The sequence below is a fragment of the Somniosus microcephalus genome, chromosome 10 (assembly GCF_052327205.1).
Source record: "Somniosus microcephalus isolate GS21.2 chromosome 10, FLI_Smic_1.0, whole genome shotgun sequence".
NCBI classification, from domain to species: Eukaryota; Metazoa; Chordata; class Chondrichthyes; order Squaliformes; family Somniosidae; genus Somniosus; species Somniosus microcephalus.
Window position 1 is genome coordinate 156,991,156 of NC_140996.1, and position 142,440 is coordinate 157,133,595.

General features: G+C 45.4%; 1 protein-coding gene across 2 annotated transcripts; it reads left to right on the top strand.

Moving 5' to 3' along the window:
- The first annotated feature begins 14,048 nt into the window (after positions 1-14,048).
- gcc2 (GRIP and coiled-coil domain containing 2) lies at positions 14,049-106,793 on the top strand. Of its 2 annotated transcripts, XM_085999009.1 has the most exons (23): positions 14,062-14,292; positions 18,401-18,457; positions 18,604-18,688; positions 20,678-20,745; positions 25,280-25,384; positions 27,413-29,899; positions 30,976-31,048; positions 58,205-58,305; positions 58,398-58,496; positions 60,105-60,224; positions 67,146-67,310; positions 67,774-67,878; positions 75,115-75,277; positions 76,047-76,147; positions 76,882-76,959; positions 93,458-93,595; positions 96,317-96,438; positions 97,741-97,917; positions 99,533-99,750; positions 101,165-101,359; positions 102,086-102,225; positions 103,273-103,474; positions 105,091-106,793. In XM_085999009.1, exons 1-23 carry the CDS (start codon positions 14,194-14,196, stop codon positions 105,156-105,158), a joined length of 5,166 nt encoding a protein of 1,721 aa, XP_085855135.1. In that variant the 5' UTR covers positions 14,062-14,193; the 3' UTR covers positions 105,159-106,793. The 2 variants fall into 2 exon arrangements, with proteins under 2 accessions (XP_085855136.1, XP_085855135.1); XM_085999010.1 differs by lacking the exons at positions 101,165-101,359; positions 102,086-102,225; positions 103,273-103,474; positions 105,091-106,793 and adding an exon at positions 99,958-100,052 and having other exon boundaries at positions 14,049-14,292.
- Positions 106,794-142,440: the final 35,647 nt, after the last annotated feature.

Sequence of the window (142,440 nt, forward strand, 5' to 3'; positions counted from 1 at the left end):
TTCTTTGTATTGTGTGTACCGCCCCCTTTTTCCTATTGTGTGTATTGGCTACGCCCCTGTCTTTTGTCATATAAAGGTCTCAAGAGCTGTATGAGTCATTCTATCAGACGAACCTGATGTGTAAAGACCTGCAATGTTCTTGGTGATTAAAAGCCTTTAGTTGAATCCTTTAAACTCCTTGTCTTTGAGTTATCGATGGCACATCATTGTACTCAATGGATGTCTGGATTCATTCTGATACATGTCACTAGAGGTTCAATAGTCAGGGCAAAGAGGAAGGAAGATAGTGAGCATCCCTGTGTGGGACTATTGATGCACACTGTAGATGTGGGGTGTGAGTGAAAGATTTTAATCCACTTCCTGAAGGCCATCTTCTTGAAAGTCACAAGAAGGCATTTGCACTCTACCCAGCTGAATGACATTGCTGTATCCGGGGAGAGTATCAGGGAAGGTATATTGGTGTTATTACAGTGATGCATGACACTGAATAGCTGTCTGATGTTGTCCTTCGAGAGGCAGCACTATTTCATCTACATGAATCATCCCAGGATAATTGTATCTAGTCTGGAGGCCAGGATCTTGGGCGTTATTTTATTGTCAGCGTTGAGGAGAGATCTAGGTCTGTATGATGAGCACTGGATGGAATCCTTTTCTTGGAATTTTTTTGAGGTTCTTCTTTGGTGGAAGATTAGCTAAAACGCCGGAAAGATCACGTAAACAGGGCTTCCACCAATCTTCTGCCAAAGTTACAGCAGTCAATCAGGAGAATCCCTGAGGAAATTCCTGATGCTTACTTTTTTATGGCCAAACATGATTGTGACTGTATTGAAGTTGTTTGGAAGGATCTTTGTCTTCAGTATAGTGGAGGAGTTGCAGTTTTGCTCGCTGGCCTACATTGGCTCCCAGTTAAGCAATGCCTCGATTTCAAAATTATCATCCTTGTTTTCAAATCCTTCCATGGCCTCGCCCCTCTCTATTTCTGTAATCTCCTCCAGCCCCACAACCCCCCAAGATATCTGCACTCCTCTAATTCTGCCCTCTTGTGCATCCCTGATTATAATTGCTCAACCATTGGTGGCCATGCCTGCTGTTGCCTAGGCCCTAAGCTCTGGAATTCCCTACCTAAACCTCTCCGCCTCACTACCTCTCTTTCATCCTTTAAGATGCTCCTTAAAACCTACCTCTTTGACCAAGCTTTTGGTCATCTGCCCTGATTTCTCCTTATGTGGCTCGGTGTCAAATTTTTTGTCTTATAATGCTCCTGTGAAGCACCTTGGGACATTTTACTACGTTAAAGGCACTATATAAATACAAGTTGTTGTTGTTGTTGTGAAGAAGTTAGCTCTGGCATGTTGGCCCATGCCGCACCTTCCCTGGGCCCCAACCCCACTGCTGGTCCACGTTGCGCCACTCCTGGGCCTTGACCTCGCTGCTGGGCTCATCCTCGTTCCTGGGTCCCGGCCTCGGACATGAATGATGTTGTCTCTCACAGGATCAAATTAGCACTGCTATTCTCGTGATCCCTGGTCCCGAGCTCCACTTGCGATCCACTAGTCACTAGCTCACTAGTCTAGTGGAGAAGCGTAGTCTTGACGGCAGTCAAAGCACTGGAGAGGTACCACCAACGCTGCCTCTGCAAGATCCTGCAAATCCATTGGCAGGATAGGCGCACCAACGTCAGTGTTCTTGCTCAGGCCAATATCCCCAGCATCGAAGCTTTGACCACGCTCGGTCAGCTCCGATGGATGGGTCACATTGTCCGCATGCCCGATACGAGACTCCCAAAACAAGCACTCTACTCGGAGCTCCAGCACGGCAAGAGAGCCCCAGGTGGGCAGAGGAAACGCTTCAAGGACACCTTCAAAGCCTCCTTGAAAAAGTGTAACATCCCCACCGACACCTGGGAAACCCTGGCCCAAGACCGCACAAAGTGGAGGAGAAGCATTCGGGAAGGCGCTGAACACCTCGAGTCTCTTCGCCGGGAGCAAGCAGAAGCCAAGCACAGGCAGTGCAAGGAGCGCACGTTAACCCAAGCACCCCACCCACCCGCCCCTTCAACCACCGTCTGCCCCACCTGTGACAGAGACTGTAGGTCCCGCATTGGACTAATCAGTCACCTGCGAACTCATTTTTAATGTGGAAGCAAGTCATCCTCGGTTCCGAGGGACTGCCTAAGAAGAAGAAGAGCTCTGGCATGTAAAACTCAGCAGGGTAGCCACCAGGGCCTGAGATTTAAGTTTAAAGCATTTCCAGCACAGTGACTATGGGGGCAACTTTGCCAGCCTTGGGGAGGCGGGTATGAAGGCGGGACTGCCGGGAAAATGGCAGAATTTGGGGTCGGCTGCCCAACCCACCTCCATGCCATCTTGCCAGGAGGCGGGTAGCCGTCCCACATCGGGTCCCGTCTCCTTGGAGATGAGAAGGGATTAAAGCCAATTAACTGCCTGTTAACAGGTAGTTAACAGACAGAAAATAGTATAATCCCCTTTTTGCCCTCACAAGTGCGGGCTTCCCGAAGGCTCCGAAACCCGCCAGGTCAGCGAGGCGAGCAGTGGGTCTGCGGGGGCCGGAGGGGTCCAAAAGTGTGCTGTGGAGGTGAGTGATGGGTGCAAGTGTGGAGAGGTGAGTATCTGAGGTAAGTGCAAAGTGTTAGAAAAAGTGTATTTACCTTTGTTTCTTCCTGCAGGCTTCAGTCGGTGGGTATGCGGAGAGTCTCGCACCTCCGCGGTAGAGATGACAGATGGCCGTTGCATTCTCCAATGCAACAAGCATCTCATTTCTGCAAAAGAACGAGGTTTGATGAGGTCTTGAATTCAAGACCTCATCAAACTACAGAGAATGTCACTGTTTGACAGCTTCACAGAGCTGTCAAACGATGAAAATTCATCTGTCAAAAATTTTTGACAGATGAAACGTCATACATTGACGTTCTCTGCAACCGGCTTTCCCTTAATTGGCCTGCTAAGTCCACTGGGCGGGCTTAACAAGGTCAATCAAGGGAAAATAGCGTGGATTGGTCAGAAGTTGATGGAGACTGCCTACTTTGGAATGATTTTTTTTTCAGAAGGCAGTTGAGCTGTAATGGCTAGAGACTGCCTATTTTCAAATGATTTTTTTTTTCAGAAGGCAGTTCCCCTTTAAGGGCTTGAGACTGCTTGCTGAAATGACAGCCTTGCTTTAAGAAAAGGCAGCGGCACTCCAGGGCCTCCTGCTGAGCATACAGCCTGAAGTAACACATTGGTCGCTCGGCTGTGCGCTGAAATCATTCAAATATAATGGTGCTGCCTGCAATTCTTTTATGTGCGTGAGCAAATCTTGCCCTACGGTGGCACCACCATTTTCAGACGTTACTGAATTTCTTGGCCCATAACTTTATCTCAATTCTAGCAGAAACACATATTGAATTTAGCCTGAAAGCAATATTTTTCTTCCAATCTTAATATCAGTCACAAGAACATCATATCAATCTAAAAAGATCATACATTATAGTAACCACTTTGGTGATGTAAACAAAACTCTACAGAATTTCATTTAACATTAAACCTGTAGGCCTAGAAATTCATTTGCCCCCAGAAATGGGTGCGGGGATCGCAATGCGCTAGCATCCCGTGCCCATTCGGAGGACTGCAGGCAGCACGCCAACTTCATGCTGCCTGCTCATTTCCATGATTATGGCATCTGAACGCGCTGCTGAGTGGCTGAATGCTCAGCAGGGGGTCCAAGTTCGTGTTTAAAGGCAGTCTGCACCTCTTAAAGAGGAGGTGCATTCTGCCTGCAGCAGATCATTGAACTGGCTGAGGAAGACAGTGGAAAGGAATTATTAATGATGGCACACCAAGGGAGTGAGCATTCACCAAGGTTCTCCAATGCAGCACTGGAGGCCTTGGTGCAGGAGGTCAAAAGGAAGAGAGAAGTCCTCTTTCCAGAGGGGGCCAGGAAGCCCTCTAGGCAACATAGCAAAGTACAGTGGGAGCAGATAGCCACTGTGATGAATGCCAGCAGTGTAGCCCTGAAGACATGGAAGCCATGGAAATAGTGGATGCATTGGTTGTCATCTTCCAAAATTCTATAGATTATGGAACAGTTCCTGCAGATTGGAGGGTGGCAAATGTAACCCCACTATTTAAAAAAGGAGGGATAGAGAAAACAGGGGACTACAGACTGGTTAACCTAACATCAGTAGTAGGGAAAATGCTAGAGTATTATAAACGATGTGATAACAGGACACTTAGAAAATATCAACGGGATTAGACAAAGTCAACATGGATTTATGAAAGGGAAATCGTGTTTGACAAACCTACTGGAGTTTTTTGAGGATGTAACTGATAGAATAGATAAGGGAGAACCAGTGGATGTGGTGTTTTCAGAAGGCCTTTGATAAAGTTCCACATAAGAGGTTAGTGTGCAAAATTAAAGCACATGAGATTGGGGGTAATATACTGGCATGGATTGAAAATTGGTTAACAGACAGGAAACAGAGAGTAGGAATAAATGGGTCTTTTTCGGGGTGGCAGGCGGTGACTAGTGAGGTACCGCAGGGATCAGTGCTTGGGCCCCAGCTATTCACAATATATATCAATGACTTGGATGAGGGAACCAAATGTAATATTTCTAAGTTTGCTGACAACACGAAGCTAGGTGGGATTGTGAGTTGTGAAGAGGTTGCAAAGAGGCTTCAAGGCGATTTAGACAAGTTAAGTGAGTGGGCAAATACATGGCAGGTGCAGTATAAGGTGGATAAATGTGAAGTTATCCACTTCGGTAGGAAAAACAGAAAGGCAGAGTATTATTTAAATGGTGATAGATTGGGAAATGTTGATGTACAGAGGGACCTGGGTGTTCTTGTACACCAGTCACTGAAAGCAAACATGCAGGTGCAGCAAGCAGTTAGGAAGGCAAATGGCATGTTGGCCTTCATTGCAAGAGGATTTGAGTACAGGAGCAAGGATGTCTTACTACAGTTGTACAGGGCCTTGGTGAGACCACACCTGGAGTACTGTGTGCAGTTTTGGTCTCCTTACCTAAGAAAGGATATACTTGCCATAGAGGGAGTGCAGCGAAGGTTCACCAGACTGATTCCTGGGATGGCAGGACTGTCGTATGAGGAGAGATTGAGTCGACTAGGCCTGTATTCACTGGCATTTAGAAGAATGAGAGGGGATCTCATTGAAACGTATAAAATCCTGACAGGGCCAGACAGACTGGATGCAGGGAGGATGTTTCCCCTGGCTGGGGGTTCTAGAACAAGGGGTCACAGTCTCAGGATAAGGGGTTGGACATTTAGGACTGAGATGAGGAGAAATTTCTTCACTCAGGGTGGTGAACCTATGGAATTCTCTACCACAGAAGGCTGTGGAGGCCAAATCACTGAATATATTTAAGAAGGAGATAGATAGATTTCTAGACACAAAAGGCATCAGGGGGTATGGGGAGAGAGCAGGAATATGGTATTGAGATAGAGGATCAGCCATGATCATATTGAATGGCGGAGCAGGCTCGAAGGGCCGAATGGCCTACTCCTGCTCCTACTTTTCTATGTTCTATGTTTCTAAGACGAGGATGCAGTGCAGGAAGAAGTTTAATGACCACACACGAGTGGTCAAGGTCAGTGAATTTATCTTCAATTGCCACATCCCACAAACAGCACCATTAGCCTCACACACTGCTCAATTCACCACACCCCATCTAGCAACAATCTCTATCAATCACGATTCATACCTCACATTCACGTGCTCCATCTCACCCTTACACACTTACCACTGCTGTAAGCCTGACATTCACATCTCACAGCATGACAGGCACATCACCCAAACACATTACACCACACTCACTGACACACTTCCCTTTCTCTTGCAGGAAAAGGTGACGCATAACTAGCGCCAGCAGAACCTAACCGGCGGGGGACAGGCTTGCCTGCATCACCTCACCCCATGGAAGAGACGGTGCTGGCCATTCTTGGGAGGGGCATGGCTGAGCCCGTGGCCAGCAGCGGCACTGAAAAAGTACAAGATGCCGGTATCCTCATACGTTAACCTCCTTCTCACATCCCACTTCCCCATATCCCATAATCTTTTCTGATTTACAATCTGCACATGGTGCAAGCACGCACCTCTTACTTTCCTCCCTCCCCTCACCACAACCCTCACCACAACCCTACGCTTGTGCCTTTCTCATTTCAGAAAACCAAGAAATCCAACCTGCCCTGCCAGTGTTTGAAGAAGAAGGGGGAGAGGAGAGTGATGAAGAAGGAGAAACACCGTCACTCGATCTGACACTCGCCACCACCTCAGATACTGGCACTGTGCGGAGTTTAGAGGGTAGCTTAGAGGCGGGATCTGCATGTGGTGGGTCACAAGTGGGCTGCAGCCAGGGCAGGGGGAAAGTGTAGCGCACGTGCCAGCTCCCTGGAGGGAAAGGTTGCACATGAGTTCTGCTCCAGTAGACTCAGATGAGGACTTCAATGGAGCGGTCTACAGAAGAACGCTGATGGGTATGCACAACAAATGCTTGGTGCATTGGCAGGCTTGCCAGAAAGCTTGAGTGCAATGTCAAGAAGCATAGAGGAATCCGGCACCAACCTTGTACAGGGCTTTGCACAGAGCTTGAAGCCCATCCTTTCCAGCATGGAAGGGGTGGGCAGATCCATTGGCGCACTTGTGGACCCAACCATCCTGCAGCATCTAATGGTTGATGTCTCAGCTTCCATTGCAGCACAAGCACAAGCCACCCAACATCTGAGTGCTGCAGTGAAAGCTCAGACTGAAGTCATGCAAGCTCAGAGTTCTCACATGCAGGCTCATCTTACTGCCACGTAAGCTCAGACTGCTGCCATCGTGGCTAGGTTTACCACTGTGGAAAGGGGCTTGCGGGGTGTCACGTCAGTCCAACAATCTGTCCTCCAACAGATGGCTAGGAATGCTGCGGCGCCACCCTGGGGGAGTGGCAGTGACTCCTTGGAAGATGACCTTGCTGTCCTCTCTCAGGATGTCAGCATTCGTGCTCTCATCACTGCCACTCCACCAGTGCCCTTGCTGTTGCCTGTCAGCCAGCCAGCCCAGACTATTGCCGCCCATGCTGAGATGGTGCAGTCCAAAGCTGGGCCTTCTAGGCCCAGAGGTGCTCAAGGTCATCCTGCAAGGTCATCTGCTGTCTCCCCCACTGAAAGTCAGCAGCCTTCCACCAGCCATGCTACAGCCACTGGGGGAGCACATTGTAGGAGCACGAGGACAGGTAAAGGCACACTGAAGACAGGCACTAAGGGAATGCACAAGGGTGATTAGTTGACTTTGTTATTGATGTGCCTCAATAATTCCGAGACTCAAAGTTAGCAGAACAAAAACAAGGCTTTTATTAACTTAGAAAGTAACACGTAAGAGAGAGAGATGTCTTCCTTCTGGAGACTGAGGCCAGACTGAAGCTAGCTTACAAACGGGGCCAGGTATGGGCGGAGCCCTACACACAGCACATTCCAGTATACAATACAGCACATTCCAGTACACAATACAATGAGGTCTGGGGGAAGGGAAATGACACTGAAACCGACCTCAGTCACAGGCAGTGGTGAATGGAATATTTCATCACAGTTATGTTATATTGAATGGATTGATGGATAAAGTTGGATTGGAATGTTTCTTTTATGGTGGGTTTAATTTCAGCATTGTGGCCAAGAGGATGCTGTGATGGACAGTAACAGGGGGAAGGGAAGGTGTGGAACTATTGTTGATTGGGGAATTGGGGTTGCTTTCATTTGTACTGCAGTCGGATGAGTCCATCACTGACTGCCCAGGCAGAAAGGGGCTGTCAGGGTTTCCTCCTCCCTTCTGTTTCCTCCTCTTCCGCTTCCTCCTCTTCTGCTTCCTCCTCCTCTGCTTCCTCCTTCTCTTCCTCCTCCTCCTCCTCCTCCTCTTCCGCTTCCTCCTCCTCTGCTTCCTCCTTCTCTTCCTCCTCCTCCTCCTCCTCCTCCTCCTCCTCTTCCGCTTCCTCCTCCTCTTCTTCCTCCTCATCCTCAGCTTGTCACGGTATACCTGGTGGCGAGGGCTGGGCCCTTATGATGACGAGACTGAGGAGCATGCAGCAGACCACGACGAATCTTGAGACACACTCTGGTGAGTACCGCAGGGCTCCTCCAGAGCGGTCCAGGCAGCGAAAGCATTGTTTAAGGATGCCAATGGTCTGCTCCATCAGATTCCATGTGGCAGCATAGCTCTCATTGTACGCATGTTGCCCACATATGGTTGGGCTGCAGAGCAGAGCCATGAGCCAGGTGGTCAGTGGATAGACTTGTCACGAAGTAGCCACCCTGTGGTTTGCTTTGGTGGCTCAAAGACTGAGGGAACAGCAGACTGGCACAGAATGAAAGCATCATGACTGCTACCAGAATACTGAGCATTCATTATCATGATGTGTTGAGCATGGTCGCACACCAACTGCACATTCAGCGTGTGATAAACTTTTTGGTTGCGGTGCATCACAGCATTTAGATGCGATGCCTCTTGCCACTTGCATGCAGTAGATGGTGCCCTGTATCATGGGGAAGCCCACTATCCTGGCAAAGCCACACACACGCTCCGCCTGCTTCTCTCTGATCAGAGAGAAGACAATCAAGTCCCCTCTCCTGGCATAAAGAGCATCTGTCACCTCTGTTATGCAGCAGTGGACGGCAAACGGGGAGATGTTATAGATGTCACCTGCTCCAGCCTGGAAGGATCCCGCCATGAAGAAATTCAGGGTCACGGTCTCCTTCACAGCCGCTGGTGCTGTCCTTGCCCTGGTGTGAGACTGAAGGTCTGGTTGCAAGAGGTGGCAGAGTTCTGTGAGCACTTCTTTCATAAAGCACAGATGCCTCACACACTGCTCCTGGCTCAGGTTGAGGTAAGAGATTTGCTCTTGGAAGACCCTAGGTGGGTAAGACCTCCTGCTGAGAGCCCTTCTCCCCCTCCTCCTCCTCCCTCTGTGAGCAGCTTGTATTCTTTGCTACCTCTGCTCCATCTCCCTGTCATGCTGCAAGCCAAGGGAGATGACAACTACAGCACCCATGACTGGGAGCAAATGGTCTGACCAGAATGCTGAAGTCAGAAGCAAGGCCTTCTCCACTTGCATCACTATGCACTGTCACCTCACCAACTTTAAACAACTCCGGAAAGCTCCAAACACTTCCACAAACTTACACAGAGCCAGTACAAATTCAACAGCAAATTACCTGAGAGTGGTTGATGATCCCTTTAAATATCACTGGTAGGGGGTCTTCGCAGCTGCTGAATGCATGTTCAGCTGTGCAAGGTTAACACAGGGAGTTACAGATGAAAATGGCAGCGTTGGTGTCAAATCAACGTGCGCGATCTGCTTACTCTACATACTTCTTGCGCACGCTCCCAGCGCTGACCCTAATGCCTCACAAGATGGCATCCGGCATGGCGCACACCAGAATTGTGCATGCAGGGCCCGGACACCATTTTTGACCCAAAACGGCACCCATAACAACCAAACAATGGGCACTACGCTATCGAAATTTTAGCCCGCACTGCAAACTATTTGAATCAAACTTTCAAACAGAATCCTTCATTCAAGGATCCAAACCTAGACTTCCTAAAAATGATTTTCCAAGCTGACACTGTATGCATTTTGTTGGACTTCTGGTGGGTAACTCCTTAAAAAAATCTTTCTTAAATATTGAATATAATTATATAATTGTATCTTGTTTTTGCCACCTCAGAATATTGAATAGAAAAGTGTCAGTAGTGTTGGTGTAGAAAGTAGAGGCCTGTTCCTTTCTCCCTTCCTCTTGCATGTCAATAATGTAACTGATATTTAATTACACTTGGGATCCAGAATGTTACTACCATTATAGTCCATATCCAACATGGTACCACATTTCCAACCTTCCACTCGCAGTCTCCATTTCACCAATGTACTTGGTTTAAAAGGTAGTATTCATCCTTAATGTATGGAAAATTAGCTTCTAGAAGTAAATTTAAATGCTATTACATGAGTTGTGCGCACAGCAGTTCCCATGGCTCTGTGCAGATCCTCCACGATTGTGACATCACATCACTGGGCTGGGAATCTGTGAACTCATACATTTAAATCTGTCCAAATACAGGAGTGGGTAACACAGAGGTCCAGTTACTGGGTAAATGTGGGCCAGCACAATCCATCAATTATTTGGAAAATTAATCCCAAATTAATAAATTAAATTTATGTAAACTTCCTTTCATTTAATTTAATGTGAAAAATAGGGGAAATGCATTCTAATCAGAGAAACATATTGGTGCATACTCGATTCCACTTTCATACTTGCCAACTGTCTGCTTTTTACACAGACGTTCATTTTTGAGCCACATTCATGCTGCTCGCACTGGGGCCAAAATATCCACTTATTTTTGTACAGCCTAAATTGCCCCATAAATCACTGTGAGTCATCCCTACTGTACATGTGCGATATAGCATACATACAGAAGAGGTGACTCATGATGTATTGTTGGGCAAGTTCTGCCAGCTGCTCCCAGGAAATAGCATGAATGAGGCTCAAAGACTGGCAGGTATGAAGAGTTGTATGTTAGATTTGTTGTAAACAAGTTTCTAATAGACGTTGGGTACTTAAATTCTAGTTTGAAAATGCTTCAATACCATCCCTATTTAATGTTGAATTTAGTGACAGAAACTAGTTCCTGGATATCGTTCAAGCGGTCTTATCCCTTAATAACTGGCTTGATTGCTCATCTACTTTTTAATCCTTAACACTATAGTATTTACTAATTATATAGTGGGTGGATATTGCAATTTCCCTCACTACTCAATTATAGTACCTAATGTAATGTTGCAAACATCCACAGACAGGAGACTCAAAGTAAATGAGAACTTTATTCAAAAAACAAAGAGCTAATGTGAATAAAGACCCCTTTCTCCCCTCTTCCAAGTTAAACATAAGCATGGTTCCAGAATAAGGGCTCTATAAATTCAGCCTGTGAATAAAATCATGTATATTTGCGAACCGTATGGTTTTCACAAGGATTCTCAATGTTTCTAGCCTACATTCATGTTGTTTACACTAGCTGCTGGAAATCAGCTGAAAATGGTTGGCATATATATATAAGATGAATCCATGCCGGCAACTCCATCCCCTTTAAATGCCATTTAAATTAAATAAAAGCAAGGGCTGCTGCAAATTACCAGTCATCAAACCCATTCAAAAGTGACCCCACCAATACCTGAAGTTCTGTTGCTTTACATAATCACAAGGTTGAGCCATACATGGGCAGCAGTTTGCAGTACATTCTGGGAGTTGTAATCAGCTCTGCCAGTTTTCATACTAACAATCACGGGCATGGCCAATGGTGGCTAATGCACTGGGCAGGTGCAGAGAGTTCCCACATCCAGAATACAGAGGTGGCAATCAGGGCCATTAGTGCTGAAGTTGTGGCGTGAAGCTTGTCCAGTAAATTAGTCCAGTAAAGTAGGAGTGGAGCCCAGTAGACTAATTTGTGTCACCGAATGCTAACATGCCGACTGGGCCCAAAAACCTTGTCAGTATCAAATGGTTAGCATGTTTGCTTCTACCGTATATGGAGGATATGGAATGAATATTTCCTGAGGAGAAAGCAGTTTAAAAAAGTCCCATTCAAAAAACTGAACACTCAAATGCTTCTTCTGCTCTTTCTGCACGCCACATCAAATTAACTACCTTATTCAACCAGATATGGTAATTGTAATTTAAGTTAGCTCATGTTTATTTTATACATTCAGTTTAGATCCTATTCTGAAGTAGATCACCCAATCCACCCAATCGCTGGTTGGTACAGAGCAGCACACTTCAACGACTTTCTTTAATAACTTCTAGCAATTTTCACCAACCCTACCCTTTTAATTTTCTTCCAAGCAACCTTCCATCTTCTTCAATGACAATACAAGGAAGGAGACTGTCGGGCATTCCTGGAAATTTCAATCCCAAGACCTGTGATAAGTGTGAAATCCAACAACGCTGGCTACAACTCCCAGAATGCACTGTAAACCACTGCACATATTTGGCTCAGCCGGTGGGGGGGCGGGGGGGTTATATAAAGTATCATAAGTGAAAATATTACTAGTTGAGGTATCATTGGGGTCACTGATGTGTGGATTTGATTGTTGGTAACTTGAAGCCAGCCCTTCGATAGTTTCTGACTGCAGCTAAAGGTTTGTAAATGCTTTTATTTAATTCAAATAATATTTAAAGGTATCAGAGTTCCAGGTCCAGATACATCTTGTACATACATGCCAATTATTTTCAGCTTATTTCCATACATCAGAAAGATTGGGGTTAAGGAAGAGTCTGTTAATGTAAGTATGGATTGTTGGCAATCATCAATAAAATTGATGGAATATTTGGTATGGCTGCAGTTTAGTTGACATGTTTATATCCCACTGCACTCCCATTATAACTACTTTTTATACATCATATTGTGAGGCCATTAGGTTTCAGCTTTCGCAGAGAAACAAACTGAATTGTTTGTGGAATGTGATCCAAACACTAATAAAATCCTGAATTCCAATGTAATAAAAAGGATTTTGATTTATTTTATTAGTTGTGAAGTGCATTGGGATGTCCTGAGGTTGTGAAAGGTGCTGTATAAATGCAAGTTCATTCTTTTGTTTCTTATTTAATTGCCTTGAAGCAGTGGCCTTAATCCTAGGCCTTTATTGAGGGTTGTTTTCTGTCATACATTGTTTTTTGAGTCGTCAGCTTTTTTGAAGCTGTCAGCATTTATGAGTTTTGTAGGTTGTCATGTAAAAAAGAACTTGAATTTATATAGCTCCTTGCATGACCTCGTGACGTCCCAAAGCGCTTTACAGACAATAAAGTACTAATGAAGTGTAGTCACTATATGCTGTTTTCAAGGTACGGCGTATGGACTTTCATCCATATAAAAACGATCAGTATTTTGAAATTGACAGTCTGGGTTATATAGATATTAATAGCATTACTTGATATTATTTTCAAAGGAGATGGGGGAAGGGACTTAAGTGTTCCCTAAAGTAGCTTCACAGCGATTGAATTACTTTTGAAGCGTAGTCACTATTATATTTTGTAGGCAAATGCTGCAGCCAATTTGCACACATTAAGCATTGAGATGAATGATAACTTGTTTTCACAGATCACAGAATCACAGAAACCTCACAGTACAGATAGAGGCCATTTCGGCCCATCGAGCCTGCACCGACACATATCCCACCCGATCCCCGTAACCCCTACACCAACACATATCCCACCCTATCCCCGTAACCCCATGTATTTAATCCCCCTAATATTAAGGGTCAATTTTTATCATGGCCAATCAACCTAACCCCGCACATCTTTGGACTGTGGGAGGAAACCGGAGCACCCGGAGAAAACCCACGCAAACGGCGATGTTGATTATAGGATGAATATTGCTTGGACATCAGGAGAATTTCCCTGATCCTCACATAGTGCCTTGGGATCTTTTACATCCAAAGGAGAGGTCAGATCATGCATCAGTTTAACATCTTTCAAAAATCAGCACTCCCAGAGTACAGCACTGAAGCATCAGCACAGACATAGGGGGTGTATTTCCTTGGGGTTTCTCCCACTTTCCTGCTGTAACTTCAGCAGAAACCCCGTTTGCACTCATAAATCTGGAATTCTCTCCCCCAAAAGCTGTGGATGCTGGGGCAATTGAAATGTTCAAGATGGAGATTGACAGCATTTTATTAAGTAAGGGTATTAAGGGAAATGGATGATTTTGAGGTACATGATCTAATTGAATGGCAGACCAGGCTAGAGGGGCTTAATGGCCTACTCCTGTTCTCATATATTTTCTACTAAATTTCTGTTGAAGTTATGTGCTCAAGTCATGGAGTGGGGCTTGAGCCTATCATCTTCTGACTGACAGATGAGAGTACTACCAACTGGGCCAAGGTAGTGGAGGAGTCACGCACAGAATAAGCATATATGGACGATGGGTGGAGTGGGCTTGATGGCCTTTCCTTGACTTGGAATTTAAGTTTGCTAGTGGCGGCCAAAGCACGGGAATACAATGGGAGCTGTGTTTGTATATCTGACGGACTCCTCGGGTGAGGAGGCGGCTGCTCGATTTTACAGCGCAGGCCTGTCGCCATGGTTACTCTCACTTCCGGTATTCTGAGAGCCAGGAGACGTCAGCAGGAGTGGGGCAGCGAGGCCGCGAGCCGGAGACCGAGATGGAGGTGCCGGGCCGGCCTGGTCTGTCTGCTCTCAGTGGTTTATCTGATTGCGGTGAGAGGGACGCGGCCGGAGCGCCGAGCGGGGAGACTATGGAGGTGAGTGGACGGTTCCGAGCTGTCAGCCGGTGTCACTGGGCCTCGACAGCCAGACCGACTCTGCATTACCTGTGTGAAATGGAAGCAGGTTGGCGAGCCTGGGGTGAAATGGGCGAGGGCAGTGATGATTCATGTGGTTATTTATACTTAAATTACCAGCCACTAATGGCTTTGGGTGAGAAGTTGAAAAGCTAAACGGATCACTCGTCAATACAGCTGGTGCTGCGGCAAAACCTCCCAGATGAACTTCTTCATTATCGCCATTAAATCTAGTGTAACACTGTACATTTCAAACTGTAAAACTCATCATTAGCTAATGTTTCATTTGGAATGGTTATTAGTTGTACCGACTCCAGGCAGGAAATCCTGGAGGATAGGATGCAAGCTATCAGATGCCGCATTCACAGTTATTTGAGATCAACAGTGGAGCAGTATAATTAATGAGATGGCGTCACTACCTTGGACGGTACCAGGTAGTTTCTGCTGGTGTTCCTGAAGGTAGCTCTACCTCTGGCAACAAATTAAATGTTTCCTCCAGAGGCTGAAGCTATCTTTTCTGACCTATGGACTAAGCATTCAGCACAGGCCTACAGTTCAGACTGCAGTGCTGTTTTTCACTTCCTGATCAGTTCATATTTCCTGAACTATTCAACAGTCTCAAACTTTAAAAATCGCTGCATCTAACAGGTTACATATGAACAATTTTTCTTTGGTGCTGTGGAACCTGCCCCTGCAATATAAAAACACTGGATTTCACAGAACTGGGAGCCTAATGTAATTCTCTGCAGTATAAATCAAACACTAATGGTACACTATTGATATAGAGCTTGCTGTGATCTGATCTACACTTCTCCATTTACATTATAGAAGAAAGAGGTAACTTGCATTTACATGGTGCCTTATCCTCAGGATACCCCCAAAGCATCACAGCTAATTAATTAACTCTGAAGTGTCGTCTATAATGTAAGCAAATGCAGCCACCAGTTTGGTGTTGCTTGAGGAAAGAATGTTGTCATGACACTGGGAGAACTTCCCTGCTCCTCTTCAAACAATGCTATGGGAATTTGTACTTCATCTGGAATGGCAGGTGGGGCCTCAGTTTAACATCACATCTGAAAGATGACACCTCTGACAATGCCGCACTCCCTTAGGTACTGCACTCAAGTGCCAGCCTAGATTATGTGGTCAAGTCTTGGAATGGGGCTTGAACTCATGATCTTTTGACTCTGCTGAGAGCGTTACCAACTGAGCCAAGCTGTCAATAGTAGTGAAAACACTTCTGCAATATGACCTGGTTCCCTGTGTTTTGAATCTATCCCATTTATTAAAAAAGTCACATGTATGATGTTGGGACAGCAATGTCAAAATCAAGTGGTAACAGTCTCACCCAATTCCTTTTCTGCCACCATCAGCACGTTCCCTCAAGAAGCCAGGCAATGTTTATTGCCTCTGCAGGTATGTACGCCACCTCATTTATATTACAGTCGTACCTCTGGAGGGAACATGATAATACACAGTAAATGAGGTAATAGATGTTAATGTATATGTCTAAGTGAGCTGCTGTGTAGTACTGTCTTGTATTCAAGTAAATAAACAGAGTTATGACAGTATCAATGATGGAAAAGTCAGTCAATTATTGTTTTGGCTAAGTGTAAAAACATTGGAATTTCTCTCGATATAAAATATCTTAATTGCTGTAACACCGCTCATTATAACATTTTGTTAACTAACAACATCTGATGTAACCTATAAAGTTTCTGCATTAAGCAGACAGGCTAACTAGAATGGCCTGTTAATGACATACTTCTCACTAAAACACTAAAGCATGTCTTTGAAAGACTGCATTATGTAAAGGAGTGTGCTGTACAGTACTTTTTTTGTCACTGTAATGCCAAAGTACATTTTGGAGCTGTCTAACCAACCTCAGGATTTAGTGTAAGGATTAATAAGTAGATTTTTGTTTCAGATGAATGCACAAAGTGCTGTACTTGTGTCCTAGCAGAAGTTTGCAAAGGGCATACTACAAAAATGGCATTCAGGTGTTTTTACTGCTTCAATAAAACAAAATATTAAAAACAATATTGAAGAGAAAAATGTTGCCACAGCAACTACCTTTTAAATTTATTCTGCCAGAGTTCAGCCGTATAAATGTATTCATGTACCAGCTGTATGTAGGAGGAATCAGGAATTTACTCTTACTGCTTTTCTACAGGCTTTCAGATCTCAAAGTAGTGCAAATAACAATCTCTGCTGTTTATTCAGACTGGATTTTAAATTTGCTGTGCTATGGAGTGGACATGCTGCAAAAAGATCCCCTTGTTGAACATAGGACTTTTAAAAAATGTCTGATATACACAGAAACCCACCATCCATCTTAGGAATTTCCAAACCAAACCACTGAAAAATCCACACAAGTAGGAATTCAGTTTGTCTGATCTGTAAGTGCACACTCTCCCTGTAGGATCTTCATTTACCTAAGTCAGAGCTTTTAGGCACAGAAAAGAACATTTAAGCCAAGGCTTAAGGGGATCCCAGATGTGCATAGGGGTACTGCTGGAGTTTAATCGCCTAACACTGGGCTGCATAGAGTACTGGTAAGCTTACCATTGCTTGTCTTGGGATGCTTTACTCCGTTAAACGTGCTATATAAATGTACGTTGTCAAGCTATGAACTCCCTACCCATTGGTATATTGGCTTGCACAGTACTTGAAGCTCAATGGGAAGAATCTCATTCCCAGTGCCTGGTCTGCCCATCAAGGTTCCATCAATGAACAAGGCTGGTTGGTGAATTATTAACAATGCATTAGTGTACTGTGGAACTGTCTGCGTCTAGTACTGGATTATAGGGTATGCCACAGAGGATTGACAGTTAAAATTTTCCATTGCTTAGCAAGCCATCTTGGAGCCAACTCGACCTCAATGAGATTCTGCTTAAATCGTTTCCCCTTCTTCCACCACACCACGCCCCCACCTCTGTCCCATCCCCTTCCCCGCCACATAAGGATAGATATTGTTGATAATTAGATGATTAGCAAGCATATGTTTGAGCCCTTGATTGATGGCCTGTGGTTACCAGGAGCTCATCGTGAGTGGTGTGAAATGTGTGAGTGCCCTGCCATACTTTTCTGGCCACAGTATGAACACGCACCATATACCCCATCAAACTATGATCCCGCTAGTTGAAGGTGCAACTGTTTGCTTCTCTGCAGGGTAGGCACCAAACCCTGGATATGTGACCGTGTTCACATTCTGTTCTCCCAAGCCTCATTGTAGAACTTCACAGAGGTGTTCTGTAAGTAGGGTTATTGGGAAGGGGGAGAAGAGAAACTAAGTTAATGCCATATATTTATGGGGGGGGGACTAAGCAGTTAATATTTATTTAAAAGCAACTATTTATAATTTCTGCCACTAGTTCCTGCACTATAGTTTCCCATACCTTAACTGGAACGCAGGAGAAATCTGAATTTTTTTATGCCAAATGACAGGACATGGAGCTAACTCTATAGGATAAGCTGTGATCCAACAGGTTAAACTCTGTTTTTAAGCATTTTGAACCATTACAGGGGAAAATTTCTCATGTTCCAATTTCCTTCGATGCAAATAACTTAATCACAAATGTGCACACGCACATTTGGCCACATACTGCATTTACTATGTCCTACCTTTTCAAATGTAATTGCCAAAATGATGTTGCTTGCATTCTTGTTAAATTAACTCCCCCACTATTGTTTAAGTTGAGCAGAACTGCAGTTCTGCCAACTGAATTTGATAATGAAGTGTAAAATTATTATTGAAGTTTGCAGAGTGTGAAGCATGATAGGGACTCTGATCACTGGACAGAAATTAGAGTCTGTAACCATTTTTAAATAGCATTTGTTTTTATAGTTAGAAAATTACATTATGGCAAATAAGAATAAGAAATTTGATTTTAATGCTGAATTTGAACTGTAGTTATAGGATTTCCCAATTATCCAGTACAGATGCAAAAATATTGTGTTGGTGGCAATACTGATCTCGTTGTGGTTATCGTGAGCATTGGCACCATGTTGCAACACTGCAACCAACTTCATAAGTTGTTGTAAAGCTTCTGTTTCTGTTGTTTAACAGGAGAATAGTCAGGATGGCGTGGCTTCACCAGCAACCCCTGGAACAGGAAAATCTAAGGTTTGAAGGAAAAAATCTTCTGGACTTTTCTTAAACATTAACTACACAATTTCTCAGCTTGTTTTAAAAGTACATCTAAATATTAATTCCTTGTGAATTAACATTGGAATATGTTCATACTAATTCACGTTCTACTGTATTTACAGCTGGACACTCTATCAAAGGAAGACCTTATAAAATTCACAAAGAAACAGGTTGTTCTTTTACAGAAGACAAAGTCAAAATGCACCGGTAATGTGTATAGTAGTTCTCCATGTTGAAAAGAGAATCCACTATCGACTTTTAAATAATTATATGCATTATTTTCTGTGCTCGCTGAAATAGTGTATACTGATCCAGTGTACGGTATTGGAAGGATTACTGCACCCAACTGCATGAGAGGGGATCTCATTGAAACTTATAAAATTCTAACAGGATTAGACAGACTAGATGCAGGAAGGATGTTCCAGATGGCTGGGGAGTCCAGAACCAGGGGTCACAGTCTAAGGATAAGGGGTAAGCCATTTAGGACAAAGATGAGGAGGAATTTCTTCACCCAGAGAGTGGAATTCTCTACCACAGAAGGCAGTGGAGGCCAATTCATTAAATATATTCAAGAAGGAGTTAGATATATTTCTTAAGGCTAAAGGGATATGGGGAGAAGGCAGGGACAAGGTACTGAATTTGGATGATCAGCCATGATCTCATTGAATGGCGGAGCAGACTCGAGGGGCCGAATGGCCTACCCCTGCTCCTATCTTCTATGTTTCTATGAAGGAGCTGAGAATTAACATAATTGATTTTGGGTACTCTTGTTCCTCTTGATTGTACAGTTTAGTTCTAATTAAGGAACTGACCACTTAATTCTGCTAGTCCCACCTCACGCCATTCTAACTCTACATCACCTGGCATGGTGGATGTAGTAATAAGTTCAATAACATCTGTACTACAAGCTGCCTGGATAATGTACTCAGGTTGCATATGGGTAGGAGCATGAAGTCTGATCAGTCTACCCAAATGCAAAATGACAACCTTGATGGGGTAATGAATGTTCCTCTTGGAAACTTTGACCCTTTCTTTAGTTTAGTTTGCAGAGAATGACATTCATGCATTGGCTCCTTGCACTTCCATTACTAAAACTGGCTACCTAATTCCAAAACATTGGTCTGTGACTCTACTGTCAGGATAAGGATACATGAGGCAGAGTCAGTGAAATGGCAAGTTCCAGAGTTTAGGCGTGTTGTAAGGCTAGAAGACACGACAGAGATAGAGAGGGGCTAAACCAGGAAGGGATTTAAACATGAGGCTGAGAATTTAAAATTTGAGGCACTGCAGGACCAGGAGCCAATGTAGGACAGCGAGGATAGGGGTGAAGAGTGAGCAAGCCTTGGTGTGCAATACGAAAAGGATAATAGAGTTTTGGATGAACTGAAGTTCATGGAGGATGGGAGGCCAGTCAGGAGTGGCATGGAATAATCAAGTCTGGCAGTGACAACGGCATGGGTGAGAGTTTCAGCAGCAGATGGTCGAAGACAGTGGCCAGGGAAGTGGATGGAATGGGTGGCAAAGATAGGGAATTTGTGATGGGGCTGAAGATGATGGCTTTGCTCTTCCTATTTTTTTATCTGGAGGAAATTGCGGCTGAGCCAAGACTGGTTGATGGACGAGCAGTCCGGCAACAGAGAGGCAATGGAAGGGTTGAGGGAAATGGTGGAGAAATAGAGCTGGGTGTCATCAGCGTACATGTGGAAGATGACTCGGGTCTTCAGATAATGTTACCAAGGGGAAGCATGTACTTGAGGAAAAGGAGGGGACCAGGGATAGATCCTTGGGGAATTCCAAAGTTATCATATGCCGTATCAGAAATGGTTATCAGCAGCTATGAAAATATGTGCATTTAAACAAGATATGCTATAAACCAGTGTGCATTTAACCAATCCAATAATAATGCATTAACAGCAAAATGCAAAGATTCTGAAAAAGTTTGCAATTAACAAATTTGAACTTAAAGATGCTTTTGAATTTGCCATTACCAGCCAAAACATGCATGACGTACTATTTCCTGACATTTTCTAGTACTTCACTTTTTAAACTCTCTTTCTAAAATTGAGTATACTGTATTTCAGTACTGTTTATCCTATAAATATTTGTTTCTGGTTTAATTTTTTGCTTTGGCAGAATTAGATCTAATCAAGCAAGTTATTTTTGAAAGGTTTTACAATACATATAATGTCATTTCAGTGCTGGAAAAAGAAATTGAACAGCTCAAAACAAAACCAACTATTGGAGCTAATGATGCAGTCATCCAGGTAATACCCATGAAGCAGATTACAGTCATTGTTGTAATTTTATAAATGCTTTTACAGTTAACCCTGCTTACTTGCTCAAGTAAAACTGGCATACCAGCAGGATTTGAATGTACTAGTTTAAATTGCAGAAATGGTTACTTGGGCTCCTTAGCACGAACAAAACTACATCATTTTAATTAGTGTGAGCAGTAATCATCTGTAGAGGAAGTGATTGGTTATTACACAGATCCAGATCCATCCAAAACTGACATTTTTGTTGTCTTTGGGACTTTCTATGCAAAATTGCAGTACTTGAGCAGCAAATCGTTTTGCTTGAAATAAGTAGATGTAAACGTCCTAATCATTTCATGTCATAACTGACTCTTCCTTTTCCTGGCTTCTGGCACTTTACCAGCATCATTTTTCCATCACCTGTGTTTTGTGCCTATTTTCTCTCCTTGTTTCCCCTTCTTTCCTTCAGGCACCCTTGTTGAGATATGGAAGCCCTCCAGTACTTTGCCTGGTTAACCATTCTTATTCTTATTCTTTGGGCCTAGACAGTGACTATCACAGGAGGCTATTCAACTGTGAAGGAATCAAAGCCTGTTCTTATCCAGTGTCCACTCATACAGCAGGGGCCACTGTATAGTGATCAGGAATGGGCACCGTGGCTGATTTTATACCATTGTAGCCCAGAATACGGGACAGTTGTGGTGTCCTACTGCTGCTCTGGTTTTAAATGTGTCAATTATCAATGACAGGAACGGTAGCATAGTGGTTATGTTACTGGGCTAGTAAGCCAGAGGCCTGGACTAATGATCCAGAGACGTGAGTTCAAATCCCACCACGCTGGGGAATTTAAATTCAGCGAATTAAATAAATTTGGAATAAAAAGCTAGTATCAGTAATGGTAACCATGAAACTATCGGATTGTTGTAAAAACCCATCTGGTTCACTAATGTCCTTACCTGGTCTGGCCTATATGTGACTCCAGACCCACAGCAATGTGGTTGACTCTTAACTGCCCTCTGAAATGGCCTAGCAAGCCACTCAGTTGTAACAAACAGCTACGAAACACCATAATAAGAATAAAATCAGACGGACCACCCAGCATCGACCTCGGCACCAACGATGGACACGACAACGGCACACCCAGTCCTCCTCCACCAACATCTTGTGCCAAAATTGGGAGAGCTGTCTCTTCAAGCAACAGCCTGACATTTTCATACTCATGGAGTATACTCATACCTTTCAGCCAATGTCCCAAACTCCTCCATCACCATCCCTGGGTATGTCCTGTCCCACCAGCAGGATAGACCCACCAGGGGTGGTGGGAAGGAGTGACCCTGGGAGTCCTCAACATTGATTCCAGACCCCATGAAGTCTCATGGCTTCAGGTCAAGCATGGGAAACCTCCTGCTGATTTACCCCCTCCTGCTGATTACCACCTACCGCCCTCCCTCAGCTGATGAATCAGCACTCCTCCATGTTAAACACCATGTACTGAGAGTAGAAAGGGCACAGAATGTACTCTGGGTGGGGGACTTCAATGTCCATCACCAAGAGTGGCTCGGGAGCACCACTACTGGCCGAGTCTGGGCCTGCGACTGGTGGTGAGAGAACCAACACAAGGGAAAAACCTACTTGACCTCGTCCTCACTAATCTACCTGTCGCAGATGCATTGGTAGCAGTGACCACCGCACAGTCCTTGTGGAGACGAAGTCCCGTCTTCACACTGAGGACACCCTCCATCGTGTTGTATGGCACTACCACCCTGCTAAATGGGATAGATTCTGAACAGATTTAGCAGCTCAAAACTGGGCATCCATGAGGTGCTGTGGGCCATCAGCAGCAGCAGAATTGTATTCCACTACAATCTGTAACCTCATGGCCCATCCTTCATGACCCATTACCATCAAGCCAGGCGACCAGGTTCAATAAGGAGTGTAGAAGAGCATGCCAGAAGCAGCACCAGGTGTACCTAAAAATGAGGTGCCAACCCGGGGAAGCTGCAACACAGGACTACATGCATGCTAAAAAACGGAAGCAGCATGCTATAGACAGTGCTAAGCGATCCCTGAATCAACGGATCAGATCAAAGCTCTGCAGTCCTACCACATCCAGTCGTGAATGGTGGTGGACCATGAAGCAACTAACGGGAGGAGGAGACTCCAAGAATATTCCCATCCTTAATGACGGTGGAACCCAGCATGTATGCAAAAGACAAGGCTGAAGCGTTTGCAACCATCTTCAGCCAGAAGTGCAAGTGGCTGATCCGTATCGGCCTCCTCCTGAGGTCCCCACCATCACAGAAGCTAGTCTTCAGCCAGTTCAATTCACTCCACATGATATCAAAAAATGGCTGAGCGCACTGGATACAGCAAAGGCTATGGGCCCCGACAACATCCCGGCTGTTGTGCTGAACACTTGTGCTCCAGAACTAGCCACGCCTCTAACCAAGCTGTTCCAGTACAGCTACAACATTGGCATCTATCCGACAATGTGGAAAACTGCCCAGGTATGTTCTGTCCACAAAAAGCAAGACAAATCCAACCTGGCCAATTACCGCCCCATCAGTCTACTCTCAATCATCAACAAAGTGATGGAAGGTGTCATCGACAGTGCTATCAAGCGGCACTTACTCACTAATAATCTGCTCACTGATGCCCAGTTTGGGTTCCGCCAGGACCACTCTGCTCCCGACCTCATTACAGCCTTGGTCCAAACATGGTTAAAGGAGCTGAATTCCAGAGGTGAGGTGAGAGTGACTGCCCTTGACATCAAGGCAACATTTGACCGAGTGTGGCATCAAGGAGCCCTAGTAAAACTGAAGTCACTGGGAATCGGGGTGGGGGGGGGAACCCTCCATTGGCTGGAGTCATACCTAGCACAAAGGAAGATGGTTGTGGTGGTTGGTGGTCAATCATCAGAGCCCCAAGACATCGCTGCAGGGGTTCCTCAGGGCAGCGTCCTAGGTCCAACCATCTTCAGCTGCTTCATCAATGACCTTCCCTCCATCATAAGGTCAAAAATGGCGATGTTCGCTGATGACTGCACAGTGTTCATTGCCTATCGCAACTCCTCAGATAATGAAGTAGTCCATGCCTGCAGACCTGGACAACATTCAGGCTTGAGCTGATAAGTGGTAGGTAACATTCGCGCCACAGAAGTGCCAGGCAATGACTATCTCCAAGAAGCAAGAGTCTAACCGTCGCTCCTTGACGTTCAACGGCATTACCATCGCCGAATCCCCTATCATCAACATCCTGGGGGCCACCAGTGACCAGAAACTTAACTGGACCCATCACATAAATACTGTGGCAACAAGAGCTGGTCAGAGGCTAGGTATTCTGCGGCGAGTGTCTCACCTCCTGACTCCACCTTTCTACCATCTACAAAGCACAAGTAAGGAGTGTGATGGAATACTCTCCACTTGCCTGGATGAGTGCAGCTCCAACAACACTCAAGAAGCTCGACACCATCCAGGACAAAGCAGCCCGCTTGATTGGCACCCCATCCACCACCTTAAACATTCACTCCCTCCACCACTGGCATACCGTGGCTGCAGTGTGTACCATCTACAAGATGCAACTCGCCAAGGTTCCTTCGGCAGCAACTCCCAAACCCGCGACCTGTACCACCTAGATGAACAAGGGCAGCAGGCGCATGGGAACACCACCACCTCGAAGTTCCCCTCCAAGTCACACACCATCCTGACTTAGAAGTATATCGCCGTTCCTTCATCGTCGCTGGGTCAAATTCCTGGAACTCCCTCCCTAACAGCACCTTCAATGCACGGACTGCAGCGGTTCAAGGTGGTGGCTCACCACCACCTTCCCAAGGGCAGTTAGGGATGGGCAATAAATGCTGGCCTTGCCAGCGACGCCCAGATCCCATGAACGAATAAAAAAAAATAAAAAAAAATTCAACCAGACTAAGAACTAGTCCTTCTGGTCTGTATGACTTAGTACCATATCATCTTGTGCATTTACTCAATAAGCCATCAAGGGAGTTGCATTTGAGTTCTCAAAATGGCATCAAAACTCATGCTGTGTACTGTACTGTGCTTTCACCTGCCCAGAGGAACTTGAATAGGCATTAGTGTCATTTGAATAGTATACTGGGTGAAGGACAAGCAAGTGCTCAGATATAGATGGCATGAGAGAAATATTAGTTAATTACATTGTGGGAGAAAATTTGTCCATACTCTGTATCATGGTGTTAGCTGCTCTATAAAGGTATAGAAGGGCTTTGCTTACACTAAGGAGTGTGGGTAAGCAATATCATAGTTGGCTAATGTTAACATTGCTGTTTGTATGCTGCTCAAATACATGTCAGTGTGAATTACGTATATAAGCAGATTTGACTATGTAATGAAATTGAAATAGAATTAATTTTGAGTTAGGGTGTCCATTTATATATTTTGATGAAGACTTCAGGTTATGTCACTATATATGATCTTTATTTACATAGGGATTAGGAAGTCAGAATTTTTTACAACATACAACATGTAACATATTAGTGTAATTTGTACTATTCTGCTTATTTGACCAGGAACTGACAACCAGGCTGGATTCAGTACTTTTGGAAAAAGCAGAAGCTCAACAAAGTACGCTTTCTCTTAGGAAGGAGATTGAAAAAAATAAAGAGGAATTGAAGGTAGTTTATGATTTATGCTATTTTTAAAAAAAAATTAATGGCTGTCTCTGGAATTCCGTCCCTAATCCCCTCCATCTCTCACTCTCGTCCTTTAACGCCCTCCTTAAAACCTATCTCCTTGACCAACCTTTTAATCACCCCTCCTTAATATCAGCAGAAGGATACAGTGCAGGAAACCTTGTCTTGTTATGCCCCTCCCTTTCCACTATCCCCTCTTTCTGTCATTCCCCCTCCCTCTCATGCACTGGCAGTGATTTTATGGCCCAAACCCCCTGTGTATACCTTCAATGCAGACAACTGTATTTGGCCTCTTCTATACAAAAGGCCTGTGCCTGTCACATTGGTGATGTTCCTCCCTTGGCTCCAGACTGGTTCAAAGCTCAACAGCAGCGTGTGTGCTGCAGACTCTTCCATCTAACATGGAGGCACATCAAGGTCAAAATAAACCAGTTTATAATGCGGCTAAGCCAAACACATTGGCCTTGATTTTTACGGGGGCTGTGGTGGAAACGGTGCGCGTGAGCCCAATAGCGGATGACACACCCATAGAGTCCAGTGCAGGGCCCTAGTTAAATGAAATACCCTGGAGTTCCACCCGGCTAGAGTTACTATCTGGCTGGCAGGCCGGAGCGGGAATTTGGCAGCAGGGGGCCGCAGCCAGGGACCCATGAGAATAGTTCATGGTAGTCAGTGGGAGGAGTAGTTCCAGGGCGATCGTTTGTCGGTGATCAATGGGGGAAGCTGAGGGGCTCCCTCGCGATCAGGGATGGGGGGACTCCTTTGCGATCGGGATGGGGGGGGGAATTCCCTGGTGATCAGGAGAGGCCTCAGCTCCTACTCCCATGGTTCTGCTGCATTACTTCCCCTGGCTTGACATTAATATTACGTTGTGGCGCCAGTGATGTCATCGGGCCACAACTTTTGCATCTTTAGTAGGCTCCCACTTGCTTTTAGCGGGAGCCTCGTTGAGGGCCTGAATCACTGCCGTTAATATTATGAGGCTGGGAACGTTGCGAATTGGAGGTGGGATTTTTGATTTTCAAGATTTTAACCCCTCACTTGACCCTTTCCTGCCAAGTGGGGTGTTGTGGTCGAGTTAAAATCGAGGCCATTATGTTCCTGACCCATAATGGAAGGAACGTTACCTCCTCCAATGTCATGCTGCATCTTTTGCACCTTGATTGAATCTGTGAGCAAGAACAGAGAGCTGCACCCCAGCAATAGAAGTCATATGTGGCTCGTGATACGCCAGTGCGCCTCCACGTTCTAGAAAATGGAATCAGAAGTCTGTTCGAAGCAGATTTTTAAAACAACGTTAACATCCTTTTTTGTTTTTCCATACCTCTGTTTATGTTTTGTTTAAATATTAAGTATTGGTTTAGAAAATGCAGCCTGTCCAATAGCATCTGAAAAGGGAAAAGATAGATTTATCATTCGAAGGGTCTAGACTCAAAATTTTAATCCATCCGTCTGCTTTTCAGATGCTAGTACATCGATTTCAAGCATTTGTTACGAAGTGGTTACCTTATTAAGTGAACTGGTTTGGATGAATACTGCACTGATGTTAATGTAGCTTGCTCTCGCTGTTTTGGCTCAATAACTGCTTCTTAGCTATTGCTCTGATATCAGTGGCTGTCTCTGTTCAAACAGAAATGTTCTACTTTTAATTATCATAGTTTGACTTTGTGGTATAAAAAATGTTGTATTTTTGTTTGGATTTAATAGCAAAACTATACACTTAGAATTGACTGCATTCAAAGAATTGACTGCATTCAAAGGTCGACAATGGTCAGTGATGTTGTGAAGCTTGTATATTTTAAAATGCTCCAAACCTGTGAGGATCATTGTAGCTTCCGTGTAAAATTTAAAAAAAAATTGGCTTCCCCTTTAACCATACTAAAGATCATATTCTTTGATATTTATAAACTATTTAGCTGAATATTACTATAAATTCAGTTTGAGGTGACCAGTACATATGTCCATGATGTGGTAAGTGAACTATGATGTAAATGTTTTTAATTTTTTAAGGTCGCATTGTCAAAAGAAACAGAACTCCAGGAGGAGATGGAATTGTTAAAAAATCAACATTTAAACAAAATTGAAGCTTTGTATGGGGAATTGGAAGCTGCTTGTACAAAACACACGGAGGAAGTAACCAGGTTAGAAAATGAACTTCAAGAATCAAATCTCAAACACAGTACCCGCATTGGACAACTTGAGCAACAGCTTGAAGTCTTCTCAGCTCAGCAAAATGAAGCAAAGAGGCTGGAAGAAGAATTAAATGAAGTTAAAATTGCCTCTGAGGAGCAGATTTTGCAGTTGAAACAACAATTAGAAGCTAGCGCTGAGAAGCAGAGGGAAGAAATGAAAAGGCTACAAGAAATTAATAGGAATGTTGTTGCTGAAAATGAAAGTGAAATGAAGGACCTTCAAGTAATCCAAACCACCCATCATGAAGAAGTAACACTGTTGAAGCAACAGTTTGAATCTGCTGTCATAACACATGAGAAGGAACTTAAAAAGTTAGAACAAGATTTAACAGAGAAACATTCAGTAAAAGAGAAAAGCCTCGAATACGAACAGATCACTAATAGAACCAACTATGAGCATCAGTTGAATCAACTGAAGGAACAGTTAAGAAAAATGACAGAAGAGCAAAAAGAGGTCCAACACTTGCAAAATGAAATCCCTAAAGAATCAGTTTCTGGATCCAATGAGCAGGTGAAGTACCTTGAGAACTATGTGAAAAAATTAGAATTGCAGCATAGTTTGTTACTGGATGAACTTGCGTACATGAAAAATGTAAAAGAGAAGCTAGAGATGGAACTGCACCACACAAAAGAAGAGTTCTTTCATGAGCGAGAGGACTGGGAGTTTAAGATAAATGAACTCCAGCTGTCCAAGGAAGAATATATGAATACGGTTACAAAACTGACAGATGAACTTCAATCTATTAAAGACTGTTGTGAAATGGCAGCGACCCAACATTCCTATGAAATGCAGGTTATAACGGAACAACATAAAAAAGATATTTCAGTGCTAGAACAAACTTTACATACTGCAGCTGAAAATGAAAAACTAGAATCCCTTCTCAAGGTAGACAATCTTAAGAAGCAGTGCCAAACATTATTGGAGGAGAAAGAAGAGGCAGAGTGTCATTATGAAAACTTGCGCAAAACCATGGAAATATTCCAGACTGAATTAGGAGAATCTGCTTCAAAGATCAGCTATGAGTTTGAAGTTATGAAGCAGCAGCAATCTAATGAAATTCATGACCTGCAACAGAAACTCAGAAGAGTTTTTAGTGAAAAAGATTCTCTTCTGGAAACGATTAACAGGCTGCAGGCTGAAGTTGAAGAGGCTAAAGAACTGAAGCAAACTGTAAGTAATTTTCAAGAGATGAATCAAGAGTTGACATCTTCAATTCAGAAGAAGGAGGCAAGCATGAATGATTCACAAGAACAAGTGGACACTTTAATCAGAGAGAAAGAGGAACTAGTAACAACATTGAGTATCTCTGAAGAGTCAATAAATAGGTTGAAACAATCTTTTGTGGTGGAGCAGGGTAAATGTGCAGAGCTTCAACAACAAATACAAGGACTTGATAAGGACAACTGTGAATTGCAGCAAAGATTGGATGAAATTGCACATCATTTGGAAAAGGCAGTTTCAGAAAAGGAGTCTAGCTGTCAAAAACTAGGTGAGATGGAAAACAGACTCGGAGCTATTATAACTGAGAAGGAGCATTTGGATTCCCAAACAAAGAATCTGGAAGAACTTATTACAAAGTTAGAAAAAGAAAAGGAAGCTTTACAAAAAGACGCAGCTATGTTCAGTTTACAAAATGATAATATGGGAGCAAATGAAGAAAAACTTCAAAATCTCAATAAACAGCTACAAACTCTAACTCAGGAAAGAGATGGTCTCCAACTGGCAGATGGAATTGAAAAACAGAAACTTCTTGATGTTAAATTTGCAATAATTAACATTCTTGAGCAAGAAGCTTTCAGTTTTGCAAATGATGCTCCTGAGCTAGGTATGATTGAGACAGTGCAATTACTGGAGGAACATGTGACAAAAATTAGGGAGGAAAAGCAATCTGTGGCACTCCAGTGTGATGAGCGTATACTACAATTGCAACGAGAATTGGAATTACAAACTGATGCAAATAGAGATCAACAGGCTGAGCTCAGTTGTTTACTAGATGACGTCAGAAAAGAAAAATCCCTTTTGCAAAAGCATCTAGATGAAGCACTGTTAGATAAGGAAGGATTGCAAAGAGATCTGTTAGAGGTGCAGAACCTAAGTGAAAAAATCACTCTTGAAAATGAAGATCTGCTCGTTCAGATTCAGAATGTTACAGAGAAGCTTGAGAACTTGGAAACCGAAAAGCAAGAACGGAATGAGAAAACTGAAAAAGAAGCAACACAAGATAAAGAGGAGCAATTAAAGTGCCAGCTGAATGAAAAAGAGTCTGAGCTATCAAAGTTTAAAGAGGAACTTCAAACCTTGAAGGTAACCATTTATATAAAAAATTTAATACATTAAATGAGACTAGAATATATAATTGGAGGAATTGGATGATGTCTGTTGTAATCTAATAGCCTTATGAGTTGAAAGTTTCTGTTGCCTGTGCGGGTCTGAGTTTAAGCCGAACTTCTAGCAAGTGTGTTGAATGCTTATCACCTGGCCGAGAACGAAGAGTGATTACAGCATGTATCCCCTGACACCCCAAGATGTAATCACTGCCTTGTAAGTTGTCTCCCAGGTATGTTCGTTAATATGCTGAAGACCATGATGCCACGATGTCGTAACTAGAAAACATCTGTTTAATTTCTCATGGTAATCTAGTTTCTTTTCTTAGTGCTGAATACCTGCTTTGAAAGTAACAGCAGCAAACCTCTGTTTGCACAATAGCCAAATTGATTTGGAACTGTTTTTGTTCTTTCTAAAGTTCATTTTTTTCATTAAAAACTTTCAAGGAATTTGAGCAGAACTTGGTTCATTTTAGATTCAAAACCTCTTTTGGGGCTCATTGTTAGTTTGCATTTTTCTAGGACTTTTTTTTTTTACCCTCCCTGTGTACCATGCTTAGCTTTGTCAAATAGTTGAATCCCTCCAAAGATGAAAGTTGGTCTGGGTAGAATCTTTGAGGATTTCTTTAATTTGAGCAGTGGGTTTGACAAGAAAAGTTTGCTTGCAACTACCAGATAAAACTTTTACAAATAAATTTGTAAGATGCAAGTTTTTATGATCTATACTGAAATGCGAAATTAGTCTTGCTGTAATTAATTGTATGTGGGATGAAGTTACAGTTGTCTTTCTCTTCAACTGAATGACAATTTGAAACCGTTTAAATTCATGAGTACTGGTAGCTGTTGAATATGAATATTCATTTTAGATTTTTCACATTTTAAATCAAATCTTGAGCAGTAAATGTTATAATTTGTGGAGGGAAATAGTTGGCATCTTGCAGTTTGATGCAAAAGGGTATTTTGTTTTCTGTTTCAAGAAACTTCAGAATGTAAATAATCCTGAACTATGCTATAGCTAAAAAATGGGTAACCTTTGTTTTCTTGGGTTCAATACAGGATTTGATGCAGAAAACATCCAATGAAGGGAATACCTTACAAAACACCATTGTAGAAATGAATGACAAAATAGGTATGGTTTCTTTTCAGTTCCTATCATTTCCACTGAAATTTAAAGTGTAAGTATTCCATTTGGTGCTAGATGGGAATTGAATATTTTTTTGAAAAAACTTTGATAGATTTTTTCCCCACTAACAGCTAAATTTGACTGACAATTTATCCTACAACTTGGACAGCTGATCTCTGGCAAACTGATCCTATGTGATCATGTGATCCACACCCAATATCTAACATGCCCAGCCTTGTTTAAGCAGTGTTCTGTTATCCTTTTATGTACATTTACTTTAAACAGAAACTTTTATTGAAAATAAAACAAGTGAATTTCAGGCTTTCTCCTGAGGGAGTAAAACATAGTTCTTAGCAATTTCCTATGCTTTGTTCCATTTATATAAGTCCTTTGGTTTCATGTTTGTCTTTTAATTGTGGCACTTTAGTCAGTTATGGTGGGTTTTTTTTCCCCCTGAAGCAGAGTTGGCTTTTATAAAGTAGCACTATGATAGCCAGACACTGAAACCCAGCATTAAAGCATTCTCAGTGGCTTAGTGGGTTAATATACTGTCTGGCGTGATACTAAGTGATACAGACCAGGAAGCTCCGAGGTTTGATGCCTGGTCTGTAGTAAGATAGCTGAGCTCAGCAGGGTTACAAATAGTGTTTCAATCACTTGTTATCAATCAACAGCCTTATAAAACTGGCAGTGTGCTCCCATTAGAATGTCATTTTACAATGCACTGATTGTCTCCTTGGCATATTCCATAATGAGCATCATTCTGCTGTTCCAGATACTAATAGTAAAAGCAGTTTAAATCTCAACTGTGCTGCTTTCAAATTGAGCAGTTTCTATTCTCATATATTGCATCCTTTCTCTCTTCAAACTGTATCTGTTTTATTCGTATTGTGCTATTTGTTATATAGAGTCATAGAGTAATACAGCACGGATAGAGGCCCTTCGGCCCATCGTGTCCGCGCCGGCCATCAAGCCCTGTCTAATCTAATCCCATATTCCAGCATTTGGCCCGTAGCCTTGTATGCTATGGCATTTCAAGTGCACATCCAAATGCTTCTTAAATGTTGTGAGGGTTTCTGCCTCCACAACCCTTTCAGGCAGTGAGTTCCAGACTCCAACCACCCTCTGGGTGAAAAAGTTCTTTCTCAAATCCCCTCTAAACCTCCCGCCCTTTACCTTGAATCTATGCCCCCTAGTTATTGACCCCTCTACTAAGGGAAAAAGCTCCTCAGCATCCATCCTATCTATGCCCCTCCAAGGAAAACAAACCCAATCTGCCCAGTCTCTCTTCATAGCTGAAGCGCTCCAGCCCTGGTAACATCCTGGTGAACTTCCTCTGCACCCTCTCTAACGCGATCACATCCTTCCTGTAGTGTGGCGACCAGAACTGCACACAGTATTCCAGCTGTGGCCTAACCAGTGTTTTATACAGCTCCATCATAACCTCCTTGCTCTTATATTCAATGCCTCGGCTAATGAAGGCAAGTATCCCATATGCCTTTTTTACCACCTTATCCACCTGTTCCGCCGCCTTCAGGGATCTGTGTACTTGCACACCCAGATCCCTCTGACCCTCCGTCTTGCCTAGGGTCTTTCCATTCATTGTGTATTCCTTTGCCTTGTTAGTCCCCCCAAAGTGCATCACCTCGCACTTTTCCGGGTTAAATTCCATTTGCCACTGTTCCGCCCATCTGACCAACCCATCTATATCGTCCTGCAGACTGAGGCTACCCTCCTCGCTATTTACCACCCTACCAATTTTTGTATCATCCGCGAACTTACTGATCATACCCTTTACATTCATACCCAAGTCATTAATGTAGACCACAAACAGCAAGGGACCCAGCACCGATCCCTGTGGTACCCCACTGGCCACAGGCTTCCAGTCACAAAAACAACCTTCGACCATCACCCTCTGCCTTCTGCCACTAAGCCAGTTTTGTATCCAATGTGCCAAGGCACCCTGGATTCCATGGGCTCTTACCTTCTTGACCAGTCTCCTGTGCGGGACTTTATCGAAGGCCTTACTGAAATCCATGTATACCACATCCACTGCGTTACCCTCATCCACACACCTAGTCACCCCCTCAAAAAATTCAATCAAATTAGTCAGACATGATCTTCCCTTGACAAAGCCATGTTGACTATCCCTGATTAATCCTTGCCTCTCCAAGTGGAGACAAATTTTGTCCCTCAGGATTTTTTCCAATAATTTTCCTACCACTGATGTTAGGCTCACTGGCCTGTAGTTCCCCGGTTTTTCCCTACTACCCTTCTTGAATAATGGTACTACATTAGCGGTTCTCCAGTCCTCTGGCACATCCCCTGTGGCCAGAGAGGTCCTGAATATATGTGTTAGAGCCCCCGCAATCTCCTCCTTTGCCTCACACAGCAGCCTGGGATACATTTCATCCGGGCCTGGGGATTTATCCATTTTTAGGCCAGCTAAAACCGCCAATACCTCCTCCCTCTCGATGTTAATATGTTCGAGCATATCACAGTCCCCCCGCCCTATTTCTATGTCTACATCGTCCTTCTCCACAGTGAAAACAGATGCAAAAAATTCATTTAGAACCCCTCCTACATCTTCCGGCTCCACACACAGATTGCCACTTTTGTCCCTAATGGGCCCTATTTTTTCCTTAGTTATCCTCTTACCCTTAATATACTTATAAAACATCTTTGGATTTTCCTTTATTTTGCTCGCCAGTGTTATTTCATGGCTCCTCCTTGATCTCCTAATTTCTTTTTTGAGTATCCCCCTGCACTTTTTGTACTCCTCTAGGACTTCCTCCGTCTTTAGCCTTTTGTATCTACCAAAAGCCCTCCTTTTTTTCCTAATCCATTCTCGTATATCCCCTGACATCCAAGGTTCCCTGTGGTTTTTGGAACCACCCTTGACCTTTACGGGAACATGTTGCCATTGTATGATCTCAATCTCCCTTCTGAAAGCCTCCCATTGCTCCGATGCGGATTTTCCTACAAGTAGCTGATCCCAGTCCATTTTGGCCAGATCCTGCCTTATCCTATTAAAATCGGCCTTCCCCCAATTTAGAACCTTTATTTCCGGCCCATCCCTGTCCTTTTCCATGACCACCTTAAATCTTAGCATATTATGGTCACTATCACCAAGGTGCTCACCTACTAGCACTTTTTCCACTTGGCCGGCCACATTCCCTAGAATTAGGTCCAGTACCGCCCCCTCTCTTGTAGGACTTTCTACATGCTGGCTCAAAAAGCTCTCCTGGATGCACTTTAAGAATTCTACACCCTCTGAGCCTTTCACACTCTGACTATCCCAGTTAATATTGGGGAAGTTGAAAGCCCCCATTATTATTACCCTATTATTTGCACATTTCTCTGAGATTTGCCTACATATCTGTTCCTCTATCTCCCCCTGACTGTTTGGAGGCCTATAGTGCACTCCCAGCAAAGTGCTTGCCCCCTTTTTGTTTTTAAGCTCCACCCATATGGCCTCATTAGAGGACCCTGCTAATATATCATCCCTCCTTACTGCAGTAATTGACTCCTTAATTAATATTGCGACACCCCCTCCTCTTATACCTCCCCCTCTGTCTCGCCTGAAGATTCTGTACCCCGGAATATTGAGCTGCCAGTCTTGCCCTTCCCTCAACCATGTCTCCGTGATAGCAACAATATCATACTCCCATGTGTTTATCACACCTTCAGTTCATCCACCTTATTTGCAAGACTCCTTGCATTAAAATAGATGCCATCCAGCCTTGCCCTTATATATTTGCCCTGTCTACCAAGCTGACTTGTTTTTTTCTCTATAGTTGGCAGCACATCCCCCCCCCTATTTCAGCTCCCCTCTGTATCCCATCCCCCTGCCAAGTTAGTTTAAACCCCCCCCAACAGTGCTAGCAAACCTCCCCGCAAGGATATTTGTCCCGCTCTGGTTCAGGTGCAACCCGTCCGACTTGTACAAGTCCCACCTTTCCCAGAAGCAGGCCCAGTGATCCAGGAAAGTAAAACCCTCCCCCCTACACCAACTCTTTAGCCACGCATTCATCTGCTCTATCCTCCCATTCCTATACTTACTAGCACGTGGCACTGGGAGTAATCCAGAGATTACAACCTTTGAGGTCCTGCTCTTTAATCTGTTACCTCGCTCCCTAAATTCTTGATGCAGGACCTCATCCCTCTTTTTACCTATGTCGTTGGTACCAATGTGGACCACGACCACTGGCTGTTCACCCTCCCCCTCCAGAATGCCCTGCAGCCGCTCAGTGACATCCTTGACCCTGGCACCAGGGAGGCAACAAACCATCCTGGATTCACGTCTACGGCCACAGAAACGCCTATCTGTTCCCCTTACTATAGAATCCCCTACCACTATTGCTCTCCCACTCTTTTTCCCCCCTTCCTGGGCAGCAGGAGCACCCCCAGTGCCAGGAAGTTGGCTGCTGCTGCCTTCCCCTGGTGAGTCATCCCCCTCAACAGTATCCAAAGCGGTATACTTGTTTGAAAGGGGGATGTCCGCAGGGGTTCCCTGCGCTACCTGCCTGCCTTTGTTGCTCCGCCTGATGGTCACCCCCTGTGCTGCCCTATCCTGAGGCGTGAACAACTCGCTAAACGTGCTATCCACGAGCCTCTCAGCATCGCGCATGCTCTAAAATTCATCCACCCGCAGCTCGAGCGCCGCAATGTGGTCTGCAAGTAGCTGCAGCTGGATGCATTTCCCGCACACATGGTCGTCAGGGACACTGGCAGCGTCCCTGATTTCCCACATGGAGCAAGAGGAGCAGAACACGGGTCTGAGCTCTCCTCCCATGACTTACTCCTTTAATTAATTAAAAAATTTATTCAATACCCCAGTTACAGGTATATTCTAGGGCGCTTTATTTACCAACTGTCCCCACTACACCAGGGACCCTAGAAATTTAACACCACAGAAGTCAAGCTTGTATTGAAAAGAGAGAAATACTCACCAACCAATCACTTACCTGCTCCCTGGTGATGTCACACACTGATTACTTTTTACCTCTCTCCTCTGCTGTTGATTTGGTATGCCTCTGTCCTCGCGCCGGTTTTTAAGCCGGGCTCCTCCTCTGCTGCTGCTCTCCCCCGAACTGGTCGGGCCTCGGTCTTCGCGCCGATTTTTAAGCCGGGCTCCTCCTCCGCTGCTGCTCTCCCCCGAACTGGTCGGGCCTCTGTCCTCGCGCCGGTTTTTAAGCCGGACTCCTCCTCCGCTGCTGCTCTCCCCCGAACTGGTCGGGCCTCTGTCCTCGCGCCGGTTTTTAAGCCGGGCTCCTCCTCCGCTGCTGCTCTCCCCCGAACTGGTCGGGCCTCGGTCTTCGCGCCGATTTTTAAGCCGGGCTCCTCCTCCGCTGCTGCTCTCCCCCGAACTGGTCGGGCCTCTGTCCTCGCGCCGGCTTTTAAGCCTGGCTCCTCCTCCGCTGCTGCTCTCCCCCGAACTGGTCGGGCCTCGGTCTTTGCGCCGATTTTTAAGCCGGGCTCCTCCTCCGCTGCTGCTCTTCCCCTGAACTGGTCGGGCCTCTGTCCTCGTGCCGGTTTTTAAGCCGGGCTCCTCCGCTGCTGCTCTCCCCCGAACTGGTCAGGCCTCGGTCTTCGCGCCGATTTTTAAGCCGGGCTCCTCCTTCGCTGCTGCTCTCCCCCGAACTGGTCGGGCCTCTGTCCTCGCGCCGGTTTTTAAGCCGGGCTCCTCCTCCGCTGCTGCTCTCCCCCGAACTGGTCGGGCCTCTGTCCTCGCGCCGGTTTTTAAGCCGGGCTCCTCCTCCGCTGCTGCTCTCCCCCGAACTGGTCGGGCCTCTGTCCTCGCGCTGGTTTTTAAGCCGGGCTCCTCCTCCGCTGCTGCTCTCCCCCGAACTGGTCGGGCCTCTGTCCTCGCGCCGGTTTTTAAGCCTGGCTCCTCCTCCGCTGCTGCTCTTCCCCCGAACTGGTCGGGCCTCTGTCCTCGCGCTGGTTTTTAAGCCGGGCTCCTCCTCCGCTGCTGCTCGCCCCCGAACTGGTCGGGCCTCTGTCCTCGCGCCGGTTTTTAAGCCGGGCTCCTCCTCCGCTGCTGCTCTCCCCCGAACTGGTTTGTTTTCTAGCTATTGTTTTACTTTCTCTTTCCCATCTCGGAATATATTACCAATAATGAAGTAGGGTAGCTTCTGGTGCATGTTTTAAGCTCTTCTGGCGCAAAACAAGTAACCACTGACATTGGAGAAACCCTGATATACATTGAATCATAGAAATTTATGGCACAGATGGAGGCCATTTTACCCATAGTGTCGTGCCGGCTGAAAAAGAGCTGTCCTACCTAATCCCACTTTCCAGGTCTTGGTCCGTAGGCCTGTAGGTTATGGCACTTGAAGTGCATAGCAAAGTATTTTTTAAATGTGATGAGGGTTTCTGCCTCTATCACCCTTTCAGGCAGTGAGTTCCAGTCCCCCAACACCCTCTGGGTGAAAGAAGTTCTCCCCAACGCCCCTCTAATCCTTCTACCAATTAATTTAAATCTATGCCCCCTGGTTATTGACCTCTCTGCTAGGGGAAATAGGTCTTTCTGATCCACTCTATCTAGGCCCCTCATAATTTTATACACCTCAATCAAGTCTCCCCTCAGCCTCCTCTGTTCCAAAGAAAACAACCCCAGCCTATCCAATCTTTCCTCATAGCTAAAATTCTCCAGTCCTGACAGCATCCTCGTAAATCTCCTCTGTACCCTCTCTAGTGCAATCACATCTTTCCTGTAATGTGGTGACCAGAACTGTACACAGTACTCTAGCTGTGGCCTAACTAGTGTTTTATACAGTTCAAGCATAATCTCCCTGCTCTTATATTCTGTGCCTTGACTAATAAAGGAAAGTTTCCCATATGCCTTCTTAACCACCTTATCTACCTGTCCTGCTACCTCTTCAGGGATCTGTGGAGAAACATGTGCTTTCATTTTTATTGTTACCTAAATGGAATATCCTTTCCTGCAGAGAAGTGTTTTCTTGAAAATTCATGGCTATAAATAGATTTTTATTTGTACTTAGCATTTTTATTGTGTATATCTTTTAAATAAAGAACACGTTTCAATATACAAACAGGGAAGGTATGATTTATAAAGCAAAAAACTTCACAATCTTGTATTATTTCAAACATGATGTGGAGATGCCGGGGGTGGACAAATGTGAGAAGTCACAAAACACCAGGTTATAGTCCAACAGCTTTATTTGAGATCACAAGCTTTTGGAGCGCTGCTCCTTCATCAGGTGAAGTGAAGAGATGCATATAGGCACAGCATATATAGTCAGAGAACACTGCCAGATGATTACAGGTAATCTTTCTAACTGCCCTTTATCACACCTCGGCAGAGAGATAATCACAGCAATCAAAGGTAAACAAATCAAACTTTTTCATACAGACCCCAGCATCTGCAACATTTGACCCCATGTGACCCCACCTCATTGTTCTTTGATGTAATGTTTTCCTGACTGACCTGTTTGGACACCTTTCATACCTTTGATTGCTGTGATTATCTCTCTGCCGAGGTGTGATAAAGGGCAGTTAGAAAGATTGCCTGTAATCATCAGGCATTATTCTCTGACTATATAATCTGTGCCTATATGCATCTCTTCACTTCACCTGACGAAGGAGCAGCGTTCCGAAAGCTTGTGATCTCAAATAAAGCTGTCGGACTATAACCTGGTGTTGTGTGACTTCTCACATATTTCAAACATACATGGGACCTTCAACCACATACATAACTCAAACTCAATAAATTCCCTCCCTTATCACTAGAAAATATAATATGTATTTAACCTTTTCTTCCCCCAAATATTCTTGTAGACTGCCAGATTCCAATCCTCTCTGGCTACTGGTGTGGTGCTGGAGGACTGCTAACGTTGTACCACTGTTTAAAAAGGGAGAAAGGGATAGACTGAGTAATTACAGGCCAGTCAGCCTAACCTCGGTAGTGGGCAAATTATTGGAAAAAATTCTGAGGGACAGTATTAATCGTCATTTAGAAAGGCACAGATTAATCAGGGACAGTCAGCATGGATTTATTAAGGGAAGGTCGTGTCTGACTAATTTGATTGAATTTTTTGAGGCGGTAACTGGAGGATCGATGAGGGTAGTGTGTTTGATGCTGTCTACATGGATTTTAGCAAAGCTTTTGACAAGGTCCCACCTGGCAGACTGGCCTGAAAAGTAAAAGCCCATTGGATCTAAGGGAAAGTGACAAGTTGGATCTAAAATTAGCTCAGTGGTAGGAAGCAAAGGGTAATGGTTTACAGGTGTTTTTGTGACTGGAAGGCTGTTTCCAGTGGGCTTCCGCAGGGCTCAGTACTAGGTCTCTGGCTTTTTGTGGTATATATCAAGTGACTTAGACTTTAATATAGGGGGTATAATTAAGAAGTTTGCAGATGATACAAACTGGTTGATGTTCAGGAAGAAAGCTGTAGACTGCAGGAAGATATCAATGGACTGGTCAGGTGGGTAGAAAAGTGGCAAATGCAATTCAATCCAAAGAAGTGTGAGGTAATGCATTTGAGGAGGGCTAATAAGGCTAGGGAATACACAATAAATAGGATACTGAGAAATGTAGAGGAACAGAGGGACCTTGGAGATCCCTGAAGGTAGCAGGACAGGTAGATAAGGTGGTTAAGAAGGCATGCGGGGTACTTTACTTTATTAGCCAAGACATAGAATATAAGAGCAGGGCGGTTATGCTTGAACTGTATAAAACACTAGTTAGGCCACAGCTAGAGTACTGCGATCAGTTCTGGTTACATTACAGGAAAGATGTAATTGCACTAGAGAGGGTACAGAAGAGATTTACGAGGATGCTGTCAGGACTGGAGAATTTTAGCTATGAGGAAAGATTGGATGGGCTGGGGTTGTTTTCTTTGGAACAGAGAGGCTGAGGGGAGACTTGATTGAGGTGTATAAAATTATGAGGGGCCTAGATAGTGGATCGGAAGGACCTATTTTCCCCGAGCAGAGGGAATGACCAGGGGGCATATATTTAAAGTAATTGGTAGAAGGATTAGAGGGGAGTTGAGGAGAACTTTTTTTCACCCAGAGGGTGGTGGGGGTCTGGAACTCACTGTCTGAAAGGGTGGTAGAGGCAGAGACCCTCAGCGCATTTAAAAGGTACTTGGCTATGCACTTTTGAAGTACCATAACCTACAGGCCTATGGACCAAGAGCTGGAAAGTGCGATTAGGCTGGATAGCTCTTTTACAGCTGGCATGGACATGATGGGCCGAATGGCCTCCTTCTGTGCCATAAATTTCTATGATTCCATCCCTCGTAAACAAAATAACCCTGAAACTTTCCAAACTCTTGTGCTACACTCTAATTGAACTCCAAGTCATCCAGAACTCCACTGATTATATCCTATCCAATAATAAGTCCTGCTTGCCCATCACCGCTTTCACTCTTTTTTTATATACAAATCTCTCAGTGGCCTCCTTCCACCCTACCTCTGAAATCTCCTGCAGGTTCAAGTTATAGTTCACTCCTAATGTATTTTGCAACTCCCATTGCAGCCCAAGCTGAAATTAACTCGGCTAAGAATGGTTTTCAAGCCTCCAGTCTTCTGGTCTGTGTGTCTCTCACAGGATCAAATTAGCACTGATATTCTCGTGATCCCTGGTCCCGAGCTGCACTCGCGATCCACTGGTCACTAGATCACTAGTCTAGTGGCGAAGCGTAGTCTTGATGGCAGAGGGGGCTGGGAATTTGGGAGCTAAGTTTAAGTGAAGAGCCAGTGCTCACTGAGAACAAAGAACAGGCATGGTCGGGGGATGGGCAGTGGGCTCAGGTAACTTTAACCTTGCAGCTTGAACTTGCAGTTAGGGATAAAATGCACCCACTATTAGAGCCAGGGGAACTTAAACAGCAGAAGAGAGGAGACTGGGGGGAAAGAGAGCAAAGGATGGCAACGGATGGTCATGGATGGCAAAGGAGCTCCCTAGGGAGCTGCCAGCACAGGAGCCATCTTGTAAGGCAGCTGCACATCATTCATGTCCGAGGCCGGGACCCAGGAACGAGGATGGGCCCAGCAGCGAGGTCAAGGCCCAGGAGTGGTGCAGCGTGGACCAGCAGCGGGGTCGGGGCCCAGGGAAGGTGCGGCACGGACCAACAGCGAGATCGGGAGGACCACAATGCATCCTATGAAACCCAAGCAGAGAGGACCTGCGGGAAGGAGGGAGGAGGACAGTAGCAGTATGTTTGTGTGTGTGTGTGTGTGCTAGGCCGTTGTAGCATCGTCTTAGATCCCCTTGCCATTGGACCAAGCCCGTGTGGTAGCTGGTGTGCAACGGCCAACCCACATTAAAAGAATTCACGCACAGGCATCTTCCACCCTTTAAAATGAAGTTCGGGACCTGGAATGTCAGGACCCTCATGGACAACCCCAACAGTGACAGACCAGAATGCCGTACTGCTATCGTTGCCTGGGAGCTCAGACGTTTCGACATTGACATCGCCGCCCTACGTGAGACCCGGCGGGCAGGGGAAGGCCAGCTCAAGGAGCAAGGCGGTGGTTACACCACCTTCTGGAAAGGCAAACCTGAAGAAGAACGCTGCCTCCATGGGGTAGGCTTCGCCATAAAAAATGAACTGGTTGGGTGTCTCGGAGACTCCCCTAGCGGTATAAATGAGCACCTCATGACTCTTCGACTCACCCTAGCCCGGAACCAGTGCACTACGGTCATCAGTGCGTACACCCCAACACTGGAAGCCACAGATAAGACCAAAGAGGAATTCTACTCCAGCCTCGAACAATCCCTGTCCCAAGTCCCGACGGACGATAAGCTGATCCTCCTTGGCGACTTTAATGCCAGAGTTGGAAAGGACACAGACCTCTGGGGAGATGTGATCGGCAGAGAGGGGGTAGGGAAAGCCAATTCCAACGGTACCTTCCTCCTGTCGAAATGCTTAGAACATGGCCTCGTCATAACCAACACCTTGTTCCGTCAGAGAGACAAGTACAAAGTTTCATGGCAGCACCCTCGTTCCAAGCACTGGCATCTGCTGGACTACGTCTGCATCCGAGCGAGGGACTGCAAGGACGTCCGCATCACCCGTGCCATGACCGGAGCTGATGACTGCTGGACAGACCACCGCCTAATCCGCTCTGTCATCTCCATCAATGTAGCCCCAAAACAGCGGCGGCAACAGAAACAATGCCGCAGGAAAATTAACGCTGGAGCACTCAAAGACCCTGCTAAGAAAGCCCTATTCAGCCTGCGCCTCACAAACAACCTGACGACTCCCAGCGATGCAGAGACACAGAGTGCCCAAAACGCCTGGTCTGAACTCGAGGCCTCCATAATCCGCACCTGTGAAGAGACGCTCGGTCACTCGACCAGGAAACACCAAGACTGGTTCGACGAGAATGACCAGGAGATCCAGGAGCTAATAAGCCGCAAGCGCAAGGCATTCCTGATCTGGAAACAGCAACAGAACTCGAGAGCAAAATAGCAGCTCTACAGAAGCCTGAAGGCCGAGGTCCAACAAAAAGCTCGCGACCTAAAGAACAGATGGTGTGTGGAGAAAGCACAGGAGATCCAGCAGCTAGCCAACAACCACGACGTGTGTGGATCCTTTAGCGCAGTCAAGACCATCTACGGCCCAAGCACCCAAGGCCCATCCCACTGCGGGCCAGGAACGGAGAGGTACTCATCAAGGACAGAGAGACAGTCAGTGCCCGCTAGAAGGAGCACTTCGAAGATCTCCTTAACCACGACTCTGTCTTCAACATGAGTGTCCTCAACTCTATCCCACAGCATGCTACCCGCCACCATCTCAGTACAACCCCAGCCCGGCATGAGGTTGAAAAGGCCATCCGACAACTGAAGAACAACAAGGTCTCGGGAGCAGATGGAATCCCCACCGAGGCATTAAAGCATAGCGGAGAAGCACTACTGGCGCAAATTCATTAACTAATTTCTCTTATCTGGAAGGAGGAGAGCATGCCATGGGATCTCAGACGCCGTAATTGTGACCATCTTCAAGAAAGGTGACAAGTCCGATTGCGGTAATTACAGAGGAGTTTCCCTGCTATCTGCCACAGGGAAAGTCATCGCAAGAATCCTCCTCAGTCGCCTTCTCCCAGTGGCCAAAGAGCTCCTCCCAGAGTCGCAATGCGGATTTTGCCCACTAAGGGGCACAATGGACATGATCTTCACCGCACATCAATTACAAGAGAAATGCAGGAAACAGCACCAACCACTGTACATGGCCTTCTTTGATCTCACAAAGGCCTTTGACACTGTCAACCGTGAGGGATTATGGAGTGTCCTCCTCAAATTCGGCTGCCCTCAAAAGTTTGTCACTATCCTCCACCTGCTTCACGACGACATGCAAGCCGTGATCTTGACCAACGGTTCCACCACAGACCCAATTCACGTACGAACCGGGGTCAAGCAAGGCTGTGTCATCACCAACGCTCTTCTCGATCTTCCTTGCTGCAATGCTCCATCTCACCCTCAGTAAGCTCCCCACTGGAGTGGAGCTAATTTACAGAACAAACGGGAAACTGTTCAACCTCCGTCGCCTCCAGTCCAGATCCAAGGTCGTCCCATCCTCTGTCATCTAATTACAGTATGCAGATGACGCTTGCGTCTGCGCTCACTCTGAGGTCGAACTCCAAACCATCGTCCACACTTTCACCGAAGCGTACGAGAGCATGGGTCTTACACTAAACATCCGTAAGACAAAGGTCCTCTACCAACCTGCCCCCGCCACACAATACTGCCCCCCAATTATCAAAATCCACGACAAGGCCTTGGACAACGTGGACCACTTTCCATACCTCGGGAGCCTACTGTCAACAAGGGCAGACGTCGTGACGAAGTCCAACACCGCCTTCAGTGTGCCAGTGCAGCCTTCGGTCGCCTGAGGAGGAGAGTTTTTGAAGACCAGGACCTCAAACCCGGCACTAAGCTCATGGTCTACAGAGCAGCAGTGATACCTGCCCTGCTGTATGCCTCAGAGACATGGACCATGTACAGGCGGCACCTCAAAGCACTGGAGAGGTACCACCAACGCTGCCTCTGCAAGATCCTGCAAATCCAGTGGCAGGATAGGTGCACCAACGTCAGTGTTCTTGCTCAGGCCAACATCCCCAGCATCGAAGCTTTGACCACGCTCAATCAGCTCCGATGGACGGGTAACATTGTCCGCATGACCAATACGAGACTCCCAAAACAAGCACTCTACTCGGAGCTCCGGCACGGCAAGAGAGCCCCAGATGGGCAGAGGAAACGCTTCAAGGACACCCTCCAAGCCTCCTTGAAAAAGTGTAACATCCCCACCGACACCTGGGAATCCCTGGCCCAAGACCACACACAGTGGAGGAGAAGCATCCGGGAAGGCGCCGAACACCTCGAGTCTCTTCGCCGAGAGCAAGCGGAAGCCAAGCGCAAGGAGCGTACGTCAACCCAAGCACCCCACCCACCTGCCCCTTCAACCACCGTCTGCCCCACCTGTGACAGAGACTGTAGGTCCCGCATTGGACTCATCAGTCACCTGCAAACTCATTTTTAATGTGGAAGCAAGTCATCCTCAGTTCCGAGGGACTGTCTAAGAAGAGGAGAAGGTCTGAGTGGCTCAGCTACTCCCCAGATTCAATTCTGAGCCATTGCGTCCCACTTCAATTGGTGGCAGTCAGCTCAGTACTTTTAAAGCCATTTGATGTAATTGCGCAAAATCAGGGCGATAAGTATTAATGCCCAAGATGATAACCCTCTCTGGCTTGTAAATAAAATTGGTATTTTACTGTTGAACTCTAAAGCAGAGACCAAATATTTTTATGGATTACTGATCCTGAACCAATGTTTATTGAAAACTGCTTACCCTAACTTCAAAGTCATTGGTTCGTGTATTTGAGATGGATATGATTTCATCACTAGCTGAACATTTGACAGTTTTTTTTCCTGAATTACTTGGTTTTAATTCTGAATTTTTTTTCATTTGATGTAATTTTTTGGTTTTATTTTTGCTGTTTTGCCCCCCCCCCCCCCCCCCCCCCAATTTCTTCTATACCTTCTAAACTTCTTTCTAGGAAATGAAAGGACTTGAATTCATATAGTGCCTTTCACGACCTCAGAACGTCCAAAAGCACTTTACAGCCAATGCAGTATCAACGTAGGCACTGTTGTAGTAACATAGGGAAACGCAGCAGCCAAATTGCGTACAGCAAGCTGCCACGAACAGCAATGAGATTTCTGACCAGATAATATGTTTTTTTTTGTGATGTTGATTAAGGGTTAAATTTGGGCCAGTATATCAGGAGTACTCCCCTGCTTTTCTTCGAATGGTGTCATGGAATCTTTTACGTCCACCTGAGAGAGCAGACAGGGCCTCAGTTTTAATTTCTATCCGAAAGACAACATCTCCGACAGTGCGGCACGCTCAGTACTGCACTGTGGTGTCAGCTTGGATTATGTATTCAAGTCTCTGGACTGGGGTGTGAACCAATGACCTTCTGACTCAGAGAGGCGTGAGTGCTATCACTGAGCCAAGGCCTTTCTGTTTTTTAGTTAAAAGAAAATTCTCCTTTTTGAAGCTTTGAAGTAAGTTTCCTTTAGTGCTGAAATTAGCTGTCAAAAATGTAGTTGTAGGAACCTGGTGAGGCCAATGGAAAGATATGATCCAGAAACCTAACTGCAATTAACAGTACTTTCACACTGATTTTGGCACACTATCCAGTGACTGGAATTTGCTATTCTATATACTGCAGGTAGCTGACCTTTCAGAGAGATTTGGGTGTCCTCGTGCAAGAAACACAGAAAGCTAGCATGCAGGTACAGCAAGCAATAAGGAAAGCAAATGGCATGTTGGCCTTTATTGCAAGGGGGTTGGAGTATAATAGTAAGGAAGTCTTGCTACTATTGTACAGGGCCTTGGTGAGACCTCACCTGGAGTACTGTGCACAGTTTTGGTCTCCTTATCTAATGAAGGATGTACTTGCTTGGAGGCGGTGCAACAAAGGTTCACTAGATTGATTCCTGAGGTGAGAGGGCTGTCCTATGATGAGAGATTGTGTAGAATGGGCCTATACTCTCTGGAGTTTAGAAGAATGAGAGGTGGTCTCATTGAAACATACAAGATTCTGAAGGGGATTGACAGGGTAGATGCCGAGAGGTTGTTTCCCCTGGCTGGAGTGTCTAGAACTAGGGGCATAGTCTCGGGATAAGGGGTAGGCCATTTACGACTGAGATGAGGAGGAATTTCTTCACTCATAGGGTTGTGAATCTTTGGAATTCTCTGCCCCAGAGGGCTGTGAATGCTGAGTCTTTGAGTATATTCAAGGCTGAGATAGATAGAATTTTGGACTCTCGGGGAAATCATGGGATATGGAGATCAGGCGGGAAAGTGGAGTTGAGGTCGATGATCAGCCATGATCTTATTGAATGGCGGAGCAGGCTCCAGGGGCCGTATGGCCTACTCCTACTCATTTCTTATGTTCTTTCAAAGTTCAAGAACCTGGGTGGGGTGCAGGGGTGGAGGTGGTAGTGTCTACTAAGTAAGAACCAAACACTTAAAATATTATAATACACTATTCTCACTGATATTTTGCTGCAATAAGTGTATCATTCCCTCCTTTCCTCGTCTTTTATTTCTTCCATTCTTGTGCTCCTTTCCTCTTACCCCATTCCTCATTCCTTCGCTTTGTCTCTTTCATTCTCTACTTAGCCTCTTTCTCATCCCAGTTTCTCCCATTTTGAGAAAGAGGAGAAAAAAGTTGTCCAGAAGTGCAGTAGGAACATTTGGAGGAAGAAAACAACCTCTAATTCTGTGGCAGAACATTAGATGTTCCAGACCACAACGTCAGAACGATGTGGATAAGGGTATTTCTAGTAATATGAATGTTGCTGATGACATCAAGCTGTGTGGCAAGCTGGCATGTAGAGGGAATAGCATACAAATGGTTCTGAATGGGCTGTGGTATGGCAGAAGGATTTTAATGTGGACAAATGTAAGGTAATTCATATTGGTACACAATAGGTGACTGCCCATTTGCAAAGGTAGAAAACAAAAAGCTTGATAATCTCTTGGGAAGGATATTACCACAGGTTAAAACTTAACAGAAAATGAGAAACCTTTTTTCCTCCTGGGCTCTTGAAGGATAGTTGAGCACTGCATTTCAATCTATATTCAACTTGGATTCAACAGGAACTAAAGAATTTCACAGAGTGTGTGATCATCTATGTCCACACTTAATCCTTATAACTTTCAATCTTGTACTTGGCTATCTTCTTATAAAATGGTCCATTCCACTCATTTGCTGCTCTCACTTGTGACATATTCATTTTGTAGTCATGTCCTCTAGTCTTGAAATCACAGTTTAAGCAATTTATTGGCACTTTATTTGTCAGCATTATCAAGTCCTGAACACAATCCTTCCTCCATCCTTTTTCTTTCTCCAGTGAAATCAAATCAACTCGATGTCTTAATAGCGTAAAATTTTAAGTCCTGTGGTCATCCTTCACTTTCTTCTATGAAACTTCTTCCATGCATCAATGTGGTTCTGAAAGTAATGTACTCAAAATTGAACATACTGTAGTCTCCTCTTCAGAATTCAAAGTTGTTTTGTTCAGATTTTCTGATGATTCAAACCATTTTTAGCATCGAATTCCTACTTTTCTATGTTATTTACATTGTTTAATTCATGGTTGCTGAAAAGTTGTGCAAACTTAAGGTTAATAAATCTATGGGGTCGGATAACATCTGAGGATACTTAAGGGAGCAAATTGCAGGAACTCGGGCACAAATATTCCAGAAATCACTGAATATTGGAAAGGTGCCTGGGGACAGGAGAAAGGCAAATCAGTTCATGAATGGGGAGGTCTTGCTAATGTAACTTAATTGTTTTCTTTGAGGAAGTGACAAAGGAGCTTGATGGGGGTAAGGCAGTGGATGTGATATACTTGAATTTCAGTAAGGATTTTGATACAGTTCCTCTGGAAAGGCTAGTACTGAAAATAAAGAAAGTGGGAATCAAAAGAAATATTGTACAATGGATGTGTAATTTGTTGGCCAATAGAACCGAGAGGGTAATGGTACATGGATTGTCATCAGCCTGGGAGAATGTTACCAGTGGCCCCACAATGGATCTTGAGACCATGAAAAAAGTCCCACAGTGGGTCTTGGGACCTCTTTTGTTTAATAACTTTATAAATGATTTGGAGCTAGGAATCACAAACACAGTGGCTACATTTTCAGTTGATACAAAACTAACGAAGAAGGTAGACTCCAAAGCTCAATAAGGTAAGCTACAGAAGGATTTGAATACACTTGGGAATTGAGCATACAGGTGGTAGATGAAATTCAGTGTAATGAAATACAAAGTGCTTCACATGGGGTCAAAAAATCAAGGAAGGGACTATTACTTAAATGGAAAGAAAATAATCCATAAAAAATAAGAGATCTGGGGGTTCTGATTGAGAATAAATTGAAACTATCGCAACAATGCTCGGTGGCATTGAGTAAAGCAAATCAGGTGTTGGGATGTATTAAATGGTCAACATTGAGTTAAAATAGTGAGGAAATCCGTCCACTTTATAAATCATTGGTGTGACCACACTTCGATTAAAGTGTACTATTCTGGTCCTCGCAATACAAAAGGCTATTACAGCTATTGAATAGATATAGAAGAGGGCAACCAGAATGTTTGACAGATAGAGGGATTGGATTATGAGGAGCAATTATGTAAATTGTGCATATTCTCATTAGAAGAGAAGTTTGAGAGGCAATATGATTGCTGTTTTTATGATTCTAAACGGACTAGATAATGTAGACCATGATCAGCTATTTCACCTTGTCCAGAACAGTAGATCCAGAGAAAGAAAGCCTTGCATTTATATAGCGACTTCAGGATGTCCCAATGCACTTTACAGCAAATGAAGTACTTTTGAAGTGTAGTCACTGTTGCACGGCCTGCACTTGAAGGAGGGTAAATTCAAAACTAATCTGTGGAAACAATATTTCAGTGAGCGAGTGCGCAATCTATGGAATAGGCAATCTAGGGAGTTGGTAGAAGCAGTTGGTATTGATTCATTTCAATGCAAATTAGATAGATTTATTTCAGAAAATATAATTTTGGGATGTGAATAATTTGAGAAATGATGTGGTAAGTGTAATGTGCTTGGGAGGAACAGGTGACTTTGGTCCCATGGTTCCCAAGGCTCTCCATCACTGGGGTTTTCCTTGCGTCAAGTCTGGGTCTGTGAAAGACTAATTGATTATTATCATTAGTCAACAACTCCATCCATTATACATAGAAACTTAGAAACATAGAAGATAGGAGCAGGAGTAGGCCATTCGGCCCCTCGCGCCTGCTCCGCCATTCAACGCGATCATGGCTGATCATCCAAATTCAGTACCCTGTCCCTGCTTTCTCCCCATATCCCTTGATCCCTTTAGCCTTAAGAAATATATCCAACTCCTTCTTGAATATATTTAATGAATTGGCCTCTACTGCCTTCTGTGGTAGAGAATTCCACAGGTTCACCACTCTCTGGGTGAAGAAATTTCTCCTCATCTCTGTCCTACATGGCTTATCCCTTATCCTTAGACTGTGACCCCTGGTTCTGGACTCCCCGACCATCGGGAACATCCTTCCTGCATCTAGCCTGTCCAGTCCTGACAGAATTTTATAAGTTTCAATGAGATCCCCTCTCATTCTTCTAAACTCCAGCGAGTATAAGCCCAATCGACCCAATCTCTCCTCATACGTCATTCCTGCCATCCCAGGTATCAGCCTGGTGAATCTTCGCTGAACTCCCTCCATGGCAAGAACATCCTTCCTCGGATAAGGCGACCAAAACTGCACACAATACTCAAGGTGTGGTCTCACCAAGGCCCTGTACAACTGCAGCAAGACATCCTTGTTCCTGTACTCAAACCCTCTCGCTACGAAGGCCAGCATACCATTTGCCGCCTTAACCGCCTGCTGCACCTGCATGCTTACCTTCAGCGACTGGTGCACAAGGACAACCAGGTCTCGTTGCACTTCCCCTTCTCCTAATCTATTGCCATTCAGATAATAATCTGCCTTCCTGTTTTTGACACCAAAGTGGATAACCTCGCATTTATCCACATTATATTGCATCTGCCATGCTTCTGCCCAATCACCCAACCTGTCCAAATCATACTGGAGTTTCTCGGCATCCTCCTCACAGCACACACGCCCACCCAGCTTATTGTTGTATCTTGCAACTACATAAGAACTTAAATAGGAGCAGGAGTCGGCCATTTGGCCCTTCGAAACTGCTCCGCCATTCAATGAGATCATGGCTGATCTTCTGCCTCAACTCCATTCACCGGCCCTATCGCCATATCCCTTGATGCCCTTACTAGTCAGAAATCTATCAACTTCTGTTTTGAATATACCCAATGACTGAGCCTCCACAGCCCTCTGGGGTAGAGAATTCCAAAGATTTACCACCCTCTGTGTGAAGAAATTTCTTCTCATCTCAGTCCTGAATGGCCTACCCTTTATCTTGAGGCTGTGGCCCCTGGTTCTAGACTCCCCAGCTAAGGGAAACATTCTCCCAGCATCCATCCTATCAAGCCCTGTAATAATTTTGTATGCTTCAATGAGATCCCCTCTCATTCTTCTGAATTCAAGAGAATACAGGCCTAGTTTACTCAATCTCTTCTCATACGACAGTCCCGCCATCCCAGGAATCAATCTCTTGAACCTTCATTGCACTCCCTCTGTGGCAAGTATATCCTTCCTTAGGTAAGGAAGCCAAAATTGTACACAGTACTCCAGGTGTGGTCTCACCAAGACCCTATATAATTGGAGTAAGACTTCTTTACTCCTGTACTCAAATCCTCTTGTAATGAAGGCCAGCATACCATTTGCCTTCCTAATGGCTTGCTGCACCTGCACATTCATTTTCAGTGACTCGTGTACAAGGACACCCAGGTCCCTTTGAGCATCTGCATTCCCCAATCTTTCACCATTTAGGAAATACTCTGCCTTTCTGTTTTTTCTACCAAAGTGGATAACTTCACATTTGTCCACATTATATTCCATCTGCCATGTTCTCGCCCACTCACTGAGCTTGTCAAGATCCCTTTGAAGCCTCTTCACATCCTCTTCGCAACTGACACTGCCACCTAGCTTTGTATCATCAGCAAATTTGGAAATGTTACATTTAGTCCCCTGATCCAAATCATTGATCTAGATTGTGAATAGCTGGGGCCCAAGCACCGTGCAGTACCCCACTAGTCACAGCCTGCCATCCTGAAAAAGACCCGTTTATCCCTACTCTGTTTTCTCTCTGTTAACCAATTCTCAATCCATGCTAGTATATTACCCCCAATTCCATGTGCCCTAATTTTGTTCACCAACCTCTTGTGTGGGACCTTATCGAAGGCCTTCTGAAAATCCAGATACATCACATCTACTGGTTCCCCTTTGTCTCCTCCACTGGTTACATCCTCAAAGAACTCCAATAGGTTTGTCAAACAGGATTTCCCTTTCATAAATCCATGTTGACTCTGCCCAATCTTACTATTAGTTTCTAAGTGCCCAGTTATTGCATCCTTTACAATAGATTCCAGGATGGTAGAAGGCAAACTAGATGGACCTTGTACTTTTATTGTCTAGCAATTGCTATGTTCCTATTGGAAAAGTTTCAGGTGCCTTGATCGCTCTGTTCTCATTCAGTTCCAGTCTTGGCTATCTAATTCTAGCCTGAATACCTCTACCAATGGCTTCTGTTTCCACCACTGAACCATTACCTCCAGAGTTACCAAAAGATCCATCATTGGCCCTCTCCTCTTCCTCCTCATCCTTGCGACAGCATCCAAATCCATGGTGTCAGCTTCTACGTGCATACCAATAAAACCCAGGCTTGTCTCTCCATCAGTCTTCTCAACCCCTCCACTGCCTCTCTGCTGTCAGACTGTTCTTCTGGCATTCAGTCTTGGATCAGCCACAAGCCATTTTTTTGACTATATCAGAATATTATTTTCTGTATCTAATGTTGCTTTGATGTGTTGGGCAACAAATACTTGCAAGAAGTTAAGAATTCCTGTAAAATATGTATAAATAAAATGGGAAATGAATTTTAAAAATATAAGGATAGGATTCACCCATTACCTGGAGTTACTCTTGCAAGAATTACAGCAGGGAAGATTCACACATTGTATTTGTAAGCTGCCCATTCTGACTAACATATATAATGAAAAGTAAATTTAACTTTGTGATATCTGATATTCTTATTGCTCATCGGGATGACCATAATCAGTTCTCACATTCACTTTTGGGGCTGAAGTGTGATAAAAATGTACAAAACGCCCAGTGGGAGGGTGATATACTTTTGCAATAAATTGTTGTATTAAGTTAGCCCTAAAGTTGGAGTCCTAAACTTGTTATCTTCCAATTCCACATTAATATGAATCTGTGGCAATCCAAAAATGAGCATGGAAACTTGATAATTTATATATAGTCATCATTGGAATATATCTTATTAAAAAATAGTATAAAAAAATAGTATAAAGACAAAATTTTAATTTGGCATTACAGTATCTTCCAGTTCATAAGGACAGACTTGCATATGATTTTTGTGAACCTTATTTTGATTATGATTTTACTATTTCTGTTTTGGGCAGGAGTTTCTGCTAGGATGTGCTGGTTTTTTCAGCACAATTTGGCCAAACCAGCACAAAAGATCCAGGAATTTTAAGCGCAAATTACATTCCACACAAATAGAGTTTCCGCGATCTTTTGCGCTAGTTTAAAAAACATTGTGCCAAAAGCCGACCCTGCCCACAAAACTGGCCATGCCCCCAGTTCAAATTAATCACCATGGCGAGTTTCCGCTAATTGCACTTGTTTGCAGGCCTTCGAGAAGGCTCTTAAAATTAAGCTTTTTTTTAGGCGCAAGGACGCTAATGGGCATGTTTTGAAAGCTTTTAATTTTTTTTAATTTACCAAGAAACTGACTACTGTACACCAATGTAACTAGTAAATGGTTCTATATAGTTTTTTTAAGGTCATTTTTAGTTATTTAAAATTGGGTTACTCGCAGGTGGTGGACTAGACACTGATTAAAAATGCTTATTTTTTTGTGATTAAACGCATTTTCAGCTCTATTATTAAAGCTGCACCAAGTTACCACTCTTAAATATATCAAGGAATATTTTTTAATGCAAATTTTTTTAAAAAGTGACGCTGTGGCGGAGCCACCAAGGGTCTCAGAACAATTAGTAATAATCCCTTTAACTACAGTGTAGTGCAGCCGCGGACTGCACCTTTAAACTGCCTGTTAACTGTACTGTATTGTATTTTCCTGCATTCCACGTGATGACGTCATGACGCCGATCACGTGACCGCCAGTGGCGCGAAGGACGCGATGACGTCATGACGTCAGCTTCCAGAATCTTCCAGCAGTCGTCGAGTGCCCAGCAAGCTGATTAGACCTGTGTACCGTTTCTCCTGTAGTTTCCCTGTTAACTTCGTTGTTCATTAAAACCTGTTGATTTGATTCATCGAGTCGAATACCTTTATTCAGATAGGAACCTCCGTTCCTACATTGGTGACCCCGATCTCGTCGGACAACTTTCATCGAGGATGAACACGAACGCCGTCGCCCTTAAACTGCCGCAGTTCTGGGAACAGCAGCCAGCAGCATGTTTTTTCCAGGCAGAAGCACAGTTTGCTCTCCGGGAGGTCACAGCGGATTCGACCCGTTATTATTATGTGGTTTCCGCTCTCGACAGTGCCACGGCCTCGCGGGTCGTCCGCCTTCTGGGCAGCCCACTGGAGGAGGGCAAGTACGAAGCGCTTAAAGCCCGTTTGCTACTGGTATTTGATCTTAATAAGTCGGAGCAGGCACGCAAGCTTATTTCCATGCCCGGCCTCGGGGACTCAAAACCGTCCGAACTGATGAGTCAAATGCTCACGCTGTTGGGTGCGGAACCCCAATGTTTTTTATGCCGTGAGCTTTTCCTCTGCCAGCTACCCAATCCGGTTCAGGCGGCCTTGGCCAACACTGCCATCACAGACGGTGCTGAACTCGCTGCAGAGGCAGACAAGATATTTACTGTTACTCAGCAATGTTGTGCAGCCACGAGGCGCCTTTCCCCCACGCGAGCGAAGCCCAGCCCTCCCCCAGCAGGATGGTGCGCGTACCACGCCCGTTTCGGCGCCAAAGCTCGAGGCTGCCGGCCGCCTTGCAGTTTCCCTCGAAAAAAAAAAAAATCTCCAACAAGCCCGCGCCCTCCCGGACGGACGACAAGGTCTGACGAGCACGGCAAGTTAGCTATGGCGGTGGGCTCAGCGGGCAAACTCATTTACGTTACGGATTCCGTTACGGGCCGACGATTCCTGTGTGACACTGGTTCACAGTGCAGCATCCTGCCAGCTTCCAAGCTGGACCTACTATCCGGCAGCCAGGGGCCTTCCCTCGTGGCAATAAATGGCGCCGCCATGCGTACGTTCGGTAAACGGACGGTAAACTTAACCTTTGCCGGTCAGCGTTTTGTCTGCGACTTTATTACAGCTAAGGTCTCACAGGCCATCCTGGGAGCTGATTTTTTCTGTGCCAACGGTCTGCTGGTTGACGTCCAACACTGCTGACTCATTAATGCGTCCACTTTCCACAGTGCCCTGCCACCGCAGCACCGCCGTGTCCTGGTCGGTGGCCTGTGCGGTTCCATCGCAAGACGGGTTTACGCGCCTGCTCGGCGAATTCCCGGAGCTCACCAGGCCTACTTTTTCGGCTGCAGTCACACGGCACGGGGTGGAGCACCATATCTCCACGACCGGAGCACCCGTTTACGCTCGGGCGCAGTGATTAGAAGCCGGCAAGCTGGCAGCCGCAAAGGCTGAGTTCCAGACCATGGAGCACCTCGGGATCATCCGGCACTCGGACAGCCCTTGGTCCTCCCCACTGCATATAGTACCCAAACCAGGCGGCGGATGGCGACCTTGCGGGGATTACAGACGCTTAAACGACGCCACGACACCGGACAGGTATCCTATTCCCCACATCCAAGATTTTTCGGCACATCTGGCGGGCAACTCTATTTTCTAAGGTGGATCTCGTTCGTGGATATCACCAAGTTCCGGCACACCCTCCAGACATCCCCAAAACGGCGGTCATCACCCCGTTCGGCCTTTTTGAATTCCTCCGCATGGCGCTCGGTCTGAAAAACGCAGCTCAAGCATTCCAGCGGTTGATGGACTCTGTCTTACGGGATCTGCCCTTCCTTTTTGTTTATTTGGACGATATCCTAATAGCCAGCAAGGATACGACAGCTCACATGGCCCATTTACGCACACTTTTCGCCCGGCTCAGCCAACATGGCCTTATTGTCAACCCGGCCAAATGCACGTTTGGAGTATCCAGTATTGATTTCCTGGGACACAGGATTACCCTAGAAGGCGCGTCCCGCTAGCCACCAAGGTAGAGGCAGTTACCGCATTCCCGCGGCCTCACACAGTCAAACCCCTGCAAGAGTTCTTGGGGATGGTAATCGTTTCATCCCCAAAGCGGCCCGGTTAATGCAACCTCTGTACGAAGCACTAAAAGGAAAGTCGGGCAAGGATGCTCTCACTTGGACACCACAAATGGACCAGGCATTCCGCGATACCAAGGAGGCGTTGGCAGATGCAACTATGCTAGCACACCCACTCCCGGGCGCGACTATTGCCCTCACCACGGATGCCTCCGACTACGCCATCGGAGCAGTTCAAGAGCAGTGGGTCAACGGGAGTTGGCAGCCGTTAGCCTTTTTCAGCCGCCGACTGCGCAAGAACGAGCGAAAGTATAACACTTTTGACAGAGAGTTGCTAGCCCTGTTTTTGGCCATCCGGCATTTCCGTTTCCTTCTAGAAGGCCGTCCGTTCACTGCATTTGTGGACCACAAGCCGCTCACCTTCGCCATAGCCAAAACGGCAGAACCTTGGTCAGCTCGGCAGCAGCGCCACCTCACGTTTATATCCGAATTCACAACGGATTTGCGGCACGTGTCAGACAAGGATAATCTTGTGGCGGATTGCCTTTCCCGGGTTCCAGTCCAGGCAGTCCACCTGGGCATCGATTTTGTCGGACTGGCAGAGGATCAACTGGCAGACCCAGAGGTACAAGTGTTTAGGACCACGCCTTCCAGTTGGCAGGTTACAGACGTGCCGTTTCAAGCAGCAGGAACCACGCTCTTGTGCGACACCTCCATGGGAGTGCCCCGGCCCATTGTGCCGGTCGAATGGCGCAAGAAAGTATTCCAGGCAATCCACGGGTTATCTCACCCGGGGATGCGGGCTTCTCAATGGCTCATGTCCCGCAAATTTGTTTGGAAAGGCATGCATTTGGACGTCCGGGACTGGACAAACGATTGCGTTGAATGTCAAAAAGCCAAAGTCCACTGTCACGTCAAGGCTCCAGTGGCCAACTTCCCGGTGCCTGAGCGCCGCTTCGACCACATTCACGTGGACTTAGGCCCCCTTCCCGGGTCACGTGGATTCACACACCTCCTGACGGTGGTAGACCGGACCACCAGGTGGCCAGAGGCGATTCCCTTGGCCGCTACCACCGCAGCAGACGTCGCCAGGGCGTTTCTGTCGTCGTGGGTGGCTCGGTTTGGGGTGCCATCGGACATCTCCTCGGACTGCGGTCCGCAATTCACATCAGAGCTGTGGAACGCAGTGGCACAAGGCCTGGGTACCAAGCTGCACCGTACCACCGCGTACCATCCGCAGGCGAATGGTCTGTGCGAAAGGTTCCATCGGTCTCTCAAAGCGTCCCTCCGTGCTAGCTTGAGGGGACCCAACTGGGTGGACAGGCTCCCATGGGTGATGCTAGGCCTCCGGACAGCCCCAAAGGAGGATCTTCAGTCTTCATCGGCTGAGCTGGTTTATGGCCAGACACTGAGTGCCAGGTGACTTTCTCCCTCCACACAACGAACCATGGTCTGCAGCTCAACAGCTCCTGCTTCATCAGGAGGCAGCCAGGAATTTCCTGCCCATCCCAACCTCGCATCATGACCTGCAGAGGCCTCACGTCCCAACAGAACTCATGAGTTCGGACTATGTCTTTATTAGACAGGACGGTCACAGAGACCCGCTCAAGCCGCCGTACACCAGACCGTTTTGTGTCATCTCATCAGGGGAAAAGTTTTTCACAGTCGAAGTCGGTGGAAAGTCCGATACCATCTCTATCGACCGGCTTAAACCAGCACACCTAGATCGGAGTGAGCCTGTCGTGGCTGCCCAACCGCCTCGCCGCGGCCGACCGCCAGACCAGCCGTGCACCAGCCCACCGTCAAACAGCCCGATTCGGCCTCAGACGCGCCTGCACCTCTGACTACCGTTTCTGCCTCGCCCGAGACACTGCTTCTGCCGCAACCCGGCACTGGTTCGTTTACTAACGCTCCGTTTCCGCTGCCTGAGTTTCGTCGCCGTTCGGCCAGGATCATTAAACCTCCTGCTCGGTTGACAATGTCCGTTAAAGTGGATTCTGGGGGGGCGCCTGTGGCGGAGCCACCAAGGGTCTCAGAACAATTAGTAATAACCCTTTTAACTACAGTGTAGTGCAGCCGCGGACTGCACCTTTAAACTGCCTGTTAACTACTGTATTGTATTTTCCTGCACTCCACGTAATGACGTCATGATGCCGATCACGTGACCGCCAGTGGCGCGAAGGACGCGATGACGTCATGACGTCAGCTTCCAGAATCTTCCAGCAGTCGTCGTGTGCCCAGCAAGCTGATTAGACCTGTGTACCGTTTCTCCTGTAGTTTCCCTGTTAACTTCGTTGTTCATTAAAACCTGTTGATTTGATTCGAGTCGAATACCTTTATTCAGATAGGAACCTCCGTTCCTACAACGCTTTAAAATGCTGCCCGATTGCCCAGATTTCCGCACAGTGTGTCCTTTGTGTTCATGGCAGATTTTACATTTGACGATATGGAAATGAGTTTGAATGGAAACTTGAGGGGGAAAACACACTTCTCAAAATTAGCACTACTTTTTAGCGCAGTTTGCGGCCAGATCACCAATTGCACCCAAAGAGGAAACTCTTGGGCAGCACCAATGTTTAAAATAATTTTTCATGTTTTAACTTGAGCAACCCCATGAAAGTGATATCTTAAGAGCAATGTTTAAAAAAAAAAAAAAATAGGACTGAGAGAAAAATTGTGGTTGGCTTATTTGTAATGTTTTAATTTTAAACAGATGCTCTAGAGAAAGTAAGCAATGATAAGGAAAACCGAATGAACAAGATTAAAGCTGTAGCTGTGAAAGCTAAGAAAGAACTTGACGCCAGCAAAAAACAGGTATGGTATCCAGTCAAAATGTTCTCTTTCCATTTGAAATTAGTGTCTGCACAGTGTGTCCTTTGTATAAAGAGATCTTTATTTTCAATTAGGTGCTACTGTTAACAGAAGAGATGGAGATTGTAAAGTCTGAGCGAGACAAATTATCTTCTTCCATAAAAGACATTATGCAAGGAGCAGAAAGCTACAAGGTACATTATTAATTACTTAAAATTGTGGGGACAAAATTGCCAAAGACTAGAGAATGTCTGTCTGATTTGTGTATACCTGTACTTTCCCTTTTTGAGAAAGTGACATTCCAAGTGGGCAGTGGAAAGCCCTACAATAAAAAGATAGCTAGTTTTTCAGAAAGCCTTCAGTAAAGTTCTACATGAGATACCGTTATGTAAACTCAGGACAGTATACTAAGTAAAACTTGGAGATGGTTATGGAATTTGCAGAAAAAGAGAAAGCAACAGGTAGAAGGTAGGCTGGAGAGACTTACTGAGTGGAGTGCTCCTACTGTTCCTGATCTAGATAAATTATGTAGATTCAAAAACTTAATGGAGCATTGTGGTTGTCAATATCCCCATGACACCTGCTGCCAGCAAAAGAATGAAAATAAAAAAGCACCCCTACCAATTCCATTATGGTAATAAATACATGGGCATAATTTCTTCAGGTAATTCCCTCTCTTCACAAGGTTCAGATTATAGTTAGAACCCACTTCAGCTTTTATCTCAGTTTATAATGGTGATTTGATCCCCACTATGAAGTTCCTACTTGTAATCACTACTAGGTGTCGCCATTATTCACTGTCTGGACAATGGTCCTGAAAATATTAAACTACCCCTAATTACAAGGTTAACCTTTTTCTTGTCACCCAGCATAATTGTTAAATGAATAAGCATTATATTCATTAGAGCAACTGGGAAGACTTACTGACTCAGTTGCCTCATATTAGGCCTCACAATATGAGGCAACTGAATTTATGTTAATAAAGATAGTCACCATTCCAAGGTGTTTCAATGAGCTGGGTCAATTCAGCAGCCTGCCATCCTATTTATATTGCTTCCGAGGGCAAGTGATCCTCAATGATTTCAGTTTCACCCTGAATCGAATTCCAGGAGATTGCTGATGATTGATTGATTGCAAGTTTGCTAGAATCCATTGTTCAGAGTACGAGATGTTTATAGTATCATGAGTTGAGGTTTGCAAATGGTAATATAAATGATCATATATTCAGCTGTTGCACTGCTGAGAATAGTATCCTCTCCATTTAAGGAAATGATATTGCCAGCACTTGCTACTTTCCTTCCTCTTTTTTTTTCACCAATTTTTCTCCCCAACTTTCTTGATGGCATTGACTCTTTACTGGGGCACAGTTCCACAGGTGCCAGTTAGCCTCTGATGCCTTGTCTATGTGGCTATGATACTATGAACCTTGATGGTGAATGGCAGTCTATCTTGGGGCAGTAACAGCCAAACCGATTCTGTCCTTGCCCAACAGCTACACATGCACATCCAGATGAATAGCAGTCAAGGTTGGAAGGTGTGGCTGATTTTTTTTGTATTCCTTTTCCCAACCCAGGGCCCTGAGACATTCTTGCCACTACCCCAACTGAAAACAGCTAAGTCAGACGTTGGACCTGCTTCATCTGTATGACTCAGATACTCAATGGAAAAGCTTACCAAGCCATTTGTTGTTTAAAATAATGAACAACTAAATTGACAAAAAAGGATGCTTATAGTACCTATTAACTGTTTGACGTGCTCTTTAAGCGCTATAGTTCATTTAAGATTGTATTTCTTTGGTTTAGAATCTTTTGCTAGAATATGAGAAGCAAGCAGAAAAGCTAGATATAGAAAAGGAGCGAGCACATAACTGTGAACGTCAGGTGGAGGAGCTTGCACAACACCTACACGCGAGTCTTGAACAGGTACGATGCTGTCTTCGTGCTGCTGCCTACTGAGCAATATTTTTCCATTGGTAAAATATAGAAGTTCACAATGCATTTTGGTCTATTTCAACTGCATAATTACAAAGTTTAATGAGTTACAATAAAATCTTCAAAGATCTGGTCCGTAGTGGCAATAGCAATAATATGCATTTCTGTAGCTTCTTTAACGTAGAAAACGGCCAATGATGCTTCACAAGGACGAAACGGAGGGTGAGCAGCAATATAAGAGTTAAGAGAGGTGATCGAAAGCATGGTTAACATGCTAGGTTTTGAGAATACTTGTAAATGTGGGGAGAGAAGCAGCAAGGTGGAGGGATTTAGTGAAGGAGTTAGAAAGAGTGGGACTATGATGGTTGAAGGCTCTGTCAGTAGTAGAGCAGAGAAAGGAGTGAGTGCACATGAGGCTAGGGCACAGGTTGAGATGTAGGGGTGGAAGAGGTTGCATTGACAGGGTGGGTTGAGGCTATAGAGGGTTTTAAAAAGTAAGGACAAGGATTTATATGTTAATTGCAAACTGGAGTTTTGGTTGAGTTATGGAGGTTGGATCTTGGCAGGCCAGCAAGGTGGTGGGGGAAAGTTTGGAGAAATCGAGCCTCCACATAATGAAAGAATGGATTAGGCTTTCAGCAGCAGAGTGATGAGACAGGGATAGATGCAGGCAATCTTGTATAAGTGAAAATAAGTGGTCTTTTTGATGGGTAGCATAAGTTATTTGAAGCTCAAAGTTGAACAGCAGACCAAGGTTGTGTACCATGTGTTTCAACCCTAGCAAGCAGCCAGAGTGGGTGGTGGTGGGGGAACAGTTCTTGGTAGGAAATCAACAAGATGGTGTTGGTCTTCCCAAATTTCAACTGGGGGAAGTTCTGCATTATTCATGACTTGATTCAGCTAAGTAACCTGACAACACAAAAAGCAGTCACTGATACGAGAATGGTGGTGGGGAGATAGAGCTGGGTGTTATCAACACATGTATGGAAACTGACCACATCCCTGTGGATAATCTTGCTTAGAAAAAAAAAGAAAGACTTGCATTTATATAGCACCGTTCACGACCACTGGACGTCTCAAAGCACTTTATAGCCAATGAAGTACCTTTTTGGAGTGTAGTCACTGTTGTGGGAAACACGGCAGCCAATTTGCACACAGCAAGCTCCCACAAAAAAAGCAATGTCATAATGACCAGATAATCTGTGTTTTTTGTTATGTTGATTGAGGGATAAATATTGGCCAGGACACCGGGGATAACTCCCCTACTCTCCTTCGAAATAGTGCCATGGGATTTTTATGTCCACCTGAGAGAGCAGGCAGGGCCTCGGTTTAACGTCTCATCCGAAAGATGACACCTCCGACAGTGCAGTACTCCCTCAGCACTGCACTGGAGCGTCAGCCTAGATTTATGTGCTCAAGTCCCTGGAGTGGGACTTGAACCCACAACCTTCTGACTCAGAGGTGAGTGTGCCACTGAGCCACAGCTGACTGAGATGAGCCAGGAAAAGGAGGGGGCCAAGTATCGAACTTTGGGGTAGTTGGAAGGTCCTTGAGAGTATGTGGAGAAGCCATTGCTGGAGATGTGTTGGTTAAAGTTGGAACATGTAGGTGTGAAACCATGGAATGGCATTTCCACAAGGTAGACCGTAGAGGGGAGGTTCTAGAGCAAGAATGAGTGGTCAACTGTATCAAATGCTGCAGAGGAGAAGAAGCAATAAGGTGCCATGATTGGAATCACAAAGAATCGCTTTTTCAATGCCCTTGCGGTGCTCTTTACTAGCCGTCCACTGGGCGGCTGCCTTTAGGGGACGCTCGGCTCCTAACAGGTCATATACCCATTTTTTTGCTACATTTACTTTGCCACACACGTAGGAGGATAACCTGTCCTCCATAACATCTGTCTCACCCGAGTCTTTGTCCACCACACAAGGGTTCTGTAGCCAGTGTCCCATCTGGGTCGCCATTCTGTAAGGGGTCGTTTTAACGAGCTTGTGGTGTGCGAAATCGGTTTTTGATTTCACACTGCTCGTGAGCGGTTCCGAAGCGCTCCCCCCCCCACCGGTTCTAGACACTGGGCTTATTGCCAGACCACCTTGATGTGTTGGCCCAACTTGTGGCTCGGAAGACAAATGGATCAGGTGAGACAAGGTAAGTTATAAATCAAAGGTATCTTTATTTTTAAGGAGAATAAAACATAGAGAATGAAGAAACAATGCAGACAAAAATCATGAACACGCCTCTCAATGGGAACTAAAATTTAACACACAAGCGTTACTTTGACTATCATAATACATCAATTCTAGATCAGCGATATAATAAAACGGGGGTGGAGAAAGCGCACGGCACAACGAAGGATGAATAACACTCCCGAATTGCAAAGCCCTTAATATTAAAACCCTCCCGTCTCTACAGTATACCTCAACTAGATCAGCTAGGTGGAGTTGGGCCTCTATGCTCACCAGGGTTTTAAAACTGTCCTTGACCTTGGTGCTCCTGTATCGTCCGGGATCTCCAATCTTCCTGATGGGACCGGCTCCTGAACCTGCTCTCCTGCTCGAACTTGTAGGCCCCTGTGCTCCTCGAACCGTAATCGAACCTCTCCACTCGCTCTGCCTTTTTTCCTCGTGTCTGTGTGAAACTGTGTTTTTTCTTTTAATGTCTCTTTTTTCCCCCAACAGTTATACTGTTTTCTTGCCCTTATCTTGGCGCCAAATCAGGGGTTTTCTTTTGTTAAAGTAATGGGCAGGCTGCTTTGACAAAAGCGGGTACTTTATTTTAATGTCTTGTAAATGAAACTAATGGGATCTGTCCTGTGTCCCTCTGAGTTTGGTACAGATAATAGGTTTTGTCTGTGCTCTGTGATTTCAGAGATGGGTTTGCGTTTTGCTAGCAATTAACACACCTTGAGGTGTAAATACTTTTGTTTTCACTTCGTTATTACTGTAACCATTTTACCATATCAATTGCAGTCAGTTCTGGAATCTTCTAATCGGTGGCGACTCAGGTTTCTTTAAGATACTGCAGTGGTATGTCCTTCTGAAATGAGTCATGTGATCTGCCAACTCCATCTTGTGTTCATAAAATGTGGCCATTTCAGGGGTTTTACAATGTAGACTGTATTTTCCTGGATTTTGCGAATCCTACAGTACTGACTTGGATAGAGAACTGGTTGGCAGACAGGATGCAAAGAGTTGCAATAAACGGGTCTTTTTCCGAGTGGCAGGCAGTGACTAGTGGGGTACCGCAGGGATCGGTGCTAGGACCCCAGCTATTCACAATATATATAAATGATCTAGACGAGGGAACTAGATGTAATATCTCCAAGTTTGCAGATGACACAAAGCTGGGTGGGCATGTGTGCTGTGAGGAGGATGCAGAGAAACTCCAGTATGATTTGGACAGGTTGGGTGATTGGGCAGATGCAGTATAATGTGGATAAATGTGAGGTTATCCACTTTGGTGGCAAAAAGAGGAAGGCAGATTATTATCTGAAGGCAATAGATTGGGAAAAGGGGAAGTGCAACAAGACCTGGGTGTCCTTGTGCACCACTCGCTGAAGGTAAGCATGCAGGTGCAGCAGGCAGTTAAGAAGGCAAATGGTATGTTGGCCTTCATAGTGAGAGGATTCGAGTACAGGAGCAAGGATGTCTTGCTGCAGTTATACAGGGCCTTGTTGAGACCACACCTTGAGTATTGTGTGCAGTTTTGGTCGCCTTATCTGAGGAAGGAAGTTCTTGCCATGGAGGGAGTGCAGTGAAGATTCACCAGACTGATACCTGGGATGGCAGGAATGACGTATGAGGAGAGATTGGGTCGATTAGGCTTATATTCGCTAGAGTTTAGAAGAATGAGAGGAGATCCCATTGAAACTTATAAAATTCTAACAGGACTAGACAGACTAGATGCAGGAAGGATGTTCCCAATGGCAGGGGAGTCCAGAACCAGGGGTCACAGTCTAAGGATAAGGGGTAAGCCATTTAGGACAGAGATGAGGAGGAATTTCTTCACCCGGAGAGTGTTGAACCTGTGGAATTCTCTACCACAGAAGGCAGTTGAGGCCAATTCATTAAATATATTCAAGAAGGAGTTAGATATATTTCTTAAGGCTAAAGGGATCAAGCGATATGGGGAGAAAGCAGGGACATGGTACTGAATTTCTATGATCGGCCATGATCTCATTGAATGGCGGAGCAGGCTCGAGGGGCCAAATGGCCTACTCCTGCTCCTATCTTCTATGTTTCTATGGAAGCTAACCTAAAAATAGGTAGCAGGTATGTGGGTATACATGCAATGTATTTAACAGGTAATATTTAAGTGCATTCAAACCCTGTGTGAAAAAGTGAACGCAGCCCTTTTTTGAAAAATAGATTACTCACGGCTTTAATTCAAAGAAAATCGTGGAAACCTGCTGATTACATCCCCTCCATCTCTAAACAATCTAACATACAAAAAAAGTTGCATCTCTCCATGAGACACTGGAATGCTTTTTAATTGATATTGCATACCTAAAAATGTACTCACTGAAAGAAAAATGCTTTGTTTACCACAGTTCTCAAAAATGATTAAAATTTTAAGTGATCATAAGTACAACTAGTTTCAATTTTTTTTTGCCTGTTCACTGATGACTTAGGAATTTTCCATTTCAAAATACTTGTAAACCAATGTTGTAATGGTGAAGAGTATTGTCTCCTGAACTTGTATAAATTGTGCATACCAAATGTCAGCAACAGCACATGAAAATATTTTATATATTTCCATGTTAATAACATCAGCTACAGTCAGTGGTCTTTTTGCCAGTTCCCACTCCCTTATGTGATTTTTTTTTTGAGGGGAAATAGCTTACTGATGTTGTCTAACTTTCTAGCGTGAAATGAGAGTTGAAACTCATAGGACTGGATTTTCATTGGTCCATGGAGTCGGGATTGGAGGCGTGTGGGGGTTTAAAATCCCGAAATTGGGGGTCCTGCCCCCAACCCGCCTCCATGCCAGTTTCAAAGGAGGCGGGTACCCGCCCTGCACTAGGACCCGCCTCCCTGAGGCGGGAAGGGGATTAGTGCCAGTTAACTGCCTGTTAACAGGCAGTTTTTAGCCTAATCCCTATTTTCATTGTTGAAATGTGGGATTCCCAACGGCTCCAAACCACGCCAAGTTATCGAGGCGGGCTGTCGGGATGAAGGGCTTGGGGGGGGTCAAGATGTCCGGTGTTCAGGTGAGTGATGGGTGCATGAGTGCAGAGGTAAGTGTGTTTGGTCTGTGTAAAGTGTTTAAAGAAGTTCTACTAACCTTTACTTACCTTTACAGCCTTCCTTCCTTCAGGTCTCGGGAGACCCTCATCTCACCGGCACAGAAAGCAGAATGGCCACGATCTGTCAAAATCTGCAGCCTCTGCTTTCTGTTCCGGGAGATCTCTAAATCACCCTGAGAGGAATGAATTAACTTGGAGTACAGATTGTCAGTGTTTGACAGCTTCTTGTGCACCAGTCGCTGAAGGTAAGCATGCAGGTGCAGCAGGCGGTTAAGAAGGCGAATGGTATGTTGGCCTTCGTAGCAAGAGGGTTCGAGTACAGGAACAAGGATGTCTTGCTACAGTTGTACAGGGCCTTGGTGAGACCGCACCTTGAGTATTGTGTGCAGTTTTGGTCGCCTTACCTGAGGAAGGACGTTCTTGCCATGGAAGGAGTGCAGCGAAGATTCACCAGGCTGATACCTGGGATGGCAGGAATAACGTATGAGGAGAGATTGTGTCGATTGGGCTTATACTCACTGGAGTTTAGAAGATTGAGAGGGGATCTCATCGAAACCTATAAAATTCTGTCAGGCCTGGACAGACTAGATGCAGGAAGGATGTTTCTGATGGCCGGGGAGTCCAGAACCAGGGGTCATAGTCTAAGGATAAGGGGTAAGCCATTTAGGACTGAAATGAGGAGGAATTTCTTCACCCAGAGAGTGGTGAACCTGTGGAATTCTCTGCCACAGAGGGCGGTGGAGGCCAGTTCATTAAATATATTCAAGAGTTGGATATATTTCTTAAGGCTAAAGGGATCAAGGGATATGGGGAGAAGGCAGGGACAGGGTACTGAATTTGAATGGCGGAGCAGGCTCGAAGGGCCGAATGGCCTACTCCTGCTCCTATTTTCTATGTAACAGCTGTGAAACGCTGATATTTCCTCTGTCAAAAGGTCTTGACAGATGAAATTTCAATCTGTGACGTCACCTGTTGCCGGGTGGCCCTTAATTGGCCTGCTGAGCCCGTTGGGCGGGCTCAACAAGGTCAATCAAGTCTAAATCGCGTGGGTTGGCTAGAACTCGATGGAGGCGGGACTACAACTCCAAAAGTTGTAGTCCTGCCTCAATGAAAATCCAGCCATAATCTTACCCTTGCTGCTGCTTGCAAGGCTATACTGGAGGATGTGCACAGCAGCCTTCCTGAAGCTGTGAGATAATGCTTGTGCAGTGAATAGTACTTCTGCATTCTTTCTTCTTTAAAATCCATGTGGGGGTGGTGGGGGCAGGGGGGTGCTATGCCATGCATCTTGACTAAACTTTGAGGTCATAATAGTCCAGCTCTTCAAGATAATTACAGGTCACTTGGCCAATCTTGATTCATCCATTCCAAAAGACCCATACCTGCATCCTTGGTAGAGTATGCAGATAATTTTTATTTCTATTTACCCACGTTTGGGGAAAAAAGACCAAATTAATCTGGCTAAGTCTGAGTTTCTTTGAAGCAAACAATTGCAGTCGAGAACATTTGAAAGGGCTAATTGGTTAATTTAGTACAGTGTGCAAAATGCTAATCGAGTTAGATACTTCTCACTACATGTTTAAATATTGTCCAAAAAGGGAACTTTTTGGAGAAATGAGCTGTATTATTTCTAATCTAGTTCTATATTTCTAATGTCTTCCATTCAGCACAAACAGTTGGCTTCAGATAAGGAAGATATGTTCGCTCGTTTGGGAACTTTGCAGTCAAATACCAGACAGCTGGAAACACAAATATTAGAATCTGGGAAAGCCAAGATAGCTGTTGAAAAGGAGCTCGAGGCCATAAAGCTTCTTAAGGAGCAGATATCCAAGGTAATGGAAACTGAACATAGACATATGCCTTATGGTTTTACAGGAAACTTTGTGCTATCCGGCACTGACGGGACCGAGCTGTTGCCGTTCCCTCAAAACTGCCGGACACACCAGCGCTGATGTTGAAACATACGGAGATTTTCAGCTCCGTGTGAATCAACAAACCCTGTTGCTTGGCAACAGCTTCTAAACAGTCGGCAAGCGTCTCTGTAGCGTCTCTAGCTGAAGCTGTTGCTTAGCTGCAGAGCATGACTGTTGAGAAAAAAGCAACGAAAAGAAAAAAACCTAACGAAACGGCTCCTGATTTTTGCCGGTGGCTCAAGCTTGCCGGACATTTAGCCTCCGGATAACACAAAGTTTCCTGTAAATGCATTCGGTGGAATTGCACGAGTTATTTTCTCAAGGATTTACTTTTTTTTTCAAAATTGTTTATATATTAAAAAAAATGTGTTGTACTCTTCAGGAGAATCGTGCATTGCTGAAAGAAGTTGAAGAACTTAAAAAGCAGCTTCAAAAAGAGAAACATCAGCTGCAACAAACAGTACAAGAACTGGAACTTGTGAGAAAAGTAGGTAACTTCAAAAGGCACAAATACACTGCAACTGGTGGGCGGACAGAGCCTTGTTTAAATTACTTGGCCTCTGCCTGGCTGGTTGTTTAATTGTCCTGTTTAGGAGAGAGCTTTGCACATGTCTGGGTAGATGCATGAGTAGAGTTGTCACCTGAAAGTTAGAAATGTAAATGTTGAGAGTGGGGAGGTTAACATTTCTCATCTCTCAAACTCCCAGAGCACTTTGTAAATCAGGTCATATGACCTGAAATTTTAACATTGTATCTTTCTTCACAGATGCTGCCTGACCCAGCATTTTCTGCATTTATTTCAGATTTCCAGCATCTGCAGTATTTTGCTTTTCACTGCAACCAATAGTGAGTGAAAAATAGTTTTAGAACAGACAATAGTGATTGAAAGTGCATTCCTCAGACTGTTTACCACAACAGACACTGTTTTGGCATGAGGTAGATTGGAGTGCCAGAACTGGGACTGATGTTTCAAAGAAACTCTGATCTAGACCACGGAGTGCAAAGCTAGGTAGATGTTGGAAACTGGACCTGCAACCTGACTTATTCTGGTCTCCTGCCATAGGGGATGGCCCTGAGAGATACTTGAAATCTTATAATCTAATTGTTTGCTACAACCAGGAGACACATCCTAGTGAAATTAAAGCCCCTGGATCTTCCAGGTCAAAAATTGCAATTGGTTAATGTCCAATATGTATGGAATATAAAGACAAATGAACATCTGCAGAATATTCTCATGTGTAAAAAAAAAAAAAAAAAAAGTTGACATGAATAAAGTAATGTAAAATGCTGATCTTCGCGCACCCTGTTGAGTCTGTGTGTCCCAGTTATGTTTAGGATCAATCACTGGACACAGACCACAAGAATAACTTTTAACAGGTCTTTACTATTCGGAGGTCAGGCTGAACTGCCCAGCAAATCCTTACACAACACTTATATACCGGTGTGGTCACCACCGGTATTACAGTATACAGCAGCCAAGAGAAAGTAGTACATCTCTTAAAGTAGTTCTCTTAAGGTGGAACAGGTTACATACACCACAATCCTCCCTTTTTAGCTTAACAGTTATATCCCCATTTAACATAACATAATAACATATCACAGAATCACAGAAACCCCACAGTGCAGATAGAGGCCATTTCGGCCCATCGAGCCTGCACTGACATATCCCACCCGCTCCCCGTAACCCCTACACCAACACATATCCCACCCTATCCCCGTAACCCCATGTATTTAATCCCCCTAACACTAAGGGTCAATTTATCATAGCCAATCAACCTAACCCGCACATCTTTGGACTGTGGGAGGAAACCGGAGCACCCGGAGAAAACCCACGCAAACACGGGGAGAATGTGCAAACTCCACACAGACAGTCGCCCGAGGCCGGATTCGAACCCGGGTCCCTGGCGCTGTGAGGCAACAGTGCTAACCACTATGCCACCGTGCTGCCCATATACAACTTCATGCAAAACAGTTCAAAGGTTCAGTCTCTGAGGAGGCCTCCTGATTCGAGTTGGATAACGCCTTTCAGGGGTCTCTGATTCTCGTTGTTGGGGTGACTCATCTAGTTGGTCTCTTATGAATTGGACATCATCATCAGGTACATTCACTTCTGAGGTAGATGCTTCAGGTTCACTAACTTCTTCCACGGTTGTCTCTGCCGTAACCATGGGTTCGACCCTTGTTCTCGATTCTACCAGTTGGTCAGCATGACGCCGTATTACATTTTCACCAACATCTACCGTGTACATCAGGGGTCCTTGTCTGGCCCGAATTGTTCCAGATTGCCATTTCTCATTTTTATAATCCCGGGCTAACACTGGTTGCCCTATTTCGAAACTCCGAGTGGTCTTGTTATTTATATGCTGGAACTGTTTGTTTTCAACTTCCCTCCGCACATTTGGTTTTAACAAGTCCAACCTGGACCGCAACCTCCTGTTATAGAACATCATGACAGGACTTTGGTTTGTCACTGCATGGGTGGCGTTTCAATATGCCAGTAGGAATTTGTCCACCTTGTGTTGTAGTGGAATCTGATCTTTGCTCATGGCCTTTATCGCTTTTTTGAACGTTTGTACAAATCTCTCGGCCAACCCGTTTGTAGCCGGATGATATGGGGCAGAGGTATAATGTTTCACCTCATTCTTCTTCATGAATCTCTGGAATTCTTCTGACACGAACTGCGGTCTGTTGTCTGAACATTTGTTCTGGCAATCCATTTCTTGCAAATATCGTTCTTAACACCGCGATCGTCTTTTCCGAGGTAGTGGTAGTCATCTTAATCACTTCTGGCCATTTAGAATGTGCGTCCACCGCAATTAAAAACATGGAGTCCATGAAAGGACCAGCAAAGTCAATATGTACACGTTGCCATGGGGTTGAAGGCCATTCCCATGGATGCAGCGGTGCAATCGGAGGTGCATTTTGCACTTTTTGGCACCCTAAGCAGCTTTTCGTCAGCTCCTCTATCTGTTGGTCGATACCCGGCCACCACACACAAGCCCTAGCAAGGCTTTTCATCTTGACTCCCCCCCAGATGACCTTCATGCAGTTCCTTTAGAACTCTCTCTCTTAACTTAGGAGGAATAATCACCCTTGTTCCATACATCAATGTTCCTTGACAGACGGACAGCTGTTCTCGTCTTGCTGAGAATGCCGGTAACAGTGGATCACCATGTGCTGGCCATCCCTTCACTGCCACTTCGTAGACCCTGGACAGTGTCGGGTCGTTCCTGGTTTCTCTTTCAATACTTGCATTGGTGACTGGTAAACATTCGATGATGGTCGAGTGAAATAACTCAACAGGGTCAACCGTCGGTGCCTCCTCATCTGTAGGTAGTGGCAGGCGCGACAGCCCATCAGCATTACCATGCTGCTTTGTACCTTTGAATTCTATCTGATACTGATGTGCCCCTAGGAAAAGGGACCATCTCTGGAGTCTCTGTGCTGTCATCACCAAAACACCCTTCTTAGGGTTAAAAATGGATACCAACGGCTGGTGGTCTGTCAGAAGCGTAAACTTTTGGCCCTGCAGGTAATGATTAAACTTCTTTACTCCCCACACAAGGCTGAGAGCCTCCCTATCTATCTGAGCATAGTTGCGCTCAGCGGAGGTCAATGATCTGGATGCGAACGCAACTGGCCTCTCCTGGCCATTTGGCAACTTGTGTGAGAGTACTGCCCCAATACCATATGGAGAAGCATCACAAGCCAAACGAATAGGCAGCGTTGGGTTGAAGTGAGCCAACACTTCCTCTGAGGTGATCAATGCCTTGCTTTCGCGAAAGGCCCTCTTACAGTCCTCGCTCCACTTCCATGGTACTCCCTTCTGCAAAAGAGCGTTCAGCGGGTGCAGCACCGTGGATAAATTTGGCAGAAACTTATGGTAATAGTTAATCAACCCTAGAAACGACCTCAATTGGGATACATTATCCGGAGCGGGAGCCTTCACAACAGCTTCGATCTTGTCAGGAGACTTATGAAGCCCCTCCTGGTCAATGACATGACCACAGTACGAGATCCGCTTCTGAAAGAATTCACATTTCTGGCGATTAACTCGAAGACCATATTCTTTCAATCTGGTGAGCACCAGTTCCAAGTTTGCAAGGTGTTCCTCGTCATCATCTCCTGTAATCAGAATATCGTCCAGGTAACATTGTGTACTTGGAATTCCCTGTAATACCTGCTCCATGGCCCTCTGCCAAATTGCCGGAGCTGATGCCACTCCAAAAACCAGTCTATTATACCGGTACAAGCCTCTATGCGTGTTGATCGTGAGATACTGGCGTGACTCTTCCTCAACTTCCATCTGTAAGTACGCCTGCGCCAGGTCTATCTTGGTGAAGTGTTTCCCGCCAGACAACGAAGCGAAGATATCCTCAATCCGCGGAAGCGGATACTGCACCGTGTGAAGCACCGGATTAACAGTGATCTTGAAATCTCCACAGATGCGAACTTTCCCCGGTTCCCCCGGCTTGTTGCTCGATGAACGCTTCATGACGGGGACAATGGGCGTGGCCCACTCACTCACAGAAACACAGAACACAGAAACCCCACAGTGCAGATAGAGGCCATTTCGGCCCATCGAGCCTGCACCGACACATATCCCACCCGATCCCCGTAACCCCTACACCAACACATATCCCACCCTATCCTTGTAACCCCACGAATTTAATCCCCCTAACACTAAGGGTCAATTTATCATAGCCAATCAACCTAACCCGCACATCTTTGGACTGTGGGAGGAAACCGGAGCACCCGGAGAAAACCCACGCAAACACGGGGAGAATGTGCAAACTCCACACAGACAGTCGCCCGAGGCCAGATTCGAACCCGGGTCTCTGGCGCTGTGAGGCAACAGTGCTAACTCCAGTCTACCTTAGACAGTACTCCTGAACGTTCTAGCCCTTCCAGCTCAGCTTCCACAGCAGGTCGTATTGCATAAGGTACCGGTCTGGCTTTGAAAAATTTCGGGTTTGCATGTTCTTCAACCTTGATGTTTGCCGTAATTCCTCTGTGTTCCCAGTCCCTGTTGGAACACCTCTTTAGCATCGTCCAATATTCTGGACAATCGTTTAGGTTTGACATCTTTTGTACTGGAATCTACCGTTAGTGCTTTTAAGGAATGCCAGTCCATATTCATTTTCCTAATCCACTCCCGTCCCAGTAGTGGTGGACCTCCCTCAGGTAGCACATATAAGTCCATTCCTCGGCTTTCTTTGCCCTTGTGGACCACCTTTACCTCTATCTTCCCGATGGGGTATACTCTTTGCCCCATGTATGTTTTCAATACAATCTCCGTATCCCGTAGGGGAACATGTGGGAATAACCTTTTGTAATCTTTCTTATTCATGACCGTCAATGCCGATCCAGTGTCCAATTCCATCTTCACTTGGACTCCTGCTATCTGAAGTGTGACCCAAATTGTTTGGAGGTCTGCTTCCTTACCAACATTGTGTACTCTTAGACTACCCAGTTCATTACTGCTGGAGTCTGAATCTGACTTCTGTTCGTTCGACCTGTTCTCTGTCACCTTGTGTACCTTTCTGTACTTTTCCTGCGGTGACTTTTTGTTGCTGGTCTTCTTTCCTGACCGGCATACTTTAGCTATGTGACCAAGCCTGCCACATTTTCTGCATTCCTGATTTTTGAACCAGCACTGGTTCTGATCGTGCGTTGTCTTTCCACAACGATAACATTTTACTGTACTCCAGACCATTTGATTGGTGCTGAGTTCCGGTGACCGTAGCTGCATTTCCGCAGTGCCTCTCGCTGCGGCTTCGTGCGATGCTGCAGTAGTGACAGCTTTATCAAGCGTAAGCTCATTCTCCTCAAGCAGTCGCTTTTGTGTTCCTTCTTTTAACAATCCACACACAAATTTATCTCTCAGCGCATCTGCTAGTCCTGTTCCAAACTGACAGTACTTTGCTAGCTTACGCAGTTCAATTAAAAATTCAGCGTTGCTTTCGTCTTTCAGCTGCGTTCTTCTGTCAAATTTAAATCGTTCCGCTATCATCAGCGGCGTGGGGTTTAAATGATCTTTCAGGACAGTAACAATATTCGTGAAAGTCTGATCCGCCGGTTTATTTGGTGATAGAAGGTGCTTCAATAGCCCCCCGTATGTTTTCGCACCCATTGAGCTTAATAAGGTTAGTGCTTTCACATCATTTGGTACCTTATTTGCTTTACAATACACTTCCATGCGTTCTACATACGTGGTCCAATCTTCGATATCGCTATCAAAGGTATTGATGCTCCCATGTTTAGGCATCCTTGCAATTTTTTTTTTTAATTTTTCTTTTTCTCAAAATGGAGGCTTCCCGCGCTTGTCTTCTTCCCCCGCCTACTAAAATGGCAGCTTCCCGCGCTTGGCGGTCTTTCACGCGCTCGTCTTCCCCCGCCGATTACAATGGCGGATTCCCACGTTTGCCTTCTTCCCCCGCTGGCTGCAATGGCGATTGCCTTGCTGCCGTTCTCGCCTCCCCAGCGGTTCTCACTCCCTGACGCTGCTTTGCCTCGCAGCCCCGCTTGCAGCCCGGTCCTTTACACCGGCTGCGTTTGAATTCTCCGCGGCTCTCGTGCCTTAAGCTTCTCAACTCCCCGACGCTGCTTTGCCTCGCAGCCCCGCTTGCAGCCCGGTCCTGTACACCGGCTGCGTTTGAGTTCTCCGCGGCTCTCGAGCCTTAAGCTGCCCCAGTCGCTGCACCTCTCGGCCTCGATTGCAGCCCGGCCCTTTCTACCGGCCGTGGTCGAGCTCTCCGCCCTTATTCCTCCGTTTTCCCTCCCCTACTCCACAGCCAACGCGGCCGACTTTCTGCTCGTGTCGCTGATCGGCTTACCCACCACCGTGGTAGAAGGGATGATCACTGCCTGTCGCTGATGGAGGGCTTCGTGGTCAGAATTCTTTTTCTTTTTAACCCGGGTTCTCGATGCCTCCCGTGCGATGGTGCTCAGCAGGATGATGAGGGCGGATGCCTCTTCTCGACGCCCGTTCTGAGGACGAAGCTGCCTTGGATGTAAAACTGCCGCAGGGTAAGATCGGACTCGTCGCCATTGTTGAGTCTGTGTGTCCCAGTTATGTTTAGGATCAATCACTGGACACAGACAACAAGAATAACTTTTAACAGGTCTTTACTATTCGGAGGTCAGGCTGAACTGCCCAGCAAATCCTTACACAACACTTATATACCGGTGTGGTCACCACCGGTATTACAGTATACAGCAGCCAAGAGAAAGTAGTACATCTCTTAAAGTAGTTCTCTTAAGGTGGAACAGGTTACATACACCACACACCCAAAACAAAATTAGATGGAACATTGGTGGGGACCAATGTTCCCTGTAATTTTTGGGGGGCCACGTGACCCCTTTAACCTGCTATGTGGCCCATTCAAAAGTCCGCGCATGCATGGTTTTTTAATTTAAAAGCCAGCTCACTGCGCGGGACCCCTGGAACGCTGCACGGATGCACAGCTTAAAGGGCACATTGGTGGGGACTCAGTATAATGCTTCATCCAAAAGATAGCACTCCCTCAGACTGCACTGAAATGTCCATCCAAATTATGTGCTCAAACCCTGTAGTGGGACTTTATTTCTTACTTGTGAAATAAATCCAGCAATACGTTGCTATCTGTGCAATATGCTCTATTTGAAATCCAAAAGTACAATGCAGATAACTGTTACTCTGAATGTTGAAGTCAAATACTTACTGTTCCAACTGTGGTACTAGGATGCTCAGAAAAGCACGCTAATGGACATGGAGATTGCAGACTATGAACGTTTTGTGAAAGAACTGAACCAGAAAATTACTGATCGAGACAACCGGATTGTAGAAGCAGTAGAAGAAATGGCATTGTGCAAACAGCAACTAGAAACGATGGAAAATGAAATAAGTAAGTTGAGCAGTTTGAGTACTTGGGGGACACTTAAAATGTTATTCTGATGAAACATGGATTCAGTTAGAAATCTTACATACTGCATTCCCACCCTCTCCTGGTTTCTACTTGCATGCCTTAAATATGTTGCAGTGTAAAGGGGTAGTAGAACACTTTTCCATTTTAAGCAGTTCACAGGGCATTCCTAGGTTGTGATCCTCAATGAAGTGACTAGAACGACTTTGGTAAAGGCAGCTCTACATAAGATGAGGAAAAACATACAAGGGGTGAAATTGGTCTTGGGCGGTAGTGACAAACGGGTGAAATCAATGGAAAAGAAAAACTGGTGGGGTGTAAAATGGCTGCAGATTCACTATTGCTTGTTTTGCGCTACTGCTAAATACCAGTTTAACCACCACAATGTTTTAATAACAGTGAAAGGATTTCTTACATATTTTTTTCCATATAGACATTGGGACTTTGAATAATACTTGCTCTGGATTTTTCTTCCCCCTTAATTTAATACTAGTTATGAATTTAATTTTATGCAAAGTTTAGTATTTTATTTTTCAAAAGCTGTTAGAGATGCAATGTGCAAGTTGGCAATATTTATACTGTTGGCTCCAAAAATATGTTCACCTTATGATTGAGATCATTTCAGAAGAATATAGTAAATAAACTGTGTTGTCCTAATCAAATTCTATATTAATCCTTTCAACAGATGACATAATATGACCTCTGTAAGCGAAGTAATATTAAGTAACCTGATTATATGGTCATATTGCAGAATCTCTTCAGACAACCTCGGAGGAGAACAAAGAGAAAAATAGCAAGATGAAACAAATCCTAGTGAAAACCAAGAAGGAACTTACTGATTCAAGGAGAGCTGTGAGTAACACCAATAGGTCCAAAATGATCCTAATCACTGGGAAAATATACTTTTATTACAGAACTTTAATGATTTGTAAATATATGCACAATTAAATACAATGTATAAATGGCATCTTCATTTCCTCTCAGTCAAGTTTCAGGAAGTGACTTGTATATCTATGTAATGGGATCTGATTGAGACAAGATGGTTGCTGAGATTTGGAATGTCCATAGTTCTGAGGGGAGTTCTTACATATCTGGCGAGCATTCTTTTTGCTTAAATGTGGGTGCTTGAGACAAAGAAATGAAAGGAAGCAAGAGGCAGTCTTGCAGAGGAAAAAAAGGATTAGAGACTCCCAAAGGAGAACCCAATAGATCTCTAGATGAAACACTGGAGAGAACCACAGAAAGACCAATGCAACAAATGAGTACTATACATATTCAATTTAACCGTAATTCCAAGATACTAAAATCACATTTTATACAGTGGACAACTTGAACAGTTTCCCTATATTAAAAATGAAGTACGAAATTTGGGCAGGGTGTGGGGGTGGGGGGGGAGGTAGGAGAGACTTATACACCACATTTTGTGATAAATGAAATACAGTAGGATAGTAAATGTAACAATACAGAATATTATACAAACTTTAATTGCATACTTACTACTCAACATCAAATGGAAATTATCCCTTAAATTTGACTCATGCGGTTTGGCAAGTAAATGTATAATTGACATGGTATTATGTTTTTAGGAAGCAGAGCAATTAATTCTTCAAGCTTCTATTAAGGGAGAACTGGAAGCAAACCAACAGCAAGTGGAAAATTACAAGGTACCTTTATCTGTGATTTTTCAACTAAGTTCTTGGAAATGTACCCTTTGAAAAAGGGTTGTCATAAATAGTAACTAGTTTGACCTTGTTTACCAACTGTTTGACTCATTGTTTGGTGGAATAGTTGATTTCCTGTTCCATAAATCAAGGACTCAGGATTCAAGTAGGAGTGACTTTTGAACTTCTGTGGGCTGACTTTTGTACACTACTGCTTTTTTGTTAGTTTTGGATAGTGGGCCATACCTTGTTTGTGTGCATGTAGATTTTTTATAATTATATAATGACACAAAAAGGAACAACAAGAAGACCCAGCGAACTACAGATCAGTGAGCCTAATATCTGTTGTAGGTAAAGTATTCAAAGACATCCTGAAAAAGAGAACAATAAAACGCCTATATAGGTGCAATATGGTAAAAGGAAGTAGCCATGGACCTATAAGAACATAAGAAATAATAGCAGGAGTAGGCCATTCAGCCCCTTGGGCCTGGTCCACCATTCAATAAGATCATGGCTGATCTTTGACCTCAACTCCACTTTCCTGCATTATCCCCATATCCTTTGATTCCCTTAATATCCAAAAATCTAGCGATCTCTGTCTTGAATATACTCAACGCCTGAGCCTCCACAGCCCTCTGGGGTAGAGAATTCCAAAGATTCACCACCCTCTAAGTGAAGAAATTTCTCCTCATCTCAGTCCTAAATGGCCAACCCCTTATTCTGAGACTGTGACCCCTGGTTCTAGACTCCCCAGCCAGGGGAAACATCCTTCCTGCATCTACCCTGTCAAGCCCTGTAAGAATTTTGTATGTTTCAATGAGATCACCTCTCATTCTTCTTAACACTAGAGAATATAGGCCTAGTGTACTCAATCTGTCCTCATAGGACAATCCCCCCATCCCAGGAACCAGTCTGGTGAACCTTCGTTGCACCCCCTCTATGGCAAGTATTTCCTTCCTTAGGTAAGGAGACCAAAACTGTACACAGTACTCTCAGTGTGGTCTCACCAGGGCCCTATATAATCGTAGCAAGACGTCTTTACTCCACTGAGAAGAAAAGGGTGTAAAAGAAAAGACAGCCATCCGTGGCTAAGTAAAGGAATTAAGGATAGTATTCGACTAAAAACAAGGGCATATAAGGTAGCCAAATCTAGTGGGAGGATAGAGGATTGGGAAAACTTTAAAAGACAGCAAAAAATAACAAAAAGATTGATTAAGAAAGGGAAGATAGATTATGAAAGTAAATTAGCAAAAAATATAAAAACAGATAGTAAGAGTTTTTATAGTTATATAAAAAGAAAAAGGGTGGCTAAAGTAAATGTTGGTCCCTTAGAGGATGGGACCGGGAAATTAATGGTGGGAAATATGGAGATGGCAAAAACACTGAATGAATATTTTATATCAGTCTTTACAGTAGAAGACAGACACTAAGAATATCCCAACATTGGACAAACAGGGGGCTAAAGGGGGGGGAGGAGCTAAACACGATCAAAATCACGAAGGAAGTGGTACTCGATAAAATAATGGGACTCAAGGCGGATAAACCACCTGGACCTGATGGCTTACATCCTAGGGTCTTGAGGGAAGTGGCGGTAGGGATTGTGGATGCATTGGTAATAATTTTCCAAAACTCCCTGGACTCGGCAATGGTCCCGGCAGACTGGAAAACTGCTAATGTAACACCCTTATTTAAAAAGGGCAGTAGACAGAAGGCTGGAAACTATAGACCGGTTAGCCTAACATCGGTGGTAGGTAAAATTTTGGAGTCCATTATTAAGGAGACAGTAACAGGACATTTGGATAATCATAATTTAATAGGACAAAGTCAGCATGGTTTTATGAAGGGGAAGTCATGTTTGACAAATTTGCTGGAGTTCTTTGAGGAAGTAACATATAGGGTGGATAAAGGGGAACCAGTGCACGTAGTGTATTTAGACTTTCAAAAGGCATTTGACAAGGTGCCACACAAAAGATTATTGCTTAAGATAAAAAATCACGGGATTGGGGGTAATATTCTGGCATGGATAGAGGATTGGCTATCTAACAGAAGGCAGAGAGTTGGGATAAATGGTTCATTCTCAGACTGGCAAGCAGTAACTAGTGGTGTTCTGCAGGGGTCAGTGCTGGGTCCCCAACTCTTTACAATCTATATTAACGATTTGGAGGAGGGGACCGAGTGTAACATATCAAAGTTTGCAGATGATACTAAGATGGGGGGGAAAGTAGTGAGTGAGGAGGACATAAAAAACCTTCAAGGGGACATAGACAGGCTAAGTAAGTGGGCAGAGATTTGGCAGATGGAATACAATACTGGAAAGTGTGAGGTTATGCACTTTGGCAGGAAAAATCGTAGAGCAAGTTATTATCTTAATGGCAAGAAACTGGAAAGTACTGAAGTACAAAGGGATCTGGGGGTCCTGGTGCACGAAACTCAAAAGTTTAGTATGCAGGTGCAGCAAGTGATTAAGAAGGCCAATGGAATGTTGGCTTTCATTGCTAGGGGGATAGAATATAAAAACAGGGAGGTATTGCTTCAGCTGTACAAGGTATTGGTGAGACCGCACCTGGAATACTGCGTACAGTTTTGGTGTCCATACTTAAGAAAGGACATACTTGCTCTCGAGTCAGTACAAAGAAGGTTCACTCGGTTGATCCCGGGGATGAGGGGATGGACATATGAGGAAAGGTTGAGTAGATTGGGACTCTACTCATTGGAGTTCAGAAGAATGAGAGGCGATCTTATTGAAACATATAAGATTGTGAAGGGGTTGGATCGGGTGGATGCAGGGAAGATGTTCACGATGATGGGTGAAACTAGAACTAGGGGGCATAGTCTTAGAATAAGGGGCTGCTCTTTCAAAACTGAGATGAGGAGGAACTACTTCACTCAGAGGGTGGTAGGTCCATGGAATATGCTGCCCCAAAAAGCTGTAGAAGCTACATCATTACATAAATTTAAAACAGAAATAGACAGTTTCCTAGAAGTAAAGGGAATTAAGGGTTACGGGGAGCGGGCAGGAATTTGGACATATCTAGGTTCGGATCGGTCATGGCCCTGTGGGTAGTGGAGCGGGCCCAGGGGCCGTGTAGCCTGATCCTGCTCCTGTTTCGTGTGTCTAATTCTGTTAGATGCAGGAGATGGTTCTGTGATAGTGGATTGGCAGTTAGGATCAGATCAGCTATGATCTTATTGAATGGCGGAGCAGGCTCGAGGGGCCGATTGGCCTACTCCTGCTCCTATTTCTTATGTTCTTATGTTCTTATACTCAAATCCTCTTGTAATAAAGGCCAACATACCATTTGCTTTCCTAAATGCTTGCTGTTACCTGCATGTTAACTTTCAGTGATTCATGTACAAGGACACCCAGGTCCCTCTGAACACTAACATTTCCCAATCTCTCACCATTTAAAAAAATATTCTGCTTTTCTATTTTTCCTACCAAAGTGGATAACTTCACATTTCTCCACATTATATTCCATTTGCCATGTTCTTGCCCACTCACTTAGCCTGTCTATATCCCCATGAAGCCTCCTTGCATCCTCCTCACCACTTACATTCCCACCTAGCTTTGTATCATCAGCAAACTTGGATATATTACATTTGGTCCCCTCATCCAAATCATTGATATAGATTGTGAATAGTTGAGGCCCAAGCACTGATCCTTGCGGTACCTCACTAGTTACAGCCTGCCAACCGGAAAATGACCCGTTTATTCCTACCATCTGTTTTCTGTCCGTTAACCAATCCTCAATCCATGCTAGTATATTACCCCCAATCCCATGAGCCCTAATTTTGTTTAATAACCTCTTGTGTGGCACCTCATCGAATGCCTTCTGAAAATCCAAATACACCACATCCACTGGTTTGCCCTTATCTCTTCTTCTTCTTAGGCAGTCCCTCGGAACCGAGGATGACTTGCTTCCACATTAAAAATGAGCTCGCAGGTGACTGATTAGTCCAATGCGGGACCTACAGTCTCTGTCACAGGTGGGGCAGATGGTGGTTGAAGGGGCGGGTGGGTGGGGTGCTTGGGTTGACGTGAGCTCCTTGCGCTGCCTGCACTTGGCTTCCGCTTGCTCCCGGCGAAGAGACTCAGTGTTCGGTGCCTTCTCTGATGCTTCTCCTCCACTTTGTGCGGTCTTGGGCCAGGGATTCCCAGGTATCGGTGGCGATGTTACACTTTTTCAAGGAGGCTTTGAGGGTGTCCTTGAAGTGTTTCCTCTGCCCACCTGGGGCTCTCTTGCCGTGCCGGAGCTCCGAGTAGAGTGCTTGTTTTTGGAGTCTCGTATCGGGCATGCGGACAATGTGACCCATCCATCGGAGCTGATTGAGCGTGGTCAGAGCTTCGATGCTGGGTATGTTGGCCTGAGCAAGAACACTGACGTTCGTGCGCCTATCCTGCCAACGGATTTGCAGGATCTTGCGGAGGCAGCGTTGGTGGTACCTCTCCAGTGCTTTGAGGTGCCTGCTGTACATGGTCCATGTCTCTGAGGCATACAGCAGTGCAGGTATTACTACTGCTCTGTAGACCATGATCTTCGTGCCGGGTTTGAGGTCCTGGTCTAGTTACAACCTCAAAAAACGCTAACAGATTTGTCAAACATTATTTCCCTTTCATAAATCTGTGTTGACTCTGCCCAATCCTATTATTATTTTCTAAGTGCCCTGTTACCACATCCTTAATAATAGTCTCTAGCATTTTCCCTACTATAGGAGGGAGACTTGCCCAACAATTCTTTTGGATTTCAAAGAAACCTTGTTGATACAGAAATGTTGTAGATATGATCTATTTACACTTCAGCAAGGTCTTTGATTCGAAGCAACACAAGCAATTATTCTACAAGGTAGGAAACACAGACTAGAAGTGTAGCTTCTGAGGTGAATTAAAAATTGGCTGAACAAAACAAAGCGAAGGATGATTTTACATGGAACTGTGTTGAAAACACAAAGGCCTAGAAATTGAGTTTGTGCTGCGCCAGGGCTTTAGCGCCGGAAGTTAGCGCCGGCGCTAAGTCCCTTTGCGCGCGCCAAAAATTCAGTAGCGCCGCGCCCAAACGGCTGCCGGCGCTACTGAAGGGTTTTAGCGCCTGAAAACTGGCGCTATTCCGGCGCTGCGGCGCCCGCTGTGGTGCGGCAGGCTCGGGAAGTGCAGGCCTCCTCCTTCCGTTAAGGAGGAGCTGCCTGCACCCGGCCGCGGCCCGCGCAAATCTCTTCAAAAATGAGCCCGGCACCTCGGACAAGTGCCGGGCTTGCATCTGTTCCGGGGGGGAGAAGTCCGGGGAGGGAGCTGCGGGCAGGCGGCCGGCGGGAAAGCGGCCGGCCGCCGCGCCTCCTTAAAGCGCCGGCGCAGACTCCGGCAACACTCGTTTGCCGGAGTCTTAGTTGCGGCTGCCACTGGCGAGGCGGCCGCAACTGAATTTCGGCTTGGGGCTGGGTTACCACGGCAACCGGGACGCTGCGCACACCGATGATGTCATCGGTGCCGGCGCAGCGCTACCGGTCTACCGCCGCGGAAGGGCGCCAGGCAATTTAGGAACCGGCGCCAATTGCAGCGCTAGGCCCTCTAGCGCTGCAAAATCGGTGCTAAGGGCACTGAATTTCTAGGCCAAAGTTTCACTAGCAGACTGCTTCAGGAATCAGTGCTGGGGGTCATTGTTTTTTTTACAATCTACATAAATGTTTTTTTTACAATCTACATAAATGATCTGGGAACAGAAACAATGGCCTTGATATTGACCCTCCCCAACATGACATTTAAAAATAAAAAATCGGGGATCATGCCCCCAACCCACCACGCATGTGCCTGCCACCATTTTTATGACGGCAGATTGCGAGGCATGCATTTGTCCCACCTTGGAGAGGCGAGACACTTCATTATCATATTTACATCAGGCTCCCACAGAGCAATTTTGGGAAGTCTGAAGCCATTGTCTTCGGTCCCCACCACAAATTCCATTTCCTAGCCGCCGACTCCATCCCTCTCCCTGGCAACTGTCTGATACTGAACCAGACTGTTCGCAACCTTGGTGTCATATTTGATCCCAAGATGAATTTCCAACCACATATCCGCGCCATCACTAAGACCGCCTATTTCCACCTCCGCAACATCATCCGACTCCGCTCCTGCCTCCGCTAATCTGCTGCTGAAACCCTCATCCATCCCTTTGTTACGGCTAGACTTGACTATTCCAATGCACTCCTGGCCGGCCTCCCATCTTTCATCCTCCATAAACTTGAGCTCATACAAAACTCTGCTGCCCGTATCCTAACTCGCACCAAGTCCCATTCACCCATGTGCTCCCTGACCATTGGCTCCTGGTTAAGCAACACCTCAATTTTAAAATTCTCATCCTTGTTTTCCAATCCCTTTATGGCCTCACCCCTCCCTATCTCTGTAACCTCCTCTAGCCCTACAACCGTCCAAGATATCTGTGCTCCTCCAATTGTGGCCTCTTGTGCATCCCTGATTTTAATCGCCACCATTGGTGGCCCTACCTTCAGCTGCTGAGGCCCAAGCTCTGGAATTCCCTCACTAAACTTCTCTACCTCTGTTTCCTCCTTTAAGATGCTCCTTAAAACCTATCTCATCTGCCCTAATATATCTCCTTATGTGGCTCGGTGCCAAATTTTGTTTGACAACGCTCCTGTGAAACACCGTGGGACATTTTACTATGTTAACGGCGCTATATACTTGTAGGGGGTGGTGGTGTGTGTCAGCTTCACCTCTGACTTATGAGCGGTTCGAATCACTCCCACTCCCTTGGTTCTAGACCGTGGACTTATTTGGGGGTTGTGACAAAAGTGCAGCAGACAACTGGTTTTGGTGCAAGAACTTTGAATTTTATTCAAGAGAGAAAATATAACACAACAATCTTAACACTCTAATAAAATGGGGAACACTTCGATACACACGAGGGAAATTACAGTAGAAAAATACCTCGCCCCTCCCAATCCCACTTTACTAGCTAAGTTGGGCTCTAGAGGACCAGGGATAATCCTCACCAAACAAATCCTTGACAGTTGAGCTGGTTCGCGGTTTCGGGGTTCGCTGGATGTGTTGGTTGGTGCCTGCCGTACCCCGGACGCGGTAGAGGACTTCGACTGCGTGTCTGGTCAGTCTTCGCGAGTCCGCTGATGCGGTAGGGTACGTATTGGATTTATCGGGTGAGTACCCACTTTTCTTCTGTTAGAAATAGGGTTTTAGAGTCTTTTAAGTAAAAAATCTTACCCAGGGGTAAGTCAGGAATAGATTGCAAAGTGGAAACTTGCGAATCTTCGGTTTTCTCCTGAGTTGGTTTTCTTTGGTCGCGGTGGCCCAATATTACCCGGTTGGTTGGTGGTAATATTCGGTTGGTTGTTTTGTAAGGCCCTTGTTGCCGCGAGGTGTCTGATGGTCACTGGAACTGTTGCTCTGGTTGTTTCTTGGGTGTTGACCTGCTTCCAGAACTGTGAACTTCTTCGAACTCGATAAACTCCTGAGAACTGCCGAGAACTTGCTGTACTGTGTAACTGCTGAAAACTGTAACTGCTGAACCTTACTGACTTCTTGAGAAAACAGGCCTTCAATTATACTAATTGGGGCCTCCTAATCTGCGCGCCAAATCAATCCCGGTTTATTGTAAGACTTTTGGCGGGCTCGTTAACAGTAACTTGTTTGTGAATGTGTGAAGTGGTTTCAGGGTGGTTCCATGAGTTTTGAAGAAGGGTCAAACCCGAAACGTCAACTCAAATTTCTCTCCACGGATGTTGCCTGACTTGCTGAGTTTTTCCAGCATTTTCTGTTGTTATTTTGGTTCCATGAGCTGTTGAGCTCTTACTTGATTGTAGTCATTGTGTTCCGGTTTCGAGTTTCCTGACTGGGCCTGAGATTCTATGGAGTTGGGCGAGGTGATTTGTATTATGCATGTGTTGGATGGGTCCTGTGTTTTGGGTGGAGACTGCTCTTCTGTGGGTCTATTGTTATAATGTAAATTGTCTGATAGGGGCTGAGTGACGTTAGACAGTTCCCCAGACAGCTTGATTAACTGATTAACTCCAATACTCAAACTGTGTATTACAGTCATGGTGTGGAGATGCCGGAGTTGGACTAGGGTGGACAAATGTAAGAAGTCACACAACACCAGGTTATAGTCCAACAGTTTTATTTGAAATCACAAGCTTTCGGAGCGCTGCTGACTTCACCTGACGAAGGAGCAGCGCGCCGAAAGCTTGTGATTTCAAATAAAACTGTTGGACTATAACCTGGTGTTGTGTGACTTCTTACATGTGTATTACAGAGGTTGGTCCCATCTCCTGTTGCAGCCTTTCCTTTACAAGCCCAAACATGCCTTTTTTTAAAAATACCAAACCTTGGTTTTTGACCTTCAATCCCCTCTGTTATGCCCAATACATTTTATCACCCTGAAGTGGTTAGAAAGGAGTCCAAAGTCCTTTTCTTTAGGGTTTTTCTCCCGAGTTGTGGGGGATCTGTGAATTTTGAAAATCTTACATACTGCAAGTTGTAGTTGTTGATTTAAATTTAACAGCTGCTGGCTGGGTTTCCCAGGGCAGGGAAACCCGGCAGTGAAACGAAGACGAGAGCTGCCGGCTCCTGCAGGTTAATGCTTTTTATAGCACTCCTAGTGGGCCAGCGCCTCAAGGAAGCCTTCCGGCCTCCCTTGTGCCGATTGTGGTCACTCCTTGCTGCCACGATCGCTGGCCCCCATGCCCCTCCACTCCAGCCCCATTCTCTCCCTCGCCATTGCCAGGCTCTCTTTCCTCCTCTCTTTCTCCCCTCACGACTGCCCTACACCTCCCCCCCCCCCCCCCCCCCCCAAACTACCACCAAGCCCCGATCTCTCCCTTGCCATTGCTGTCCCGGCTGCTGAACCCATGTCCCCAACAGTCCCCGGCTGCAGCCTCTGGCCGTAGATTTTCCCAATTTGTTAATTTGGCTGGCTGCCAGGCAGGAAACAGAAAATAATTATAATAAGCTCCTGCTGTTAAATTTGGCAGGATTTCCATGTCCCTGGCCTCGCTGGGCTCCCCCACAAGTAGGAATAGGCAAACCATCTGGAAAAGGATACAGATAGGTAAACTGATTAGTGGCAGATGACACTTAATTTGGACAAATGTAAAGTAATGAGACTAGAAATGAAAAATAAATAGTGGGAATATAAAATGAATGACTCCTGGCTATAGGACACCTCAGAAGAGACATTTGAACCAGTAGAATGTGGTGGTGTGTCCCTCCAAATGTGTAATTTGGGCTTTGCACTGAACAAGAAGGTACTTCAAAGGTATTGAAAAGCAAATAACAGATGTCTGTTCCAATTGTTGATTCCGTTACTGGAGGTCCTGCTGGATGCAAACTTTAGCTTCAACACCGTTCTTTGACACTACTGAGAAGGCATGAAAAGAACTATGGTCTTTCTCATTTTATTTCAAACACTTGGGCCTAGAAATTCGGTAGTTAGCGCCTAAAGAGACCGAGAATTGGGGCGTTACCCATGTTGGGGCGGGCGCAATGAAGATAGCGACAACTCCCATATTGACTATACATTTAACGCCTGCGCTAAGTGTTTGTGCGCGCCCGCGTGCGCAAGCAGATCATGACGTCATTTCAGTGTGCAACGCCTTTTAGGCACCCCTGACCGGATATTGAGTGGCGCCCGGAACCTTTACGCCTAGCGCTATTAGTGACAGTTCGAAGGAACGTTAGCAGGCCCTTCTCGTAGTCGGGGGGCACTATTTAAAGGGGACAGCTCTAGTATAAAAGCTGCAGCCACTTGGCCTGTTCATTGCGATCGTTGGTGGAGAGAGTTGGTGAGCTACTGTGGAGCAGAGTTTTTGGAATTTAGCATTAGAGTACTTGGGACCTTCAAACCTGTCCGGAGCAGTTGGAGCACTAGACCTAACAGCCTTTTGACCAACTGGCATCAGAATAGGAGTTGCTTTGGAGGGCGACGGCCTCATGGCCGAACAGTATGAAGGGGCAGAGAGACGGCGGGAGAGAGGGCTGGGATTGGCCAGAAGGAGGAGGGGCAATGGAGGTCGGCCAATCCGAGGGTATGCTGCGAGGGTCTTTAGGCAGCAGGTGTCATACCTTGACATGTCAGAGGAGCAGTGTGTGCGAAGGCTCCGATTCGGGAGGGACGTTGTTACTGAGCTGTGCCACCTGCTTGCTGAGGATCTGCAGCCGCGTCTACGGTGCAGGACCTCTCTGTCGGTGGCCGTTAAACTGATTGTTGCCCTCAATTTTTATACCACCGGATCCTTTCAGTCAGCCACTGGGGACATTGCGAATATCTCTCAGTTTGCAGTCCACTGTTGCATCCGGCAAGTTACAGCCGCCCTTTATAGGCGAAGGCGTCAATTCATCACCTTCCCTCTGACCCTGGAGAAGCAGGCGGAGCGCGCGCAGGGCTTCGCTGCTATTGCGGACTTCCCCATGGTGCAGGGGGCGATTGACTGTACACACGTGGCTTTGAGGGCGCCATTCCAGAATCCTGAGGACTTCCGCAACCGCAAGGGGTTCCACTCCCTCAATGTGCAGCTGGTCTGTGACCACCGCCAAATCATCATGGCAGTCAACGCCCAATTCCCAGGGAGCAGCCACGATGCCTTTATCCTGCGGCAGACCTCAGTTTGTGACCTTTTTGAGGGGCCGGCTCGACCACGAGGCTGGCTTGTTGGGGACAAGGGCTATCCTCTCTGCCCATGGCTGATGACACCACTCCGTGTGGCCGCCACCCCAGCAGAAGAGCTGTTCAACAGCAGCCATCAGGCGACCAGGAACATTGTAGAGCACACTATTGGTGTACTCAAACAGCGTTTCCGATGTCTGGACCATTCGGGGGGAGCCCTGCAGTACTCGCCGGAGCAAGTGGGTCACATCGTCGTCGTCTGCTGCATGCTCTACAACTTGGCGATTCGACGCACCCAGCCAATTCCAGCTATCCCTCAATGACCAGCAGAGCAGGCGGACGAGGAGGAGGAGGAGGAAGAGCAGGCGGAGGAGGAGCATGCGGAGGAGGAGGAGGAGGAGGAAGATGGAAGGGCTCCTGAAAGTGGAAGGGCCATCCGTCGGAGGCTCATCAGGACTCGTTTCGAGGCCCCTCTGGCGCAATGATGGGTGTCTTTACTCCTGCGCACTTTGGATGTTTGAAAGCCTCTGAAGGCCAGCATCACTGTAATTAGTCACGTGTACCATAGCACATTAAAACTTTTCTTTATTGTCACAAAAGTCTTTCATTACAGCAAAACAACGTCATGTCAACAGAAACCATAACTAACAAAATAACAGTTAACTCTTCGGCAAAGCCGCAAAACTCAACAAACCATTTCCAACAATTACAACAGGTGAGGGTGTCCTTGAATTTGGCCAAAGAAACGTCTCAGCACCTCCCTCTACTGCTGGCCCCTTGATGGAGAACGACTTCTCTTTCGTGGTCGGCCCCTTCCCTCCCCGCTGCTCCTACATAATTGAACCCCAGTGGCGGGGTCAAGGCTGGGGGACACCTGCTGACTGTGTGGAAGCGCAGAAGCCCCTGAGGGACGGCCTGGCCGACCTCTGGGCTTGGAGGGTGCGGACGCAGGATGCTTGATCTGAGCATGGCTGGAAGCAGTGTGCCCTGCAGGTGGTGGCAGCTGCACTGCAGACGTACCAGCGCTGGCATGTGCAATGGTCACCTGCCGAGAGCGGACACCTGCACCATGGTCGGACGACACACTGGCTCTCTGAGGGGACCGGCTCGGCTCATCCGCCACAATCGCATGCTCCACTGATTCCTGGCCTTGTATGGGACTGGAAGGGCCCGGGGTGATCCTAGCTGATGCAGATAGGGTGGCTGCAGTGAGAGTTCGCGTTGCCTCAATCTGGGTGTAGACGAGGCCGGCAAGTGACTGTGTGGCAGCAGTGAGGACCTGTGTGGCAGGTGCCAGTGCTTCGGAGAAGCCCTGGACAGTTCTTTCATTGCTTCGGACAAGGCCGGTGCCGACCGTTCCACTGCCTCGGACAAGCCCTGAACAGACCTTTCCAGGGATTGTCTGAAGCCCTGAACAGTCCTTTCCATAGCGGCCCCGAAGCCCTGGAGCGTCCTCTCCATTGTTGCCCCGAAGCCCTGGAGAGTCCTCTCCATTGCTGCCCCGAAGTCCAACACACTCTTTGCCAGTGTATCTATTGACTGAGGCATCCTCCCCACTGCAGCCATCAGCTCAGTGTGCCTGAGCCGGGCCTGGGTGCTCATTTCAGCCAGGCGACGCACCTCCTCTGCACTCTGTGCAGCAGTCATCACTACCTGCCTTGCCCTCCGGGGAGACGGTGGCCGAACTTGCCTACCCCCCTTGCGTTGCTGCATGCCGCTTGTTCCGGCAACTGGCTCATCCTCAGAGGCCCCCCCCCCTTCCAGGGAACTACTATCCCCAGTCTGCAGATGTGTATGCTCCCCTGAGATTGGAGCGGATGCTCCGGCTTCCTCCTGATCCTCTCCTCCGGAGGCACTGGCACTGGCAGCTTCAGGACGTTGAGCCCGAGTTGGTGATGAATCATCTGAAAGCAGGGAGGTGGAAGAGTGGCTTTAGCAAAAGGACAGGTTGGTGGAAAGGCATGCCAGATTGCGGCAAGGCTCTGACATGGCTGCACACTGAGGAAGCATGCTGGCGGGGGGACCAAGTGGAAGGAAACAGCTGGAAAAGGTGAGAGCCTTACCCTCGCTGTCGGAAATGGGGTCGGCAGCTGCAGTGGTAACAGGACCACACAGACGTCCTCCAAGAATCTGGTGCACTCTCTCCTCGAGATCCGTGAGAGTGACGACTTGTGGAGGCCCGCCACCGGTTCGACTCTGGTCCTTTCGCATCGCCGCCAGCTTGGACTGCAGGGGAAAGAAGGGGAAGCTCTGTAACATGATGCCTTGAGAGATCATCTCATGCCCCCCATGGTGCAAGAGCCCTTACATGTGGCCTTGAGTGAAATGTCCATGTGTGTGCCCAGAAAGGGCCATGGGTGCTTGCTGACAGATGGCCATTGGGACATCATGGCAACAGGGTGCTCGAAGTCAGGTGCAGATGGAGGGAATCAGAAGTTTGCATAAACAACACTCACCCTAACGACCCGAGTGAGGTCGTTGAATTTCTTCCTGCACTGAACAGGGGTCCTGGTCGCCATGCTGCTGGAGTTGACCCTCAGAGAAACCTCCCTCCAAGATCGCCGGTAATCCTTTTGATTCGGCCTCCTGCCATTGTCAGGATACAGAACATCTCGACGGCGCTCCACTGTAGACACCAACTCCTCCAGAGCCTCAGTGCTGAAGCGCTCTGCTCTCTGTCTCACCTTCTCCATCCTGACCAAGTTTTTTGCGCCAGAGAAGGGCGAGCGCTGATTCTGAGGCCTACAGGGCGTTGAGTGTGGCAGCTCAGGCTGACTGACCCACCCCTTTAAGAGCCGGCCAGCGCCTGGAAGTCTCGTCGTTTTTGGTCATTGAAATCACCTGCGCTGCGCCCGTCCCCGCCGATATTGGGTAGCGCCTGAACTTTTGCGCCTTCGGAGCCCCGTGCAACGTCTGAATTCACGCCTCAATCCCCTTTGGGGGCGATGCAACCCAATATCGCGCCAGGCAGCGATAAGTTTCGTCTGGCTATAAACTTTGCGCAGCGCCAGTTCCAGCGCCTCAAGCGGGGCTATACCCAATTTCTAGGCCTTGGTCCCTAAACCTTGGCTCTGCTGACCTGCACCTAAATTCTCTGGACTTGGATAAATGGGATGTAGCCCTATGGGGGAAGAGTGTGCATTCTGTGTTGGAGGGCAAAAAGATATTCCACAGGTATAGATTTTTTTAGTAGCTGAGCTGGGAAACCCCTAAACATGGTGATGGGTTTCCATACATGTCAGACATTTGGCTGACCCAAAACAAACAAAACCAAATAATGATTTGAAATCCTATTCTGCAATGTTAGAGATCAAAGCTTTTATTCACTAAGTTATGAAACTATTTTCACTGCAGTGCAATAATTTGAGATTTTCTGCTTTTTTTATTGCCTTCTGTTATAGACACCAAATGCACCAAAAGCATGAATATAAAAAGAATGACTAAAGTCTTCTGCTTTGCCTAGGATACCACATGATAAAATAAATGGTTTATGAAATGACATTATAATCCATCTACAAACCAAGTATATTGCATAAATGTTGTTTAACAATAGGTGTGATTGGTAATTTACTCCGTCTCCCCTTCATCGAAATGTAATATCATTCTTAATAATTGGTAGAAACATGTGCTGTTGGATTTTTACCACATTTGCTTAGCAATAATGAATTGGACTATTTAATCAGTCCTTTGTTATGCCTTCATATCCAACCTTGTAAATCATGAATCTTTCTCATTTGGGGAAATGTTGGTTTAAAATCTGGCTAATTGTGAGATATTCTCCAGAATGTTGTGCGGTTTTATTACTTTCAAATGTGATTTAACCAGACCTCATATGGAAATAGAGATCCATCAGTGCAAAGATTCTAATCAAAATCATTCATTACTACACTATTTTCTCCTTCTCCACTGACTCACACTGGTGTTATGGATTTTGTTGGTACCCCTCATCCAATTGGTCTATAAATGTCAGCATACTATTTGCAAGTGGTACAGTAGAATCATGGTTATGTTACTGGATTATTGATCTAGAGTCTTGGACTAACAATCCAGAAAAGGTGTGTTCAAATCCCACATTGGCAGACTAAGAATTTGAATTCAGTTTTTTTTTAATTTAAAAATCTGGTATCGGTAAAAGTAACTGAAGATTTTCATTAAAACCCTAATTAGTTTACTAATGTCCTTTTAGGGAAGGAAACTTGTCATCCTTACCCATTCTGGCCTATATGTGATCTAGTCACACACCAATGTGGTTGATGCTTAACTGTCCTCTGAAGAAGCCAAGCAAGCCATTGTATCAAACTGCTTGCAGCGGTTCAAAAAGGACTGACGGATAGCTAATGTAATACCTATATTTAAGAAGGGAGATAGAACATGTCCAGGGAACTATAGACCAGTCAACTTAACATCGGTGGTAGGAAAAATAACGGAATCCTTACTAAAGGAGAAAATAGAAAAACATCTAGAAACCAAAAGTATAATAATGAATAGTCAGCATAGATTTCAAAAGGGAAAGTCTTGCTTGACCAATCTTATTGAATTTTTTGAAGAGGTAACAAAGAGTAGACAAGGGTAATCCAGTAGATGTAATTTATCTAGATTTTCAAAAGGCCTTCGATAAGGTACCACATAATAGACTAATGAATAAGGTCAGAGAATGTGGAGTCGGGGAACTAGTAGCAGAATGTATAGCTCGCTGTCTTCAAGACAGAAAGCGGAGAGTAGGGGTAAAGGGTAGCTATTCAGTGGCAGATGTTGGGAAGTGGTGTTCCCCAAGGATCAGTGCTGGGACCACTGTTGCTCACAATTTATATTAACGATTTAGACTTCGGAATCAAAAGCACAATTTCTAAATTTGTGGATGACACCAAATTGGGGGTGATAGTCAATACTGAGGAAGACTGCAACAAATTACAAGAAGACATTAATAAACTTGCAGAATGGGCATATAATTGGCAAATGAATTTCAACACAGATAAATGTGAGGTATTACATTTTGGTAAGAAAAATAAGGATGTCACGTATTACTTGGGAAAATACGAATCTAAATGGGGTAGAAGAACAAAGGGATCTGTAAGTACAAATACACAAATCACTAAAATTAGTGACAGAGGTTAACAAGGCCATAAAAGCAAACCAAGCACTCGGATTTATTTCTGGAGGTATAAAATTGAAAAGTAGGGAAGTTATGCTAAACTTGTATCGAACCTTGGTTAGACCACACTTGGAGTACTGCGTACAATTCTGGTTGCCATATTATAAAAAAGGATATAGAGGTACTGGAGAGGGTGCAAAAAAGATTTACAAGGATGATACCAGAAATGCAAGGGTATACCTATCAGGAAAGGATGAACAGGCTGGGTCTCTTTTCTCTTGAAAAGAGAAGGCTGAGGGGTAACTAAATAGATGTCTTTAAAATTATGAAAGGTTTTGATAGTGTAGACACAGGGAGAGTGTTTCCACTTGTGGGGAAGAGCAAAATTAGAAGCCATCAATATAAGATAGTCACCAAGAAATCAAATAGGGAATTCAGAAGAAACTTCTTTACCCAGAGAGTGGTGAGAATGTGGAACTTGCTACCACGGAGTGGTTGAAGCGAATAGTATAGATGCATTTAGGGGGAGGCTAGATAAGTAAGGGAGAAGGGAATAGAGGGTTATGCTGATAGTTAGATGAGGAAAGACTGGAGGAGGCTCAAGTGGAACATAAACGTTGGCATGGACTGGTTGAGCCGAATGGCCTTTTTCTGTGCTGTATATCCTATGTAATCCTATGTATGTGTATGCAATTCAAAATAAAAAAGCAGTAGAGATTGTAGTATGTAACAAAAGGACTTGCAGAAAATCCCCACAGATTATTATTTTTGTTAAATGTTGCAGATTCAAGTGGCAGAGTTAACTGGTGAAAACCACAAGATTCAAGAACATTTGCGCCAAACAAATGAGCAGAACCATCGTACAGTGAGCACATTTACACAGAAGATGGCAGCTCTTCAGGAAGAGTGCAATATTGCTAAGGTACAATCTTGAGTGCACCCGGAGTAGGCTCTCAACAGATCCGAAACACAATTTTTGATATAAAATTGTAGAATAACTTTAGATGTTTCTCAGCAGAAACAATGTGACTGCAGTTTTAATTTGAGCTATAAATGCAGTCTCTCTCTTCAGTCTATGGCTCAGATAGTCTGTACCCACAGGACTGGGGGGGAGAAATTCGGTTGGTTGCGCCACCGATTAACGCCTAAAGAGGCCGAGAAGTGGGGCGTTAGCCAATTTCCGGGCGGGCGCAAGGCGCCTAGCGCCTCGCCCCATATTGAGCATGCATTTAGCGCCGGCGCTAAATCTTAGTGCCCGCTCATGGGCGCAGGCTGATTATGATGTCATTTGAGTGTGCAACGCCTTTTAGGCGCCCCGGACTGGAAATTCAGTGGCGCCCCCCTCCGTAGCGCCTGGCGCTAATAGTGACAGCTTACCTGGACCTTACCAAGTCGCTCTCGGGCTGGAGGAGCGTTATTTAAAGGGGACTGGTGTGATTTAAAAGCGACAGCCATTTTTGGTGCACAACTTCCTCGAGAGCTACAAAGAGTTGCTGAGCTGCACACTGAGAGCCATTTGACCACTGAGCCAGCGCAGGCAGACGATCTTCAGCCTTCTGACCATCACCTTGCTGTTGGTGAGCCTTGACAACGGGGAACCTTCCTGTGGGCACTTTTATTATGGGGGCTGCATTGGAGGGGAACGTCCTGCTGCTGAATCATCTGGAAAGGGCACTGAGACGCTGGGAGAGGGGGGCGGGCATGGCCAGACGGAGGAGGGCCAACCGACGTCGCCACAGCAGACCTTACGCTGGCAGGGTTTTCCGACAGCAGTTTTCCTACATGAACATGCCGGAGGAGCAGTGTGTCAGAAGGCTGCGATTTAGAAAGGAGGTGGTGACTGAGCTGTGCCAGCTGCTTCAGCCAGATCTGCAGCCTCAGATAAGGTGCAGGACATCTCTGTCGGTGGCTGAGAAGATGCCTGCTGGCCTGAACTTCTACGCGAGCGGCTCTTCTCAGGCTGCGCGTCAGAGGCTGATCAGAAGTAGCTTCTAGGCCCCTCTCACGGAGTGCTTGCTGCCATTCCAAGAACAGGAATGGAACCGGTCTGATACCCCTAAGCCTGTGAAGGGCAAGATGCATGTAAATAGAAGGCATAGCCATTGTAAATGAAGAAAGTGTTTCATTACACAAAATGTGGTTCCTTCAAACATGAGAAAGCTATGGCAACAGAAAGCAAAACTAATACACTGACACATAACTGACTCTCACACCCGGGAGACTGTCCAAAACATAAATCACATTCCGACCATCTTCCTTGGCCTTGATTCCACTGCGCCAACCAAAGCATCCAATGCCCCATCAGTGAGGCGTGCCGCCCTCTGCCTCACCCTTTCCATTTCTTGCTAGGCTGGTGCACCACAGGTAGGCTCCCACTGCTTTGAAGGCCTACAAGGCAGTGAGTGTGTCTGGTGATGCCAATTGACCTGCCCCTTTAAGAGCTGGCCGACGCCAGTGTGTCTCAGGGAAAGTGATTATTGAAAGCACCTGCGCTGTGCCCCGCCGCCGCTAAATTGGGTTGCGCCCCCGGGTTAGCACCTTAAGAGCCTCATGCAGCGCCTGATTTAGCGCCGCAATCACCCTCCGGGGCGCAACGACCCAATATCGCGTCAGGTGGCACTAAATCGCAACTGGCACTAGGCTTTGCACTTCGCCAGAACTAGCGCCCCAAACGGGGCTATACCCAATTTCTCCCCCTGGGTATTTTTTCCCGCCTCACAGCTGTCTATAGTTACTACAGAAGATTCTTTGATACTAAATCATAAATAGTAAAAATTAGTGAATTTTCAGTAATTTCCGGCAGTACAGCTGTAAAACATTCTGATTTTCTGAGGATAATTTGATGAGTTTTTCAAATTGGACAGTGATGATAAGAAAGAAGAAACATCTTGAGTGAAAGATTTCTAAGCTTTTTTTAGGAAAATGAATCTGAAAAATGAACATTTGCTGCTGTGTGCCATTGATGTCAGTACAAGGTTCTTTGAGGGCGTTGCCTGCTAGCTATCATATTTAAATGTAGTGTTCACAGTGATTTGTCATTCTTTTCACGCCTGTCCTGCCATGGTTAATTCACATTTGTGCTTCTAGTAAGTTGTTCCTTTCTCTCTCGTGGGGTAAAATATATATTCAGCATCTAAACAAGAATACTTTATATGTTAATTCAGACACCACTTTCTTTTTAATCAAAGAAAGGTATTTTTTAATTAATATTATGAATTATGGGGCATATTTTGCACGGCATCTGTTCCCCAAGCAGCAACTTGTTCAATGGTCGCATGGATCAGAGAATCTGGCACACTGACCTCCATCCCCGACTCACCGCACTCAACACTTTCTGCTGCTTTAGAGTGCCTGATTCTCCAATCCGTGCTCTAGTCAAACAATACTCTATGCTGAGAGCCTCGCCTTGCAAAATTTACCCATATATGTTCACTACCCTTGGGAACAGGTTAGGATTCCATCATTACAAACGATGAAGGGACCAATAAATTAATTAATCCTGATCAGAGAAAAAATTCCCAATTTACAGCACTAAATTGAAGATTAATTCTGATGTGCTATGCAAGTTACATAAATAATGGCAGAATTTAGTTCATTGAAATTCTTGTACTTCTGTTGAAGTGATTTCATGTTGCCCTTACAGGCTGAACAGACTGCAACTGCTGTGGATTTTGAAAGTTACAAAGTTCGTGTTCATAATGTCCTAAAGCAACAGAAGAGCCGGTCAGCTGCCCAGAGTGAACATGAGTTAACCCAGCAAGAAAAGTGAGTTTTGGAACCTAAGAGAATTTTCTCATTACAATCTCTATTACTGTTGCATTTTTTTATGACTAGTAAAATTCACACTCTCAGTGGTTTACTGATGATTCCATACTACCTCCTTCACTTGTATAGGTAGAGCATACTGAGTTCAGAACTACCGGATGAATACTTGTGGTCATCTCGCAAGTGCAGCTGAGCTCCTATTATTCCCATTGCTATTATCCACACACCAGACTGGGAAGAGTTAGGACTTTGGATTGGGTCGGGACAGTTTTCTGGAACAATATGTTGTAAAACCGACCAGGGATGAGGCCATGCTAGATTTAGTGATGAGTAACAAATCTCTAGAACAACATAAGTGTGGCTTACAGGAACCTGGGAGTAACAGTAGACTCATTACTGTCAATTTGGAGAAGCAAATAGAATGTTGGGCCACATAGCTAAAATATTTTAAGTCAATGAGACAATATAATATCAGACCACACTTGGAGCACTGTTTACAATTTTGATTTCTACGCTTCAAAAGAAATATGTGCATTGGGGAGTGTGCACAAAAAGAGCAACAAGAATGACTCCAAGTTTCAAGGAATGAACCAAGGGAAAAGAATAGAAAAGTTTAAGTTGGATAATGTAGATGGAAGAAGGTTAAAGGGTGGGTAGGGATGGCATCAAGGTAAATTAAGTATTACAAAGTATGAATGAGTTGAACGCAGAATATTGCTTCAAGGTAAATCGGGCCACTAAGACCAGAGGGCATTAATGCAATTAAAAGTAAATTTGAAATGGCTCTTATAAAAGTTTTCACTATTGAAAGGGTGAAAAATATTTTGAATAAGCTGTTCCTTATTATTTTTACCCCTCTATAAAGCAACCTGGAATGTTTTATCACATTAAAGGCACTATATAAATGCAAATTGTTTTTATCTACCAGTAGTGTATTAGATGCAGACATTAGAGGCATTTAAAATGCAGTTGGTTGCTCATTTGGATGAGTTAATATGCTAGAAGGCTAAGTTTTGATGGGCCGGATGGCCATTTCTTGCCCTTGACTGGTTCGGCCACGTTCGGGAGTGAAACCCTGGTGTCTCTTTCTCCCTCCCTAGTCTGTCGATGTGGGGACTCGTTGTAGCAGCCTCCACTACAGTCAATAACTTAGCAGAAAATAGGGATCTAACTCCATTACTTTATTGTAAAACAGCATTTTATGTAGTATTGGGCGGCTTGACCAATAATATCCAAGCTTCAAGAGATGTGCCAAAAGCAACAGTTGTGCTGAATAAATGTAAAACATTTTTGTTGTTGTAGAGAACATCTCCAAAAGGTGGTTGACCAGCTGAAGGCCAAGTTACAAGAGACTCAGTGCAATCTACAAGTCAGTGTGGGTGAGTTACAGACTCTGCAGTTAGAGCATGACATGTTGCTGGAGCGACATAACAAGATTCTGCAGGATGCTGTGTCCAAGGAGGCTGAGATTCGAGAAAAGTATGTATTATTTTGTTTTTCAAACACCAAGTAGACATTATACAAAATGGCCAGTTCTTAAGTAGTTAAAAATATTGTAATTCCTTTTATTTTAAAAAAAATCTCTATTTGTGAATTAGTTTGTGTAACTTGAAGTATTTACAGTTGCCACTATGCACTTTTCTTAACCTGGCATTGCATCTTGTGTACAACCCTATAACCAGAGGTTTTTCCATTAGTAACATCTAGAGCTGATATTTTGAGAACATCCATTCTTGAACTTTGAAGGCTAATTGATATTTTTGCATATCTGAGATGAGATAAACGTTAAACAGAAAAATATCTGGCAAATCTATTTGTGGAAAAGTAATAATCCTGCAACTAAAGTACTGCAAGAGTTATTTTTGTGTTTACTTTTAAGCACTGAGGTGCTGCAGTACAAGATTTTTAAATTTTAATTTAAACTTTTTATTTGAAAGGAAAATAGCTATTTTCACAAACTAGTCAAATCCACACACATGCAATCTTGATGTAAACAAATTACAGGTAATATACTCAATTTTACTCTTCATAAAGCAAACATTAGATGATCAGACCTGTTACATATAACTAATTTGTAACCTTTTTTTTGTCCTCGCCCATTGTGTAGAACTGTATCCCACTGTAGTTTACGATGCTAAGTATCATAATCTTTCTAACTATTCTGCATATAAATAGCCTGTTATTTGAAGTATGATGAATTATTTAGTAATTACTCATCCCAAAGGTGAGGTCCTGCATCATTTTGCATTTACAACCTTCTATTATATGCAGTTGCAAATCATTACAAGTGGTAGCAGCAGAGGGGAATTAAAATGCAAATAATTATTTAACAAATGTACAGGAGGCGTGATGAGAATTATAGTTAACCTAGAGGTCAAATGACTAACAAGCCATCAGAGGTTTACTCTTGTGGGATATGTCTCTAGAGCCCCTTGATTTATATAAATCCCATATAACCTTGTCTCTTCTGTATATTGATGAATATTATGTTTTCTGCCCATGGTGAATCTGGGTAAGGTAATTAAAAGTGTTGTAGAAAAATGTATTTTGAAAATTGAAATCTCACGAAGGAATACATATTTATCATTGGTGGTTACATGCAAGTATACAAATTGACAGTGTTATTTTTTTCTTAGAGGCTGGTTTAATTCATATTAATCCAGATTATAAATCAAAGTGTGATGCTTGATTGAGATTTTTTCCCCTATATATTTTGTGCTGTATAAACTAATTCACTATTTAATGCTCACCCGCTTGCACAACAAATTACATTATTGGTGCTCTAGATTTATTTACGCAGTGCTAGGGTTTAATGATGCAGTACTATACTGCATCACATGTTGGTAAAATCCAGAATTCCACATTTAGTAAATTCCTCAATTCAGCCCGGGTATTTAAACCAGGGAAAATAGGACAGAAAACTGAGGGATGTTGCAACATCAACAGAAGCCAGTGCAGTGGTCTCCTGCCTATCCACCTCTTGATGCATGGGGAAAGACCGGAGTGATCTTTTATAAGGAGGTTTTATGTAATGTTTCACAATTACACTAAGCTGAAGTTGATGACACTTGTATTTTTAAACAATAATTTACAGACTTTGCTGTGTGCAGTCTGAAAATGTAATGCTGAAATCAGAGCATGCTCTGACTGTGAGTCAGATGATTGCCCAGAATGAAATCGCACACGACAGCTTCCGCGAGCAAATCCGGCACCTGGAAGAAGATCACAGAAAGACAGTTGAAATGTTACAGAAACAGTTGTCCAAGATGGAGGCACAGATGTTCCAACTTCAAACTGAAAGCAGTTTAGCAAGTGAGTCTCAATACCTGTAGAACAACCATCTGTTAGTGTGAGATTACAGTCATTCTACAGTATATAATTGTAGATGAATTTAGAGACCATACCCTGCTGATTTAAAGGGAGAGAACAACAACAAATTTGCAATTATATTAGAACAATGTTTTAATAAGAAATGCTTTCTCTTTTGATTTTATCTGCTACTTACTGAACACACTTCAGATTTGTCTTCAAGTTGTGAAAACGTTACAGATCAGATAGGTGTGTGTTTTTCTTTAGAACAGTTAATTGAAATATATTGAGTGCCTCTTTCACAGATTACCTATAGTTTGACTTTGGATAATGAATTATTCATTTGCATGCTTTTCTGTGCATTATTTGTTATAGTTATTACTTCCATTTCAAATTGGCACTTCTAGCTGACAAATTCCCCCATCAACAGTAAAACATTTCCCATTTCCTTTATCCATTTCTTAAAAGAAACCTTCCTGTTAGGGTATCATTGACACCATCATATAATCTATTTCAAATTGCTCTTGTATTTAGGAGATTATGTCCCTTGCTCTCTTTCTCTCTCTCTTGTTCTCCTGTGGCATTACGCACTGGGAGTGGGGTTAATGGGCAGTGTTTAACTGGACGAGAGTGGGGAAAGACTTGCCCCAAAAGACATGTAAGAGCTAACTCATTGTGTAAAAGTGGTCATGATTATTCTTTAGGTTGCATAACAGCTAACCAGCAGGAAGACCTGTTTATTCTTCTGGCCATGGGGGAGCTGACTGGGGTGGAGGGTGAGGAGGAGGGTGTGTGGGGGGAAGACATATTTATCATTTGGGTCATAAAATGATCAAACAACGGGAGCAGAGCAGAGGTGAGGAGAATTGCCAAGGGAAAATATATTACATATGACGGACAGCACAGAAACAGGCCATTTGGCCCAACTGGTCCATGCCGGTGTTTATGCTCCACTCGAGCCTCCTCCCGCCCGACTTCACCTAACCAAATTAGCATATCGTTCTATTCCTTTCTCCCTTATATGATTATCTAGCTTCCCCTTAAAGGCATCTATGCTATTCGCCTCAGCTACTCTGACCAAATGGTATAATGAAACCTGGAGTGCTGAAAAGGGCAAATAACAAAATTTTTTATAAACAATAATTATTTAAAAAAACTGAGAACTGGCTACTTCTCAAAATCAAAATGGCTACCAACAGTGACTGGGGAAACAATAATGGTCTGCAGCTCCACCCAATGGCCAGAGCCTACAACTAAATGATACAGGCGCCACCAGGAACAAGTAGTGTGGTCACATAGAGGTGTTTAATATTTAAATTCATATAAATGAGAAAATGTACTCAATGGTTGGTGTAGTTTCTGACCAAAAATCTAAAGCTAACACATTTTGACTTTTGTTTCTATATTTTTGTCTAAGGTCCTCCACCACTTCAGTCATCGGGGAAGATTTTGCGTGACCGAAAAAATGTGGACATATCTCTATTAGATATAAATTCCATTGACCGTGAGGAAGGGGAAGGAATGGAGATGACTGAAACAGAGTTGGTGCCTTCTACCAATAGCCAAGTTGCATCTCTTGAGCAATTGCTCACTTTCCCTGAGACTAAGTTAGGTTGGTTGACAATAGTGAATTTACAATCGACCTAGAATGGTAGTTATTTTGTTAACTTTCCTTATCAGACTGATATATTTGTGTGTATATGACATAAAAATTATAAAAAGATTTAAGGCCATAAACTTATAATTATTCTATTGCAGTGAATATTTTACAGAAAACTTTCAATTTATCATATTTAATTACATAGTTTTTTTTGGTATAAAGAAGGGCAAACATTCTCAAGACATTCTAAATGGTGGTTATTTAAATCTTTAAAGTGGTCATTCCATACATTTGTAGAAGCTATTATAAAACTAAATGCGTATCTTAAAATTATCTGTCTGCAATAGTATTCTTTGCATGTTAAAGCTGCTAAGGAAGACAGCAAGTGCAAACCAGCATTTTCTCAATAGAACAGAAGGAAAACCTAAGGATGAACCATTTGGGGCTGCACACTTATGTTTTCTAAAGGTTAGATTGAGAACAGTATTGGCAGATGTCTGGAAACAGGTCAGTTGCTTGCCCCCTCAATCAACGTTGGTGTGAGTTATGGAGGGAAGGAAAGTGGGGAAAGTCTAAAATCACAAATTAACAATACTTCCGAATCCTTGATTTTGAATTTGGGAAACTACTATTCATTTTTTCTTATAGGAAAAAGGCCCAAGGAAAAACAACTAAAATATTTCTGTATTTATGTTAACTATAGAAACTATTCTCACTTGTTCCATTGATGATTTGCAGAAGTTCCTCAATGGCAGCCTGAGCCAACCAAGGAGGAAATAGCACATAAGTTAAACACGGCTACAAAGAGTATTGATCATTTAAATGTGCTCCTACGTGAGACAGAAGCTACCAATGCCATCCTTATGGAACAAATTACGGTAGGCCAGGATTTTCACCTTCACTACACTACTTGAAATCCATTCCATATATTGATCCCTCTTTCTGTGAAGAAGATCCGCCCAACATCAGTCCTAAATTTGTTTTTTTACTAGGGTGAGCCTGTGTCGTCTTTGTTTCATTTCTGAACTATTTATCCTTTTTATTCTATAAGATCACCTATCAGTCATTTCAAGGCTGAAAATTTCAAGATTTTCTGTGGAAAAAAGAACGGAATTGTTGGCCTAATGGTATTTTTGTATTAAAAATGTTCTGTTCAGCTCCTGACGGTAAATGTGGTTTAATTGGAATGCAGCCTTGTTAGGATTGAGAGTGGATAGTTTTCCTCAGGTAACCATGTCTGATCTTGCCCCAGACTGGTGCACTCCCTAGCTTGGGGAATGGATGAGGTTTTGGCAGTTTGAAAGATTGCTTTAGCTGAATTTAGCCTGCAGATCATAGATGGATTTGCATTGGTGTCTCCAGACGTGCAGAAGAGCACAGCCATTGTTTGATTTGACCTGATTTCTTTTGGCAATTGTTTAGTAGAATTTGGTAGCCTTTCTCCTGGTCACAGGCAAAGTTAATGAACTGGATGCTGTCATCACCTCATGTGCACACAAGTACTTTCCAGTAGAAGTCACTGGCCAGCAATCAGGAGTGGAAGTCCTAACTGATTCCCACACTGGGGTACTGAGGCGAATTACAACGTCCCAACTGCTGCCCTGACTGAGAAAAGCTCACTCAACACTGGTCTAATTAGTTAGTATACAAATAGTTTGGTTTTAATTTTAACTCAGTGCTGACTAAAAATTAAATTGTCCTTTTAAAATGGCCAGTGCCAAACCCACTATTGAATAACTCTATTGTTTTCAGTATTATAATTAGACAATTGCCAGCATAAAACTGTTGCGAAATCTGTGCTGGGGCTTTCTGAAGTGACAGAAAATATTATAACCCACGGAAATGGCCAAGTTCATTGAATCCTCCTTTCTGATCTTGTGTTCTAACTCAATATGCAGTTTAACTCGTGTTCTTTTCCCACATAGCTGCTGAAAAATGAAGTGAGGAGGCTAGAGAGGAACCAGGAACGCGAGAAGTCTATCGCAAACATGGAGTACTTGAAGAATGTTATGTTGAAGTTCATATTCCTAAATGCCGGTAGTGAGAAGCAGAGCCTTCTCCCAGTAATTGACACAATGTTACAACTGAGCCCTGAGGAGAGAAATAAGCTTGCCGCTATAGCTCAAGGTAAAGTTTGAAACCTAACAAAAACTCTATGTTGCATGTTTCTGTAAGTGAAGATCTTAATAATACTCTGTATTTCTCATTTCCCCTCTAGCTCTTTTGCCAGTAATTTAAATCTATTACCTCTGGTGACTGATCCACTTGCCAGAGGAAACAGTTTCTCCCTATTTGCTCTATCAAAACCTCTCATTGGGCTGGATTTTGCGGTCAGCGGTGAATGAAAAGCGCCAACCGTTCACTATACTTAGACTTGCCCACAGACTTTCTATGGGGTTTTGCACTGGAACTTGCTGTGATTAGAAAGCCATTTCGGCACAGCGCCCTCTACAGGAGATCTGGGACCTGTATGAACAGGGCAAGCAACCGTGTATCTCCTTAACCAATCAGATTGAAGAATTGTTGCTAAGCTGCGCAGAGTCTGAACCAGGAAGTACAAGTTAGAATAGTTAATTCAATGTCAAATCATGTACAGAAAATGAAAAAAGAGAGGGAAAGAAAGATGGGATTAACAAAGAGAGATAACAGACAGAAAAATAGTTTAAAAATTCACATTTCATTATTTTTTAAAACCTCCAACATTAAAATCTGAAGGAATGAGACTCCATACTTGTAAAAGTTAATTTTCCATGCCAGAGAGGTTGTCTGGAAGTAATTAAGACTTGCCACGCCGTTAAAAAATACTTACACTTGAATGGTTAGCTTCACTTATTTTTACCACAAGATTCGGGCCATTAACTCACCCCCCCCCCCCACCCCCCCAAGACCCCTGTCCTGTCGAAAATGTCAGCTACTCAAAGTGCTATTATTGAAGAAAGTCCATTTTATTGGTATGTACTGTACAGAAATAACATGCTAATAAGTCAAAATGCAGAAATGTGATCATCTGGGATCCCTTCGCAGATGCCTTAATATCTGGGTACACCAGCCTTGTAGCAAAGTGTGCTGATGTACCAATATGCTGTGCATGGACTGGTAAAGGAGGCTCACACTTGATCCCCATACAGTGAATTCTCAGTCTTAATGGGCCATGAGTGTGGGAGAGGTGCTTCTCTCCAAATAGAAAATCAGCAGACAAATCAGCCTACATTGTCCTCATCCACTGGCTGGAAGGCAGAAGTAGCTCATGGTAAAATCTCCTGCACCATGCACTATTGACAAAAATCTCCCATCGGGAAAACTAATATTAACATTTTACAATTTTATTTTGTAACTTGTACACCAGTACATATTTACCAATGACTTTGCTTGCTCATTCACTTCCTGAAGTTAGCTGTGTTGCCAAGGATGGTGAAGCATCAAGCAGAAACTAGGTGCTCTACCACAGGGGGAAGAAAAAAATCAGTGAGCTCTACATCTACCTGTTCTTGTGCATTTCCAAGCAGCCATTTAAAGCAGCATTGGTGGTTTGCAAGTGTGTTGCCCACCTGCCAGACCAGGGATTTTGCATGATGCAGGGAGAAAATGCATGAAGAGCAGTTTTTCCTGTTCAACTAAACAAAACTACATGAAAATTATGCAATTTATCATCATTATTTCTCTACTAACTTGCATAGTTTCCACCTCCTAGTTTTAAGGTAGGCATAATTAGGTCCATTAATTTAGTTTTGTTTTATTTTTAGGAGAAGAGGAAAACACTTCACGATCATTAGGTTGGGCTTCATATCTTCACAGCTGGTCTGGACTCTGATAAAGTTCGATGGGACAAGATATTTGTTAACATTCCAGCCTTGAAGAGAAGACAGTTGTTGGTTTTATGGAGGAGACTTGCCTTATGACTGACATATTCTCAGAATTCATTTGCCTATTGTGTTTATTTGGCTTGTAAATACACTTATTTACTATGCATTCATTGTGGGTTTTTTCATACTTCTAACTTTTATATCACTGTTGGGAGGAACTTGTAACTGGAAGGAGAAATTTTAAAGTGACTTGCACAGAAAGGTGATTGGTCTTTAAGTTTAAAGTAAATTCATAGGCTGATTATCTTCTTTGTTCCAATAATGTGAAAGCAATGTTAGCATGCAGCTGAAGACACTTGGCATGATGAGCCCACTTATTTTATATACTATTGTAAAGGGGGCTACTGATGTTTAGAGTTGTCTGATATAAAATGATCTTATGGGGGCGATAATTTACCTAAAGCGAGAGCTATTCAATTAATGTTATGAATCCCTGGAACTAAATATTTTAACGTGTTTAAAAGTTGAATGGAATGTAAAAAATGTTATATATATATTCAAAATTAAGAGTTTACCAAGAACGTCTTGATTTTGTACATACTTAAAGCTTGCAAATTTAAGTCTGGGCATTATATAGGTACATTAAAGCATAGCATTCCACTGTTACTGGGATTATGTATATCGTCCTATCAGTATAAATGCGTTCATTGGGATCAGCTGTATATTTGAATTTGTTTACTTTTTATTATGAGCAAACAATAATCTAAATGGAATAAATCAAAAATACCAAAAATAAACCATGTTGGAAAATGGAGAAATGAAAGTGATGTGCACAGCAGGGATAGAAGGATTTGCACACTATTGATGAGGTAAAGATGAAGTGGGTTTCTGGAACTTCAAAGGCTGTTGGATACGTTTAAAAAAAATTATAGTACAATTTTTCAGAGTTGTATCAAAATTATACCAATAGATTGTGTTTTTTCATTAGAGGGATCAAATGAATTATTTTGAAATATATATAATGTACTTTATTGCCTTATTTTCTGAAAGTATCCCTACAAGCTGTACATGTTGGGATATGAAGATTCTTCTGTAAATTTTGATTTTTTTTTAATCTATGGATACAAAGCCCATCGTATTTCGCCTTCCCTTTCCCAGATTTCCATTAGCCACGCAATAATGGTGGCCAAAACTTGCTGCCTGCCATCCTTCAGTATCACTGAATTAGAAAGTGAGAGAGCAGCGAGGTGATGGGTCTCCTGATCATTTTCCCCATCCTCCCGTTGAATGCATCTATAATTCAACTTCCCCAGTTAAGCCAATTTTTCACCTCTGATGAACTCCTACTTTTGTGACATTGTACATTCACAATTTATTACTAACAGCCGGTTGCTTTCTATGATGAGCCACTTACCATCTCACAACTGGAATAGGGAAGGGACATACCATTTGTATATATAATATGCAAAATAAGAAATGTGAAAATTAATCTGAGGTCTTTTGTTGGTTATGTGGGCTTGTAAGTAGATTTACAACTGTAGTGTACATCCACATTTTGGCTTATAACCAATAAGGAATCTCGCACACGGCTGTAATTCATCACTATCGGATTCTCTAATAAAACAATAACATTTTTATTCTAATGTGCACAATGTTCTTGCTATATAGCTATTTTATGGAATTTTATAACTGGAGCACATAGTTACAGTTATTTAGCATGTTAACTCCAATAGTGTTCAATGTTTTGCCTATCCTCTTCATGCAAAATCTGTACCTACATCCTATGAGATCATTTAAAACATGCACCATTCTCATGATAACATGGTCCTTGAATGCCAAGCATTGTGCATTATAACTATTTGTGGACTTTCAGTGAGGGTCCCATATAATATGAAAAACTCCCAGGGCTGAAATCAGTTTGCCTCATAGCGCAGATAATATTCTTACTGTGTGTAAATAATTAATTTTGTCTCTCATATAAAACACATTTAATAGAAGCGTACTGGGGAATTAAAATATTGGCGTTTCATTTGACCAGATGTTAATTTAAATCAACCTTTGTTTTGGCATATTTAGTAGTACTTTGGGCTGAATTTTCTGAATGGAGACATGTTGGAGGCGGGACTGCAGCTTGCTGGGTCTCAGTCCCACCTCCATCATCTTCTGGCCAACCAGCGGGATTTTCCCAATTGACCTTGTTAAACCTGCCCTGTAGGCTCAACAGGCCAATTAGGGGGAAGTCACTGACCGAGCACGTCAACGTCTGACATGCCATCTGTCAAGATTTCTTGAAAGACGAAATGTCAGCATTTGACAGCTCTGTGAAGCTGTCAAACACTGACATTCTGTGTAGTTTGATGAGCCTTTATGTTCAGGACTCGTCAAACCTTTCTACTTTGTAGAAATCAGATGACTGTTGGTTCAGAGTGTGGTGTATGTGCCGTTAAGAGCAATTGTGGTGTATGTGCCTTTAAGAGCCCCAGGTGTGCGTAATGCCGGTAATTGCCACTTGGGCTATATAAGCCTGTGTATTGTGTATATCCTTTAGAAACCCGCCCAAGACTTGCTTAGTAAATACCTATGAACCAACTCCTGTCTTCAGTGTCTTTATCTACACACGGACACTACAGTGGCGACGAAGTGGAAACGGACTTACCTGCAATTCGGCAGCACCTCAAGGACATCGATTCCTCCAGCGTCCAGAAGACTCAAGGAAGTAAGAGAAACTGTGGTTTCACCAGCTGGCCAAGCTGGTGACAGGTACTGCGCTAATCCTTCCTGGTCGTCAGGCTGGAGCTCCAGCGGCGGGCTCTACAGCTGAGACAGGCAGCGAAATCGGAGGCAAGCAATAACGGACTGGGAGGGTGCACTCGAGAGACGGCCGGCGCGGCAAACAGGTCAGCGTTTAGACCTCCGTCGGGAACTAGTCTCCAACAGTGAATAAACGGAAACCACAGTAAAACAGCGTTGTTATCGGTAGCAGCAGCGGGAAAGCGCGGGAAGCGCCATATCGTTGCTACAGAGAAAAAAAAAGCGCGGGAAGCGCCATATCTTTTCTGAAATGCCTAAATCTGGTAATATTGAGGGTTTTGATGGCGAAATAGAAGATTGGACCACATACGTGGAAAGAGTAGAGGTTTATTGCACTGCAAATGGAATAACATGAAAAAAAAGCTTCAGTACTTCTGAACTTAATGGGCGTGAAGACATACGGGCTGTTACAAAATGTAATCACTCCAGCCAAACCAAAGGACAAGACTTTTAAAGAAATTGTTGATACCCTGCAGGAGCATTTAAACCCAACACCGCTGCTGATAGCGGTACGATTCAAGTTCTTCAAGAGAAATCAACACAAGAATGAAAGTAACGCTGATTACCTAAACGAATTAAGAAAGCTATCAAAGTACTGCCAATTCGGAGCAGGACTATCGGATTATCTTCGAGACAAATTTGTTTGCGGTCTCTTAAGTGAAGGAACACAAAAAAGACTGCTTTCTGAAAAAGATTTAACATTGGACAAAGCTTTCAGTATGGCTGTATCATACGAAGCAGCAGCAAAAGGAGCTGCAGAGATACAACAAGAGACACAGGACTTCGGCACCCATAAAATGACACAGGAGTTCGGAAGATGTTATTGCTGCGGCAGATCCACCCATAACCAGAGGGACTGCTGGTTCAAGGGCAAAGCATGCAGGCAATGTGGTAAGATTGGACACATTGCACGGGTATGCCAATCTGGACAAAATAAATCCACTGACAGAAAACAAAAAATCAATAAAGAAAAGTACAGGAAGGTACAAATGATGACGGACAATAGCTCCGAAGACCAGAATAGCGATAGCGACTCCAGAAACAAGAGGCTAAGCTGTCTCAAATTACATAATGTACTTGCCAAAGAGGATTACCAAACCATTTGGGTTACCCTCACAATAGCAGGGTCCCCAGTTAAAATGGAGCTAGATACAGGATCAGCTCTAACCGTAATAAATCGACGAGATTACGAGAGGCTATTTTCGCATATACCTCTAAAAGACACATCCATTATCTTAAAAACATATATGGGGCAGAAAGTCTACCCCAAAGGAAAAATAAGGGTGCCTGTGGTATACAACGGCAAAGAAATACAAAAGTTGTATTTATACATTCTACAAGATGGTGGTCCACCGTTGTTGGGACGTGAATGGATAAGGAAGATACGTTTAGACTGGCACTCCATTCAGGCACTGACGGTGACCAGTAAGGAAAAAAACAATGATGACATCATACCTGAACGATTAAAAGACATCTTGGCCAACGCCAAAGAAGTGTTTCAAGAGAAACTAGGAACCTTGAAAGGCATCACCGCCTCAATAAAAGTGGAAGATACAGCAATTCCAAAAATTTTTAAGGCAAGACCGGTGCCATACATAATACGTCCGGCAGTCGAGGCAGAGCTGAAGAATTTGGAAAAGGCAGGTGTATTATCCAAAATAGATTGGAGCGAATGGGCAACACCCATCGTTCCAGTCATGAAAAAAACATTGAAAAATAACTCTGAGGAACAGAAAAAAATTCGCATCTGTGGGGACTTTAAGGTGACTGTAAACCCGGTCCTTCACACGGTACAGTATCCTCTTCCGAGGATAGAAGATATTTTCGCCTCACTATCCGGAGGGAAACGTTTCACAAAAATTGACTTGGCACAGGCATATCTACAGATGGAGGTTGAGGAGACCTCTAAAAAGTATCTCACAATAAACACACACAAAGGCCTGTACCAGTACAATCGACTGGTTTTTGGAATAGCATCAGCTCCAGCTATCTGGCAAAGAGCTATGGAGCAAGTCCTGCAAGGGATTCCGGGGACTCAATGCTACCTAGACGACATCCTTATAACAGGAGAAAACGACAACGAGCACCTTGCCAATTTGGAGCAGGTGCTCACTAGGCTGAAAGAACGGGGCCTACGAGCAAATCGCCCCAAGTGCGAATTTTTCCAAAATCAGATATCATATTGTGGCCACATAATTAATAAGGAAGGGTTGCATAAGTCACCTGAAAAAATTGAAGCAGTTATAAAAGCCCCAGCACCTGAAAATGTTTCACAATTAAGGTCATTCCTGGGATTAATAAATTACTATCATAAATTTTTACCGAACTTATCAACTATTCTACACCCTCTTAATGATCTTCTACAGACAGGAGTGATTTGGAAATGGAACGAAGACTGTAAACGTGCCTTCCATAAATGTAAAGACTTAATCACATCCAAGAAAATTTGGCTCATTACAACCCATCGCTACCAATCAGACTGGCGTGCGATGCATCCCCTTACGGCATAGGAGCGGTATTGTCCCATAGATTCCCTGATGGCTCGGAACGGCCGATAGCTTTTGCGTCACGCTCATTGAATTCAGCTGAGCGTAACTATGCCCAGATAGACAGGGAAGCACTCAGCCTGGTATGGGGAGTGAAGAAATTCAACCATTACCTACACGGACAAAAATTTACCTTGCTGACTGACCATCAACCCCTCATCTCCATATTCAACCCTAAAAAAGGTGTCCCCATTATGACGGCACAAAGACTACAGAGGTGGTCCCTTTTTCTAGGGGCACACCAATACAACATTGAATACAAAGGGTCAAAACAGCATGGGAATGCTGACGGTTTATCACGCCTACCGTTGCCAACGATAGAAGAGGCACCTACAGTAGACCCAGTAGAGATATTCCACTCTACCATAGTGGAATGTCTACCGGTGACAAATTCTGCCATTGAAAGGGAGACAAGAAATGACCCTACTCTCTCACGGGTCTACGATTTAACAGTGAAGGGATGGCCAGCACATGGCGAACCACTGTTGCCAGCATTCTCGCAAAGAAGAGAACAGCTGTCAGTGTGCCGAGGAACCTTGATGTGTGGATCCAGAGTGGTGATTCCACCCAAACTCCAGGATAAAGTGCTAAAGGAGCTTCACGAGGGGCATCTGGGTGGAGTGAAAATGAAGAACCAAGCTAGGGCATTTGTATGGTGGCCAGGTATCGATGGAGACATCGAAGACATGACCAAGAGCTGCCTAGGATGCCAGAAGGTCCAAAATGCTCCGCCACAGGCCCCTCTACATCCATGGGAGTGGCCCTCATCTCCCTGGCAAAGGGTGCACATCGACTTTGCTGGTCCATTTATGGACTCAATGTTCTTAATCGCAGTTGATGCACACTCCAAGTGGCCGGAGGTAATAAAGATGTCCTCCACCACCACGGAAAAAACCATCACAGTATTAAGGACCATATTTGCCAGGAATGGGCTGCCGGAGCAGATATGTTCTGATAATGGACCGCAATTTGTGTCCGAAGAATTCAGAAAGTTCTTAAAGAACAATGGGGTAAAGCACTACACGTCCGCCCCATACCATCCCGCCACCAATGGATTGGCTGAAAGGTTTGTCCAGACCTTCAAGAAGGCCATCAAGGCCATGGGTAATGAAGACATAAAACTTCAGCACAAGGTGGATAACTTCTTATTTGCATATAGGAATGCAACGCATATGGTTACTAACCAAACTCCCGCCATGATGTTCTACAATAGAAACCTAAGATGCCGGCTGGATTTGGTCAAGCCCAACATCCGAAGGGACGTGGAGAACCGGCAGTTTCAGGGCATGAATGAAAGGCCAACTAGGGCCTTCCAGATAGGCCAACCGGTTTTGGCCCGGGACTACCGTACCGAGAAATGGCAGCCTGGAACTATCTGCACACGATTAGGACCACTGATGTATACCGTGGACATCGGAGACAGCATAATAAGGCGCCATGCTGACCAAATCATCAAGTCATCCGAAAAGGGACAACCTACACCACCACTCTATACATCTAACGATGAAGTAGAGATACCCATATCTACCTCCGATCCGGTGATACTGGAGCCTGATGAACCCGACACTGGCCTTCAAGCCGAATCAGCCTTGCCAGAAGAACCTACTACACCCCCGAGGCGTTATCCGGACCGAGTCAGGAAGCCTCCTGAGAGACTAACTTATAATTAATTAATACAGCAATGTATATTATTTTGCATATAACATGTAATTAATAATTACTTAAAATATGATGTACTAGTTAGCTAGAAGGGGAGGAATTGTGGTGTATGTGCCTTTAAGAGCAATTATGGTGTATGTGCCTTTAAGAGCCCCAGGTGTGCGTAATGCCGGTAATTGCCACTTGGGCTATATAAGCCTGTGTATTGTGTATATCCTTTAGAAACCCCCCCCCCCCCCCCCCTAGACTTGCTTAGTAAATACCTATGAACCAACTCCTGTCTTCAGTGTCTTTATCTACACACGGACACTACACAGAGGATCCAACAGCCAGTCTGAAATCTAGTGAAAATGTCAAGACTCCGAATCCAGAGCAGCTGTAGGCAGAAACAAAGGTAAATGAACATTTTCTAACACTTTACATTCACCTCATACTTACCACTCCACACTTACACCCATCACTCACCTCTATATTGTACTTTCAGACCCCTCCGACCCCCGCAGACCTCCTACTCGACTCCTCCACCCCGGCAGGAAGCCTGCACTTGAAAAGGTAAAATGGGACTAATCTTTTTTTCTGCCTGTTAACTACCTGTTAACAGGCAGTTAAAAGGATTTAATCCCTTTCCCGCCTCGAGGAGACGGGACCCGGGTCAGGACGGCTTCCCGCCTCCTGGCAAAAGGGCACGGAGGCGGGCTGGGGGCGGGTTTGCTATCTGCCCCCACTTTCTGCAACTTTACTGGCTGACCCGCCTCCTTGGGGCTGGCAAAATCCAGCTCTTTGTGTTTACAATTTGAGAGATGACTACTATGAGAAGCTGCAAGAAAAGAATAATCAACTTGTAAAATGGTACAGCTTATGTGAACTGAAATAATAGCTGGTGAAGATGTAGGTGCTTATTTCAGTCCCTTTTCATGAGGGTAGTTTTGTTTCAATTTGAAAATGAGTTTTCTGCTAAATTGGCCTTTCAAAAGTGTGCCCTGTTTTTCTCAGAAGACTGATTTGCTAATCAGAGCTGAAACCGAATGACTTTCTTGATGGCTATTATATAACTTTGTTCTATATAATGGCTTTCCAGCAAATTGTGTAAACACAAAACTGACAGTTCAATATATCTATAATTGTTCCCAATTATAAATTAATTGCACTCGTTTTAAAAAATATACATTTTTCATGGTTCAGCATTTTGATTTAGTTTTAATTTTTGAACGAATGTGTTCCCTGTAAATTTGCAAATATTGTAACAAGCTGAAAACTCTAGTCCAAGATCCCGGTTTGCTGGAGGAAGTTATGGAGGGACAAAGGCATGGAGGGATTTAAACATGAGGATGAGAACTTAAAATTTAGGGACAAAGAACCAATGTAGGCCAGTGAGGACAGGCAAGTGGAAGGAGGAGTCGAGTAGGAGGTCTGCGGGGGTCTGAAAGTGCAATGTAGAGGTGAGTGAAGGGTGTAAGTGTGGAGTGGTAAGTATGAGGTGAATGCAAAGTGTTAGAACATGTTCATTTACCTTTGTTTCTGCCGACAGCCTTCAGCTGCTCTGGATCCAGAGTCTCGACATCTTCATTGTAGATTTCACAGACTCCAGTAATGGAGTGTTTTGTTGATGAAGTGGATGGTAATGATCTGTCCACTTGGATACATTTCAGGGACTGTATTGTGACACTACACCGCTTATGTATATTAGGTGTATCTTCTCAAATTCTCCAAATTCAAATGTAATGTATTTCTCTCTGGGAAAGGGTCCCTCAACTTCCTAATTTACATGCTACCCTTTGACTACATCATCTGCTGTCATGGGGTCTGCTTCCACTAATGACAACCAGTACCATCTCTCGATACCTCCACTGCCTTATGTGCTGTCACAGTGTTTGTTTAACGTTCGTTCTTAGAGCCATAACTTGCTCCAGCTAAACATAGGGAAGACCAAAGCCATTGGCCCAGAAATTCGGGTCCCAACGCGTGAGTACGCACGGGGTACTCACGCGTGGACCCGATGGAAGTGCCAGTTTCTTGCATGCACTATGCATGTGTGGGAAACCGGCACTTCCGTTCCTCTGAACGAAGGGGTTCAGAGGTCGAACGCGTGCGCGTGGGAGTCTGCGCGTGCGCTTTGAACTTACGTTTTTTTTTACAGGTTTTTCCGTGAGGGTAAGCCTTTAGATTTTAGAAATGTAAAAACCAGGCGTAAGGCCTGCATTTTAAAAGGTAAGTGGTCAATTAATTAAAATTAAAACATTTTTTCCACAGGTTTATTATTTTTAAATACTTTAAAGCAAGGTAAGTTTATTTTTAGCCCTGTTTTTTTATAAAATTATTTTTTTCAAAAATTTAAATTGTTTAAAATAGTTATTTAATGTAATTTATAGTTTATTTAAAGTGTGATTTAAAAAAAAAAAAAAAAAATTATTTGAAGGTTTACTGTTATTTTGGGGCCGTATATTCATAAGGTCTTCCTGTCAATCTTATGAATGGGCTTTTCCCTCCTTGGATTGGCTGCCCATGGCTCACGTGATCCCAGGGGACGCATCGCACTAACTACGCCCCTGGGACACGCAAGCACAGCGCGCCGGGAGTTGGAGCAGGCCCCGGAGCGGAATTCCACAGGAGCCCAGAGCTCAACTGCCGGCGCGCAAGGTAAGTGCAGGTCGGGGGCTTGCACCCATGGGAAGCCCCTGACCTGAATTTCTGGGCCATTGTCTTTGCACCACAAACGCTTGCACCCTTACTACCAACTACACTGTCTCAGGCTGAATCAGACTTAGCAGCCTTGGTGAACTTTCCCAAACCCATTCATTCCTGTCACACCTACTTCCATCTCCGTAACATTATCTGCCTTCACTCCTACCTCAGCCCATCTCCTGCTGAAACCCTTGTATATGCCTTCAGACTCGATTGCTCCAATACTCTCCAGGCTGGTCTCCCATCCTCCAAACTTCAGGTCATCTATAACTCTGCTGCCCATGTTCCACTTGCCTGTCCTCATTGGCCTACATTGGTTCTTTGTCCCTAAATTTTAAATTCTCATCCTCATGTTTAAATCCCTCCATGCCTTTGTTCCTCCATAACTTCCTCCAGCACTACAAACCCGCCCTCCCGAACGCTCCATTCCTCAGACTTCAGCATTTAGTGTACCCCTTTCAGCCCATCATTGGCAGCTGTGCTTTCAGGTCCCCGAGCCCAACTCTTGCCCTTCCCTTTCCCCATTTCCATTTCCTCCCTTTAAGACCCCCCTTAAAACCGTTCTCTCACTAAGCTTTTGGTCACTTCTAATCTCGCCTTTGGCTTAGTGCCTTTTTTTCCTCATGTCTCTGAATTGTTTTGGGATCTTATTGTACATTAAAGGCAAGTTGTAGTTGAACATGTAGGTTAAACAGTGGCACTATCCTAATTTCATTAGGAAAATCAAGGCCCATGATTTATTTAAATCTGTTAAGGTATTAAAAAAATTCCATATTGGTGATTGATCTGTAAATCAAAGCTACCATTTTCCTGGGGCTCTTAGACTTGATGTTTCATCAGCTACCTAAATGCCCCCAAATAGTATTTGCTAATGAACATCTGTCAATGAGTGCTCCTGTCAGGAAATTGTGAAAACTTTTAAAATTGTAAATCCACTAGAATTACTTTAGTGTAATATTTGATTTCCTTCAGGAAAACTGTGCATTATGAACAAATGAAGCTAAACATCTGTATTTAGTGCAGTTGGCTCTGTGACATAGAAGCTCTTTCACTATCAGTGGCTTTGTCACCTTCCCCTGATCCCCAAGTACAGTGAAAGCCAGTCAGGGGAGGCCTACACTCTCATGTTGCCCAACCAAGCAATAAATCCAGTTACTTGGGAGCTTCAAAGTGATTTTACAGTAATAGTTATAGTGATAGTGTATCATTAAATTGGCCTACTTATAAATCATCGCTCCTTACCTGAAGGCATTGATCTTGCCCGGGTAAGATGTCACAAGTGCTGGGTGCCCTTTGGTACCTTTCCCACATGACTTATTTATGAGAGCACCTGGACAGAGTCACCTACTCTGCCCAATCCTATCCAACTTCAGAAGTACCTTTACTACACTTTTTTAATGTTTCTCTTCGTGAGATTACCAGATTAGAGGCAGTTTTGTGATGTGGGCTAATTCTGTCGGAGACCTCTAAAACATGTATGACCATTGCAATCAACAGACATTGGGCCAGAAATTCGGGTCCCCACGGGTGAGTACGCGCTGTGTACTCACGCGTAGAGCCAATGAAAGTGCCAGTTTCATGCATGCACTGCGCATGCGCTGGAAACCGGAACTTCTGTTCCCTTGAAGGGGTTTGTGGTAAACCACGTTCACTATCGTATCACTGTTAGTAGTTAGCACTGTTCACCACTGTTCGTTATAACTGTATCACTGACCACTATTGTATCACGGTACGAGGTCGCCTCTTGCCACACTGCTATACCTGGGATGACCACTGCCGACTCCGCCTTGGCTCCACCCACCAGGCCAGGTATAAAGGTGAGCGACTGGCTGGTATTCCTCCTGCTTGGATCGGATCACCCACGAGAGTGGGCTCTGTTATTTAGTCAATAAAACCTTTAGTCACCTTCGTAACTCTTCGCCTTTTATTGGAGGAATTGATAGGTATATCAATTTTATTGACTAAATTTAATGATGTCCGACAACGAGTCACAACCGGCGGAGGAGCCACCAGCGCAGCTCCCAGGAGCACAGCCACACCAGCCAGCTTGGCTGCGAGCCCTCAGACCGCCGTACCTGGACCTGAACCCACGAGCAGCAAACTCAGCCGCAGACTTTAAACACTGGCTGGTCTGCTTCGAATCATACCTGAGAGAATCCAGCGTCCCTCAGGCATCCAAACTAAGTGTCCTGCAGGCACAACTGAGCCCGAGAGTATACACTCTCATCGAGGACATGACTACCTACGAGACCGCCATCAACCTGCTGAAACAGAAGTACCGGACCCCGGTAAACTACATGTACGCTAGGCACCTCCTAAGATCACGGCCGCAACAGCCAGGAGAATCAGTAGCCGAATTCTCACAGGCGCTATATGCACTCGCCAGGAACTGTGACTTTAAATCGGTGTCGGCAGCTGAAAATACTGAAGATAATATCCGCGACGCATTCCTGAAAGGCCTACGGTCCGAGTACTCACGGCAAAGACTGCTGGAAGCTAAAGACCTCAGCATGGAAAAAGCTGAAGCCCTCGCTATCTCCCTGGAAGTGGCCCACCAAGATCAGGAAGCATTCACCAGATACTGCTCGCGACCCTGGGACTCGGGCCCGACCCCTACCACAGCACCCTTCCCAGCGCCGCTCCCGGGACCTACCTCTGCGTCGGCGTCCCGGACCCGACCGGCCCCGCCACCCCCGGCACCGGCCCCGACATCGGGCATCCGCGATCGGGCCGCCGGCTGTTTTTTTTGTTGCCAGAAGCACCCGAGGTCGCGCTGCCCAGCCAAGAACTCCATATGCAAAACCTGCCTGAAGAAAGGCCACTTCTCCAAGGCCTGCAGGAGCGGATCCTCAGAGGCCAGCAGTGCCGCATGCGAACTATGGGGGCGGCCATCTTCGTTTAGGGCAACTGAGGCCAGCATCCCCACACATGAGTCATGGGGGCGGCCATCTTTGTTTTTACTCACCACGCCCGACCGCCTCGCCCGCAGATGACAACGACTCGCTCAGCTACACACTAGCTTCCGTCACCCTGGACCAAGCCCGCCCGCACCATCTGTCCAAGTCAATGATGGACATCAAAGTGAACGGCCACGCCACGACCTGCCTGTTCGACAGCGGAAGCACGGAGAGCTTCATCCACCCAGACACGGTGAGCCACTACTCCCTCTCTGTCCTACCAATGCGCAGCCGAATCTCGATGGCATCGAGGTCCCACGCCACGGACATCAGCGGCTACTGTGTCGTGACCCTGTCGGTTAAGGGCACGGAGTATAAAAACTTTAAACTCCTCGTCCTCCCCCATCTCTGCGCTGCCGTCCTACTAGGGCTGGACTTCCAATCCCACCTCCAAAGCGTAACCCTAGCATATGGTGGACCCCTCCCCCCACTCACAGTCAACAACCAGCAAACGTTAAACCGCCCACCGCGTAACACCTGCAGCCTCTCCACCCTCAAGGTCCCGCCACCCTCTCTGTTTGCTAACCTTACCCGACTGCAAACCCGTCGCTACCAAGAGCAGGCGGTATAGCGCCGGGGACAGAGCCTTCATTAGCTCTGAGGTGCGGCGCCTCCTGAAAGAGGGCATTATCGAGGGGAGCAGCAGCCCCTGGCGTGCCCAGGTCGTAGTCGTAAAGACCGGCGATAAAAACCGCCTGGTCATCGACTACAGCCAGACCATAAACAGATATACCCAGCTGGACGCATACCCCCTCCCCCGCATATCTGACATGGTCAATCAGATTGCACAGTATAAAGTATTCTCGACCATCGACCTGAAGTCGGCCTACCACCAACTCCCTATCCACCCTGAGGACCGCCAGTATACCACCTTCGAGGCGAATGGGCGCCTATACCACTTCCTTAGGGTCCCCTTCGGTGTCACTAATGGGGTCTCGGTCTTCCAAAGGGAGATGGACCAGATGGTTGACCAGAACGAACTGCAGGCTACATTCCCCTACCTAGATAACGTCACTATCTGCGGCCGCGACCGGCAGGAACATGACGCGAATCTGGAGAAATTCCTCCATACGGCCCAACGGCTGAACCTCACCTACAATAAGGAGAAATGCGTGTTTAACACCACGCGCCTTGCCATCCTCGGCTGCGTAGTGGAGAACGGAATCATCGGCCCCGACCCAGAAAGAATGCGCCCCCTCATGGAGCTACCCCTCCCCCACTGCCCTAAAGCACTTAGGAGAACCCTGGGGCTTTTCGCCTACTATGCCCAATGGGTACCCAATTACGCGGACAAAGCCAGACCCCTCCTGAAAGCCACTTCCTTCCCCCTCACGGAGGAGGCGTGCGTGGCCTTCTCCCTCATTAAGGGAGACATAGCCAAGGCCACGATGCACGCAGTGGACGAGTCCATCCCCTTTCAGGTGGAGAGCGACGCATCCGACTTCACCTTAGCCGCCACCCTAAACCAGGAGGGGAGGCCAGTGGCCTTCTTCTCAAGGACCCTACAGGGCCCCGAGATCCGACATTCGTCGGTCGAGAAAGAGGCCCAGGCGATCGTGGAGGCAGTACGGCGCTGGAGGCACTACCTGGCAGGCAAACGATTTACCCTCCTCACCGACCAGCGTTCGGTGGCTTTCATGTTTAATAACAAGCTGAAAGGCAAAATCAAGAATGACAAGATTTTGAGATGGAGAATCGAGCTCTCCACCTACGATTATGAGATCTTGTACCGGCCAGGCAAGCTGAACGAATCCCCTGATGCCCTTTCACGAATGACATGCGCCAGCGCGCATATCGATAGGCTTCAGACCCTCCACGACCAGCTCTGCCACCCCGGAGTCACCAGACTCTACCATTTCATTAAGGCCCGCAACCTGACCTACTCCATCGAGGAGGTCAGGACCATGACCAGGAACTGCCAGACCTGTGCGGAGTGCAAACCGCACTTCTATAGGCCGGACCGAGCAAGCCTGATCAAGGCCACCCGCCCCTTCGAGCGCCTGAGCATCGACTTTAAGGGGCCCCTCCCGTCCTCTGACCGTAATGTGTACTTCCTCAACATCGTTGATGAGTACTCCCGTTTCCCCTTTGCCTTCCCCTGCCCCGACATGACCAGTAGCACGGTCATTAAGTGCCTGAATGCCCTCTTCGCCTTGTTCGGGTTCCCGAACTATATACACAGCGACCGGGGCTCCTCCTTCATGAGCGAGGAACTCCGGCAATTCCTCCTAGAGAGAGGTATTGCAGCAAGCAGGACCACCAGCTACAACCCCAGAGGTAACGGTCAGGTGGAAAGAGAGAACGCGACGGTATGGAAGGCCGTCCTCTTAGCCTTAAAGTCTAAGGGCCTCCCAACCTCCCGCTGGCAAGAAGTCCTCCCGACAGCGCTGCACTCCATCCGGTCATTACTTTGCACGGCCACTAACACCACCCCCCATGAACGAATGTTCGTTTTCCCCAGGAAGTCGACTACGGGAACCACTCTACCAACCTGGCTGACCGCCCCGGGGCCGGTCTGGCTGCGGAAACACGTGAGGACCCATAAAACGGACCCCCTGGTCGAGAGGGTGAACCTCCTGCATGCCAACCCCCAGTACGCCTACGTGGCGTACCCAGACGGGCGGGAGGACACTGTCTCCCTACGAGACCTCGCACCCTCAGCCGATCCGGAAACACCGCCACCACCCCCCCCAACCTCAGTCCAGGTAGACGGCATGCCGGAACCCCACGAGCCCTCGCCGACCACGCAAACACCAGCATCAACACCGGATAAGGCACCAGCACCGGATAAGGCAACACCACCGCTGCGGCGATCGGAGAGGCTTACGAAGCCTCCGGACAGACTGACCTACCAGAATTGGTAGTACACTTCACCCCGCCGGACTTAATTCTAAACAAGGGGTGAATGTGGTAAACCACGTTCACTATCGTATCACTGTTAGTAGTTAGCACTGTTCACCACTGTTCGTTATAACTGTATCACTGACCACTATTGTATCACGGTACGAGGTCGCCTCTTGCCACACTGCTATACCTGGGATGACCACTGCCGACTCCGCCTTGGCTCCACCCACCAGGCCAGGTATAAAGGTGAGCGACTGGCTGGTATTCCTCCTGCTTGGATCGGATCACCCACGAGAGTGGGCTCTGTTATTTAGTCAATAAAACCTTTAGTCACCTTCATAACTCTTCGCCTTTTATTGGAGGAATTGATAGGTATATCAGGGTTCGAGGGTCAAACGCGTGCACCGGAGAGGCAGCGCGTACGCCTAGAACTTCTGATTTTTTTTACAGGTTTCTCCGGGAGGGTAAGTCTCTAGCAGCTGCGCTTTTAAAAAGCAGTCGCAGGGCCTGCTTTTAACAAGGTAAGTGGTGAATTAAGTAAAATTAAAACATTTTTTCCACAGGTTTATTATTTTTAAATACTTAAAGGTAAGTTTATTTTTAGCCCTGTTAAAAACTAATTCATTTTTTCAAAAATTTAAATTGTTTAAAAGTTATTATGTAATTTATAGTTATTTTAAAAATGTGATTTAAAAAAAAAAAAATGTATTTGAAGTTTTAGTTAGGTTTTGGGGCCGATCTCTATTCATAGATTTGACAGATCTTCCTGTCAAATTTATGAATGGAGATTGCCTGCTACGATTGGCTCTCCATGGCCCACGTGATCCCAGGGAACGCTTCGAACTAACTGCGCCCCTGGGATACGCAAGCACTGCGCGCCGGCAGCTGGAGGTGGCCCAGGATCGGAATCCCACGCGAGCCCACAACACAATGGTAGGCGCGCTATGTAAGTGCAGGTCGGGGGCTTGCACCCGCGGGAAGCCTCCGATCCGAATTTCTGGCCCAGTAAGTATATCAGCTGAGATTAGATTTCAAACTCTGGTCCCAGAGGTGAACGTCTAGTGTGCTGATCTACTGTGTCATCCAATCACCAACCCCTTGGGTACTGTCTACTATATGTACCAATTTAAACAATAAAACAGGGCTAGAATATTAATGGCATGAAATTGCAGAAGCAATACCTGCTTTTTATACATACTCCATTGCCCTTGGATAATTGATGAGGAGGAATAAGTGAGCAGAAGTAGTTTGTATCCAATGTATTTACTTATCTTGTACTTGTAACACATACATTGCTTTATATCCGTCAGCAGTGTAAATGTAGTTCTAAAATTTCAAGTGCTTTTATATACTAAATAATATATACTATGTTTTATATACTATGTAATATTAATTAACTATCTATCTAACCTTTTACTCTGCACCTACATGAAAAAAATTGATGTGCTGAATCATGAGACACATTCTTGTAATTTGGTAAATACCTTTAGAAAAACTTGAGTTTCTAAATTGTCAATCTTTATTAACCCCTCTCCAAAGTTAGAATTGTAGAGGCAACTTGTCTCAAAATTGAAAATGTGTCTTAGTGTCTCTAGAACAAGCCAAGTGGTACAGCAGCAAGTTTGACAACACTTCCTTATCTTTTGATGGCTATAATATTTTTGAAGGTTTGATAACCAGCATCAGCCCCAACTGACTGAGAAGATGGGGAAAGGGGAAGAAGGTTCCCTGAAAAAGACAGGCTGATGGTGGGGAACCTCTTCCACCATCAGTGCAAAGTCAAAATTTTCAAGTTGTACTATCCACAATATTTGACTATTAATAAGATTGGCCTGAAAATGTGGGTACTGTGTGCCCAGTTCCGATTTGTGCTGCTGATGGGCGAGGCAGTGTGGACTCGTAAAATTACCTCATGCAACACTGATGCATTAGTCATGCATTTTACCAGCAGCAAGTTACTTTTGACCTTTAGAGAGATGGCCATAATACCATCATATCTATGATCTCCATCATACTCCTGCTGCCTCCACATTACATCCGCCCTTGACTGGTTGTTTTGTAAAGATTTCACAACTTGCTTCATAAATTAATCCACATAACTAATATTCTTGGTGAAATGTATTGTGAGCTAGATCCATCTCCGAGATTTAAATGCATCAATAGTGACAAAGGCCTTTTTAAAAAAAAAAAACTATGCTAATGTAAAGTTGTAATAGTTTTTATTTTCCAATTTTCAGTCTCTTCTGAACGCAGTAACTCATAAGTGAGTTATAGTTCCACAGGCACTAGCAGCCTCTAATACATCATCCAAGTGGCCATTGTTTATTAGAGAGACTAAACTGTGAATGCCAGCAGGCTATTTGATTGTAGGAATCGTGGAGGTGAGCCTGATTCTGTTTGTGTATGTCAGTAAATATATATGCTTTCCAGCATACCTTGGCTGTTTGAGGACAATTATAGGGCCTAAAGCCAAGTCTGAACAGTCCAAGGATTTAATATAAGACCTTATAGATCAATGACTCAGTCTCACAACAACCACTGTATTTACACAAACACTCTTCAGGGCTTATGTGTACAAATAAGCCAAACAAACCCAGACAAGGGGCACATTTCACATTACTGTAGCGGTACCACCGAGTGTCCCTTACTGTGCATAATTCTCTTTAACGATGTTTATATAGAGTTTGCATGTACGGGGCGTTGCCCCTTTAAGAGCATGGGCAAATGCGATGACATCACGTCACAAACCACATGACTGCCCAAACGCGAGTAAACGCGATGTCATGTCGCCAACCACGTGACTGCCCAAGAGCGCGGGCAAACGCGATGACGTCACGTTGCAGATCACGTGACCACCCGAGCGCGGGAAAACGCGACGACGTCACGACGCAGACGACCGGACTGCCTAGTCAGTCCTCGTGGCATCCCCATTGGGGAAAAACCTGCTCCATGGCTCTCCTGCATTAATCTTTGTTGTTTTCTGGAATTCATCTAAACCTACATTAAAGACCTGTTTGATTGTTCTCCTGAGTTCGACCTCCGTTATTAGTTAGGAACACGACAATTCCTACAATGGTGACCCCGTTTTTCGTGAACGTTTTTCATGAAAGCAGCGCAGCCGGACCCCGATTTTTGTGAACGTTTTTCACAAAAGAAGCACGCCATGGAAGCAAAAGCCGTTTCACCGAATCTACCGCAATTCAGGGAGCAGCAACCGCCCTCGTGCTTTATTCTGGTAGAAGCCCCGTTCGCCCAATACAACATCGATGCAGCGCAGACCACGTACCTGTATACGGTCTCCGTACTCGACAGCTTTACCGCCTCTCGGATCGTCCGCCTTCTCGACAACCCCCAACGGAACAGCAAGTATGAATCCCTCAAAGTGCGGGTACTGCAGGTTTTCGGGCCCACAAGATCGGAGTGCGCCCCCGCGGCGATGCCACAAGGGCTCACCCCTCGCAACCCACGAGGACTCGCCCCCCCCCGCAAACCACGAGGACTCACCCCTCACAACCCACGAGGGCTCAACCCACGAGCGCTCACCCCTCGCAAACCATGACGACTCACCCCTCGCAAACCATGGGGATTCATTCCTCGCAAACCTCGAGGACTCATCCCCCGCCGACACCGCACCAGCCCGTCAGCCTGCTGGATTGTTTTTTCTGCCGCGCGCGGTTCGGCGCGAGAGCAAAGCGTTGTCGCCCTCCTGGCAGTTTCCCCGTTTCAACCAAATAACAACTGACACTGCAACCACCGAGGTACGGGTCTACGGGCATCTGGCGGCCGCAAACGGCAACGTGGGACAATTGCTGTCCACCCCTGATCACAGATCAATGCAGCAACTGCTCACTCTCTTCTGTGTTACCGCTGTAACACTACGTCGCGCACCGTCTCCTGTGCGTTCCCGACTTCTGAAGAGTGCGCTCGCCTGCTCGGCAAGTTTCCCGATCTGACAAGACCCACGTTCAACACCTCCAGGATCGCCCGTTTCGGCGTTCCCCACAGATCATCGACAGAGCCATGGACCTCGACCGCCCGCCAGACAGCACCGCCTTTTGGCCACACATTGTCGTTACGGCACACCAGGTGCGACCGCCCGCCAGACCACCAACCGGCCAGATGTTTCGCACTGGTGCTCACTTCGCGCTACGGCCGCAGAGGTCACACGTTTCTGCGGTCCTTCACAAGGCTGAATACGTTTTATTCGCCCTGACGCATATACGGATCTGCTCCAAGCCAACACCTTTAGACCTCGCCCGCCCCGTCGAGACAGCACAACCACTGAGACCACCGGCCACCCATCATCGTTACGGCAGACCAAGTGCTACCGCCCGCCAGACGCCTCGATACTACAGGAGTCATTCGGACAGGCTCGTCAGACCATCTCACCGTTTGACTTTGTCCGTTAAAGCGAATTCTGGGGGGTGCATGTAGCGGTACCACCGAATGTCCCTTACTTACTGTACATAATTATCTAATGATGTTTATATAGAGTTTGCATGTACAGGGCGTTGCCCCTTTAAGAGCGTGGGCAAACACGATAACGTCACGTCGCAAACCACGTGACTGCCTAAACGCGACGACGTCACGTCACCAACCACGTGACTGCCCAAGAGCGCGGGCAAACGCAATGACATCACGTCGCAAACCACGTGACTGCCCAAGAACGCGGGCAAACGCAATGACGTCATGTCGCAGATCACGTGACCACCCAAGCGCGGGAAAACGTGGGCAAACGCAATGACGTCACGATGTAAACGCGATGACGTCCTGACGCAAACGACCCGACTGCCTAGTCAGTCCTCGTGGCATCCCCGTGTAAGAATTCGCAATAATTTACAGTTCTGAAGATCAATTATTTTTGATTAAAGAATCCCTGGGCGTTGTGCTTTTAAATTTCCAGGGATAAAAAAATGGCTGTCACCACATGGCCGAAGACAAAGGACAATGCTTTGTTTACAAAGCAATTTAATGCTATTAGCATTTGTTTGTATATCGAGTGGATACATCTAAACTGCAGAAGAGACTTTTGTACCTTGAATGGGAAACGTTTAAGAATTGAATGGGTTTTTTAAATCACCCAGCACTGGACAATAGGGCTGTTGCATTCTCTTTTGTTTCAGCCCAGGGAGCTCCGAAAGACACATTAACCCAGTCTAACCACTTTGAGTTAGCCAATCACAGCTTTCTCTTGTGTATTGGACCCTTTGGGCGGGGAATTTTGCACACAGCCCTTGCAGGGCAGAACGGCAGGACCTGACCAGGTATAAAGATAGCTGCTGAGAAGCTATCTCTCTCTCTTTACTTCCTGGGACCATAGGTGAGCCTCTCTCTCACTTCGCTGGACCACATGTGAGCAGAGTTTCTGACTCCTCAGCAAAGCAACCTAGTTAAGGAGTTTGGGGGATGGTAATTTAAGGGGATATTGCTAAGATTGTTTAACCAACATTGTAGTCACTTACCCCTCGTTTTTGCCGTCTGCCTTACCCCATTTTAAGCAATTTTACTGTAATTACTGTGTTCGTGTGGGATAGTTTGATATTTTGATTATAGTTTCTTTTAGTTAATAAAACTTGATTTTTTTCTCTCATCCAAACCACGTGTCTGTTTTAATATCAATAACTATAAGCCCTGCAGTCAGAACTGGAAGGTGGGGTAGCGATTCGAAACCGCTGTTTTAAAATTGGTTTTATTGGAATTGGTCTGAGTGCAGGCAAAGGCTGCAAGACCAGGAAAATTACTTTAAACCAGTTTAAAGAAGCCCCAGCCCTACAAAATTGCGACCGCGGCAGGACTGCAGGCCGTTTTTGATATGATAAGTGGTCTGGATCTAGAGAAAGCATCAGTTATTGTCTTTCTTGCTTTCAGTTTGTGGGCAGCCCTGCGGAAGGTAGTGGCAGTGTGTAAGCTGACCTATCGGGGTATAGGTGGCTGGGCTAGGGAGGGTGAGATGGGAGAGCAGGAGGAGTTTAAAGAGGCCAAGAATCGGGAGTCCCAGTTTGAGAAATGCCAGGCATTTATAGAGCGCCTGGTGCAGGAAGTCACTGAGACCAGGGAAAGTGAGATGAGACTGCGGGAAGAGAATGCCCGCCTCATCTCAGAAGTAAAAGAGCAGGAGGAAAGGTTTAGGGAAGTAAGGACAGCTTATAAGCTGGCCTGCGCCCAAAGGTTTAGTGAAGCAGATCATGGCCCCTGTAGGGCAGAGATAGAAAGCCTTAACATGGCTTTAAAAGCAGCAAAGGGGACGATTTGTGTGATCAGCCCGAAGGCAGGTCAGCTGGATTTTACTGGCAGCCCAAATCAAACCGCCCCACAGGCAACACTCAGGGAAAGGCTGGCTAGGGAATTGGAGATCCCAAGACAGCAGCCCACAGCTCCGGGTTTTGAGGAGCTCTGGCAGGAAGGAGGGGTGGACAATGGGGTGGTAGGAGAACGCCAGCAGGTCCCGCTAGGCAGGCGGGGACCAGGACCAGTGTATCCCCTCCGACAACGAAGGTACGGTCAGCCCGTGAACAATAATGACCCAGGGGCTGTTCAGAATACCTATCTGGTCCCTTATGATGCCCCACAGCTCAGGGGTATGGTGAAACATATTCCCATGCTCTCTGAAAAGGGAGACTCCTCACTGCACTTCCAACAAGTAGACCAGGTAGCCGGTGTTAACGGCTGTGATGATGAAGAGAAAGCCAGAATGTTGCTTTTCTCTGTGTAAGCTCCATCAGACCCTTTCGGATGAGGCCAAGAGAGGAGAGAAAGGTTTTGAGGACCTGAAGGAGGAAATACTGGAAGCCATGGGTGCGAACAACGGCAATCCGTTCAATCGCATAGGGAGAACCCTGCAGCAGGAAGGGGAGACTCCACAGGCATTTGCAGACAGGCTGTGGCCAGTCTACAACCATGCATGTACAGGGGGACAAGATAGGGCACAGCTGAACCAGCAGCAGCAGACCCAATGGCTTAGTTGCCTGGTGTACAATTGCCTGCCCCAGATAAGAGCAAAGGCCAATGCTTGGTTTGACCCCCGAGACCCCCTAGTAACCGAAGAGACTGTAATCCGGCAGCTCACGGTGACATTTAGGAATGGGAGGAATGGTGAGAGCCCCCAGCAAAAGGGTAAAGTCCACGAGGTTAAACCTGGGCTCAGTATAAGAAAGAGTGGCACCAGGAGGGAAACAGTCCCTCCCAGGCTAGGTTAAATTGCTATGGGTGTGGGAAAGACGGTCACTGGAGAAAAGACTGTAAGAATCCCTGGAAGGATAGCAAGGAAAAGAATCCCCCAGCCCCAGCCCAAAGGGTAGAGACAGGAATCTCCCCCGCCTCAGTCGAGTCGCTACTGGAAGCAATGTGGTCTCTCCTGACCAACCAGGGAAAGGTAGCAGCCATCAATGGTGCTGCAACCCCCTCGCCCACCTCTGCCTCCCCACAATGACTGGCCGGTATGCTAGTCAAAGAGGGTGCACGTACAGGCACTTTCTGGGACCCATATGGGTCCGGGCCAGTGGCAGTGATTACAGGCAGGGATGGGGCACAGAGAAATTCAGAAAAATTGTACAAGTCAAGTTCAAGTCCACAGACTGTAAAAACAGGCGCTGTGGCTTGTTTCCAGAGTAAATTTGTCCAGCCCACAAATTGGGACACTTCCCCGCCGCAGTGGGACCTAAATGTTGGCCAAAGTGTAAATTCAAACCAAAGTTTAAATTTGGAAAGGTTATGTGGCTTAGAAATGGAGAAACAGCAGCCTGGGAGCAGAACTCAGCAGGCTGCCGCCCATCCATTCACAGATCGCTTGGAGACTGCCCGCGCATGCGCAGTCAGTGGTCTGGAGATGGGAATCCCCCAGTCTTCTGAACAGAAGGTTCGCGCAGGCGCAGTTGTGCGCCTGAGGGGAGAGTTTTGCCAGGATCAGGTTCGCGCAAGCACGGTTCCACAGCCCATACCCCCAGCGGATTTTCTTAATTTTTCCCGCACAGGTGCAGTCGAGCGCCTGAGGGGAGAGTTTTGCCAACACCGGGTTCGCGCAGGCGCAGTCGCGAACCCGGAACACCCAGCGACTCCTTTCCTCTGCGCGGCCGAGCGCGCAAGCGCAGTCGGCCGTTTAAAGATCCCTGCTGCTCAGTTTAAACGTGCAGGCGCAGAAGCCTGCTTGGAAGACCCAGCGGTTCTTCCAACCTTTTTTAAAGAGACCGAATGCGCAGGCGCGGTTGCCTGCGCTAGTGTAGCAGTTCCCCAGCCCGTTAAAGAAATTGTTCACGCAGGCGCACTCGCCTGCTTAAAGGGACCAGCTTCCCAGCCAGCCTCTAGAATGGTCCCCCCCCCATGATGTGGGACCCTGGGGAGGCAGGGATAGCAATCCCTCTTACAGGGGACCCAGAGGGGGAGCTGGCACGAGAGGAGGATTTGCAGCCACCAGCAGCGGGTGGCGAGGGAATACCTACCCCTAGCACAGGAGTGGGCAGGGAAAAGGAGGCAAACCCAGAGTACCGGCAGGCTGCCAGGTACATTATACAGTGCAGGCTATTTGTACATGGGGGAGAAGGTTCCCAGCCAGCTGGGGCTGTGACCCAAGCTCAGGGTCCGCCAGCCAAAGTTTCCCCCATAGAGACACCCCTCAGAAGGTCTCAGCGGGTGCCCCAGCCTAAGAAAGCATGGTCACCCACTTTACAGTGGAGTAAGGTGGTCTCCCGAACCGGGGAGAAGTCAAAGAACAGAGGCCCCCACTCAACAGCCATAAGCTGCGAGGCACCAGAGATAGGAGGCAGTCCAGCTTTGCTGCAGCCAGCAGCAATCTGCGACAGTGCCAGAGATTAGTCTGGCCGTCAGGAGATGGGCGGCATCTGTATTGATTGCGTTTTGAATATAGCTTGCTTTAAGGTGTAAATTGTAAGTTTAGATTTAACTGGTAGTTTAAGTGAGAGTTTAAGTTTACATGTGTGCCAAATGTTTGTATTTTGGTCTGAGGTTGAGGGACCCGACCATGTCTCCACCTAAGGCAGCAGGTCAGTGAGACCTGGCTGCATGTCCTTTTAAGTTTTTGCAGGAGATTGGAAAATGAAGCAGCCATGTTCGCCCAGCCTGAGCTGGGCATCGAATGAAGATACGGAGTCAGAATGTTGGGGATCACCTCGCCACTGGACGAATCCAGGAGACCCGGCAGCGATCTTCGGGGAAAAACCGGACAGTGGCCGGAGGAATTTGCCTACTCCTCCTATGGGGAGGAGATGGCCCCAGCGGGGTGGGGCACGGCCCCCAACCCAGCACTATCCTGACCGAAGTTCACTTGCGGGAGACCTCGCTGTTGAGGAGTCACGATGGGGAAGCGCGGGCGCCTTGTGATAGGGACGCGTTTCCCGGGGGTGGGTGGTGATGGCCCGGGAAAGATTGTATAGAGGAGGGGGCGACCCAAGAGTCGCGTGGGTGCGGTCAGGGGAGGGAGGAACTCACGCGGGGGCCCACGGGCAAAGAGGATAAGTGTGGCTGGGAAGGAAGAGTGGGTGGCTGGAACAGTGTGGGGCCAGGGAGAGCCACCACACAGGCAGCCATCATTTTCTGCAGCCAGTCAAGGGAAGACGGGAGGGGGAGGGACTGGGAGTCATGAGATCCCATGCTCCCCGGTCTCGGTCTGTGCTAAGGTATATTTTAAACAGGAGGGGTACCCCGCCTCTACAAAAGGACAAGGGAACGGCTCAGGGCTGGCGGAGCAGGCTGGTCTGTAAATCCATTCTGCCTGTTTTAAAGTTTAAGACGATTAAAGGGGGGTGGAAGGTACTTTTACTGCCCGAGTGGGAGGAGCAATGCCCACTCGAATTTCACGACCCATCATCGGCACGTGATGATCGGGGTTCATTTAAGCATGTTGTTTAATGATTTTTTGTATTTTGTGTTGCAGCCCCAAGTTGAGCAGAGGCGTAGGACCCTCTCCGTGCTTGGGATCATTTTGATTACATTGTGTAACTAAGATTGCAACATTTTGTAATAACTTATGTAAAAAAGTGATTGTAAATTTGGATTACACTGTATAATTTTACAAGCGTGTAGGGGTATGAGACCCCTTATTGAAAACTGAAGTATCTGTAAGATGCCTACCGTACCATGGTTTTTTTTCTTGAATTAAAGGGGAATAGGCGGGATGGGGATCAGTGGCAGATAGCTATTAGGTAAATACAGGGGATGGTTGTTTGTGAGAGGTCAGAAATTATTGCTCATTTCTTCAAGAGGATACTACAAGCAAGCTGGAAGTATCCAAGGGCAGACTGTAAGAATTTGCAATAATTTACAGTTCTGAAGATCAATTATTTTTGATTAAAGAATCTCTGGGCGTTGTGCTTTTAAATTTCCAGGGATAAAAAAATGGCTGTCACCACATGGCCGAAGACAAAGGACAATGCTTTGTTTACAAAGCAATTTAATGCTATTAGCATTTGTTTGTATATCGAGTGGATACATCTAAACTGCAGAAGAGACTTTTGTACCTTGAATGGGAAACGTTTAAGAATTGAATGGGTTTTTTAAATCACCCAGCACTGGACAATAGGGCTGTTGCATTCTCTTTTGTTTCAGCCCAGGGAGCTCCGAAAGACACATTAACCCAGTCTAACCACTTTGAGTTAGCCAATCACAGCTTTCTCTTGTGTATTGGACCCTTTGGGCGGGGAATTTTGCACACAGCCCTTGCAGGGCAGAACGGCAGGACCTGACCAGGTATAAAGATAGCTGCTGAGAAGCTATCTCTCTCTCTTTACTTCCTGGGACCATAGGTGAGCCTCTCTCTCACTTCGCTGGACCACATGTGAGCAGAGTTTCTGACTCCTCAGCAAAGCAACCTAGTTAAGGAGTTTGGGGGATGGTAATTTAAGGGGATATTGCTAAGATTGTTTAACCAACATTGTAGTCACTTACCCCTCGTTTTTGCCGTCTGCCTTACCCCATTTTAAGCAATTTTACTGTAATTACTGTGTTCGTGTGGGATAGTTTGATATTTTGATTATAGTTTCTTTTAGTTAATAAAACTTGATTTTTTTCTCTCATCCAAACCACGTGTCTGTTTTAATATCAATAACTATAAGCCCTGCAGTCAGAACTGGAAGGTGGGGTAGCGATTCGAAACCGCTGTTTTAAAATTGGTTTTATTAGAATTGGTCAGTTTAAAGAAGCCCCAGCCCTACACCCGTTGGGGAAAGACCTGCTCCATGGCTCTCCTGCATCGATCTTTGTTGTTTTCTGGAGTTCATCTAAACCTACATTAAAGACCTGTTTGTTTGTTCTCCCGAGTTCGACCTCCGTTATTAGTTAGGAATACGACAATTCCTACATTACCACTATCACACTGTCCATTATTCAACTATTCATCACGATTCAACTACATTTTAATGCACTTTTTGAATGTGAAACTTAATCCTTATACTCTGGAACGAAGCTGGTATCATGGTTGATGCTGACAGAATCAGTAAAACTCATCCAGGTGCATGGCAGTCAAGGTCACATTATTTAAAATCGAGCTTCTGATTGAAATGGAATTTAGACAAAGCTGTTTCTTAAGCCACTTAAGGTTATTAACATTTGACCTGATGAGATCAGAAAAATAGCAGGTCAAACTCTGAGGCAATGTTGGGTGTCAGAAAATGGAATTGCACTGGACTGGAATGCTTTGTTCCTTCCTTTCTCATTTTCCCCAACTCTTTCTACCTGATTGTGATTCTTTCCTCCACAGGAGTCAAATATTGTGACGATTATCCAATATAATCAATTTCTTTTAAAGATTAATTTGATTTTTAAGTTATCTTTTGATGAATAAAAGTTTATTTTTGCCAAAGAAAAAAGCCATACTTCCTAAGCAGTAAATAAACTAGCACACATCAGAACACGTGTCATACAGACCAGTTGGTCCCAGGTTTAATCTACAGAATGTGCTGAGTTCGCTAATCCCAACCATTGTGTGGTAAGAGTTCTACGTTTGGCCGCAGTACACCTGGGTTGTGCAGGTGAAAATCGGTCAGAGGACCTGCTCTTCAAGGATGTGCTGGAAGTTTGTGATGTGTGTGTCGGATGAGGACAGGATGGAGCTTGGCCCTGTGCAGTCAAAAAGCCTGCTGACACTCACTAACAAGGTTCACATGAGATGAGATGAGGAGGAACTACTTAACAGAGGGTGGTAGGTCCATGGAATATGCTGCCCCAAAAAGCTGTAGAAGCTACATCATTACATAAATTTAAAACAGAAATAGATAGTTTCCTAAAGTAAAGGGAATTAAGGGTTACGGGGAGCGGGCAAGAATTTGGACATGAGTCTAGGTTCGGATCGGACATGGCCCTGTGGGTAGCGGAGCAGGCCCAGGGGCCGTGTAGCCTGATCCTGCTCCTATTTCGTGTGTCTAATTCTGTTAGATTCAGGAGATGGTTCTGTGATAGTAGATTGGCGGTTAGGATCAGATCAGCCATGATCTTATTAAATGGCGGAGCAGGCTCGAGGGGCCGATTGGCCTACTCCTGCTCCTGCTCCTATTTCTTATGTTCTTATGTGAGTAATAGCCACTTCAGTGTGGTACTGGAAAGTGATCTGCACCATAGAGTTGTAGCCCAGGCACGAATTCATCACCATCATGAGTAAGGGAGCAGAAAAAATTGGCAAAAAAAGTCATCTTAAAAATAAATGGTTAATAAAAAGTTCATTGGGGAAATGAAGTTGAAACTGAGGATGAAAATAACTAAAACTAAATGATTATTTCCTGGAAATATTAACCATAGAAGTCACTAGTAGCATGCCAACCAGCATAGGAAGTTCTACAACTAAATTTAATGGCTTGGTATCACTTGTACGGACATCCTATTGAGGCTTAAAGGTTCCCAAATTATAAATTCCCAAAGATCAATGCCAGAGTGTGCTCCCACTGGATTGAAAACAAACCAACAAAGTACCTATTTTCAAGAAAAGCCATAAAAAACTGGACGACTATAAATCTACTAGGCTTGCAAAATAATGGAACTGATCATTAGGTACAACATTGATGATCGCCTATATTCCAACATGGTTTCAGAAGGTGCAAATCCTGCCTGGCTGACCTCTGACTTTTTGAGGAAGTAACATCCCAAGTGAACATTGCAAAGCCCAATGATATAGTATACCTAGACTTCCAGAAAGCCTTTGATAAAGTTTCACATGAAAGGCTGCTACACAAGTTTAAGGCAGTTGGTGCCCTCGGTGAATCTTGGAGGTGATAAGGAATTGACAGAGAGGAAGCAGCAAGTCCTAGTTAAGGGAGTAATATTGGGCTACGGGTAAGTACTAGTGGATTGTACCATAGATTGGTGCTGCAGCCCCTACAGACCCTACAGATTCTAATCTACATAACGGATCTCGATTCAGAAATGCAAAGTATTTGCTCATATATGCAGATGATACTAAACTGGGATGGGGGAGGCACTTGAGTCTGCTTAAGCAGCTAAGGAATTACAGAGGCACCTGGTCAATATTTGCAAATAGGTAGAACAATGGCAGCTGAAATTCAGTGCAGATACTTACACATTAGGGAAAAAAATGGGAACATACTTAATGAGTGGTGTCAAAATAGATAGGAAAGAGGCTGAAAAAGATGTGGGAATAGGCACAACACGGACCATTTCAGTGCAGATAAACAATTAACAGCCAATGGAATGCTGAGTTACAGTCACAAAGCAGTAGAGGATATGTTTGAGGCCATAATGTTAAAGCTGGATGAATCTTGAATAATGTGTTCAGTTACTGTCAGTGAGGCACGAGGAAATATTCAAGTCCTAAACGCATTGCATAGAAGGGCCAAGAGGCTGATTCCTTGCATCAGAGGCCTGAGTTATGAGAAAAGATTAGTGTAACTTTTGATTCTTCAGCCTTGAACAGATCTTTTAGAGGTATACAAGATACGATAAAAGGTTCATCCTGACACTATTTCAAGTTGAACCATGACTGCAGAAGAAGGAAGAAACTGGTAAAATGCAAGTTCAGGACTGGTGTCAGGGAATACTTCTTTACACAAATAGTGTGATTAATAGTGGAATGGTTTTCCAATTAGGATAATAGATGCAAAAACTCTAGAACCATTGAATACGCAGTTAAACACTATAATGAGGTTACTAATGGAAGGATCCTGGATGAGCTAAATTATTTCCTCCATCTGTATTTATCTTTGTGAAATGCAGTCAATAAAGCGCAGCTCTTGTGGATTACCACATTTCCACCATCTACAAGTCAGGAGTGTGATGGAATACTCTCCACTTGCCTGGATGAGTGCAGCTCCAACAACACTCAAGAAGCTCGACATCATCCAGAACAAAGCAGCCCACTTGATTGGCACCCCATCCACTACCTTAAACATTCACTCCCTCCCCCACCGGCATACCGTGGCTGCAGTGTGTACCATCTACAAGATGCACTGTAGCAACTCGCCAAGGCTTCTTCAGCAGCACCTCCCAAACCCGCGACCTCTAACACCTAGAAGGACAAGGCAGCAGGCGCATGGGAACACCACCACCTGCAAGTTCCCCTCCAAGTCACACACCATCCTGACTTGCAAGTATATCGTTGTTCCTTCATTGTCGCTGGGTCAAAATCCTGGAACTCCCTCCCTAACAGCAGTGCGGGAGTACCTTCACCACATGGACTGCAGCGGTTCAAGAAGGCGGCCCACCACCACCTTCTCAAGGGCAATTAGGGATGGGCAATAAATGCTGGCCTTGCCAGAAACGCCCACATCCCATGAACGAATACATTTTAAAAAGTACTTGTTACATGGAGGCTGAACATTCTGAAAAAAAATTTGCATCAATGGTTGCAAAATATGGCAACCATCTAGGTTTTACACAGACAAAAAGTTTTGGACCCACTATTTACATTAGTGCTTCTAAATTAGCGTGGAGTCAACCTCATCTAAACTTCTGGTCTCCATCATTGGTGCAGTCACTGTGACTCCATTTCAATGTGCATGCACTCGCAGTCAGCAAGACAGGACTGGAATCAAGGCAGGAGAGGAATGGTGCCTAAACTTCATAAAGTCATGAATGAGTTCAAATGTCTAGCTTGCAAAACGCTCCACACAGCAGTACTGGATAGTTTTCAGCATTGTTGAACTCGAAAACGAGGAACTTAAATTTTGACAAAAGGTCATCGACTTGAAATGTTGGCCGGAATTTTCAGGGGACCGTGCGGGCGCGATCGGAGGCAGGTTGGGTGGGAAACTTGGAAAGCGGGGTTCTTGATATACCTGTGGGAGAGTAAAGAGATGAGTTAGATATGCCATATGAAGAATGGGTGCACATACCATTATGCACATGATGACCAGTGGCTGATAACATCATTCCCCATGAGTGACTGATGTATGCCATATAGCTGTATGATATGTAATTCTGTCACCAGGTTGCCGAGATATCCCTCTCTCTCTGTCTCCTACCTCCAGCTTCTCGGCCACTCCCAAGACTTCCAACGCAGCCTCCTCTGCTGTTGTGAGGGTTGCAAATGATGGAGGCCCACCTCCGGTTCTCTCCCTCTTATTGTGCACTTTATTCTGCATGGAGGGAAAGAGAAGGTGGAGTGAGAGTGATGGAATGAGTGTAAGGAATGGATGGGTTACACCTTTAGAGGGTGACTATGATGGATTGGGGTGGCAATGTCAAGTGGACTCCTTGCGTGTTGTTAGTTGGTATGATTGCATTAGGATAAGGCCAAGTGTGAGGGGTGGCTAGTAAGATGGGGATGTGATAATGTAGATAGAGAGGGATGAATGGACCTGCAAAGTATGTTGGTGTAAGGGTGTGCAGGAGCAGGGTTGGGGATGTGATGAAAGGCACAGCAGGATAAAGTTGAGTGTAGCTTTGTACTCAGCTTTCCAGATCTAATGAAATAATTGAAACGTTTCCAGCACTGCATCCAGGTTCTCCTGACCACATCCCTGCTGTTGACCTCCTCTGCAATTTGGAGCCAGGCTCTTCTTGTCTCCTGGGGAGGTCTCTTCCACCCATTGGAAGGGAAGAGGACCGCCCTGTGTGCTGACTCCCTCCATATCCTTCTGGAGGGAATCATCGGAGAACCTGGGTGCAGCCCTCTGTCTCTGTGCAGCCATCTCTCCAACTGTTAGGGCAGCACAGTGGCATAGTGGTTAGCACTGTTGCCTCACAGCGCCAGGGACCCGGGTTCAAATCCGGCCTCGGCTGTCTGTGTGGAGTTTGCACATTCTCCCCGTGTTTGCGTGGGTTTCCTCCGGGTGCTCCGGTTTCCTCCCACAGTCCAAAGTTGTGCGGGTTAGGTTGATTGGCCATGATAAAAATTGGCCCTTAGTGTTAGGGGGGATTAAATACGTGGGGTTACGGGGATAGGGCTTGGGTGGGGTGGCTGTCGGTGTAGGGACCGGGTGCTAGGGTTTGGATGATCAGCCATGATCTCGTTGAATGGCGGAGCAGGCTCGAAGGGCCTACTCCTGCTCCTATCTTCTATGTTTCTATGTTTGGAGCAATGAAAACCTTCAGTGTGCTGCCTGCACACTCCGAGATGGAGTGGAGCTAATTTACAGAACAAACGGGAAACTGTTCAACCTCCGTTGCCTCCAGTCCAGATCCAAGGTCGTCCCTTCCTCTGTCATCGAATTACAGTATGCAGATGATGCTTGCGTCAGCGCACACTCTGAGGTCGAACTCCAAACCGTCGTTAACACCTTCACCGAAGCATACGATAGCATAGGCCTTACACTAAATATCAGTAAGACAAAGGTCCTCTACCAACCTGCCCCCGCCACACAGTACTGCCCCCCGATTATCAAAATCCATGACAAGGCCTTGGACAACATGGACCACTTTCCACACCTCGGGAGCCTACTGTCAACAACGGCAAATGTGGATGACGAAGTCCAACACCGCCTTCAGTGTGCCAGTGCAGCCTTCGGTCGCCTGAGGAAGAGTGTGTTTGAAGACCAGGACCTCAAACCCGGCACTAAGCTCATGGTCTACAGAGCAGTAGTAATATCAGCCCTCCTGTATGCCTCAGCAACATGGACCATGTACAGCAGGCACCTCAAAGCACTGGAGAGGTACCACCAACGCTGCCTCCGCAAGATCCTGCAAATCCATTGGCAGGATAGGCGCACCAATGTCAGTGTTCTTGCTCAGGCCAACATCCCCAGCATCGAAGTTTTGACCACGCTCGATCAGCTCCGATGGACGGGTCACATCGTCCGCATGCCCGATACGAGACTCCCAAAACAAGCGCTCTACTCGGAGCTCCAACACGGCAAGAGAGCCCCAGGTGGGCAGAGGAAATGCTTCAAGGACACCCTCAAAGCCTCCTTGAAAAAGTGCAGCATCCCCACCGACACCTGGGAATCCCTGGCCCAAGACCGCACAAAGTGGAGGAGAAGCATCCAGGAAGGTGCCGAACACCTCGAGTCTCTTCGCCGGGAGCAAACGGAAGCCAAGCGCAAGCAGCGCACGTCAACCCAAGCACCCCACCCACCCGCCCCTTCAACCACCGTCTGCCCCACCTGTGACAGAGACTGTAGGTCCCTCATTGGACTCATCAGTCACCTGAGAACTCATTTTTAATGTGGAAGCAAGGCATCCTCAGTTCCGAGGGACTGCCTAAGAAGTGAACCTTCAAATGCAATGTGGCCATGGCTCCTTTAAATATACCATCCGAAAACGTGTCATGGACAATGTCATCAGATCCGCACCATTTAATAGGCCGGGTAACGCTTAATAGGCCCCATTATCGCAGTCATTTTCTGCAGCGGGATGGAAGCAGCAACGGGGTCGCGACCCACCACACCGACTGCCTGCATCCAACTCACCCAGGTACAGAAAATTCTGGACATTAACTCTGTTTCTCTCTCCACAGATGCTGCCTGACCTGAGTATTTCCAGCATTTTCAGATTTCAAGCATCTGCAGTATTTTGCTTTTAACTTAAATTTAATACTTGGGAACCAGGGAGCCATTGTAGGTCAGTGAAGACTGAAGTAATGAGTGGGTAGGACTTAATGTACGACAGGATAAGAGTGCCTGCATTTTGTACAAATTGAAATTTGTGGAGGATGAGGCCAGAAAGAAAAATATTGGAATAATCTAGTCTAGAGGTGACAAAAGCATGAGTAAGGGTTTCGGCAGCAGAAATCTTCAGCCAGAAGTGCCGAGTGGATGATCTATATCGGCCTCCTCCTGAGATCCCCATCATCACAGAACCCAGTCTTCAGCCAATTCGATTCACTCCACGTGATATCAAGAAACGGCTGAGCGCACTGGATACAGCAAAGGCTATGGGCCCCAACAACATCGCGGCTGTCGTGCTGAAGACTTGTGCTACAGAACCAGCCGCGCCTCTCGCCAAGACAAGTACACAGAAACATAGAAGATAGGAGCAGGAGTAGGCCATTCGGCCCCTCGAGCCTGCTCCGCCATTTAATGAGATCATGGCTGATCAGCCAAATTGAGTACCCTATCCCTGCTTTCTCCCCATATCCCTTGATCCCTTTAGCCTTAAGAAATATATCTAACTCCTTCTTGAATATATTTAATGACTTGGCCTCAACTGCCTACTGTGGTAGAGAATTCCACAGGTTCACCACTCTCTGGGTGAAGAAATTCCTCCTCATTTCAGTCCTAAATGGCTTACTCCTTATCCTTAGACTGTGACCTCTGGTTCTGGACTCCCCCACCATCGGGAACATCCTTCCTGCATCTAGTCTGTCCGGTCCCGTTATAATTTTATAAGTTTCAAAGAGATCTCCTCTCATTCTTCTAAACTCTAGCGAATATAAACCTAATCAACTCAATCTCTCTTCATACGTCATTCCTGCCATCTCAGGTATCAGTCTGGTGAATCTTTGCTGCACTCCCTCCATGGCAAGAACATCCTTCCTCAGATAAGGCGACCAAAACTGCACACAATACTCAAGGTGTCGTCTGACCAAGGCCCTGTACAACTGCAGCAAGACATCCTTGCTCCTGTACTCGAATCCTCTCGCTAGGAAGGCCAACATACCATTTGCCTTCTTAACTGCCTGCTGCACCTGCATGCTTACCTTCAGCGACTGGTGCACAAGGACACCCAGGTCTCGTTGCACTTCCCCTTTTCCCAATCTATTGCCGTTCAGATAATAACCTGCCTTCCTGTTTTTGCCACCAAAGTGGTTAACCTCACATTTATCCACATTATACTGCATCTGCCATGCATCTGCCTAATCACCCAACCTGTCCAAATCATACTGGAGTTTCTCTGCATCATCCTCACAGCACACACACCCACCCAGCTTTGTGTCATCTGCAAACTTGGAGATATTACATCTAGTTCCCTTGTCTAGATCATTTATATATATTGTGAATAGTTGGCGTCCTGGCACCGATCCCTGCGGTACCCCACTAGTCACTGCCTGCCACTCGGAAAAAGACCCGTTTATTCCAACTCTTTGCTTCCTGTCTGCCAACCAGTTCTCTATCCAAGTCAGTACCATACCCCCAATCCCATGTGCTTTAACATTGCACGCCAAGCTCTTATGCGGGACCTTATCGAAAGCCTTCTGAAAGTCCAAATACACCACATCCACTGGTTGTCCCTTATCTATTCTACCAGTTACATCCTCAAAAAATTCCAGTAGATTAGTCAAGCATGATTTACCTTTTATAAATCCATGTTGACTTTGTCTGATCCTGTTACTGTTTTCCAAGTGCTCTGCTATTACATCTTTTATAATGGACTCTAGCATTTGCCCCACTACCGATGTCAGGCTTACCGGTCTACAATTCCCCGTTTTCTCTCTACCACCTTTTTAAATAGTGGGGTTACATTAGCTCCCCTCCAATCCATGGGAACTGTTCCAGAGTCTATCGAATTTTGGAAGATGACCAGCAATGCATCTACTATTCCTAGGGCCACTTCCTTAAGTGCCCTAGGATGTAGATTATCAGGACCTGGGGATTTATCGGCCTTCAATCCTGTCAATTTCCCCAACACCATTTCCCTACAAATACTGATTTCATTCAGTTCCTCCCTCTCATTAGACCCTATGTTCCCAGACATCTCTGGGAGGTTATTTCTGTCCTCCTTTGTGAAGACAGAACCAAAGTATGTATTTAATTCGTCAGCCATTTCTTTGTTCCCCATTATAAATTCCCCTAATTCTGACTGCAAGGGACCTACAGCTACAACACTGGCATCTATCCGATAATGTGGAAAACTACCCAGGTATGACCTGTCCACAAAAAGTAGGAAAATCCAATCCGGCCAATTATCACCCCATCAGTCTACTCTCAATCATCAGCAAAGTGATGGAAAGTGTCATCGACAATGCTATCAAGCAGCATTTACTCACCAATAACCTACTCACTGAAACTTAACTGGACCAGCCACATAAATACTGTGGCAACAACAGCAGGTCCGAGGCTAGGTATTCTGCGGCGAGTGTCTCAACTCCCCAAAGCCTTTCCACTATCTACAAGGCACAGGTAAGGAGTGTGATGGAATACTCTCCACTTGCCTGGATGAGTGCAGCTCCAACAACACTCAAGAAGCTCGACACCATCCAGGACAAAGCAGCCCACTTGATTGGCACCCCATCCACCACCTTAAACAGTCACTCCCTCCACCACCGGCGTACCGTGGCTGCAGTGTGTATCATCTACAAGATGCACTGCAGCAACTCGCCAAGGCTTCTTCGGCAGCAACTCCCAAACCTGCGACCTCTTCCACCTAGAAGGACAAAGGCAGCAGGCGCATGGGAACACCACCTTGTTACACACCATCTTGACTTGGAAGTATATCGTCGTTCCTTCATCGTCGCTGGGTCAAAATCCTGGAACTCCCTCCTGTTAAATCCGTGAATCTTGATGTATGGTGTCCTTCAAGAAATAGACAGAGACTGCAGAGGAACAATCAACAGGTGTTTACTGGATGAGGGTTACTCTAAAACTAATACAGATCCCTACTCAGGGTTTATATACAGGTGTGGTCACTGCCGGTACTACAGTATACAGGAGCTGTGAAAAGTAGTCCTCCCCTTAAAAGGTACATACACTACAATTCCTCCCCTTTTAGATTAACAGTACCATAACATTCATTTAACAATTAACACTTTTAAAATGCAACATTAACTGAAAATAGTCCATTTATAAATTCCGTCTTTGGGGCGGTTTCCTGATCCTTTCTGGATAGCGCCTTTCCTGAGTGTCTTGCTCTTGGTGCGGAGGCGATTCTGGCCCCCTGTCGTCGGTTGGTTCATCAGCTTCCGATGCTACTGTTTCTGGGGTAGATGCTACTTGTTTGTCGGGTTCATCACCAGGTACGCGAGACATGGGGTTGACTCGTTCCTGTGACTCTAGGATCTGGTCGACATGGCATCTCACAATGTTCTCCCCAACATCCACTGTGTACATTAGTGGCCCCTGCCATGTGCATATCGTTCCTGGTTGCCATTTCTCTGTTCGGTAATCGCGGGCCAAGACTGGTTGCCCTACATTGAAGCTCCTTGTCGGCTTCTCATTGATGTGCTGGAATTGCTTATTCTCAACATCTCTTCGTACATTTGGTCTGAGCAAATCCAGACGAGATCTCAACCTTCGGTTAAAGAACATCATGGCCGGGGTCTGGTTGGTGACTGCATGTGTCGCATTTCTGTAGGCAAACAGGAAATTGTCCACCTTATGCTGCAGTGGAATGTCGTCATCGCACATGGCCCTTACTGCCTTTTTAAAGGTTTGTACGAACCTCTCAGCCAATCCATTTGTGGCTGGATGATACGGGGCGGATGTGTAATGCCTTACCCCATTCCTTTCCATAAATTTCCGAAA

Bases quoted from the DNA above. Each gene is read 5' to 3' on its own strand.
- gcc2 (XM_085999009.1), top strand. From the start codon at position 14,194: ATGGAGGTGCCGGGCCGGCCTGGTCTGTCTGCTCTCAGTGGTTTATCT. The intron at 99,751-101,164 runs GTGAGTCTCAAT...TTTTTGTCTAAG, and splicing joins AACTGAAAGCAGTTTAGCAA to GTCCTCCACCACTTCAGTCA. The intron at 102,226-103,272 runs GTAGGCCAGGAT...TTTCCCACATAG, and splicing joins TCCTTATGGAACAAATTACG to CTGCTGAAAAATGAAGTGAG.